The sequence below is a fragment of the Rhinolophus hipposideros genome (genome assembly GCF_964194185.1).
Source record: "Rhinolophus hipposideros genome assembly, chromosome: 17".
NCBI classification, from domain to species: domain Eukaryota; kingdom Metazoa; phylum Chordata; class Mammalia; order Chiroptera; family Rhinolophidae; genus Rhinolophus; species Rhinolophus hipposideros.
The window spans coordinates 45073107-45200997 of record NC_138063.1 but is presented as its reverse complement, the minus strand read 5'-3'; the positions used below and the strand labels follow the sequence as shown (position 1 = coordinate 45200997).

The following is a 127891-nucleotide window of genomic DNA, read 5'->3' as shown; positions in this document are numbered from 1 at the left end:
GCATATGTCAGACAGAGAAACACAGATGCAATGTGATTTGCTTATATGTCTAATTCAAAGAACAAAATTACCAAACAAACAGAACAGAAACAAACTCATAGATACAGAGAACATTTTGGTGGTTACCAGATGTGAGGTGGTTGGGGATGTGGGTGAAAAAGGGGAAGGGATTAAGAAATAAAAAATTGGTTGTTACAAGGTGGGTATGTAGGGTGTAGCATAAGGAATATAGTCAATAACATTGTAATAAGTATGTATGGTGTCAGATGGGTACTAGATTTGTTGGGATGATAGATGGAAGAGGTTCGGGGATCAGGGTGATAAAGATGAAGGGATTAAGAAGTACAAATTGGCAGACTGATGAATTAAATGAAGATAAGATAAGGCTCACCACCTCTGAATCCTTTAGGGTCTTTAATGGTGGCAGTAATCTCTGCCATCCTCCCTGGTAAGTTATTTTTCGTTTACTATCTTGGCCAGGCAGGCAGTTTCAGCAGTTTTCATATGGCTTTCTTCACTATCATAGCTCTTATTCTACATACCAGAGACCCAATGTGGAGTATAACAATTCAACCACATACTTGGGGATTGAGGAAATGATCTTACTCATTGACCGCAGACCCAATGAGTATGCTACGAACCAGATCTTAGCCAGGATTTCATCAGTTACTTATTCCTCATAGACCCCACTTAAATAAAGGGGTTGTAGTGGTGCTTTTGGTCAATGTCAACTCAGACCCTGTGTTAAATAGTCCTAAAATTGCCCAATTAGTCCCCTTCTCACAGTGTACAATCACTCACGTATGCAGTTGCAGGTATTTTGCGGGAAGAACTGGGAAAATCATCACCGTGTACACTGACCAAAGTGTTGCTAGGTCCTCTCTTCTAGAGACTCAGCTACCTTGTCAGTCAATGGGTTTCAGATCTGAAAATGGCCCAGATCTGGGAACTGAGCAAGGGGTTTTATAGGGGAAACAAACTTTAGGCCCCTGATCAAACATTCTTGCTTTTTGTTGATTATAGAGTTAAAAGCATCCTTGTTCAATTTCTCTGTTAACTTAAAACTTCTCTAAAAATAGTCTATTAATAATAAAAAAACGATTACCTACCCCCCTTGTTGGATGAGTGTAATGTCACGGCAGTCCATATTTCTTTGGACTATACTATACTATGACAGAGGGTAGGAGAGTTAAAATAGTTCTGTAATTCTTTTTTGTCTCTAAGGACATCATCTCTTAACCATGCCCATGACTTCTTCAGATTAAGCTCCTTTGAGTAATCTTTTTTTTTTAATTATTAGTTTCAGATGTACAAAACAATGTAAGAGTTAGACCTTTCTACCCCTCACAAAGTGATAACCCCTCTCCCCCAATCTTCTACCCCTCTGACATCGTATACAGCTGTTGCATTTCCACTGACTCTATTCCTTATGCTGTACTCCACATCCTGTGAATATATGTTTAATACATATGTATATATATATATATTAAATACATATGTATATGTATATATATATATTAAATTATAGTTGACATTCATTATTATTCAGCTTCAGGTGTACACTGCAGTGGTCAAGCACCTCTACTGTTCATGAAGTGGTCTCCCTAATAACACAAGTGTCCATCGGATACCCTACAAAATCTTTGCAACATTATTGATTGTATTCCCCAAACTGTCTTTTGTATCCCTGTAGCAAAGTTGTGGTTACCGATTGTGCTTTCTAATCCCCTCACCTTCTCCCTCATCCCCAGCTCCCTCCCATCTAGCAACCATCAGTTTTTCCTCTATATCTCTGAGACTGTTTCTGATTAGTTTCTTCTTTTATTCTATTCTTTGGATTCCACATATAAGAGATCATATGGTTTTTGTCTTTCTCCATCTGACTAATTTCACTTAGCATAATGTCTCTAGGTCCACCCATATTGTTGCAAATGGTAAGATTTCATTCTTTTGTATGGCCGAGTAATAATCCATTGTATAAATGTACCACAGTTTCTTAATCCAGTCTTCTACCAATGGGCATCTTGATGTTTCCATGTCTTGGCTATTGTGAATAGTACTGCAATAAACAGGGGTACGTAAATTTTTTCAAGTTAGTGTTTTGGATGTCTCTGGATGGATACTTAGGAATGGAATTGCTGGGTCATAAGGTAGTTCCATTTCCAGTTTTTTAAGATACTTCCATACTGATTTTCATAGTGGCTGCACCAATCTGCAATCCCGCCAGCAGTGCAAGAGGGATTCCTTTTCTCGGCATCCATTCCAGCATTTGTTGTTTGTTGATTTATAGCCATTTTGACTGAGGTGAGGTGGTATCTCATTGTAGGTTTTATTTGCATTTCTCTAATGATTAGTGAGGTTGAGCATTTTTTCATATGTCTGTTTGCCATCTGTATGTCCTCTTTAGAAAAGTGTCTCTTCATGTCCTCTGCCCATTTTTTGTTTCGGTTGTTTTCTTGTGTGTGTGTGTTGAGTTGAATAGTTTTTTAAAATATAAATTTTGGATATTAATCCCTTATCAGACATATCATTGACAAATATTTTCTCCCATTCAGTAGGATGCTTTTGTTTTATTGATGGTTCCCTTTGCTTTGAAAAGAATTTTAGTTTGACATAATCCCATATGTTTATTTTTTTTCTCTTACTTCCCTTGTCTGAGGGGACATATCAGTAAAAATATTACTAAGGGTAATGTTGGCAAACTTTCTTCCTATATTTTCCTCTAGGAGTTTTATGGTTTCAGGTCTCACATTTAAGTCTTTAATCCATTTTGAATTTATTCTTGTATAAGGTGTAAGAAGGTGGTCCAGCTTTATTTTTTTGCATGTCTGTCCAGGTTCCCAGCACCGATTATTGAGTAGACTGTCTTTACTTCAATGTACATTTTTGTTTCCATTGTCATAGATTAAATGACCATATAGGCATGGATTTATTTCTGGGCTCTCTGTTCTGTTCCATTGATCTATGTTTCTGTTTTTATGCCAGTATCATGCTGTTTTGATTACTATAGCCCTGTAATTTGATCTCAGGTATTGTGATACCTCCCACTTTGTTCTTATTTCTCAAGATTGCCATGGCTATCCGGGGTCTTTTATGGTTCAATATAAATTTTAGGATTATATGTTCTATTTCTGTGAAAAATGTCCTTGGTAGTTTGATAGGAATTCCGTTGAATCTGTGTATTGCCTTAGGCAGTATGGACATTTTAACTTTATTAATTCTTCCTATCCATGAGCATGGTATGTGTTCCCATCTATTTGTATCTTCTTTAATTTCTCTATTAAGTATCTTATAATTTTCTGAGTACAGGTCTTTTACTTCTTTGGTTAAATTTATTCCTAAGTATTTTATAGTTTTTGAAGCAATTGTAAATAGGACTGTTTTCTTAATTCCTCCTTCTGGTAGTTTATTATTGGTGTATACAAATGCAACTGATTTTGAATATTAATTTTGTATCCTGCTACTTTACTAAATTTATTTATCAGTTCTAATAATTTTTTGGTGGAGTCTTTGGTGGAGTCTTCTCTGTATGTAATATAATGTCATCTGCATGTAATGACAATTTTACTTCTTCCTTACCAATTTGAATGACTTTTATTTATTTTCTCTTGTCTGATTGCTGTGGCCAGAACTTCCAGAACTATGTTGAATAAAAATGGAAGAAGTGGGCAACCTTGCCTTGTTTCTGATCTTAAGGGGAATGGTTTTAACTTTTCCCCATTGAGAATGTTCGCTGTGGGTTTATCATATATAGCCTTTATTGTGTTGAGATATGATCCCTCTATTCCTTCTTTCATAAGAGTTTTTATCATAAATGCCTGCTGGATTTTGTCAAATGCTTTTTCTGCATCTATTGATGTGATCAAATGATTTTTATTTTTCATTTTGTTAATGTGGTGTATCACATTAATTGATTTGCAGATATTGAACCAACCTTGCATACCAGGAATCAATCCCACTTGATCGTATTGCATGACCTTTTTAATGTATTACTGAATTTTTGTTTGCTAATATTTTGCTGAGAATTTTTGCATCTATGCTCATTAGGGATATCGGCCTGTAGTTTTCTTTTTTTGTAATTTCTTTGTCTGATTTTGGGATCAGAGTGATAGTGGCCTTGTAAAAAGAGTTGGGGAGACTTCCTTCCTTCTGGATTTTTTGGAATAGTTTGAGGAGAATAGGTGATAATTCTTTTTTGAATGCTGGGTAAAATTCACCTGTAAAGCCATCTGATTCAGGGCTTTTGTTTGTTGGGAGCTTGTTTATTACTGATTCAATTTCCCTGGTAGTAATCTATTAAGATTTTACGTTTCTTCTTGAGTTAGCCTTGGAAGGTTGTATTCTTCTAGAAAATTACCCATTTGTTCCAGATTGTCTAATTTGCTGGCATATAGTTGCTCATAGTAATTTCTTAATTTTTTTTTTTTTTTTTTATTTCTGTGGTGTCTGTTGTCACTTCTCTTTCATTTCTGATTTTATTAATTTGGGACCTCTCTCTCATTTTTTAAAATGAGTCTGGCTAAAGGTTTATCGATTTTGTTTATCTTCTTAAAAAACTAGTTCCTGGTTTCATTGATTTTTTTTTTTTAAGATTTTATTGGGGAAGGGGAACAGGACTTTATTGGGGAACAACGTGTACTTCCAGGCCTTTTTTCCAAGTCAAGTTGTTGTCCTTTCAATGTTAGTTGTGGAGGGTGCTGTTCAGCTTCAACTTGTCCTTTCAGTCTTAGTTGTGGAGGGCGCAGCTCAGTTCAGGTCCAGTTTCTGTTTTCTAGTTGCAAGGGGCACAGCCCACCATCCCTTGCGGGAGTCGAACCGGCAACCTTGTGGTTGAGACCCTTGCGGGACTCGAGGAATTGAACTGGCAACCTTGTGGTTGAGAGCCCGTGCTCCAACCCACTGAGCCATCCGGGAGGCAGCTCAGCTCAAGGTGCTGTGTTCAATCTTAGTTGCAGGGGGCGGAGCCCACCATCCCTTGCAGGACTCAAGGAATTGAACTGGTAACCTTGTGGTTGAGAGCCCACTGGCCCATGTGGGAATGGAACCGGCAGCCTTCGGAGTTAGGAGCATGGAGCTCTAACCGCCTGAGCCACCGGGCCAGCCCCTCATTGACCTTTTTTTTTTTTTTTTTTTTTTTTAGTCTCTATTTCACTTATTTCCACTCTGATCTTTATTATTTCTCTCTTTGTACTCCCTTTGGGCTTATTTTGCTATTCTTTTTCCAGATCCCTTAAGTGTAAGGATAAACTGTTGACTTGAGATTTTTCTTGCTTCTTTAGGTAGGCCTACATTGCTATGAATTTCCCTCTTAGGACTGCTTTCCTGCATCCCATAGATTTTGGTTTGTTGTGTTTTCATTTTTCTCAAGGTATCTTTTGATTTCTTCCTTGATCTTATTGTTGACCCATTCATTATTTAGTAACATGTTTTTCAATCTCCAGGTATTTGTGTGTCTTCCAGTTTCTTTTTCCTGTAGCTCATTTCTAATTTCATAGCACTGTGGTCAGAGAAGACACTTGCTATGATTTCAATTTTCAATTTATTGAGACTTGTTTTGTGGTCTCTCTTGGACAATGTTCCATGTGTGCTCAAGAGGAATGCATAGTCTGCAGCTTTGGGGTGAAATGCTCTAAAAATACTGAATAAATTCAACTGGTCCAATGTGTCATTTAAGGCCACTGTTTCCATATTGATTTTCTATCTGGAGGACCTGTCCCTTGTCAGTGGTGTGTTGAAGTCCCCTACTATGATAGTGTTACTGTTGATCTCTGTCTTTATGTCAGTCAATATGTTTTATATATTTAGGTGCTCCTATGTTGGGTGCATAGATGTTTACTAGGGTTATGTCGTCTAGTTGGATCAATCCCTTTATTATTATGTGGTGCCCATCTTTGTCTTTTAATATATTCTTCATTTTAAAGTCTAGTTTTTCAGATATAATTATTGCTCCTCCAGCTTTTCCCCTTGACTACTCTTCTGAACTTGCCCAACATTGTGGGCAGCCTTCTGGCCTTTGTTACTTCAGAGCTCCATCTTCCCCATGGATGTTCATCTTAGCTCTGTGCCTGCCTCTAATCACTGTCATCTCAGCCTACAGAGGAGCTACCACTGAACTTCCTAGTGATAACTGCTGTCCTCTCAGGGCAGTCCTGATGGCCTCAATGGATGCGGTGTCCTCAGGGTCCTCCTGTGGAACACTGGGGGCTCTTCTGGCTTTACATTATGTATTCACTTCCCTCTGCCTTTCTATTCCTTCCTCTCACTCTGACGGGGTAACTCAGGCACTTCCACTTCACTGAGACTAGCCACCATCTTATCCAGCCACCTAAGGGCCACCTCAGAAGTGAGTTTGTCCCATCCCCTGGGGTCTTTTCCAAGGTGTTAAATCCCTTATTCTAAAAATATGTCTCTAAGCCAATGACTTCATGCTTACTGAGCCTATGTTCTGGTTCCCATGATTAAGCACCTGTGTGGTGTTGGATTAGAACTGGAATTATTTATATTAACTCATGGTTTTTAATATATTCATACTGATATATAGATGTGTGTATGTATGTGAATACTTATGTTTCCTAGCTCTGTTCTTGGAGAGGACATGGAAGCACTGGCACTTTAGGAGCAATGAACCCACATAGTATTCAGATTTTGGTTTCCAAATATTATTGTCCACTGAAAGGGACCAGGCATCATGGAGAATTCAATTCCAGGGACGGGGTGGGGAAAGTACAGAATTGGTCTGGAACATCTCATTCTATCAGAAAGCAAGAAAATGCTCAAACAATGATAGATAGATGTCAAAAAAAGACACAGGAGCCAGCCTGAAGGGGCTCCTACTGGTTAAATCTGCAACAATTAAAAAACATCAAATAATGATAGTTATAGATTAGAACCCATTGATTAAAAAGAACCCATGGGTTCATACCGATATAAACAAATGGTGGAGAAGATAAAATTCTTCCTTATAGTAGAATGTCAACTGATTAATGTAGAAGAAATGAATAGAATTATAAATTTTAAAATTGCTCTTTGGCACTTAAAAATTCCAGAATTATAAATTTAAAATATCACTTAATGTATAGCATAGTGGTTATACTTAATAATACTGTGTTGTATATTTGAAAGTTGCTAAGAGAGTGATTTTAAAAGTTCTCATCACAAGAAAATAAACTTGTAACTGTGTGTTGATGGATTTTAATTAGACTTATTGTGATTCATTTTTTACAATTTAAGTTTTTTTTTTCCTCTTTAGTTCTCTCTTCTTTCTGTTTTCTTTTCTTTTCTTTTCTTTTTACATCCCTCACACCGTGAATCCCCCTCCCCCCATCCACCACCACCCCGACCTCACACCGAGCCATCACATTATACACATAAAATTATAGTTGGCATTCATTAATGTCCAGTCTCTGGTGTACAATGCCATGACCAGGCATCCACAGCATCCCTGAGGTGGTCTCCCAAACAGGACACATGTCCATCAGACACCCAACAAAATCCCCAAACACTATTGAATAAGTTCCCCAAAGTAATTCTCAAAAAACCCTGAGGCCATCCTGTGGTCACCAGCCGCCCCCCAATCCCTTCACCCTTCCCCCCATTCCCAACCCCCTCCCCCCCGCCCATCTAACAACTCTCGGTTTTTTGTGTCTGTGATTCATTTTTTAATATACATGTGCCTCGTACAAATACTGATATAATGGTATATGTCAATTATAGCTCAATAAAAATATCACTTTTTGGCAACCATCATAGTAGTAATTTATGAGATATAGATGTTAAAATGAGAAAACTTGATGATAAATATTATGTTTACATAGTCTCAAAGTATCCTTCGTACTTAATTACAAAGGGAAAAATAGTAACTTTGCAGATACAAACCAAAACTAAGTAATTAAAATAACACTAATGGGGCCAATAAATATCATGTACTTTTTGATGTGATGTGCTTAAAAAATGTAACAGCACTTATGTGGTGTCCTGCAAGGAATACATACCCTATTCTAATCAAAATACATTAAGCCAAAATTGAGGGACAGTCTAAAAATTACTGAAGTCTTTAAAAATGCCAAGGTCATGAAAGTTAAAGACAGAATGGGGAACTCTTCTGGCATAAAGGAAATTAAAAAGATTTGACAACTAAATGTAATGTGTGATATTGGATTGGATCCTGGAGCAGGAAAAAAAATCCTAATAACGGATATCATTGGGACAATTACCAAAATCTGAGTAAATTCTGTAGATTAGATACTAATGTACCAGTATTAATTTCCTGATTTTGATAACTATCTTATAGTTACATAAGATTGTCACTGTTTTTAGGAAACATATACTGAAATATTTAGAGGTAAAGGGTTATCATGTCTGCAATTTACTCACAAGTGAGTCAATATAAACAAACAAAACATATGGCACGGGAGAGAATGATAAATAAATTTAGTAAAATACTAGCTAGGGAATTTGTGTGAAGGGATTATTTGTATTAGTCTTAACTTTTAAGTCAAATTATTTCAAAATTAAAAATTAAAAAAAATACTTCTATAGAGGAAAGGCTTAAAACAGTAACATTGAAAGCAAGGTAGAATAACAAAGAGATTAAAACAATTGGGGAAAATTGACCTAATCAAACCTAGGATCAAACATAAGATAAACAACACATAGACAATTGATAATCCTAAATAGAACTGCCAACTATGATAACCCAACTATTCTATGACAAAAATGGAACTTGAAGTGACAGATTTTAGAAGTTACAAAAGAGGCAGGTTTTAGCCCAATATGATAAAAACCTCTGGCAAGCAGGGTTGTTTAACCACCAAATGCTTTGAAGTAATGACAATTTGGAAGCAGTTCTATTATTGAAAGTATTAGACAAGGGTTAGAATAAAATTTAAAGAATGGAAAGTTCAACTGAAGGCAGATGGTAGTTCAATTTAAGAAGCTTCCTAACAATTTAGACCTGTCTAAAAATCTCATATCATAACACAATTTCCTCACCATCCAGCACATTCATATTTCATGGTTCTTATGCTGTACAGGATTGTTTACCAGTTCCAGTAAGCCCCACTGTGGCTTCTACCACTAAGAGATGTGACCTGAGGTAAATCAGAACTTCTCTAGGAATGAAATCTCATCTCTAAAACGAGGGGTTGAACTAGGTTATTTTATTATTTCTTATGATTCTCACATTCTATTTTTCTGCTTATTTCATAGAGTACAGATGGCAAGAAGCCAGAAAGAACTTTAGCTTCTTGGCTCTGAATAAGGAGTGGGTTGGATTACATGTCCAGAATTATTAAAAAAGTCTTTACTTGAACTGTACCAACCTTTGTATAGTCCATACTGAGGAATGGCAAACATTTTCTGTACAGGACCAGAAGGTATACACGTTTGACCTTGCGGACTGTACGGTCTCTGTCACATATACTTAACTCTGCCATTGTAGTGTGAAGACAGTTACAGACACTATGTCAATGAATACGTGTAACTGGATTTGGCCCACAGTTAGTTTGCTGACTCTTGGTTTAGATCAAAATCCCTTTCTAAGCACCTGAAGTTAGGCTGAGAAATCAGGGAACAAACATACTTTACTGACAACATTTTATTAACTCTGGGTACATAAGTGGTCCTTCACATCTAAAGATAACCAACCAACAAAGTATCATAATTTTAGGCTGTGCATAATTTAAGGTAACGAACCAGGTTTATAAAAGCTACAAAAATATTAAACAGGCATGGGAAGATGTGGTCATGAGACTTCATTGTAAGAAGGGATATAGGGTATGTTAAAGATTTTTCAAACCTACAAAGGACATTTCAAAATTTACACTGTTAATAAAGTTCTTGCTTAGATAATCAGCATTTTATGTTCATTTATCAGAAGACTTAATTAAAGCAGCTTTCTTCTTATACTTGTCTCCAATCTCTCTAATATTTCCCAGGAGATCTTCAGACATGTATTCTTCATACTCTCTATCAACTTTAGCAATCTGCTCCTCAAGATGTTTCTGGTGGAAACAATTAGCAATTGTTAATGTAAAAACATTAATTTCTTTTAAAATATTTAATTGTGAAATTTATAGATAAGAATATACCATTTATAAGAAAAGGAATGAAAGGAATACTCTTGTATCCACTGTGTAGGTCCCTTTTGTGCCTTTTGCTAATTATATCCCTTTATATTTCCAGAGACAACCACTCTCCTGAATGGCACTTTTCTTAATACTTTTCACACACACACACACACACACACACACACACACACAAAAACACACACACACAAATGTATCTTTAAACAACACAGTTTAGTGATACCTGGTTTCCACCTTTATATTTATTGAATGATATTGAAAGTAATGTTCTATGAGTTATTTTTTTTCACCTAGTATCTTAAGATTCATTAATGTTAATGCATAAAGCTACAATTTATTCATGTACTGCTATCTATATTCTATTGAATGAATATATCATCTACTTATCCATTTTACTATTAATGTAATTTTTGTTTGTTCCCAGGCATGGTAGGCTGAATAGCAGCCTCTCCAAAGATGTCCATGTCCTAATTCCCAGAACCTGTTAATATGTTATCTTACATGGCAAAAGAAACTGTGCAGGTGTGGTTGAGTTAAGAATCTCGAGAAAAGATTATTTTGCATTATCCTAGGAAGGTCCAACATAACCACAAGGGTTCTTGTATGAAGGAAATGAGCAGTGTGACAGAAGACCTAAGGATAGAAGAGAGATCAGAGAGGATAGAAGATGTTGTGCTATTGGCTTTGAAGATAGAGGAAGAGGCCACAAGCCAAGGACTCTAGGTGGCCTCTAGAAGGATTGCAGCCTGGAGGCCTTATTTTACAAGAAATGCAAGAGAATATATTTGTGTTGCTTTAAGCCATTAAATTGGTGATAATTTGTTATGGCACCAATAGGAAACTAACACACGAGGTTATTTGTTTTTTACTATTTCAGATACTGTACCATAACAAATTATAACAAACCACGTGGCTTAAAACAACAAAAAATAAATTTATTCTCTCAGAGTTCTGGAGGCTAGAAGTCTGAATCAAGATATTGGCAGGGCTGTGCTCTCTGAAGGCTCTAGGAAGAATCTTTCTTTGGCTTCTTCCCAGCTTCTACCAGTTCCCTGTCAAGGGGCACTACTTAGTTTGTAGCTGTGTCATTGTATTTCTGTCTGCATCTTCACATGGCCTTTTTATAAGGATTTAGGGTCTACCCTAATCTAGTATGAACTCATCTTAACTAATCCCATTCCAAAGACCTATTCCCAAATAATGTCACATTATGAGATTTCAGATACACATGTATTTTGGGGCGATATTTAGTCAAGAACAGTACTTTGACAGTGTAAAAATTTAAATACCTAGAGTGGAACTGCAGTTTTATTAGGAATTGCCAAATTGTTTTCTAAAATTGTTACTTCAATTTACAACCCCAGCAATATAAATGAGAACTCCCACTTCTCCATATCCTTGCTAGCATTTAGTATTACAAACTTTAATTTTTTGCCAATTTCTTGAGGGGTGTAATTGGTGTATCTTTTCATATGTTTTTTGGCCACATTAGGTCTTTGCGAAATTCCCATTCAAGTCTTTTGCCCACTTTCCATATTTATTTTTTAGAGGTCATATGTATCTGGATTTTAACCCCTTACCAATTATTTAAAAAAATCTTTTACCATTGATGGCTTGTCTTTCTACTCTCTATGTCCTTTGATGTAGAGACCTCAATTATAACAAAGCTGATTTATAAATAATTTCTTCTGCGGTTTGTACTTTTTGTGTCTAATTTAAGAACTCTATTGATAATTCCTGAAGAGTAAAAATAATCTTGTAATTCTTCTAAAAGATAAAATTGAGCCTCACATTATTTTCCTAAACCATCTGTCTAGTGTTTAAGGCAGCAATTCAACTCCATTACTTGAACAATTCATTTCCCCCTACTATTCTGCAATAATACCTCTTATATATTAGTTTCCTATCTATGTTCATGCACCTATTTCTGAACTCTTAATCAGAGATTGGTTTGTATGCATCAATACTACAATGTATTGGTTATTATATCTTTATAATAATGTTTGGAATATCTAAACAAAGAAAAAAGTTTCTGTGCTCCTCATGGGGGTAGGAGTCTAGAATAGGAAGGAGTCAGCAACCTTTTTTTTGTTAAAGGGGCAAGTAATAAAATTTTGCTGCACCTGCTGAACCCTGCTGTTGTAGTGGGAAAGCAGCTATAGATAGTATGGCTATCTAAAGTGCATGAAATGGCTGTGTTCCAATAAAACTTTATTCACAAAGACAGGCCATGAGCACAATTTGGCCGGCAGGCTGTAGTTTGCTGTCCCCTGGTCTAGAACATCAAGTCACAAATAGGACCTATACAGGGCTCCCCCGAAACTGCTCAAAGAAACTGTCCTATGGGAAAATATACCATGTGAAGACACCATTAGATCTAAATTCATATTTTCTTTGTTATAATTTCATCACTCATAAAATTTTCCCACATTAGGTTTTAAAGATTATTGGTTGAATTTCTATTTTCCTTCTACACTTGATTGGCTAACTGTGAATTTCACATAGTGCAAAATAGGTGCTCAGTAAATGTTTACTGAAGTTGGTCTGATCTTGAACATTGGACTATACAGAAAGTGATAAAAAAATAATAGTAATTTATCATTAGCTTCAAATCTAATTTTATATTAACTGATTAAAACTTTAATAGTTGTGGTTACCTTTCACATAAATCCCTAGTGACAAATCACAACTGGACTAACACTAAGGTCAGACTAATAGTTATCTATAATAGAGGTACAAAGCATAATTATTTAGTAGAGCCCTCTCATTTTATAGATGAAGAAAGTAATGACCCAAAGAAGTAAATTGATAACACACAAGCAGACTTGCTCAATCTAAGCCAACAGTAGTATGTTATAAATGATTATTTCTCTTATGAACCTAGAACAGAACTATTATACACCAATCTTGGGAAAATGAGAAAGTAATCACTCAGATAATTTTCTGGTCTGTGGTGGAAAAAGGATTCAGGGAAGGTTATAGAGCCACTAAGTGGCTGAATATGGAGAAGCGGGTAGAACCCAGGGTTTCTAATGCAGTATCCAGGATGCTTTCTTTGGTTTTTACCAGTAAGCAGTGAAGAGCACTGGCAAGCAAGAAAGCAGTTCAATGACTTTCAGCAGTGATGAGGGGAAGTAGAACGTCATATACTCGCTTTCAATACATGGAAGCCTACGAAGCCTACTAATGTGATATGATGAGTTTTTTTTCCTTAACCATTCACAACTGGAAATATATTATCACCTAATATTAGGTTGGTGCAAAAGTAATTGTGGTTTTTGCAATGATTTTTAACCTTTTAAACCTAACAAATTTACCTAGGAATTGTGGAGTTTATCAATTTATCTTCGCTCTTGGATTTTGTATAGCAGGTTGGAGGAATAGTTTTATTGCTGAACTTTCAATCTATGTGAAAGGTGAGGATTAAGGTAAATTTCATGTTTCAGAAACACTTTATTCTGTGTTTACATGAAATTAAAAGGAAAAAATATTTGTCATAACACATACTCTTTCATCTTAATCTTAATTAAATCTTAAATGTACTAAAATGTTTTCAGTATGTAGAACATGGTCTGGAACCACATTATACACTGTTGATATAATAAATATCGTCGTTTATGTGAACAAAACACATTCCTTTATAAGACATACAAAAGTGTCTCCTTACCACACTGCTAGGCAGGGTTCTTCTGATAAAGTTTATACTAGATCATATTTTCCAAAGAAATAAAATCTATCACTTAATTTCTATAGACACAAAACAAAAATATATCAAAGCTTTAAAAAGCTTTCCTAGAATGTAGGAAAGACCTTCACATACTTACCTCCACAGACCCTACATGTGTCGCAACCATCTCTAAAACACACTGCAAGTTATTTCCCACTTTTCGTCTTTCTTCAGTTGTGGTCTGTACAACTAGTTGGTATCTGTAAAATAAAAACTCTTGTTTAAGTTGTTTAGGGAAAATACCTAATATATCAGTTGTAGTTAGTTCACTTCTATTCATATTCAATAAAACCAGGCTGTGATTGGTATTTAAGCTGCTTGTTCTATGTATAATTCAGGTCCAGTTCTCAATCATTAAAACAAAAACAAATACATTTTTCAAAGATCTTTTGCAAGCAACAGAAAACAAAACAGCAACAAAAACCTCATGCTTTAACATACAAAGCCTGGGAGCAAGTGGTCTTACCAGAGTCTCCAAAAGGATTGTAAACTTGATTCTTGATCTAATATTTTCCTATGACTAGCGTGTATGATCGTATTTACAGTAAAAATAACCTCTACAACTGTTTTCAGGGGCAAAACATTAAATACACTTGAATGGGAGATTAGGAGTCTTCCTTTAAGGCATTCAAATTCAAATTCAAAACAAAAACTGTGAACCGGAAAAAACTTCAACTGAGTTTTCTATCCCTAGGCTACAAACAAGGAAAGAACTGTGATTTTCTTTCTTAAGGTTGTATTTCCAATCAGTTTTTTTCTTTTTAGTTATTTGAAGGCCACTTAAGACTTAAAAAAGTCTTTTAATATAAATGATCATAGAACCTATGGATTAACTATTCAATATATTGATTTTATACAGGTTGCACGAGAGAATTGTATACACAAAGGCAGAATATTCTATAAGGAAGAAATGTCACTAATTTTAGTTCTAGTTATTATATATTACGTCTAAAATTTTTCCTATGTAAGTTTTAAAATTATAAGAAAACCAACAGGGAAAACTTGACAATGTATAATTTGACAATGAAGAACTTCTAAGAAGTGTAACACAGTATACAGTCAGTTCTCCTATAATGCTTGTTTGAAAGCATGCATTTGTTTCATCTGGACTGATATATTAGGTAGCAATTTGAGCCTCATGCACACACCTCAAATGGGCACCAGCTCCTTCAGTTCATAACATATCTGAGGAGCCACATGCATCCATATCTGTTAAGGCATTCAAATTCAAATTCAAAACAAAAACTGAGCCTAAAAACCTTCAATGAAAGCTGTTACAACTTTCCATCTGATTTCAGATAACCCTCCTTCTACCTTTTTGCAATAATTCACAAGCTGCAAACCTTTGAGTGCCCATTTTTCTACACAGAAGGTCTTTTTAAGGTAAAGCATCATTATTTACTGTAGCATTTATGTATTTCTTAAACATTTAATGTGTTTACCAATGTTTTAACATTCCCATTAGGTTCCCATTTTTTGTTTATGCGTCATTGACTGAGTTTTTGAGTGTTGTGCACCAATCACAATTTCTCTGTAAGTCCTTGATTTCTTTATTCCAGATTTTGCATAGTGTAGTGATTACTACCAAGGCTCATGTTGAGTTACAGTAAATTGGCTGGATAATTTATAGTAATTACATAATTATGTTTACTATATGTTATACCTCATTTCTAGGAAATACATCTTAAAACTGTGAGCTTAGTGGAGTTTATTAAAGCTTACTGGAATTTTACTAAAATTTTCTAACAAAGAGCCAAAGTTAATTTGAATTGATTAAAAATTTTATGTTGTTTTCAGGGATTAAAAGCCATTGAGTAATTAAATCTAAAAATGAAGGGGGCAGGTCTAAGCTATAATAGTAGCAAATGTGTTCATGTAGGGAATGTATCTTCAAGTTATAATCTGTTCTGTGTAAGTTCTATTCACCACTCCCTCATCCCCCAAACAGCGCTATAATATAGATTAAAGCAAATAAGCAGACCTAGTTTTATAGAAATGTTAAATAATTAAACTGAAAATAAACATTATAAATCTTAGAGAGATGAACTTACTCCCGCTGAATAGAATCTAATTCATTCATAGCTTCACTGAGGCCCTCCTTAACAGCACTCTCCAGCATGTGCTTGTGTTTCTCCAAGGATTCCAGCTCATTGGCACATTTTTTGTCCTCTTCCTCAGCTTCCTATCAGGATAAAGTCATAGCTATAGTTTTTTGATATTCACATTCCATATACTCCAGGCAGATTTAAAAAAAATTATCAGACCAACGGAATAGAGTTGAGAACCCAGGAATAAAACCACATAAATATGGAAAGGTAATTTTCGACAAAGAAGCAAAAAACATACAATGGAGAAAGGACAGCCTCTTCAATAAATGGTGTAGGGAAAATTGGAAAGCCATGTGGAAAAGAATGAAACTAGACTGCTACCTGTCACCATGTACCAAAATTAATTCAAAATGGATCAAAGACTTAAGCATGAGACCTGATACAATAAACTGCATAGAAGAAAACATAGGTACTAAACTTACAAACCTTGGGTTGAAAGAGCATTTTATGAATTTGACTCCAAAGGCAAGGAAAGTAAAAGCTAAAATAAATGAATGGGACTATATTAAACTAAAAAGCTTCTGCACAGCAAAAGAAACCATCGACAAAATAAAGAGGCAACCAACTGAATGGGAGAAGATTTTTGCAAACAGCACCTCAACTAAGAGGCTAATATCCAAAATATACAAGGACTCATACAATTCAACAACAAAAAAACAAACAATCCAATTAAAAAATGGGCAGGGGATCTGGATAGACATTTCTCCAAAAAAGACATACAATTGGCCAATAGACATATGAAAACATGTTCTACATCACTAATATCAGAGAAACGCAAATAAAAATCACAATGAGATATCACCTCACCCCAGTCAGAATGGCTATCATCAACAAGACAAATAGTAACAAGTGTTGGAGAGGCTGTGGAGAAAAAGGAACACTCATAGACTGCTGGTGGGAATGCAGACTGGTGTAGCCGCTATGGAAGGCAGTGTGGAGGTTCCTCAAAAAATTAAGAATAGAATTACCATATGACCCAGCAATCCCTCCCCTGGGATCTACCCCAAAAATCTAAAATCATTTATCCGTAAGATATAAGTGCTCTAATGTTCATCGCAGCTTTATTTATGGTGGCCAAGACATGGAAACAACCAAAGTGTCCTTCAATAGATGATTATATAAAGAAGTTGTGGTATATATATATACACAATGGAATACTATTCCGCCATAAAAAAGATGAAATAGTACCGTTTGCGACAACATGGGTGGATCCTGAGGTTATTATGCTGAGTGAAATAAGTCAGACAGAAAAAGTTGAAAACCATATGATTTCACTTACATGTGGTATATAAAACTGAAAACAACAAAAAACAAGACAAACAAATGAAGAATCAAAAACTCAGATACAGACAGTAGTTTAGTGGTTACCAGAGGGTAAGGGGGCAGGGAGTTGGTAGATGAGGGTAAAGGGGATCAAATATATGGTGATGGAAGGAGAACTGACTCTGGGTGGTGAACAGAGTCATCTATGTGATAGATAGATGATGTAATACAGAATTGTACACCTGAAATCTATGTAACTTTACTAATAATTATCAATCTAATAAACTTGACTTAAAAGAAAAACTTTATATAAAGCATTTTTAAAAATCAGGTTGCATCATCATTTGTATTTTCAGGATGCTTAGTGCTCTACATGTAAGAAATATTAAAAAGCTCCTTTGGAAATCTTATAGTGTAATCATAAATGTGACCTTTTCAACAAGCCTATATAAAATTCATTCAGCAGCATTTTCAAGTCTGTAATAGAGGAAATTTTATGATACCCTGATTTAATTTTTTTCCATGAGCATCAAAGAGGCCTTTTATATTAATATGTCAAAATTTGATTAACTTTTGTACTACCATTATTTCACATATGTATTAATTATGTACAGGCAAAACAGACCAAATTAAATTAATCAATTCTTAGGTTTCTCAAGATGAAACATGAGAAAGTCTTTCACTTAAGAGCTTTAAAGAAAAAAACTCAAGTACTGTCATAGAGGATATATGAAAAAACAAAAATGATTATCAAATGTCTCAATTTCACATGTAGATCATATTATTGTAGTGTATTTTATAAAAATTTCACACTGCTTAAAATACGTATAAACCCTAAATATAATACAGGTCAAGAGGAAAGTTTTCAATTCCTAATACTTTGTTGGTGTTACTAAGTAAAAAAATTGGTGTGGTTAAAATTTTCCCGTGAATTGTATAAGTGGTAATGAAGAGAGTCACCTGAGTACTTCTGTAAGTAAAGTGCTGGCCAGAAGGTGGGTTAGAGGTGGTGGGGAATAAACCTTATTATTTTATCACATTCTAGATTTCATGTAAATGGTCTGTGTAATTTGGCTTGGATAGTCAATTTGCAATTACTCTTTATAGGCAATCAAATATTCAAAAGGCCTTCTTCGGGTTTAAGATTTAGGAGTACTTAACACTAAATATCCTTAAAAAGGTAGACGAGATTATGCTTAAAACATGCTTTGGTCTTATAAGGATACTGAATCACATATGCAAGTATAAAGTATTGATGAACAGTAAACATGTTTTATGGTGAAATAGCTCAAGTCCAGAAAAAGTCATTTAAAAGAACAAATAACTCCTTACAATAAATTTTGTAAGAGAAGGCGAAACAAACACAAGTTATAAAACACAAGCTTAACGATTTCAATTTGATGTTAGAACAGGTGCCTAGTCAATCAATCAGGACATAGCTTTAGCTAACCTATACAAACTGTAGCGAAGTTCTTACCTTGACTTTTTGTTGGTAAAGATCATCCAGCTTTTGAATTTCTTCTTTCAGAGTCCTTACACTTCTTCTGCTTTCTGTTATCATTGTATTTAACTTAAGGAATAAAACTTTGGGTGAGAAATCATAACTATACATCAAAAAATTTAGTGTGGGGGGTGTAGGATAGGTAGATGAGGGTAAAAGGGATCAAATATATGGTGATGGAAGGAGAACTGACACTGACTCTGGGTGGTGACCACACAATGTGATATACAGATGATGTATTACAGAATTGAACATCTGAAATCTATGTAACTTTACTAACAATTGTCACCCCAATAAACTTTAATTAAAAAAAATTTTCAGTAAGTCATAGAATTTTTATATTAACAATGAACTAACTGAACCATGTTATTTCTTCTAGTCCTTTTGGACACTCACCTTTCATTTGTCCTAAAAATTTATTATTTCCCAAAGAAGAGTCAATTTCAAGGAAACTTGTTTTGTAATGTATAATGTTTAACGAATGTATAAATGAAGAGTGGTATAGTAAGGCATTAGGAATAAAAAGTGTGGCTTAATTCTCAATAAAATAAGGGCACCACCACCAGTTTTTCCACTATTAGCTGTAGGAATGCTTTTTAAGCTTTCATGCATATTACATAAATATTATACATACTGTTAATGTTTTTATATTAATTTATTAATAAATACAAATTATGCTCTCCAGTGTTCTTTAGACTTAATTTATCTAGCTTTTCATTTTTGTGTTCACTTTCTGGGATATTAAAGAGAACTATTCATATAGATTTTACTGGATATCATTTGCTAATTGGTTACAGTCAATTCATTCTTGCAAAGAGTAATAAAGTAACCAAACTTAATCTTGGTAAAGCTTTAAGATCTGTTGAAACCAAAACCCCAAGAAAGTGTTTTGAAAGCTCATTTCCTGTTGACAAGTGCTGATACCAGTTGATGTTGGTAATTAATACAGAATGTTTTCCAGCTAGACCAAGAGGAAAATATTTCCCATAGGAAACAGAAAACAGTCAAACGTATAAATAAGCTGACATCTTTCTTTAAAAGAACGATTCTATACATACATGAAATTAAAAAGTTACATATATATACAGAGGGTACCAAAAAAATGTATACACATTTTAAGAAAGGAAAAAATTGTATTAAAATTGTAATACTCAATGTATAATGATAACAAAAGACAAATACAAGTCATGTTTGACTTCTGCAATTACAAGAGGTGCTCAAAGTGGTTAACATCAGCGTAACTTTAATAATTTTTTTCCTTTCCTAAAATGTGTATACATGTTTTTGGCACCCTCTGTGTGTATATGTGTGTGTGTGTGTGTGTGTGTGTGTGTGTGTGTGTGTGTTTGGGAAAAATGTAGTAATGCTATTGTTATTTGGCAAAAGAAAGGATGTTAAAATGATTACAGTTATTAAAGAAACTTGTATATGCTTCTCATTCAATTATCAAAAGTCCTTTGTGAGGGACATTACTTTCCTATTTTACAAGATGAGTAGATGAGTAGACTAGAAAGAATATTATTTACTCAGGATCATGTAACTAGCATATGCCCAGAACTCAAAACTAGATGTTCTAACTCCAATGACTTTTTCTATACTGTCTGCCTTTCCCATTTTAAAGACTAGTGGTACTGAAGCTATAAACTTTGCTTCCAGTCTAAAGATATTTTGCTTCTGAGATAATTACTAAGTTAAAAAAGTTGTTTCATTAACTTCACCGGCAACAAGACCAACGGACACCCAAATAACCAGAACTTCCACTAGGCCCTCATGGTTGGTCAAAATCATGTTTACTTATCTTCTATGTTCCATGTCTGGTTTATTTAAGTTTCATCAATTAGTTAAACATTTCCTCCCCTTGATTACAAAATACACATTTCCATTGTGGTAAATAGGGGAAAAATTACCTTCTCTAGTCAGTTTTTCTCTCTCTGACGTTGCTTATAAGCAAAGACGCAAAGACATTATTAATTACTTTAATTATATGATTTTTTTTCTTCTATTGACAAGACAGAACACAGGACTAGAATTCCGTCACTTCTTGCCTCCAACCAACCAAGTATTTTTATGAGAACTTTTCTTCTTCCTTCCAATTTCATGATACAGGGCACCCATTTTCCTCATGAAGAAAAGTAACTCTTCCAGCTCTTTTTTTGGATCCCATTCCTTCCTTCATATGTCTTCATGGACCACATTCACATCCATCAATCCCTTTTGCTCTTAATTTTTTCCTAACTGTACCTCTTTCCCTTGAACTCCCTCTTATTTTTAAAACCAAACAATTCCCTCCTCCATAAAAAAACCCCCAAAATAAAACCATGAAAAACAGAAAGCTTTTCCATACACCACTTTCTAACGACTGCTACATCCTTAGACTCAAACATTTGTAACAGTCTAATAATTTGTAGTGTCCACGAAGAGTACCTATTCATACTATCTACAGTGTCTTTCCTCTTATACCACTTAAACTTCAATCCACAGTAATATGCTTTCTGGCTCCTCTGCTTCATGAAGTTGCTTTTGCAAATATCACCATTAAATGTCTTAATTGCTAAAGCCATTGAACAACTTTCAGACTTAATTTTATTTCACATCTGAGTAACATTTGTAGTTGCTGATCACTCCCTTATGAAATCCCTTTCCTTGGTGTTTAAAACCATGGAAACTCCTGATTTCCTCTTTAAGTTCTGGGAGGTCCTTCTAATCCTTCCGTGTTTCTCTTTCTGTGTGTACTTTGGATGTTCTCCAAGGATTCTGATCTTAGCTGTATTCTGATTTGCTCATTTAGAAGAGCTCTCTCTCATTCTCACACCTGGGAGATCTCCTGGCTTTAATTACCTGCATACTAAGAAACATCTACTTATGTACACAAACAGTATCTCCAAACTCCAACTGCCTACTGCACTTTCTCCACTTTGGTGTCCCAGAAACCTGATATTCAGCCTGAAATTCTCTCTTCTAGCTCCTTCTCTGCTATTCTTCATTAATGTTCTAGAACATCACCATTGACAAAGATTCTCTCCTTGACCAAACTATTCATGCTCTTCTGAACTCTTTTCTCAAGTAGGCTGACTGTTGGGCTTAATGTCTATCTCTGTATTGTCCAATTTTAGCAAGAGTCCTGCTCAGTCATTTTAACCAGAATTCCCCATCCTCAATATCTGATCAGGTTATTCATCCTCCACCCCACCCTCTACCCCCAGGCTGACTGTTGGGCTTAATGTCTATCTCTGTATTGTCCAATTTTAGCAAGAGTCCTGCTCAGTCATTTTAACCATAATTCCCCATCCACAATATCTGATCAGGTTATTCATCCTCCACCCCACCCTCTACCCCCAGGTGATGTTCTTGCCTTCAGTAAGAACTACTCCAATAGGTTAGTTTAGCCAGAATATCCCCTTAACCCTGGTGTTTCCTCTCAGTAATTTTTCTATCCACTGAACCCCATCCACTTGGCTATTAATTCCCACGTTTCTTTGTGGTATTTGGAGTTAAGTTCAATCTGTCATATACTGCAAGACCCCATTGTAATAGCGCCCCCTTGAATAAAGTCGGCCATACCATCTTTAACAAATCATAATTTTTAACCCCAATCACATACACCATAAAGCTGGACACCTGAACATTCTTAATTTCTCTTTTAAACTTTACATCCAAATCGACCACTGGATCTTTAAATCTCTCTTCTCCATCCTCACTACAATAGCCTTAGAGTCCTTACCATTTATCCCTCAGGTTACTGTTAGGTCTCTTGTGTTCAAAATAGCAACACTGTGAGCCTACTAAAACACACAGGTGTTGTTCCCTAACTTAAAAATCTCCACTGCCTATAGAATAAAAAGTCAACTAGTAAACAAGAATAATAAGCCCCTTCATAATTAGGTTCTTGTTGTTACTCCAAGCTTCTCCTCTATCCTACTTATACTCATGGTAATTCATTAACATGCTATGCTCTTTGGTTTCTGGGCCTTCAGTGGAGTGTGAGTGTGAGTGTGAGTGAGTGTGTGTGTGTGTGTGTGTGTGGTGTGTATCCTTCTGTGTAATCTACCGGCCAACTCCTACTTGTTATTCACAACTAGCTCAGCTACCACTTCCTTCAGAAAGAAACTTGTGCTTATCTTAGGTGTATTATGAAATCCAAAGTATGTTGTATTCACACTACAAGTGTTAATAAGATGAAAGTAATTATTTTCACGCCCTCCTTCCCAGTCAAAATAGAGTTCACAAAAGCAGATACCATATCACCAGCATCTATTACAACAATACCAGACACAGAGCAGGCTCTCAGAAAATTATCTGCTAAATAAATTTCAGTTGTTAATATTTAAATTTTATATTTATATTCATAAGTGTGATTGATTTAATTTTCTTTTGTGATGTCTTTATCAGGTTGTGGTATGAGGGTTACACTAGCCTTAAAAATAAAAATTTTAAAGATAGACTTATTTCTATCATTAAATAGAAATTATTCATAATTCAAATAAATTCCCTCCATCTTATAGTATATCCATTTCTCATTTATAGTTTCTTGAATGGTTTTTGCAATTATTTTAAAGAATTTTTCAGATTGATTAATTTTGCTTTTCTAATTTATTAGTTTCTGTTTAAAGTTTACTATTTCAAATTGCTATTTTACCTTATGCCATTTTAACTTGGTTAAACACTGTCAAATTGAAAAAATAGTTTCAGTCTTTAGTTTCTGAAGCATATCACTCCTTTTTCTCTAGTTTCATTGAGATATATTTAACATAAAACATTGTACAGGTTTAGGATGTACAAAACATTTATTTGATATATATGAGTATATATGAAAATGATTAGCACAGTAAGTTTAGTTAGGATCACTCGTTCTTGAAAAGTTTCCCAACTTTGGCTTTTATAGCATATTCTTTAATTCTAATTGTTCTCCAACTATTTTGTCAATACACTTCTATGTATTTTTCCTAGAATCTCCTTCCTTTTCCAATCTCTTAAGTGTTTTTCTTTCTCAAGATTCAATCCTCTGCCACTTTCCTCTACACAGTTTTCTTAAGAAATATCACTCACATCCATGGCTTTAACTATCACGTATATGCCAAAGACCCTGAAATCTGTATTTTCAGACCCAATCTCTCTTCTGTGTTCTGAATCTATTGCTTCAATCCCTGGCCACCTCTGCACTCATTTTTCTTCCTCTAGGTTTCCTACACCAGAAAAATAGAAGTCACTCTTGATATTTCTTTCTTTCCTAGGTTTTACATTCAGCCATGAAATGCATGGGTTCTACCTCCTTAACATTTCCTAAACCTGTTCCCTTCCTTTTATTTCTACTATAATTCGTTGGTTTAACCTCTTAACAATTTCAGTTGGTTCCCCTCTACACATTTTTCTATGCTCAAAATGGTTTTGCAAAAATACAAATCTGATTAGCACAACTGCACGTCAGTTTTTATCCAAATGGTAGTTTATATTTCACATAAACTTCAGTTACATTTGTCTTTGGAATATTAACATGGAGCCTAGCCTATAGTGGGCATCTTATAATCACCCCACCCCCAAGTTTTCCTGCCTATAGCCTTTGAAAAGTTTCACTGCCAGCTTGAAAGATGTTTCAGTCACACCTTTCTTAAAATTCACACCTTTCCGAGTGTCTGTGTTTGGTGCCCATTCCAACAAAAGAGAGAAACCAAATTGAAGCAAGGTAAAGGAAGACTTCATGACTAACAGGTCAGTAGTATATACAATGTGGATGGGTTGGACAAAAGGGATGATTCATATTCTGGGCTGTCTCCAGATTTCAACATGCTACTCAGAACAGCATACAATTTGAAACTTATAAATTGTTTATTTCTGGAATTTTCCATTTAATATTTTTGGACTACGGTTGATGGGTAACTAAAACTATAGAGAACAAAACTGTTGGTAAGGTGAGGGGAAACTCTATCTTGAAATCTGTTAGCTAGAACACAATAGTTCTTGAAGAGTTGAATTAGCTAGGGGTTTCCTTTAATTATTTAGTTATACCAATAATACCTTTTATTTGTATTTGAGTAGCTTCTCAACTTTTCTTAATCAACTATAAATATGTTTACTCTAAAAGTTATTAAATACAATAATAGTGCTCTCTTTCAGAGATATTTGTAATATTATGTTTCAAGTATATGAGAAGCAGGAACTTTCTGAAAACCACTTTTGGAAATAGACTTTGAATTCCCTCGAATTCCACGGTTCACAATGAAAAATTGGGTAAAAATAAATTTCTTAACCTATAATAGCTCATTAGACTCTAACTCCAAATGATACATACTTAATTTTAAGGTAGCTATTTCAAATCCCTTTTAATATAAAAAGAGATATTATTAAATTATCTCATGTTAAAGGAGACAATTCTTCACTAAAGCAAGTGAAATTTACTCATTTACATATCCTTCATTATCAATGATATGTGAAGTCTAGGATGTTTACGTTGTTTAAAAAATTTCTTCAGGGCAGCCAGATGGCTGAGGTGGTTAGAGCGTGAGCTCTGAACAACAGGGTTGCCAGATGGATTTCCATATGGGCCAGTGAGCTGCGCCCTCCACAACTAGATTGAAGAAAACGAGCTGCCGCTGAGCTTCAAGAGGGGCGGCTGTTTGGCTCAGTTGGTTAGAGTGCGAGCTCTCAACAACAAGGTTGCCAGTTCAATTCTCACATGGGATGGTGGGCTGCGATCCCGCCCCCTACAACTAAAGACTGAAAATGGCAACTGGACTTAGAGCTGAGCTGTGCCCTCCAGAACTAGATTGAAGGACAATGACTTGGAGCTGATGGTTCTTGGAGATACACACTGTCCCCCAATATTCCCCAACAAAATTTGTTAAAAAAAAAATTACTTCAAATGTTTCTAATTCAAGGGTATATCCAACTTTCGTTTTTCGTATTTTATTAAAAATTCATTCCTTAGCAATCAGAAACCACAAATCACATTTAAAGTTTTAAAAAAATCTTATTTTTGCTTTTAATGACTATGCTTTGCTACTTACTTGTTCTAAAGTATCATCTAACCCCATTTTTTTATTTAGAGCTTTATTACTTTCTTCTTCGGTTTGGTTCAAGAGTTCCTTGAGTGGTACCTATAAAATATATAGAAATGTGGGTTACACATGATATATGTAATTACAAAATTTCTCACGAGTCATCTACACATTGTGATAGGAGGAACCACTTTTGGAGAAAAAAAGTGAAGCCATGATATTTTTAATCTAAATAAACACACCATCACTAAAAATATAAAACTAATTTTTAATGTCATTTCTTTAACTATAGAATGTAACTTCTTTTGGTTTTGAATACATGCAAAATTCTAGATTTGCTTAACTATTCTAGAAATTCACTGTTATTATTTAAACATTTTATAAGTACACTTAGTTTAATGCAGCCTTGGAAACAATTTATATGTACGTTGTATTTTTATGCTATATCTTCCAGATGCATCATTTTCTCTTAATCTTTTTCTACTGTTTAGTCTTATAATTATCTACTTATATTTCTTTTTTTCCTTTTTACTATTCACTGTAACTCTACTGTAATAGCAGAAGACTTGAAACAGGGCAGATGTCCATTAGCAGGGACTGGTTTAATAAGCCACACAACAGAGGACTCTGAGGCTGCAAAAGAAATGAGGAATATCTCACCATACCAGTATGGAGAGATCATTGGGATGGGTTGTTTTGTGAATAAAGCAAGGTGGTTGTCCAGAATAGGCAAATATTTAGCAGTTTATTTAAATTAAATAAGGTGTAACTCAGGAACAGCCATATGGAAGAAGTATACAGGGCAAGGTATTTGGGAAGGGGAACAGAGCTTTCATGCTCTGGGTTTTGCTCATTTCCTTGCATGTCCACATGTTCACCAATACAGAAGCTTTTACTTGCTTGTATTTCTCATGTTTATTTTCTATTCTACTGATTTTATTTCAACATAGTACTTCATTGCCTCCCATTATTATTAGTTTTTCATTGAGGGGAAACTCACATTGAAACGTTTAAACTGAAATAAGTTAAAATAAATTTAACATAAAATTACCTTTTAAAGTGTACAATCCAGTGGCATTTAGTAGTTCAAATGTATAATCATCACCTCTAATTCCAAGACATTTTCATTACTCCAAAAGAAAACCCTGTACGTTACTATGTTTTCAGTAGGTCTTTTGAAGTTATTGGTGAGTTTTAACTGTGGCTGCTCTATTTTGAAAGATGCAGTGGCCTCTTTAATCTCTTTAAGAATTTTTCACCAAATACTACTTGTAAGAGTTGGGGTGGCACTTTCTTGATGCTTTTTCTATTTTTATTGTTCTATTATTATGTGAAACTATTTCTAGAGCTAGAGATCAATGAAAATTTTTTCCTTCTTTTCTAAGCATACATATTCCTTTTGCAATGGGTAATATTTTCTACAGTTATTTGATTCAGGTAATTATTTTCTTGCACCAGTCATGTCAAACTACTCAAAACAGTGGTGAGTAAATACCTGTCTGCCTGCCTGTCTGTCTAGCTACCTAGCTACTGCTTGAGAAACAATTCAGTAAAAGAGACACACTGGATGCTATTTTTTCTATTGAAAATGAGTCTACCTTTTTAATCAAAGTCTACCTACCAATAAACTGTAATCTCTGTGAAAGTAGGGAGTGTATCTTTCTGGATATTTTACTTCCAGCACCTACCTGCCAGGAAACATATTATGTACTAAATAATTTGTTAAAGGAATAAAAGGGAAAATATGCATAGTTTTAGAATTTAAAACATTTTTTATATTCAAATATTAAATATTTTGAAAATGGACATTTTTGGGGGTACTAAAATGAATAATTGAGAAGTTGCAATGTAAAAATCTTTTTCCCCAAATCACATCCTTGGATATATTCAAAAATTAGGTGCAGATTTTTCACCATTCATTGCCAGATCACTTAATGTTCTATTATATTTCATGTCTTCATGTGTATCCTTGTGCCTGAACAGACCATCCCCATAAATCTTTCAATATTTTGTTCCAGGTTCACCATCTCTATGGAGACTTTCCTCTCAATTCTGGGAAGAACTGATCTTGTTATCATACTTTGTAAAGATTTCTAACAAAGCATGAATATTTATTTATGTCTTTCTCCCGTGAGGGGACTAGTAGCAACTTGAGAGCCGGGGTCAGATCATTTTTGTCTTTATAATCCTGGCATCTATTTTATTTGTAAACAAATTTTTTTTTACTGGATACCTGAATAGATAAACTAGGTAGAGAGGAAGAAAAGGCATTATAACTCCAAGAGTAAGGTACAACACAGAGATTTCTACCAAGAAGATAAAAAGTTTCAATGTTTTATCTCTATGTTTAGTCCTGAGTTATAGAGATGCTAAAGTTAAGCTTTTACTTATAAACATATGAATCAGACATCAATCATATTATTTAAAAACCTTTTGAAGTATTCATGATTAAACTTACATAAACTTGAGCTCTGTATTTGACAAGGCAGTTGGCACCAGCTTCAGGATTAAACTTAATTTCAAAGTCATAACCTTTGGAATTCTCAGCACCCTTAGGAATAAGTTTTAATTTTCTAGCCAATTTGTGGTACTCTGCTAATTGTGTTTCAATCTATAAGATAACACAAAAAGAAATGTTAAAAACAAAAATTAAACTGCCCCATTCCAAATGGTTTTCTATCATCATTTCTGCAATTTTGCACAAAAATTAAAATAAAAAGAATGAGTTTATTCACATGAAATTTGTAGGATAATTGTAAGACTATAATTAATTAATAAGCAATATATTACTATTCTTCCAATTATCTGACAGTTTGGAGTCTACATTTAGGTATTAATGAAAATTCACCTCCTCCCCTTTTAAAAAATAACTTATAGAATCAAGAAGTGCAGCAAGCATCAAGAAAAAATATGAAGCAAACCAAACCGACGTACATCACAGTCAAATGACTGAAAACTGAAGATAATACCTTGCCAATATTTTGTTAAGGATTTTCATTTGTGACATGTATTATTTATTTATTCATCACCACTACTTAAATGAAAGCTCCATGAAAGCAGTTGTATCCCCAGTACCTAGAATAGTTCTTGGCATATAGTAGATACTTAATACTTGATTAAAGAAATGAACTTGCAGAGTCTAGGCAATTTATTTTCATACTGCCTCCTCCATTTAATACATACATAGGTTCTCATTGCTGTTATCCATCCATAAAAATGAATACTTTGAGTGAAAAACTATAATGGCAAAAGTACCCATTAGAACTTGTTTAAATAATTTACCCTTTCCAAAAATTTATCAGTTCCCCAAAATATTGTGCTTATTTATTAAACTTAAGATTTCTTATTAATGAATCAGGAAATCATTTCAACTACTGTAATTGGTTATATAGTAGCTTCCTAGAGACTACAAAAGTATGGTGGTCTAATGCTAAATGGTACTAGGCGTAGTTTTCTCTGTTCTTTACTCACATTTTATTTATCTAATGAAAACAGTTTTCACAAGTCCATGTACTTTATCATGCCTAACTGCAGGAAGAGCAAATATGTGGCACATGTATCTCTACTTTCTCCTTCCCACAACCAAAACATATTACACTCTTTCTTGATGAACCTAGATGCATCCTCAATGTCTATCTCAACATGGAGCTCCAGAAGGCTACTATTAGTCAGAGGTGGCATGTGGAATAAAAATTGGTCAAGAAAAAAAGATGATGGATGAAATTCGTTTATGTTGAACTTCTGCATTCTGCCACCATTCTTTAATATATTTCTTATCCAAGGAAGCACTTACTTCTCACTGTCCATGGCCCTACTCTGGCTCGTTAGGCCTCTGCTTACCTACTTCCCAGATCATTTTCTTCTTTCAGCCTGGTCCTCCAAATGAAAAATAGCATTCTTTTTTAGTATAGCTAGTTTTAGCTAGCAAAACTCTGAGTTTAGCCAGTACAGAGATTCCTAACTTCTCCTTCCCGACAGTGCTTAAGAGGTAAAATATACTCTTAATAACTGTTGAAATAACTCATTTCTGATTCACCAATCTAGTCTAACCACACTTCACTTTATAAATAAGAAAACTGAGACTATGAGGTTAGATGACACACCGAGCTAGCACAGGCATGTGGTGGCAAATCCAGGGCTAAAACACCGGTTTACCAAGTTCTATTGTGTTTCCCCGAACATAAGCTCCAGTTAAGATGGTCAGCCAGACGGACGCATTCAGTATGTTATGACGATGTTCCAAAAGATGACATGACTGTATATGAATAAATGTACATTGTTGTACATGAAAAAATAAGACATCTCCTGAAAATACGCCCTAATGCGTCTTTTGGAGCAAAAATTAATATAAGGCCCGGTCTTATTTTTGGGGAAACACGGTAGGTTCAAAAAAACTTTAGGGAGCACCACTACAGGTTATTTCTTATATATTTTCATTTTTTCTTTTCTTTTTTTTTATTTTATATATTTTCTTTTTAATACGCAAGGATAGAGATTACCTAGAGGGTCAGGAGGATGAGGAAGTATAGATGATTAAAAAAAAGCAAAGGTATAGTGAAATAGGAGGTAATGCTTATTTCTCATACTGAACTCTATTCCATATTAAGAATTACATATGTAAGTGTGTAAAATAAGGATTTTTAATAATGCAAAAGTTAAAATCTGACTGATTAAGAAACTATTTGCACGACCCCTATAATGTACTTTATAAGGTGACCAGGATGAAAAAGCACTATTGCCCCCTTAGACAAACACAGCTGCTTTGTTTGAGCTACTTTTTCATTTTAACAATGGTGATAAATATAAGAAATACTGCACTAAGGAAAATGCTGGAAGCAATAGGATTAAAAAAACACACATTAATTTTAGACCAAAAGATAGAGACTAAATTTTTCTCAGTGATGTTTAAATTTTAGAATTACACCAAAAAAAAAAAAGAAAAAAAAAACCCAAAAACACATTATAACTGAAAATACTGTGCAAAAACTTCAAAAGAAAACTTAAGTCTGAAACTCTAGTCTGTTTTTCTCTATTTAAAAAGGCCTTTTTAAAAGACATGCTTTCTTTTCCTTTTCTTAAAAAAAAGTCTTAACATAACTTTTCTTAGGAATGCAAATAGTGTATAGATTGCTATAGAACTGATAGGTTGTCTAGTCCCTAGACAACCTGTTAACTTATATTGTTTTAGAATACATTGGTATGATGTCCATGATTATGTTGAATCATTATGAAAACGTCCATGTATACTGAAAGCTACATTTAAGAGTAGTGCATATAGCTAAGTAAGGCAGAAGTATAGAACATTTACAAAAGATTGCCAACAATAATAAGGACAGATTTTACCTAGAAATTCATATAGTCTCTAAGCCCACTTTCTCAACAATATTGGATGAAGTGATAATGTACTACCTATAAAATTAAAATGAAGTCAAATAACTTGGTTTTAATGGGGATCTTTTACTGAATCTGACAGAAACTTTTGAAACCTTTTATTGCATTGGACAATGTTAATTCCTTCCTGAACCTTTCCTCTCTCAGCTTCTATTCTCTTGACCTCTCTGGCCAGTCCTTAGTTTCCTTTTAGGCCTGTCTTAAAGGACCTTTATCTACTCCCAGAGTTCTTTCTATGTATTCTTCCTTAGTGAATTCATTTACCCTTGTGGCTTCAACCACAGTATACTGTACACTGATTTTTACCAAATCTACATTGCAAAGCCAGATATTTTATGCTGAGGATCAACCTATGTAACAATAGCTGATTAGATATTTACACCTGGATGCCCAATGGACACAACAGGTCCAGAAGATCAGCCCCATTCCAGACTGGCAACTTCTCCTTCTTTTATTCCCAAAAGGTACTACTGCATGTCCAATCACCCAAGCCAGATACCAGGGCTACGCACATCAGGTCTTTTTCATCCTACCTGCTAAGTAGTCAGAATACATCCACTGCTTTGAATCTCCACTAGCATTATCCAAATTCAGCTTGTAATTTCTCACCATATTACTGCCACAGATCCTTATGAGTGTTTTGCTTCCTTCCCAAACCATTTTTCACATTACCAAAACTGTGATCTTTCTGTTTAAAAATTTTAAGGGCTTTAGACTTTTTAGGATAAAGTCCAAACTTTTTTTTTTAACTGTAGCAGGATTTATTTCTGTCTTGTCTCTTCACCGTCATCTATGTTGAGATCATCTAGGATTCTAATTTCAGGCTATTAACTTTTTTTTTTTTTAAATATTTGCTTCAGGTGTACAAAAATCCAAACTTCTAAATATGGAACGGATCTTCACTGGTCTATGCTCATCTCTTGAGTCTCATCTGTTGCTATGTGCTGCCATCTTTTTATTTTTGTGCCCCTATGCTTTGCTATTAAGCACCAACCATATGAAACACTTAGGATACAGGAGTGCATCATGCTATTTTCTCTCTGAGCATTCCCATATACTCCTGCTCCTTTGTTTGCTGACTCCCCTACCCTTGCCATGCTAACTCTTCTTTACACTTCTCAATTCAGTTCACATGTTATCTCTTCAAGGAATCCTTTCTAAAAACCACCTTACCCATCTCTCCACACCATGTACACTAAATCTGGGTTAGGTACACTACTTGCTTCCTCAGTACCCCATGCAAATACCTATTAGAGGTCTAATCTCATGGTAGAAAAATATCAACTAGATTGAAAGTTTTTTGAAGGAACAATATATGTTTTTTTATCTTCATTTCCTCTATGCTCAGGCTGGTAAGTGATACAAGGCAGATGTTAAGTAACTGAGTAGTGAATAAGCAAATGAAGAGGTAACCCATATCCTCTTCTAGAACGAAAGGCATGGAATTTATGAAAATTATTTTCATTTTCTGAGAGACTTTTTTGCTTATTTCTTGGTTCACTGTTGAAAATAAACACTACATTAAATTTGACTGAGAAACTCGGTAGTTACTGAATTGACATAAAGGGATGAATATGTTTTAATAAAATGTCAATGCTTAAAAATTTGTACCTCTTTAGCCAAATTATTCTACACACTCAGTTCTTAATTGGGATAGACCTTTACAAAAATCAGCTCTGGTAAACAGCTACTCTTGAAATGGTAAGACATACCGCCTCTTTGCCTCTGGCATATTTTAGCTCCTCATTCCATAACTGCTGTTGTTCATCCTCCAGGTCCTTCGTTAATTTATTAATGGTCTGCTGCAATTCATTTCTTTCATGATTTATTCTCTCAATATCTGCAACTGAGTACTTCTGGTTATCAACAATATTTTGTAGTCGAGAATTCTCTTGTTTCATTGTTTCACATTCTAGTTCTGCATTAAAAAAAATCAATTTTGTTAAGTTTTTTCAATTCCTACAAAGAAATTATGCTATTATTTAATAGAGTTGTTAAAAGTGTCTAAATTTTCAAATAATGTACATGTTTATTTTTCTCCTTTTTTAAAAACATTATTTACTTTTTTTCAGTTATAGTTTACATTCAATATTTTTTTATATTAGTTTCAGGTGTACAGTATAGTGATTAGATATTCATATAATTTATGCAGCGATCCCCCTGATTAGTCTAGTGCTAACCTGGCACTATATATAGTTATTGCAACATTATTGACTGTATTCTCTGTGCTGTACTTTATACCCCCATGACTATTTTGTAACTACCAATTTGTATTTCTTAATTCATTCACTACTTTTTTTACCCAGCTTCCCATGCCCCCTCCCCTCTGGCAACCATCAGTTTGTTCTCTGTATCTATGAGTCTGTTTCTGTTTTGTTTGTTTGCTTATTTTGTTCTTTAGATTCCACATATAAGTGAAATCAAATGGTATTTGTCTTTCTCAGTCAGACTTATTTCACTTAGCATAATACCCTCTAGGTACATCCATGTTGTTGCATTTCTCTTCTTTTGAATAATTCTGTTTGATCCCACGTGGTTAATAACATTCTTGAAAGATGATACAATTAAAGTTTTATGTGAAACTTATTTTTCCTGTCATGCTACCATGTTCAGAAAGTGCTACATGAAAAAAAAATATGACCTCATATATAATGATTAAAATTAAGAATTGCTACACTTAAGAGGAATAGTCTGTTGATGTTCAGTTCAAATGCTTTTCATACTCCTACATGATTCTCTTCAATAAGCCAGAAAACCCATAAATTTATATTAAAATACATCAGTTTATTCTCATTTCATTGACATTACAGTGGTTTCATCAGATATTTAGTAACTGTAGTGCTATGGCTCTTACTTTGTCTATTTACCAAAATGTGTAACCAAGAATGACTATATGGTACCAAGAGAATGTGGGACCTACACATGACAAATGGTCAATGCAAAGGGGAAGAGAAGTTGTCAAATTTTACATATTTGGGGTTATATAGAATAGTGTTTTCTAACCTCTGTAACTCATAGCTCATAAAGAATATGACAGCATTTTTAAGCAGGCTGGGCTAAATGGATGAGGATGCTCACGACCAAAAGGGCCAAGAGAAATCATCCTGAGAGCTGAGGGTCGAGATCTTAACTTTGTTATAACCCCTTTGTAGCACTGTTGTTGGAAAGCTCTAACTAAATTAATAATTGAAGTAGAACTTTATACAGGAATCTACACAAAAAATGTGCTATGTACAGTATCTGTGGGGTTTAAAGATGTCTCATTCACCTTGGCCATGAATGGCTTTAAATAATCAATAAAGTTAAAATACTCAGAATAAAAATATCTTAGATTAACAGTTGTCAATTTTTTGTCTCTAATGAAACCACTCTGGAATGGCAAATAAATGCTGAAGTACTTCTCTCTCACTCAGTTTGCAATCGATGGAAAAAAATTCTCACAAAAAAAGTGGGGAGTATGAAAATTCTCTTGATTAAATACCAGTGTAATTATAAAATACTGATTTAATTGCATTACAAACATTGCTATAAGAAATTAGTCTATGATATATCCCCTCGCGCGAGCGAAGTAAGAGAAAAAATAAACATGTGGGATTACATCAAACTAAAAAGTTTCTTCACAGCAAAGGAAACCATCAATAAAACAAAAAGGGATCCTACTGTATGGGAAAAGATATTTGCCAATGATATATCTGATAAGGGATTAATATCACAAATCTATAAAAAACTTACTCAACTCAACTCCAAAAAAACAAACAACCCAATTAAAAAATGGGCAGAGGACTTGGGGAGACATTTCTCTAAAAAGGACATACAGAAGGCAAGAAGACATATGAAGAAATGCTCAACCTCACTAACCATCAGAGAAATGCAAATAAAAACCACAATGAGATACCACCTCACTCCAGTCAAAATGGCTATTATCAATAAATCAACAAACAACAAATGCTGGCGCGGATGTGGAGAAAAGGGAACGCTAGTGCACTGTTGGTGGGACTGCAGATTAGTGCAGCCACTATGGAAAACAGTATGGAGGTATCTCAGGAATCTGAAAATGGAACTACCCTATGATCCAGTAATTCCACTCCTAGGCATCTACCCGGAGAAATCCAAAACTCCAATTCAAAAATCTGTATGCACTCCTATGTTTATTGCAGCACTTTACACAATAGCCAAGATATGGAAACAACCGAAATGCCCATCGGTAGATGACTGGATTAAGAAGCTGTGGTACATTTATACAATGGAGTATTACGCAGCCATAAAGAAGAAAGAAATCTTATCATTTGCAGCAACATGGATGGATCTAGAGAACATTATGTTAAGTGAAATAAGTCAGAAAGAGAAAGACAAGTACCATATGATCTCACTTATATATGGAATCTAAAGAAAAGACTATGTGAATGAACTAATCAGAGACAGTTTTGGGGACGCAGAGAAAAAACCGAGAGTGGTTAGATGGGTGTGTGGGAGGGGGTTGGGGATAAGGGGAAAGGTGAAGGGATTTGGAGGCAGCTGGTGACCACAAGATGGCCTCGGTTTTTTTTTTTTTTTTTTTTTTCTTTTTGAAAATTAATTTGGGGAAGGTATTCTATAATGTTGTGGAGATTTTGTTGGGTATCCGATGGGCATGCGTCCTGTTTGGGAGACCACCTCAGGGATGCTGTGGATACCTGATCATGGCATTGGACACCAGAGGCTGGACATTAATGAATGCCAACTATAATTTTATATATATAATGTGATGGTTCGGTGTGGGGTCGGAGGGATGGTGGATGGGGGGAGGGGGGTTCACAGTGTGAGGGATATGGATGATGAACGTCTAAGTATTACCTTGTTTTGTACACCTGAAACTAATAAATAAATAAATTTATGAAAAAAAAAAAAAAAAAAAGAAATTAGTCTATGATTCCTTGTCATTATGGCAAACAAACATTAGGGGCCAAGTGTAAACTATTCAAAGAGTTTGTTTAGAGCAAATTAAATATATACATAAATTAGTTATTTGGAAAAAAATAACCTATCCAGTCAATACCCCAGATAATTATTATTCTTGACAGCTGATCAATATTCCACTAAGAGTTTCAAATATCCTAAGGACAATCTACAAAACTCCCATGTGGTTCAGACACAGCCTGTAAAATCCAAAAATAATAAAATCAAAGCAGGCAAAGATCTGGGAAAATAGTATAGAAGGTCCATATAATTATTTATTTTGTAACTGCTGTCCAATGGCCCTGCAATTTGTAGATAACTTCCTTTGATCTCCTGGCTCCAGAGAAGTATCGATCAATTCCTGTACAACAGTATTTCCAGAGTTTTATGATTAAGATCTACGTGATTATGAAAACAAGATTAGGAACACACAGGCTATAACCAAACTTTCTTTAGTTGGCTTTTTGCTTCATAGGAATTGTAGTACCTGTATCTTTCATCATATTTCTAGTCAGCTTAAGCTGAGTAGTTTAGGAGATAGTGATGGAGGATAATTAATTATAGCAGATTGAGGCCAGCAATGATTTAAGAACCTGGCTTATTAATTACAAGATGGAATAGAATATATGTTTTTATACAGACAGCATATGTTCTTAGGTTTGGTACCTCTTGGCTTCAAAAAACCAGGTGCCTGAAAATATGTTAGAAGGTGTAACAGGTTGAATAATGGCTACCAAAAAATATGAAGTCCTAATTCCTGGATTTTGTAAACATTATTTGGAAAAGAGAATTTGCAGATGTGATTTAGTATTTTGACAAGAGGAGAGATTACCCTAGATTATCTAGGTGGGCCCTAAACACCATCATAAAGGTCCTTAAAAGATAGAGGCAGAGAAATTAACAGACAGAAGAGGAGAGAAGACACACAGAGAAGGCAATGTGGGAATGGCGGCAAAGAATGGATTCCGCCCTGCCATAGTCCTTGGTACAAGTTGGCCCTGCTGGATTTTGAACTTCTAGCCTTTAGAATTGTGAGTGAAACAATTTCTGTTGTTTTAAGCTACCAAGTTTGCAGTAATTTGTTACAGCAGGCTCAGAAAACTAATACAGAAGGTACAGAAAACTTGGTAGCCTACAATAGCCATTCACCATTAAAGGAAAAAAGATGGATGACAAAGCTTCTCTATATGTGATAAATTTCCACATAGGTCCTCATCCCAGACTAAGTGACCTTTTTTTAGCATTAGTTGTGCTTACCGATTCTTGAAATGTCTTCATCAAGACCATTCAACTTCTGGTCAAGAATGGCTGCATGAGACTCCAAATTGCTCATGTATGCCTGATATTTCTGAACGTCTGCTTGTAAGGAAGCTTTCAGTTTTCTCAATGACTCTAGACGATTCTTTAAAAAAAAAGAACATTAAATTAGTTATTCTCATCAATAATCATTCCATACTTTATTTGAAAGCAAAGTGATATTTTTTAAATCCATGTTAGAGGAAGGTAGAGTTTTTTTTTTATTTTTATTTTTTTAGAAGGAGTGAAAGAACTAAAAGTGGACTTTACTGTTATTACCTAATAAAGAAAAAGTACTTTTCAAAAAGTCAGTTTAGGATAGAAAAAGTCAAGGGCCAGAATGAAAAAGCACAAACATTTAGAATCTGATATTGCATAGAATAGTCTAGGTGCTTCAGTAACATTATACACAAATTAAAACTAGATATCTGGGTATTACAAAGTCCTTAGGATACAATATATTATACAAACCCATTTATTACCATTCCCTTACCACTAACTAAAAAACTCAGGGCCTCTTATAAATAGTGCTCTCTAGAGGTGTAGGACATGGGGACTTGGTTTAAAGTATCTTTTTGGTCTTATGTAAATTGGTAAGACTCTTTCATCATATTCTAAACATCATTAGTCCAAGACTGATAGATCACAAGGGGAAACAAAACTCCAGAGATGCCAAACATGTTTTTGTTGGGAGTTCGGCCCTATGTAAAAAAATTCTAACCTTTAAGAATTTCATTTTGTTAATCTATTTCTGTTTTTAATTTTGATAAAGAAATAACTGGTATTTGAGGAGAGTACAAAAGAGCTAAGTAAGTGTATAAGCCTATTAAAGATAAACATGTTTACTAACCGGTTCTTTTTCTCTTTCTTGTTCCAATCTTGCAATCTTTTCATTCAGTGCTTTGTTTTTTGCTGCTAATGATTCCAGCTTGAAACCATCTACATTAAATAAATCCTCTGGAGACAAAACCCAAAAACTTCATCAGATCTCAAATCTTCCTGGAACATTCTTTCCCTAGGCTTTCACCATTGCTTTCTTCCTCATTTCCTTCTGGTCTCTGGCAAAATACTCTCAGTGAAGGACATCCTATCCTTTGTAAAACAGCAAACCATTCCCTTTTCTCCACTACACTCTATACCTCCTTACCCTGCTTTATTTTTCTCTGTAGAACTTAACACTGCTTGACTTATAGTTGTTCATTGATTACTGTCTCTAAGAATGCAAGCTCATTAAGAGCAGGGATTTTTATCTCTTATTCATGACAGTATCCTTGGTGGCTGGCACACAATAAATATAATAGATATATATAATATAATATAATAATATAATAAATGAATATACTTTTATGATTAATAAATTAATAAATTATACAGAGAAATATCAAAGAATTCAACAAATTCTTTCTGTATTAGATCGCTACGAATTTTCCTCTTTTAAAACAAATATTGTTTACCTTGTTCCCTTTCTCATGTGGAGAAGCTGAAATTATCCTGATTACTCTTTGGGAAGATAGAGCCCATGGGAACATAAGGTATTGCTTTTACCTATTGTGCTAATAATGGCAAGGAGATGTTCTTGTTTTGATTGATTTTATTATCTTTGGAAGAATATCTCTGCACATCTTAAATTTATCTATTTTACTTACTACATTGGCATTTTATATATAAGATTATTTCAATAAAAGGAACAAAGATGTAAAATAACACCCGCAGAACATTTTAGAGTTAGCCGGTTAATATTGAATGTCACTAGATTATAGCTGAGTGGAAAAGTAAAGACTTTCATTCTTTGGAAGTACAATGGCCCATTAACCTTCCATCACAAATTTTGAAAGAGACCTTAGGTTTTTTGACTAATTGGTGCTTTAATTTCTCAAATGGTAAAGCAAGGATAGCACAAGAATAACGTTTGCTGATTATCTTCTGTGCTCCTGGTAGTGTTTTTGACATACATGGCCATCTAATCTTGCAAAACTTTGTCAACAAGTAGTTTGTTAAGGTCACATAGCCAGTAAGTGGTAATGTCTCAGGTCTGACTCCAATACCAGTATTCTTTATGCTTAACTATTAGTTCTCTTTACTAAGGAAACAAAGAAGATAAAAATCAGTAGGCAACCACATGAATTTAAAGTGAATAGCTCATATAAACAATAGGTATAGTAGGCTAAGCTACAACTCCATTGGTAGAGTTAAATATATGACCAAAAGCAAGCACACTAGGAATGAGAACACTTACTCAGCTTTGACTGCAACTCTGCATTCATCTCCTCAAAGCTGTCGGCACCAGACATGAAGCTCTCATAGCATTTTATGGTGTAGTCCAAAAACAACTGATTGAGTTAAGCAGATTTAAAAACAAAGCCATGATTCTCTACTTTGTTTCACTTTTCTATGTGGAAATTTAAATTTGAATTAAAAAACATAAAGTCAGGAATACTAAGAAGCTATGTAAACTCCTATAAATAAGACAAAAACCTAGGGTATATCATTAATTATGCTGCACAGACTTATTCAGTCTGCTACTTCTAATGTGAATACTGATGAAAAAAACTTAAATTCAGATAAAGGTGATATTTAGTAAACAGTAAAGAAACCATACCTTCAGAATTTTGAGACGGCCAAACAAAGAAGCTTATTAAATAAATTCAACATAAAATACACAAACTTAATTATCGTTAGAGATAATCTATGTATGAAAAAATTTGAATGAATCATTGATCATATAAGTTAAACTAAACTGACACTATCTAGTGAAAATGAGAACATAATCAATAAAGTCTATAGTTACATAATTATATAATTTCAGGCTAAAAAATGGCATGATTAGTAGAGATCTAAATAGAAGACTATCATTCTTAATATTTATCCAGGAGAAAGTAACATATATATATTGTGCAGTCATAGGTTACTCAGGATGCATATTTTGTTAGGCAGCAAGGGTGGCTGATCACAATTTTCCATAGTCTAGATAAAGTAAAAGTCCCTTAAGACAAATCAATTCCCTTTGCACTGATTCTCTCTGTACTAAACAACCTTATTACTTGGTTGATACGGAAGGGGTATTCTGAAGAGGCAGAATGTATATTCCTGTAGCTGGAAAGGTATACATACGACTGACAGTAAATACATACATTTTCATTCTACTTCAGATTAGTCTCTTGTTAATCTGATAACAGTGAATCAGTTTCTTAAGCTTGGTCAATTTTGATTTTGCAGATTACAAGGAAAAAAAATGAGTTTCTGGACCCACAAAGTTGAAGCTAAGAATCTGGTAAAGTTGGATACTTTGATAACTCTCTTTAATTAAAAATAGCACTTTATAGTTACCAAAGTGCTTCTCTATATTTTGTCATCTGAAATAGCTAAAATAGCAAGAATAACTTTTACTACTTTAACCTTCAAAAATAATGTCAAAAAACTTAATATTTAATAGGTGTTGTAATTATATTTGGATGAAAATGGAAGTACAAATAAATCTAGACCAGTACACATATTGCAACATGAGAGGAAAATTTTCTTTCTAGTTGTGGCTCTAGCAGGAGTCATAGCTGAAGCAATAAAGAGGCAAGAAAAAAAAGCCATGATATCATGTTAGTCAGTGACTATATCTTTGAACTATTTCCTAGGTAGTAATAAAAGATAAGAATGAAAGATGATACAGCTGTTTAAGCTTAAAAGTGATGTTTATAATTTACAAGCTAAAGTTATTTTCACTTTCTTTTTATGAAAAATGCTCCAAAGACTGAAGATTAGAATTAGAGCAGATAATAGTTTTTCTTCTTAGGGACCTGCATGGTAACAGGTCTTTAACATGTGCTAGGGTATATTAATGTTTAATCTCAACATTATAAATTTATTCCTTGGAGTTGGTGTTTGCTCCATTTGGATAAATTTATGTATTTTAGGAAATATGGTGAGGTTAAGTTACATAGTTTGGGCTTGAAGAAAGTGTGGCTTGGGAACCAATTTAGACTGTCTACTTTTGGAAGTGGTAAGTCTGATCTAAGTGGCAATATGCCTAACCAAAAAGGCCAAAACAGACCAAACAAAACCCACATGCAGTATTTTAAGATGCAAACTATTATGCATTTATATAGACAAAGAATTACATTAAAATAATTTAGCTGCTCTGTATTGATATCTTCATTCTAAAAAGACAGTAGAGGAAAAGAAATATTCAATGTGCATATGAGATGTGATCAAAAAATACAATTAATGTTTAAATTTAAAAAATGGGTTGGCTGGATGGCTCAGTTGGTTAGAGTGCGAGCTCTTAACAACAAAGTTGCCGGTTCGATTCCCACATGGAACAGTAAACTGCACCGTGCACAACTTGATTGAAAACAACAGCTTGAACTTGGAGCTGAGCCGCCGGTGGGCAACCAGTTGGTTTAGTGGTTACAGCGCGGTGCTCATTAAACACCCAAGTCACCGGTTGGAATCCCACATGGGCCAATGAGCTGCACCCTCCACAACTAGATTGAAAGCAATGATTTGACTCGGAGCTGAGCTGTGCCCCCCACAACTAGATTGAAAAAAAACCCCAAAAAACGACTTGACATCCTGGAAAAACACACTGTTCCCCAATATTCCCCAATTAAAAAAAATTATTACAGTAAAAGACACATTGCCATTAACCCCCCTCAAAATACTCCCCCTAGCTTACAACACACTTCTCCCATCGTTCTTGCCACTTTCTGATGCAGTTCTGGAGGTCCTCTTTTGTGAGTGTCTTTAGTTGCACTGTCATGGCTGCCTCGATGTCCTGAATCCATTTAAAATGTTTTCCTTTTATGATCATTTTGACTTTGGGGAAGAGCCAGAAGTTTCACAGTGCCAGATATAGTGAATAAGGTGGCTGAGGACACATCATAATGTTTTTATTTGACAGAAATCACAGTACCAGGAGCGATGTGCGACATGGAGCATTGTCATGATTAAAGATGAAGTAAAGACACTCACAAAAGAGGACTTCCAGAACTGTTTCAGAAAGTGGCAAGAATGATGGGATGAAGGTGTTTGAAGCAAGGGGGAGTATTCTGAGAGGTATTAAAGGCAATGTGTCTTTTACTGTAATAAATTTTTTTATTTAAACATTTATCGTACATTTTGATCACACCTTATACATTAACAATAACATGTCATGACTTAATTCCAATTGCCTTGTATTTTCTACTTAGTTAACATTTTCAAATTTTCATGCCTACTTAATTTCAGGAAATTACAATGTGACTCCAAGAGTAAGTCTATTGACTAACATTTTAAGAAATCAATTTTAGAAATTTTCAGAAAGCAAAAACACAAGCTCTAAAAAATACAAGTATATTAATTTTGATAGTGACACATTTAGTTAATATCAAGATAATGCTAATGTTTATGGTAATGTAAGGTACCTTATTATACATAATTCCGTCTTCAGTTTCTTCTCCCCATGGTTGTCCATCATCAAATAAAGGTGAGCTTTCTTTCATGGCAGTATGTAACTAATTAGCACACAAGTAACATATTAGTTTGAGAAAAACACATAGCTTTCATGTTTTGTCAATTGTTTTTAATGTCATTTTTAGAAGCATTTACATTACTTCATGACTGAAAATCTCTTCAGAGGCTATTCTATTGAGCTTTAAAATATATTCCCCTCTTGATATTTTAGTAACTAAATCCGTTAGGATTGAAAAAGGATGGGTTCCATATTTAGTTCTATTCTATAGAGAAAAATATGCCAATCTTTACACTATTAATCCCTTGAGAGAATATATACACATTTTAATGCAACTCTGAGAATCTAAAAAGAATTCCCATGTAGAAGGTGCACCAGTGATAATTATTTCTCTTCTATATGAACTCAGTTTTGCTGCTCAAATGTTATCAACTGACTCCTTTAGTATGTATAAATATGAAATTTAGATTGAATTTTACAGCATAAAATCTTCAGAAATACAACTGTTTAAGTTTGAAAGTGATTACAGATAATTATAGCAAAATATTCAGATGTTTATAATTTACAAGCTAAAAGAAAAATGGCTAAAGGTTTTCAAGGCATAGAAATTTCATTTTGGAATACCGGTTTTATAAATTGTTTTAAAAACATATCCTTTAAAAAAGAAAAAATAGAAAATTTAAATGAAATTGCTATAAAATATAAATATATATCTAGTATAATAAACATTAAACTTCTAACAAAAGGACTACGCACTGGGCATGTATAAGAAGAATGTGGCTTCTACTGAAAATATTTCATTCAATTTTCTTATCCCAGGGCCCATATATAGGATTCTTGAGTTGGGACTTTCTCATTGATTCCTAAATTGCTATAGTGTTCAGTTCCACCACTTCAAGCAAACCAAAATAAAAAAGGGGATTTCAACTTATATAATGGATTTGGTGGCATCTCTAGAGCTCCCTTGCCGACAGAAGCTACAACAGGAGCTCCTGTATCACTGTGGAAATGCTACCTCCCAACCACATAACAATGACATTAGCTGCTTTGGCAAATAAGGGTAAAGTGTCTTAGTGAGAACAGGGGCATTTGGTGGTGGGAACAGAGAGGTGGTTACACAACGTCCATGGGTATCACTGAGGAGAGCAAATTGAATATATAAATGCTATATTTAAATTTCAATAAAACTCCAGTTGTATTCATGGACTATGGTATTGGATTTCTACTCTTATCTTAACAATTGGTGGTGTTCAATGTACCAGGTGTCTCCTGGGTCAAAAATCCATCTGGGTCAAAAGTCCCCATCTCGTACATTCAGTTAAGGGCTAGTTAATGGCCAAGAGAATGTCGGGGGAACAATATCAGTTTTAAGGATTTCAACAATAAATAGGGCAGGAAACTCAGAATATGAAAGGACGAGACTATATTAGACTAGATAAAAATTTACTCTTCTTAACAGTCAAAATACAACACATAAGTCAAAAAGAAAAAGAGGGAAAAAAATATTTGCACCACATACATAAGAGCTAATTTCTCCAATTTGACTATTTTTTTGCTGTACAAAATGGTATTCTCACAAATCAATAAGGAAAAAAAGTCAAAAGACATGAATAAGCAGTTAATAATCAATGTGAAAAATGAGGTTAAAAACAAAAAAATAGAAATATGAAAAAGTTATGTATTATGTTTTACTTGTCATGTCAATTATTAAAACATCAATAAGCTTAATTAACATATACAGAATTCGATATATAAAGGTTCAAATAGCAGAAGCAAATAATGAAATATAAAATGAGCCAAAAACGTATGCACAAAGAAGTCAAAAGACAAACCATATAAAAACATACTTGCTTTAGTTATATATATTTTAAAGCAAGTTATCTTTCATCTTCCAGATGGGTAAAGATTTTTCACAGCAAAACTGTACCTTTAAAATTTTACCTCAAGGAAATGTTTTATATTGTTTCTGAGTTGTGAGATATGGGTACATCACTTTCTGTGTACGTTTTTCTGTATTTTCCAAACTTTTTGCAATAAATACAGATTTTAATTTAAAAAGGGAAAGAATGAAATGTTATGGGGGAAATAATTCCCTACTGATTCACTTTTTTGAGCTGTAGTGCTCGCTTCAGCAGCATATATACTAAAACTTTTTTGAGCTGTAAAACCTCATGAAAACAAATAATTTCCTTGTTAATGTGGTACTTTCTTCCCCTTACCTCTGGAATCATGTATCAACAGTTTGAAGAATTTAAAATCAAACATACTTTGATAAAGGAAAACTGATGCAGATTTGAGATAACTGGCAATAGCAAGATTAGAAGAGAAACAGAAATATCTCGAGGAAAAAAAAACACCTTTCCTATGTATACATTTTAAAATGAGAAATCAAGTACCTTGATGCAGTCTATTAGCCAAACCAAGGCTGCCACAATGTGAGGCCATGTATGAGGGGCCCCCACTGTATACATGGAGCTTTTGGATAATGCAAAAGGATACCTATGAAAAATTAGAAAAAAATAAGCTAACTTAATGTTAATTTTGTAAAAACAGTGTCTAAATTAAGCAAGAAGTTATATTAGAAAACTTCCACGTATATACCAAGTCTTGACTTGTTTAGGAGGTATTTGTTGAGATTCTGTCATTAGTCATCTTACTCCCAAATAATTTTGTGTATTTTTTGGTTTCTTCTCAGCAGATTACTGTGTATATATGACCCCTAAACTGCAGAACTTGATTACAACCAATATGCTAGTCCTGTCCTAAAGATTTGTTCCTCAAATTAAATGTACCTCAAACAAACCACATTTATGCAACTCCTCATGCTCAAATCCATTCTTCCCCATGTTTACTCTATACAGCACTTTTTGACTTCACCTTACCCCATTTTCACCAGTCCTTCAATCCTGTCTTTTTTGCTTCTATAAAATCTGTGGTATCGAGCCCATTCTTTCTACTCCTTGTTTCTTCAGAAGTTGAGGGACTCATTATCTATCATCTATAGTTTGGTAATAACCTCTAGTTGTTTTAAATTATCCTACATGCTTCCATAGTGACCATCTTAAAATATATTGTTTCTCTGACTCAAAATCTTCCCATATTTATTGAGCTTGATTCTTCTGTGTTCCAACATTCTGTCGAGGCTAATAAGAAATATAATATACAAACCCAAGTCCTTTAAAGATTCTTGGAACCTCTTCTTCAAACTTGGTGTCAGGAAATTCATATGAAGGGCACAGGAAGCCATAAAGAAAAGTGAAGATCTTTAAGAAGTCTTTAACAGAAGGAGCTTGTAGAGATTTCATGGACACACTATACGCATAACCATTTTCTGTAAGAAACTAATGTCAAACATTTTATAATAGAAAAATTGTTGGAAAATATTTAAAAAAATACTCACAATTTAGACTATTTAAAATTATAAAATACCTCACAGAGTAGTCGAATACACTGCTGAATGAATGCTTTGTCATTAAGCGGTCTTGGGTCTTTGATTTTTTCAGAACAGGAAAATATACCAAATTGGCTGTTCCGGGATCCAGGTCCACTAGTTCTGGAAACATTTCAAAAAGCAGTCAAAACTTTCCTTTTGTGGTCAAGTATAAATTATCTCACGGAAATATTATATTTTAACATCAGCATTGAACATAAAGTTCAACAATTCTTTAATTTTATTTAACTAAATAGAATTCTCTCATTCAAAAGATAGAAAAAAAGCAAATAATGAAGAGTAAAGTATAAAATGAGGCGGGAAGAAAACTATACTTCTGGTGTTTTGCACTACTAACAGATACACCATCTTCTAAGAATATGCACTCTTAGTCCACTAGAGCTTCTGCACCAACCATTCTCCAAGTCTATTCGATAACCTAACCTTTCACCATCCTATTTACCCCTGCATGATTGTTCCCTCACTCCCAACCCCTTTATTTGCTATTATTTCTTGTGGGAAAACTGCTTGAGGTGTTAGAGATGTTAAATAGGTTGTGCATGCTTTTTCTCATGAACATTTTTATCATGCAATATTGTTGATTGTTAATTTACCATAAAATATGTTGCTATTTTTTACTCATTAATGGCTATAGTATACATGCTCCATTCTAAGCCTCTCTCCTAACACAAAACCTTATTTGTTTAAATCTTTATAGTGGTTTCTTTTGCCTACCAATGGGGTCCAATTTAGGTCACCATTATAGTTTATTAAATATCTTCACAACAGAAAAGTAAGTGCTTGGACGTCATCAAAATGGTGGCATGAGATGACCCTCTGTAAAGCTCCCCTGGAATTTACAACTAATCGAACAACAATAACTCCACAAAGGACTCCCTGCACAGCAGACAGGAAACACGAAAAGTCTCACTACTGAATTCACCTAAAGGTGGGAGAATCGCACGAGCGGGGAAGGAGGGAAGGGAGAAGTAAGGAGATGGAGACACGCAGGCAAAAGACCCAGACCTAGCTCAGTGCTCTGCGCTCACTGCATCCTGGAACTACCTCAGCTGCAGGAGAGAGAAGAACTCGGACTGCTAGGGCTCCGCTTATGGCCCACTGGGCTGAGGGGGCAGCATATAACACGGGTGAACCCAATGCTCACGGCAGAGACCTCGGAGAAAAGACTGAGGGAAGAAGGCTGAAAACAGTGGTTTAAGCAATCACTGCCGAGCAGAGAATGGAAGCCTTAGGCACTGAGACTAGCCGCACCCTCCCTACCCTCCCAGAGCTCGCCCTGCCCCGACCTGCCTTGTGCTAGAAGCGGAACAGTAGCAGTGTCAGATCAAAAGAACACAATATTTGCTGATCTGAGAACTGTGGACCGCAGACACAGATTCGCAGCCCAACTAGTTCCAGCAATGGAAGGGAGCTGTGTAAGGGAGACTGGCTGTGGTGGTGGTCGCTGCCATTGCTCTGGGCCACCTCTCACAACACACCCCGCCCCTGGCCCCACCTATCTGAGCGGATCCCTGCAAGAGTAAACAGAACTGCTGAAACACACGTGCTCTGAATCTGGTGGAGAAAGAGCTTGGGAACTTCAAAAGCTCTCCGCATACCCACACGGATACTGCGCCCTATGAACCAGGAGAACTATTAACAGAGGAGAAGCCCGTCTTCTAGAGAATCCCCCATTGTAGGAGAAGCTGGAATAGTGCAGAGAAAACATAGCACTACCGTGTGAGAGAGAAAAGAAAGGTTGCAGTCAGAGAGAAAATAAAACATTCTACCAACAATTACTGGAAAACAAAAGAAAGACCTCTTCCTATCAACCTGTTGCAGAAGCCACTCCTGTACATGTCTAGGAAGAGAAATATTAAATCAATAATTGCCATGAATAACCAAGGCAACAAGACAGCTCAGAAACAAAATGAAAAGTCTCCAGAAAAGGAACTCAAAGATATAAAAAACATGTGACTTAAATGACAGAGAATTCAAGATTGCAGTTCTGAAAAATTCAACGTGATGTAAGAAAACACAGAAAGGCAGTTTAATGAACTCAGAAACACAATCAAAGAACAACATGAGCATTTTACGAAAGAGATTGAAATTTTAGAAAAGAACCAAATGGAATTTCTGGAAATTAAGAACTCAATAGAAGAAATTAAGAAAGAAATAACCAGCTTAGGTAGTAGACTTGACCAGATAGAGGAAAAAATTCAGTGACATCGCAGATAGAAACCTGGAAATTACACAGAGGGAAGAAGAAACAGACTTTAGACTTAAAAGAAATGAAAGAACTCTACAAGAACTTTCTGACTCAATCAGAAAGAGCAATATAAGAATAATGGGCATACCACAAGGAGAAGAAAGAGAGAAGGGTACAGAGAATACATTCAAACAAACTGTTGTTGAGAACTTCCCAAATTTGTGGAAAGAAACAAATCCTTGAATCCAAGAAGCAAATAGAACACCTAATTACCTCAATCCCAACAGGTCTTCTCCAAGGCACATTGTATTGAAGCTGTCTAAAGTCAACGACAAAGAAAGAATCCTCATGGCAGCCAGGGAAAAGAAGACGGTAACGTACAAAGGAAAGCCCATTAGATTATCATCAGATTTTTCAGCAGAAACTCTAAAAGCCAGGAGGGAGTGGACCAAACATTCAAACTATTGAAAGAGAGAAATTAAGAGGCAAGAATAATATATCCAGCATAGATGTCCTTTAGATATGAATGAAGAATAAGACCATTCCAGACATACAGAAGCTGAGGGAATTTTCTAATACACAACCTGCACTACAAGAAACACTAAAGGAGGCTACTCGACCACCATCCACAGGGACAATTTGTGGCAACCAAAACATAAAAAAGGGGAGAGTAAAGGCCTGAACCGGAATATGGGCATGGAGAAAGTAAGCGTGCTGAAGAAAATGGAATACTCTAAATATCAAACTTTCTTTTACATAAACTTAAGGGTAACCAATCAAAAAAAATCCAGAACTGAAACATATACTAAAATAAAAGAAGAAACAGAGGGAAACATCATAAATACCACCACACAGAAATAATAGACAACAAAAAAAAGGCAAAGAAACAAGGAAGACACAGTCTTACCAGAAAACTAAAGATTGACAGGAAATCCTCACATATCAATAACCACCCTAAATGTAAATGGAATGAACTCACCAATAAAAAGGCACAGAGCAGCATATTGGATCAAAAACCTAGAGCCAACCATATGCTATCTCCAAGAGACACAACTCAGTTAAAAGGACAAGCATAGAGTCAAAATGAAAGGGTAGAAATTGACACTCCAAGCAAATGGTACCCAGAGAAAATCAGGTGTAGCCATAATGATATCAGATGAAACAGACTTCAGGGTGAAAAAGATAACAAGAGACCAAAATGGACATTTCATAATGGTAAAGGGGACTATTCAACAAGAAGACATAACAGTCATCAATATTTATGCCCACAATCAGGGAGCACTGAAATATACCAAGCAACTACTAACAGAACTACAGGGAGAAATTGACCAAAACACAATTATACTAGGGAACATAAATACATCATTGACAGCTATGGATAGATCATCCAAACAGAAAATAAATAATGAAATAGCAGTCCTAAATGACATATCACATGAAATGGACATAAGTGACATATATAGCGCACTTCATCCTAGAACATCAGACTATACATTCTTTTCGAGTGTACATGGAATATTCTCACGGATAGACCATATATTGGGACACAAAATCAGCCTCAGCAAATTTAAGAAGATTGAAATCGTACAAAGCATATTCTCTGATCACAAAGCTTTGAAATTGGATATCAACTGCAAAAAGAAAGCAGCAAAAAACACAAATACATGGAGATTAAACAACATACTTTTAAAGAAAGACTGGGTCAAAGAAGAAATGTGAGGAGAGCTCAAAAGATACATAGAAACAAATGACAATGAAAATACATCCTACCAAAATTTTTGGGATGCCGCGAAAGCCGTTTTAAGAGGGAAATTTATATCATTACAGGCCTATCTCAAGATACAAGAAAAACCCAAATAAATAACCTCATGTTACACCTTAAAGAAGTAGAAAAACAAAAACAAGCGAAACCCAAGGTCAGCAGAAGAAAGGAAATAACAAAAATCAGAGCAGAACTAAATGAAATAGAGAACAAAAAGACAATAGAAAAAAGTAATGTGACAAAGAGCTGGTTCTTTGAAAAGATTAACAAAATTGAGAAACCCTTGGCTAGACTCACTAAGATAAAAAGAGAGAAGACGCTAATTAACAAATGTCAGAAATGAAAAAGGGAAAGTTATCTTGGACCCCACAGAAATACAACGGGTCATCGAAGAATACTATGAAGGACTATATGCCACCAAATTCAATAACCTAGAAGAAATGGACAAGTTCTTAGAAACACATAGCCTTCCAAGGCTGAACCATGAAGAACTGGAACATCTAAACGGACTGATCACCAGTAACGAAACTGAATCAGTCATCCAAAACCTTCCCAAAAGCAAAAGTCTGGGACCAGATGGTTTCACTAGAGAATGCTACCAAACCTTCAAAGAGAACCTAATACCAATCCTGCTCAAACTCTCCAAAAAATTGAATTAGAGACAGTACTCCCTAACTCATTTTATGTGGCCAACTTTAACCTGATACAAAAACCTGGTAAGGACAACACAAAAAAAGAAAACTACAGACCAATATCTCTGATCAATACAGATGCAAAAATCCTAAACAAAATTCTAGCAAATCGAATACAACAATGCATAAAAAACATTATTCAACATGACCAATTGGGTTCATTTCCGGGGCGCAAGGATGGTTCAACATCCACAAATCCATCAATGTGATATATCACATAAACAAAATAAAGGACAAAAATCATATGATTATATCAATTGATGCAGAAAAAGCATTTGACAAGATACAACATCCATTTATGATTAAAACACTTAATAAAATAGGTATAGAAAGAAAATACCTTAACAGAATAAAGGCCATATATGACAAATCCTCAGCTAATCTCATAATTAATGGTGAAAAACTGAAGCCCTTTGTTCTATGTTCAGGAACACGACAGGGCTGTCCCCTATCACCTGTGCGTTTCAACATAGTGTTGGAAGTCCTTGCCTGAGCAAGCAGAGAAGAGAAAGAAATAAAAGGCATCCAAATTGGGAATGAAGAAGTTAAATTATCACTGTTTGCAGATGACATGATGCTATATATAGAAAACCCTAAAGAGTCCACCAAAAAGTTATTAGAAACAATCAGCGAATACAGTAAAGTTCCTGGCTACAAAATCAACGTACAAAAGTCCATTGCATTCCTATATACTAACAACGAAATCTCAGAAAAAGAAACACAAAAAACAATACCCTTTGCAATTGCAACAAAAAGAATAAAATACCTAGGAATAAACTTAACCAAGGATGCGAATGATCTATATGCTGAAAACTATAAGATATTTTTGAAAGAAATTGAAGAAGACACAAATAAATGGAAAGACATTCGTGCGCATGGATTGGAAGAATCAACATAGTTAAAATGGCCATATTACCCAAAGCAATATACAGATTTAATGCAATCCCCACCAAAATCCCAATGGCATTTTTTAAAGAAATAGAACAAAAAATCATCAGATTTGTTTGGAACCACAAAAGACCCCGAATAGCCAAAGCAATCTTAAGAAAAAAGAAAAATACTGGAGGTATCACACTACCTGACTTTAGCTTGTACTACAGGGCTACAATAACCAAAACAGCACGGTTTTGGCAGAAAAAGAGACACATGGACCAATGGAATAGAATTTAGAACCCAGAAATAAAACCACATAAATGTGGACAGATAATTTTTGACAAAGAAGCTAAAAACATACAATGGAGGAAAGACAGCCTCTTCAATAAATGGTGCTGCGAGAACTGGATAGCCACGTGCAAAAGAATGAAACTGGACTGTTATGTGTCACCATGTACCAAAATTAATTCAAAATGGATCAAAGACTTAAGCATAAGACATGATACAATAAACTGCATAGAAGAAGACATAGGTACTAAATTTATGGACCTTGGGTTCAAAGAGCATTTTATGAATTTGACTCCAAAGGTAGTGGAAGTAATAGCTAAAATAAACGAATGGGACTATATGAAACTTAAAAGCTTCTGCACAGCAAAAGAAACCATCAACAAAATAAAGAGGCAACCTATCTGAATGGAGACGATTTTTGCAAACAGTGCCTCCCATAAGTGGCTAATATGCAAAATATACAAGAAACTCATGAAAGTCAACAACAAAAAAACAAACAACCCAATTGAAAAATGGGCAGAGGACCCGAAGAGACATTTCTCCAAAGAGGACATAAAAATGGCAAGTAGACATATGAAAAAATGCTCAACATCCCTAATCATCAGTGAAATGCAAATAAAATCCACAATGAGATATCACCTTACCCCAGTCAGAATGGCTATCATCAACAAGACAAATAGTAACAAATGTTGGAGAGGCTGTGGAGAAAAAGGAACCCTCATACACTGCTGGTGGGAATGCAGACTGGTGCAGCCGTTATGGAAGGCAGTGTGGAGCTTCCTCAAAAAATTACAAATAGAATTACCATATGACCCAGCAATCCCTCTCCTGGGTATCTACCCCAAAAATCTGAAAACATTTATACATAAAGACACATGTGCTCCAATGTTCATTGCAGCTTTGTTTACCAAGCTTTGTGGCCAAGACATGGAAACAACCAAAATGTCCTTCGATAGATGAATGGATAAAGAAGTTGTGGTATATATACACAATGGAATACTATTTGGCGGTAAGAAAAGATGATACAGGAACATTTGTGACAATGTGGATGGATCTTGAGAGTATGATGCTAAGCGAAGTAAGTCAGATAGAAAAAGCAGAGGATCATATGATTTCACTGATATGTGGTATATAAACCAAAAACAAAAGAACAAGACTAACAAACGAGAAACAAAAACTCATAGACACAGACAATAGTATAGTGGTTACCAGAGAGTAAAGGGTGGGTGGGAGATAAGGGTAAGGGGGATCAAATATATGGTGATGGAAGGAGAACTGACTCTGGGTGGTGAACACACAATGAGATTTATAGATGATGTAATACAGAATTGTACACCTGAAATCTATGTAATTTTACTAACAATTGTCACCCCGATTAATTAAAATAATTATGTATCCTCAGAACAATTTTCCTTATTGGACAGATGCCAAAAACGGAGTTATAGCCAGCCTTCAATAAATGTGGGTTCCACATCCACGGTTTAAAGAAATAGGGGATAAAAATGTTAAGAAAAGAAGTTATGTTGTTGTTGACATGTATGATGGAGTTAGGCCTATAATGGTTGTGTCTGTACTGAACATGTACCCTTTTTTTCTTGTCACTGTTCCCCAAACCATACATTATAACTATTTTTACCCAGCATTTACATTGTATTAGGTATTGTAAGTAATGTAAAGATGATTTAACGTACATGTGAGTATGTGCATAGGTGATATGCAAATACTATGTCATTTTAATATAAGGGACTGGAGTATATTCAGATTTTGGTATCTGTAGGGGGCTTGGAACTAATACCAAGGGATGATTGTACAATAAACATTGCTATAATACCTGAACACTGTTCACAAAACGTATTTCTCCCTGCAAGTTTGCTTGCTGTTTTCAAGTTCTCTCTTGCCCACGCTCTAAAAGTTTTTTAGCTTGGGCCCCCTAACTCCACTGCCTTCATTAAGTAGGTAATTTTTTTCCTTGAGAATTTGCCAATTTTAGAACCACTTTTCTCCATACTGCTATTGCTTAACTTTTAGTATGTTCTTTATCTTGAAAGGAATACTCACCTCTTATTCTACACAACACTATACTAATAGATGTCTTTTTAAATTATAAAAGAATTTCCCAACCAATCAAAATATTGTGTCACTCAACTTATAGTTTAAGAGCATAGATCTCGAACCAGATCTTATGGTTTCAAATTTTGTCTCTGTTACTAATTGTACGTCTTTGGATAAATTACTTAACTTCTCTGTGCTTCAATTTCCTTATCTATAAAATGGAGACAATAACAGTATCTATTTATATAGGGCAGTCCTGAGGATTGATTAAAAGAGTTAATATAGATAAAATACTTAAGACAATGTCTGGTTTATAAAAATGTTCTGCAAATGTTAGATTTCATAATTATTATGATCATTATCTCTGAAAAACAGCTGAGATGAAAGTTACATTACAACAATGCCTTAAGATTTTTCATCAAACGAAATGACTACCGAAACAGTTTAACTTGGTTTCATAGAAAAGACTTTTCATAAGGTAACAAATATTTCATCTCTACATATTTTCAGAACAGTTGAACAAATAGATTTGTCTTAAAACAAAGTTATATTTTGTTTTGCTGAGATAAGAGTTTATTTTGTCAATTTTGGGGTTGAACATTTCTTTAAAAAATCAACTTTACTGAGGTGCCATTTGCTTAAAATAAAATGCACTTGTTTATAAAGTGTACTGTTTGATGAGGTTTTTATAATGCATGCAGCTGTGTAAGCTCTACCACAATAAGATATTGAACATTTCCATCATCCCCAAAGTCTTAATACCCCTTACCAGGCAATGCTGCCCCACCTCCAGCTCAGGTAACCAATGATCTTCTCTAGACAGCGATTCTCAAAGTGTGATCTAAGAGATCTGAGAAGTTTATTTTCATAAAAAACTAAGATGTTATTTGCCCCTTTCATTCTCATATGACCATACAATGGAGTTTTCCAAAGGCTGGCTATATGATGTATGATACTGTAAGAAATTGAATGTAGAAGTAGATTATGAGAATCTAGCTATCTTCTACTAAGTTGACATTAATGAGATTTAAAAAAATGTAAAACGACACTCCTACTATAAGTTATTTTAAAAAATATTTTTAAAATTAAAAGCATGCTATTTATGTTAATATATAATGGATTGTTATTTTAATTTGAATTAATACATATTTAAAAATTTTCTCTGGTGATTTATAATATAGTTAATATCAATAGACACAGCACACAAAATAAAAGTTCTGGAGTCTTTAATATTCACTGAAGTGTATAAAAAAGTCTGGGACTAAAATGAACTAGATGACGGTTTCTCCTAATTTTAAATGCTAGGATAGTATCTGAAAGTTAGGTATAGAATTTTCAATTAAGTATTCGCTTGCAACAATGAACAGCGGTCTAAATGTGCGACATATTTCTTAGCATCACTTAAGGCAGATATAACGGTTTTAACCATTTAAAACAGAAGAAAACCAGATTATAACTTTCTCTGGAAAGGGACCATGCCATTTAATTTTTTGTATTCTGAGAGCATTTAGCCCAATGCATGGCTTTAAGAATCCCTTCATTAGAGCTAATAAAAAAGATCATTACCTTTTACCAAATACAGAGACTTTTCTTTCAGATGTGGGTTTGTTTATATTCAACTTTCCAAAGGCTGGTTTCTCTTTGCTTTAAGAAAAAGAGAAAAACAAAGTCTTCAAAATAAGTATAAAAAATATTAGTTCAAGAAACTTTTGGAAACATGTTGGAACCATCTCTTCCCTATTACCTATAAAATAATTCAAAATTATGAAAACTTTTAGCAGCAATCATAATTGTTATAAACAGAATAGGCTAACATAATATTAAGTTATAATGCTAAAATGTTAAGAAGAAAGCCAAAAACCCCATATCTACATTATAATTTCAATTATCTTAAAATATGGGCATTTATGGATAACAACTTTAAAGAAAAAGAAAAACCTTAAAAATAGAAAATTTCAATCATAGGATAATAGCTACATTAAAATTTTTTCTCTTAAGGCTTACTCTTTATCAGAACACAGCTAAACCTAAAAATATATATTACCTAAATTACAGACCAAGAACATTGACAATTGTAGCCTTTTGCTTCTAATACAATTCAAGACCAATCCTTTAGTGTATGTAATGTGCAACAGTACGAAAATTTTACTGATTTCAGACGAAAAAAATATGTAAGTATTTCAAACTTCTAAAAGTAGCAGAGGCTCATACTACATATGTAAACCTAAGTAATTTAAGAACAGTAACTTGTACTTTGTGTTAAACAAAAAATTTTAACTTCCACAACTAAGTCTTTTTTAAAAGAAAGCCATTAGCTACCAAGAAAGACTAGATCCTGGGGCATGAATTCTGAACCACCAGCAGCACAGCTATGTAGAAAGGACAAACGTGTCTGATTCCTGGAGTTGTTAAGCATTTTTATACATCAAGTAGCGGGGGTGGGAGATGGGAGATGTAAGCTGTTCTGAAAGAATTTACATTAGGTATAGACAAAGGGGGTGGGAGAAGCTAAAGTGGGGCCAGACTCAGCAAGAAAGAAGTGTCCACTGCTGTGGATTAGCTGTGGGCAGAAGATTGGAAAGTTCATGTGTAAATAGCAAGTAGAGGCTCTTGGGGCTTGATGGCACCAGGCTATTCTTTCTTTTGGATATTCACAGAAATAGCGGCCTGGAAATTAATCTTAAATTCCAAAAGATATACAGGAACGTGAGCAATCTTTTTTTCAGAGCTGGCCCACAGCTATTAACAGGCTACTTATTCTGTCCCCTCTCACTCTCAGGCCGCTCGCTGTAAGCTGTAATTTTAATTTAGAACATTTCAGAATTTTTTTCTTGTCACTTGGTATTGGAGAAGGATTGATACAGCTCTACAGTGGCTTACTAATAGCCTTTTATTATCAGGAAGAAAATCATTCTTGGGGGAAAAACTAGTTTAGGGTAGTAAGTTCTTTTGGACAACTTTTTCCAGCAAATCTTGAGGAAACAGCTTGGAGAAGTGTTTTGTAGGTTGCTACTAAACTGCAGCTATGGTCAGAGCAAATAATACCTTTGATTGAGATTTTTGCTAGTTGGATTCACCTCAGTAAATTGAGTTATTGCACAGAGCCTACTCAAACAAGCAGCTTTATAATAAAGGAGGGAAAAAGAGCGCTGAGGGGTGTCCTTTTAGGTGTTGCTTGGCAAAAGACATGGCTTTGGGAACTAAAGGAACAAGTAAGATAAAACACAACACACAGTTAACTAATATGCCCACTTTTGGCCTTCATGGATCCCAAATTTGGTCCTGGGAACAGAAAAGATTCATCACGACATCACTTACACTGCAGCTTTGTATTAATCACCTTTACGGATTTCTTTGTCAAAGACAATAAGGCACGACGTACTTACGTTTGAGGGGTATAGAGGCCTTGTTTATTGAAGTCTTGGGATCTTAAATCCTGCATAGAGAGGCGGCCAGCACCCCCGGTAGAAACTGAACTGCGCTTCATGCTTACGACCTGCATTCATGAATTCAGTATTACAAAATCTTTCCATACATAACTAGCACATTAAGCACCAACTACCATCTTTATCCTCAAACAGCAAGGCAGCTCAGTTTCATTGTTTCTTCATGATAATCTTTCCCTGGGGAAGTTAATCTGAAATTCCAACAGACACACATGAATCTGAGCTGTCTTTTGTTAGTTGGTCCACAGCCATTCACAGGCTAACTGTTCTCTTTCTCTGAGTCTCTGGCTGCTGTAACTCAATTTAGAACATCTCAGAATTTTTTTCCTGTCACCTTCTTGGTTTGATCACCTAGTTCTCATCCTTCAATATATGCTTCAGCATCTAATCAATTTTTCCACTCTCACCCATGTCCACTCCCAATCTCCACTTGAAATATTCTTAAAATTTAAGATTAAGACTTCCAGATGTACTCCTCCAGATGTACACGCCACTTAGGATGTTACACTAGTATCTCAAATACACCAAACAGTTCCTCTCCCTGCTCTGATCAATTCTTCCTCCTCTCCTGTCTCCAGCTTCTCTTTTCTCCCTCAGCGTCCATCTACGTCCTCCCCTTCTCCCTTGGGAAATCATTGCCAGTAGAAATTTACCGGACTCCGGGAACCTAGCACCTCGCAGATTGGGCCCGAAGGCTTCTCACAACGGCGGACCCTAAAACGTTGTCCCTCAGGGTCTCTAAGTTGCGGGCTCTATTGCTTCCTCCCTCCAAACCAGTACTGCCGGAACAAAATTAACCCCAAATCATTACTTACCTGCCTTGCAGTTTCCTGACAGGACCCACAGACCGAATTTCCGTAAACCGTGCAATTACCTGTCGGACAGGACAGAAGCCGCCAAAACACCAACTCTGTCCAACCGCCGGCGCCGTTAGAATTTTAAAATCTCCGCTGATAATGACGTCATCACGTGCGAAGTGCGCGCGCGTGCGCACCTATTACACGGACCTCCTCATCACCGGAAGTCTGCGTTTGTCGCGCCCCGCCGTCTCGCCGGGCATACTGACATCTCCTGGACACTGTAAGCGGCCCCTACGGAGTCTGGCCCGACCCCTAAATTTAGCTTTGACGACCCGAGTGCTCTAAGTCGCTGAGTAGTGGGCACAGCACTATAAGTCGCCCTGGAAACGCTTTTTCCGTACAGCAACATGGCCACTCCCGTTGACTCTTGGAAAAGGAGATTTTTTTTTTTTCCTTTGCGCTGAAAGGGGGGGTCTTTCACCACCAATATTTAGATGAGTGCTGTTTTCATAGTTCAAATCTGCGAAGGCGGCGTGCACTTTTCTGACAACGGAAGTGGTGAGGGAGGAGCTAGTGACTGCAGTTGGTCCTGAGATCACACTAGGCTCCGAATTTGCTCGCTCTGGTTTCACGGCCCTCTAGTGGTGGCCTGCGAGAAGCTAGGAGGCAACCAAGTGAATTGGGATGGGGTTTGTTGAAGTAGAGAAATAGAAGAGAGTTCGAGAGGGGTGCACTAAGCATAGTAGATTACTCTGCTTAAAATAGGACATTCCCGCTTTCTTGAATTTGAATTCACTGCCAAATACCTAGAGAGTGGTAGGGGGGGAGAAGAGCCAAAGTCTGGATACCTGGGTCTCGTAGCAATTGTGTCTCTAAAGTTGCAATTTTGGGCACGTCATTTTTCCCGAGTTTCAGTCTTATCTAAATTTCTGGCTCTCACTTGCCATTACAGACAGGACTTCTCACCACAGTGGTGACTGAAGGCAGGACCAATACCGGAATTACCATCACCAATAGCCTTTATTTGAGGAGTTGTTTTGTGTTACTCACTGTGTACAGCACTTCATGTCGATTATCTTATTTAATTCTCTAAACCGCCCTCTGAGATGTCATAAAAATGATAAAATTATGGCTCAGTGAGATCAAATAACTTGTTCATGGTCATGAAACTAATACATAGAGGTAGAAGTTTGCATCTAAATGTGCTATTACTTACATAAATCTTATTCTGCTCTCCCTCTGAAGTTCTCCACATTACGTTAGATTTGGTAAGCAATATCCAGAACTGAAAACCATCTTTTGAAAAAAGATTAGGAAGTTCTGAAAAACCTACTTCCCCAAGGGGGACTGCTTAGATCCAGTACAGATCTTGATTGTGTAACCTTGAAATTTTGCTATGGTTAAGTGCTTCTGATGTGCTGTTAAAATTACATTTTGCTCTGCTTCTATCCTTTTTGCACTCCATTGGTACCGGTGGGTAACTAGGGCAATGATACTGGAGAATGGGCTGATTTCTACGACAAATGTAGTTTGAAAAAATAAGAGCTGAGATGCTAACAACTCCTCTGGAAATTGTGATCTTACCTAGGTTTATCTCATTAAAAAGGATGAATTCACAAAGGTAATACAATATTTTATGCTTTGACAGAAAACTTTCACCTTTTAAGGATCCAGTGACTTCCTGACTTTGAAGATAATAGACCTAGTGGTTAGATCTAAGTAACAAGCGGGGTCCAGGAAGATAGGAGGATCAAATGGGATTCCAGAAATAAGATCAGGTTTCCTCATTGGCCAAGTGGGCTGAAAATTTTGAATTAACCCTAAAATGAAAAGTTTATATATTAAAACATTATAATTTTTCTTAGACCTGCTATATGTCATGAATGTTAAACTCTCTTCTGTGTACATGTGAGGTTTATATGCTTGCACATCAAATCTACCTTTGTGTATGCAGTATATGTTTATTGAAATACAGGACATTTAAGAACTTAATCTGGAAAGTTGAGTTTTACTTCTAGTGTCTAATTTCCAGGGTATTTTTTTTTTTTAAAGGAAGAGAATGTCTGTGGTGTGCCAGTTGTCACCAGGATGGTTACTGGATCATCTTTCTTTCATTAACAAGATAAACTATCAGGTTCACCAGCATCATGAGCCTTGTTGCAGTAAAAGTGAGCCCACTTCTTCTGTCCACCTTGATTCTCTTCAAATGGATTCCGTGTCCTCTTTTGGATCCTCTGCTACATTTACTGCTTCTGACTCTACCATTAAGCTAGAGAATGATGATGGAGGAAATTGTGAAATGTTCATTCAAAAATATGTTTTTCGATCTGAACTGTTTGATGTCACTATACCTTATATAACTTCAGCTGTTCACAAGGCATGCCAACAAAGTAATGAAAAGGAAGATCTAATGAATGGTGTTAAAAAAGAAATCTCGATTTCTACTGTTGGGAAGGTAGACAGTTTTAATAAATTTTTATATTTCTACAGAAAATACAGGGGAAATTTATCATTCCAGTATCAAATATCTTGTGATTTACTAAGTATAAAGAATAATCGATAAAGCATAAGAAGACTTTAGCACATCCAGAGTAATTTTTAACTCTTTATTAACAGTCTACCGTTCTTAGGAGACCAAATTTGCATATTTCAAAAGTAAGCAAAATTGGTTCAGAAGTAAATGCTCTGTAAATTAAACAACCAAAGAAAGAAAAACACTAAACAACAAAAAATCCCTTTCTGCTTAGGCATTTATACTAATTATATTTTTATACCTGTTTTTGCTCAAAAACATGCTTCTCTGCAAAATTCTGAAGCAGTTTATGGATTTGGGGAGATTTTTTAGAGACCTGTCCCTTGGGGATAAACTTATATAATAAATATTTGAAAGAAGGGTGATATTTTTGAAAGGTTTCTAGTGATAAAAGTAGAAAGCTACAATGGAAAATGTATATGCTCTTAAATTTATATATTTGCATACACACTGGTTTAATCTTTTAGTAAAGTTTTGAGAATGCCGTATAAGATCAAATAATGCTTTAATACTTTTTATGTCTTTGTGATCACACACAGTCTGTTTCAGGTAGATTATATTATCATTTTCTTTGTTAGTGATAGGAATAACATTCATTACTCGCCCAATAAATGTTTGAGATCTTTCTATGTGCTGTTATATGTAGAGTGATGAAACAAGGTAAATACAGTCCCTGCCCTCATGGATCTTACAATAGAGTGAGGAAGAAAGATATTAAATTTCTGAAAAATTAGAAAATTACGTTGAAAATTAGAGTAAGGAAAGCAATAGAGATAATTTATTATTACATTGTTATAGGTACCTGAAACAGAAATTGTAATATTCTTGTGTTTTTTTTTATCGTATATATATTTTTCTCTTTCAACAAATGTTTATTGATCATCTGCTATATATCAGGCACAGAAAAGAAAATATATAGTGTTTCAGTAAAATAGTATATAGGTAGCTTATTATTACTATTACCAATTCAGACAAATAATAGCAAGCAGTTGTGAAGGACTTTATAGTTTACCAGTATGGACATTATCTTTTAATATTTAAACTTTTATATTGGGTAAATTTCTCACTTTAATATGGCAAAACATAAATTAGCATAATTAATGAATGTTATTTTAACAAAACTTACCTAATTTTTGATATGCTAAAGCAAATTTTACAATTAGCTTTACCTTAAGTCCATTTATTTATTCAGCCAACAAACATTTATTGTTCCTGCTAGGAGTTTACCACTATGTAAGCACTGAGGTGTCAGCAATAAAAGTACAATGTCCCTGCTCTATATTGCACTGTATTATATGTTTTTTGCTACGGAGTTATTAGATATAGAACAGTGTTAATATATCTCATTTGTACCTAACCCTCAGATCAATCATAAACAGCTATTAAAAGTACATTGTTCATTTGGGTTGTTTCTACCTTTTTTAATGATAGTACATGGATGGTTCCTCTCTTCAGAAATGAAGAAAGTTCAGAATAATTATACTATATATATCTACTGATAGATGCCACTGGTGACTGTTTATACAGTGTCACAGTTTCCTTGTGTTCCATGGATATCAGTGCTACATTTTATCATTTGGTACTATTACTAATAGCAGATAAGGGTGAAGTGACCTTTTATTACCCATTAAATCTGTAGTAGTAGTGGTAATTATTATTATTATTAGCTGGGAAAGCTTACCTCCTTAGTCCATACCATTTGCGCTGATTTTGACCTCAATAGTCAATCATTACTTCTTAAAGACTGAGATACACAATATGGAAAATGTGAAAAGAAAAAAATACTAATATATTTCAAATATTAATATTGTGATAGAAGATAACATAATTTTCTGTAATTTTCTCTTTAGAAGCGTAAAAGATGTGTTGTTTTCAATCAAGGTGAAGTGGATGCTATGGAATATCATACAAAGGTAAGGTGTAAAATGTTCATTGATCACTTTGTAAGATTAATGTGAAATAGTATAAATAAATAGGCAACGTAAATAAGGATGTTCTTAAAAACCAAGCAGTCATTTTGAACAAGGTTAGAATTTAATTGTGGAGTAATTTGTTGTTACTTTTATAATAATGAACAGTTTAAACCAGTTTTTGTTAAAACTTCGTATACTCTTATGTATTGAACATAAGTAAACATGCTATATTGCTTAAGTGAAATTTTATAGGTTTTGAAAACCTGTTGTCTATAGGTAAAATGATTTATTAAGATAGTGACAGAAGGAAGCATGAATAATGTGAAGGATATATTTCTAGAATTTAGAGATAAATAGACCCAGGAGTTAAAGAAATGAAAGAAAAGAGAGGGTACAGAAATATTTTAAGATTAACTCTAAGGAACACCTTTGATTGAAATGGGAAACTTGGTGTTGGAATTTGGCTTAAGTAGGATGGTAATGAGAACAGTTTTGGACATGTTGAATTAATATGATGGTAGGACATTAGATCTTTTTTTTCTCTTTATATGTGGTAAAATATATATAACAAAATCTACCATTTTAACCATTTTTAGGTGTATAATTCAGTGGCATTAAGTACGTTCACACTGTCATGCCATTATCACCACTATTCATTTCTAGAACTTTTTCATCATCCTAAATAGACTCTGTACTCCTTAAACAATAGCTCCCCATCCCCCTCTTCCCCTAGCCCTGGGTAACCTCTATTCTACTTTCTGTTTCTATGAATTTGCCTATTCTAGGTATTTCATGTAAGTAGAGCCATACAATATTTACCGTTTTGTATCTAATTTATTGCACTTAGCATAATGTCTGCGTTTCATCTATGTTGCAGCACATATCAGAATTTCATTCCTTTTTAAGGTTGAGTAATATTTTATTGTATATATGAGGTATGATAAAAAATATGGTGAATGTTTAAATTAAAAAAAAATTATTACAGTAAAAGACACATTGCCATGAATACCTCTTAAAAGACTCCCCCTCGCTTCAAACACGTCCCATGATTTTTGCCATTTTCTGACGCAGTTCTGAAAGTCCTTTCTCATGAGTGTCTTTAGTTGCACTTGTTATGGCTGCCTCAATATCCTGCACATCATTTTGACTTTGGGGAAGAACCAGAAGTTGCATGGTGCCAGATCTGGTGAATAAGGTGGGTAAGGACACACTGTAATGTTTTTACTTGACAGAAATTGCCATTCTAGAAGCCATGTGTGACACAGAGTGTTGTCATGATGGATGATGAAGTAAAGATACTCATGAAAGAGGACTTCCAGAACTGTTTCAGAAAGTGGCAAGAATGATGGAATAAGGGTATTTGAAGTGAGGGGGAGTATTTTGAGGGGGATTAAAGGCAATGTGTCTTTTACTGTAATACATTTTTTAAAGTTTAAGCATTCACCACATTTTTCGATTACACCTCATATTGGTGTACAAGTATGTGTTTGAGTCTCTGCTTTCAATTCTTTTGGGTATATACCCAGAAGTGTAATTACTGGATCATATAGTAACTTATGTTTAACTTCTTGAGAAACTGCCAAACTGTTTTCCACAACAGCTGTAACATTTTACATTGCCACCAGCAATGCACAAGGATTCCAATTAATGCACATCCTTGCCAGTATTACTATTTTTTTTATAATAGCCATACTAATGGGTGTGGAATGGTATCATGGTTTTCATTAATACGTTGGATTTAAATGTATTGAAGATAGTTGAATACACAAATGCTAAATCCTTCAATACCAAAATTCTACTGCATTTTGTTACTTTTGAAAATATACCCATTGTCTGGAAATGCTACTTTGAAGATTAAACTGCAGAAATATGCAAAAAATCCAGGGTCTGATATACAAGAAAGATCAATAATTTTATTTTAAGATGGCTTGTTTTTATTTTCCATATAAATTTTAGGATCAATTTGAATTCTTTGGTTAGCAAAAAAAAAAAAAAGCCTATTGGAATTTTTATGGCATCAAATTAAATTTATAAATTGAATTAGGGGAATATTGACATCTTTAAGATATTGATGATCTTGGCCTAAAACATGAATATGTCTTTACATTTATTCAGGTTTCTGTTGTTATTCTGTAAAATTTTCTTTATAAAGGTCTTGTAGATTTCTTGTTAAGTTACAGTAATTTCCTTTTGGTATTGAATTTCTTGGATTTTCCAGTAATAATTATAACTCCTGCAAATAGTAATAGTTTTACTAACACCTTTCCAATTATTATGTCTCTAATTTATTTTTCTTTTCTAATTGTATAGCCTGGAAAATACAATACAATATTAAATAATACTTGTGAGAGTATCTAGCCTGTCTTGTTCCTGGCTTAGTGGAGATGATTTCCTCATTAAGCATAAATCTGAGATTTGGGCTGAGTTGGAAATAGCAAGGAAGTTTTCATCTATTCTTATTTTTTGAGTATTATTATCAAACATGATTATTAAAGTTTATCAAATGTTTTTTAAGCATCTGTGGAGATTGAATAGATGATTTTTCTCCTCTAATATTTTTCTTTGAGTTTTTCTTGTATGTAACTATTCTTGCTTCTGTTGTATATATTTTGAATGACCACGACATATTATTTTTCAAATATTCTGCTGGATTTTATTTGCTAATATTTTATTTGGGACAGTTGTAAGTGAGCTTGGTCTGCTATATTTAATTTTTTGTTATATATACCGATATTTACATATATCAGTGTTGGAAGTTTTTTTTTCCTCCCCAGTTCTCTGGAGTAATCTGTTCTTTAAAAGTTTGGTAGAGTTCCCCTTTGCAACCATCTCAGTGTGTTGCTTTTTGTGTGGATACTCCTTTGACAACGTTTTTTTTTCCTTTTTGGAAATTCATCTTAGAATATATCTGTTTCATCCAATTTTCAAATTTATTTATGCATAGTCTGTTTCTGTGGTTAGTTTACCTTCATTACCTTGTATATTTACTCTCTTTTCATTAGTTAATGGTTTACCTAATTTATTAGTTGTTTTTGAAATTAATTTACTTTTTAAATTTTCTAACTTATTTCTGCTTTAATCTATATTAGTTTATTTTTTCTGACTCTGAGTTGTCTTAAGTCATTTCTTTTCCTTTTTCTTTTTTTAATTGATAGAAGTATTCAGTGTTACTAATTTTTCTCGGGGCAATACAGCATTTCATAGGTTCTGATACATTGTGTTTTAATTGTCATATGAAATTTCATTGAAATATCATGGTTTTCTAGAGATTTGCTTAAGTGTGTTTGTAATAGAGTTTTAAATTTCCATGTTGGGGTGGTATTGCTGGTAAATGTTTGTCTCACTATATAAAAAATGTCAAATTGCTTTCCAAAGTGGCTGTACTGTTTTGCATTTCCCACCAGCAATGTGTTAGTTCCATTTGCTTCATATCCTCTCTAGCATTGATATTATCAGGTTTTTGATTTTAGGAATACGAATAAGTGTATAGTGAGTGGTATCTTATTGAGGTTTTAATTTGCATTTCTCTAGTCACTAATAATGTTGAGAATCTTTATTTGCTATTTGACATCCATATACATTCTTTGTTGAAGTTTGTATAGAATCGGTGTTTTTTTCTTCCTTGAATATTTGATGTAATTCACCAGTGAAATTATCTAAGCCTGGAGTTTCCTTTTGGGGAAGGTTTTTAGTAACAAAATTAGGTTCTTTAATAGATAACAGGGATTTTCAAGTTTTCTTTTTCTGCTTATGTCAATCTTGGCAAGTTGTATTTTCCAAGAAATTTGTCCTTTCACCCAACTTGTCAGATTTATTGGAATGAAGTTATTCACAGTATTCTCTTATTATGCTTTTAATGTCTGTATGATCTTTGGTGATATGTGATAACCCTTTTTCATTCCTGATATTGATGATTTGTGTTCTTTCTTTTTATAGCTCAGGGCTTGTTGTTTTGTTGACCTGTTTTCAAAGAACAAGCTTCTTTTTTTGGTCAGTTTTTTTATTGTGGCAAAATATACATAACATAAAATTTACCATTTTAACCATTTTTAGGTGTACAATTCACTGGCACTAAGTACATTCACATTGTCATGCAACCATCACTGTTATTCATTTCCAGAGCTATTTTTTCATTCCAAACTGAAATTCTACTCATTCAGCAATAACACCCCACCACCCCTTCCCTCTAAAGGCCACATTTTGTTAATCTAGTCATATTCATTTGTTCATGGATATTTGGGTTGTTTCTACCTCTTGGTTATTGTGAATAATGCTGCTATAAACATGAGTATATAAATGCCAGTTTCAGTCCTTGCTGTTAGTTATTTTGGGAATACACCCAGAAGTGGAATTGCTGGATGATGTGATAATTCTATTTCTAATTATTTTAGGAACTGCCCTTTTGTCTTCCGTGGTAGTTGTACTGTAAAGAGAAAAAACGAAAGCTCAGCTTTTTCTTTTCTATGTAGGGGAAAACCCAGTTCTTCCCTCCTGTGTTTTTCTTTCCTGTGAGTTTCCTTTACTACTCACAAGGAACACTTCACTTCTAACACTTCTGGTCACCAAATGTGTGGAGGTTTTCCCCATACCAAGCAAATCTCTTTGACACTAGCTGGCACTATCTACCCTTAGATAGCATCAGATTCCATAAGTTAAGGGTTCAGTCCCACAAGACTGTCCCTCCCCTTTCAGATGCCAGTCAAAAGCCCAGGTTGTCACTTGTGCTCCTGACCAACCTGCTGTAGGTTGGAGGTTCTCATGACTCCCTCCTCAGGTTCGATTAGTTCACTAGAGCAGCTCACAGAACTCAGGGAAACACTTACGTTTACCAGTTATTAAAGAATACAGATGAATAGCCAGATGAAAAGATATGTAGGGCAAGGTCTGGGAGGGTCTCAAGCACAGGAGCTTCTGATCTTGTGGAGTTGTGGTGTCACCCTCCCTGTATGGACATGTTCAACAACCTGGAGCCTCCCTGAACCGCGTACTATTGGGATTTTATGGAGACTTCCTCATGTAGGCGTGATCAATTATAAACTCCATTTCCAGACCCTTTCCTCTCTCTTGACAAGTTGTGGGGAGGGTGCTGAAAATTCCAAGCTTCAAATCATGGCTTGGTCTTTCCGGCAATCAGCACCCATCCAGGAGCCATCCAGGAGCCCACCCAGGGTCACCTTATTAGAACAAAATTGATGCTCCTAATGCTCTTATCACTTAGGAATTTAAAAGAGTTTTAGGAGCTCTGTACCAGGAACTGAGGACAGAGACCAATACATGTATACTATTTTCTATTCTCTCACATACACTGTTTTACATCCCCACCAGCAGTGCACAAGGGTTCCAATTTCTCCACATCCTCATCACTTGTTATTTTGTGTGTGTGTTTTTCAAGTACCCATACTAATGGGTATGAGTGGTATCTCATTGTGGTTTTGATGTGCATTTCCCTAATGATTTTTGATGTTGAGCATCTTTTTATGTGCTTTTGGCCGTTTGTATATCTTCTTTGGAGAAATGTCTATTTATGTCCTTTTTCTCATTTTTAAATTGGGTTTATTTTTTTGTTTTTGAGTTTTAGTTTTTTAAAAAATGTATTCTGGATATCAATTTCTTATCAGATATGTGATTTGATATCAAGTATATTCAAAGAACCAGCTTTTATCTCAGTTAATTTTCTTTACTGTCTATCTGCTTTCTATTTTGTTGATGTCTGCTCTTCATTATTTTCTTCCTTTTGGTTTCCTTTGTTCTACTTTTCCTAACTTTTTTTTTCTTGTATAAATTTTATTTGGGAATATTGGGGAACAGTGTTTTTTTCCAGGGCCCATCAGCTCCAAGTCGTTGTCCTTCAATCTAGTTGTGGAGGGCACAGCTCAAGCTCCAAGTCCAGTTGCCGTTTTCAATCTTTAGTTGCAGGTGGCACAGCCCACCATCCCATGTGGGAATTGAGTCGACAACCAACTGACCAACTGGCTCTAACCAACTGAGCCATCCGGCTGTCTCACCAGCAGCTCAGCAGCAGCTCCTTGTCTTCACTCTAGTTGTGGAGGGCGTAGCTCACTGGCCCATGTGGGAATCATCTGGCAACCGTGTTGTTCAGAGCTCTCGCTCTAACCAACTGGGCCACCCGGCCACCCCCAAATTTTCCTAACTTCTTAAAGTGGAACTTTAGGTTGGTGAATTTAGATTTTTATCTTTTTTAATATGAAAGTACTTACAGCTGTAGTTTTCCCTCGAATCACTGCTTTAGTTGCATTTCACATATTTTGATACATATCTTATATTTCCACTTTGATTCACTCCCAAATATTTTGTAATTTTTCTTGTGATTTCATTTTGACCTGTATGAATTCTTTAGAAGTGTGCTATTCCATTCCCAGATATTTGGAGGTTATCTAGATATCTTCTTGTTATTGATTTCTAACTTGAGTCTGTTGGGGTATAAGAAGAATATATACTCTGATGATTTCAGTCCTTTTAAATTTATTAAGCCTTATTTTATGGTCCAATGTATGAGTTATCTTTGTGAGTGTACCATGTGCTCTTTTTATATCATTCTGTGTATTCTTTTCAAATATGTATTCTATAGTTGTTGGATGCAGTATTCTGTGAATGTCAGATAAAGTTGGGTGAGAGTGTTGTTCAGAACTTCTGTCTTCAGAGATTCTTGGTTTAATTGGTTTATCAATTGGTGGGTAGATTTTTTTTTAGATGAGTTTAGAATAGTGTTTGGTCTAAGTCTAATGTTCTCTTACTGATGCAACATCTGTGATCTACCCAATACCCTGTCAAGAACCGTGACAGGTCTGAGCTTTGACCCTATTTGGAAGCTAACAAGTTAGCAAGTAATAGACCTAAGATTTTGTTAAAATAAGGATTTTCTTGCTCCCTGCATAGCAGGAAGCATGTGCTTTATGTTTACGGACTTCCCTGTACTCCAAGTCCCATGGGATGAGGGCCAAACAGCCTCGTTGGATGCTGCGTGTGTAGTAGATTGGATTCATTGCTAAAGAACCCCAAGCTTAGGGAACCCTTCTGAATGCGTTGCAAGCAGATTTGTCCAACCTTTTGCCCCAGAAGGAGCCTTTATTCATTTGGACAACAAACAGATCTGCCTTCTGCCTTGGAGGGAGACACAAGCTCCATCTTCCATACTATAGAAATATCCTTGAAAATTCATTCTGAATCAAAAGCTGTCATTGCCTCTGCTTACACAGAGAGACTCATGGTGAATTCTCCCAATTGCCCTGTGAATCATGAAGTTTTCCAGTCTGAGTGTTGGAAACGGGCACTGTTCTTGGTCCTGTTGGAGCTCCAGGCACTGTTTCTTCTAGTCTGTTTTGGTGGTCCTTTTCCTGGCCTCACATAGTTCCCTCACACACTCTAGCTGATCAGTACTTAGGGAAATTTCTACAGTGTGACCACCTGCAGATCTACAGCGTTCTCTCTCTGTGTAGCTTTTTCATCTCTGGTTCTCGGTCCTGTGCACTCTAATGGTCTTGGCCTCCCCATATTCTCAGCTCTGTCTCCTCACCTCTGGATTTCTTCTAGGCTCTGCCCAGATTTCTCCTTCCTGTGGCCTGGAAACTCTCCAGGCAGTTAGTAAGGGCTTACCGATGATTTCTTTCACTGCCCTTTATGGCCTTAATGTCCAGTGTCTTGAAAGCTGTTTCCCCGTTACTCCAGCTTGGTTGAAAGTGGGAGTCTCTGGCTGATTTGAAGGTTTTCTCTTTATCATTGATTTTCAGCAGTTTGATTATGATATTCCTTAATATAGTTTCTTCCTCCTTCTTCTTCACTTCCTCTTTCTACTCCTCCTCATCCTCTTCCGTTTTTTGACCTTCTTGGATCTGAATTCATAGTCTATAGCAAATTTGGAATTTTTTTAGCCATTACCTTCTCAAATATTTTTTCTCTTCCTTTCGTTTTGAACACTTTGATTACATTGTTTTCAAGTGCATTAATCAGTATCTAGTCTGTTAATCCAGTCTAGTGTAGTTTTCATTTTTGCATTGTAGTTTTCATCTCTAGATACTCAATTGGTCTTTTTTATAGTTTCCATGTCTCTTCTTAATGTGTTATTTTTTACATTTTTTGAACATATGAATATGGTTATAGTAAGTGCCTTACTATCCTTTTCTAATGTTTCTAAATGGGCTGCAAATAAACTTACCCGACTTTTCCTACTAATTTTATCATCTGTGTCATTTCTGTGTGTTTCCATTGAGTGAATTTTTTTGTTTATAATGTGTTGCATTTTTCTGCTTCTTTATATTCCTGGTAATTTTTTACTTTTTGTAAGAATTCAATTTCAGCTTGTTAAGTACTGGATATTTTCACATTCCTATAAATATTCTTGAGCTTTGTTCTTGGACACAGTTACTTTGAAACTGCTTGATCCTTTTGAAATTTCCTTTAAGCTTTTTTAGTGAGGACGAGAGCAGACATTAGTCTAGAGCTATTTTTTCCCCATTACTGAGTCACTGCCCTTCTGAGTAGTCTACCTGATGCCCTGTGAAATTACCTTTCCATTTCGGCCACTAGGAGCACTAGATGTTCCCAGCCCTGTGTGAGCTCTGGGGATTGTTCCCTCTGATCATTTCATCTGGTTTTTTCATTGGGTAGTTTCAGTGCTTGTATGCGTTGATCACTACTCAGCTGGAGACTTGACTTCAAGACCTCTCTCTGTGCAGCTCTCTCCTCTCTGGTACCCTTCCCTGGAAACTACAGCTGTTTGGCATTTCCACGCTTCCAGCTCTTTCATCTCAACACAGAGCAACTGCGGGTCTCTGAATGAGTCTCCTTTCCTGTGGTGCTGCCTGGAAACTTTCTCAACGCAGTAACCTACAACAATCCTTTCTTTCTCCTGTTTTAGGGACCACTGTTCTGCACTGCTTGACATCCATCCAAGGTCTGAAAGCCTTTAAAAAAAAATTTTTTTTTAAGGAATTTCAGATGAAAGGTACTCTATCCAGAAGTGGAACTTGGCTTTTATTTTTGTGATTATTATAGTTGTATAATTGCAAAACTTTGTTTATATGTTTATTTTATAGTTACTTTTTTCTTTCTTAGTAATTCAAGGTATATTTTATAAAATCAAAGGTATGTTTATTTTAAAATGAAATCATTAGAAAAATTTAAGATTAAATATTGTGATTTAAACTTAATTATCTTTACAAATTAGAAATTCCAGTTTCTTCTGCAAACATATAATTAAATTCATTTTATACCTTTTTAAGGATCTATTTTCTTACATATATTGTTTGGTTGTTTAATTTTCAGTGAATTTATGAGGTGTGTTTCATTCCCCAGTTAGGAAACAGCAGTTCAAAGGTATACTTGCACATTCCTATCTTTTCATTGGAGTATAAAATTATTTTCCTGTAAGCCTTAAGAATATTAATTTCAATCCATAAGTTCAAATATTCAAAGCACAGGAGGAATATCATTATTTAGAAAGTGGTTTAAATGTCAGTGACTTTTTAATGTACTTAAAAAAATTTTTTCTTACAGATTAGGGAGCTGATTTTGGATGGATCTTCACAGTTAATTCAAGAAGGTTTTAAAAGTGGCTTTCTTCATCCGCTTTCTGAAAAACAGGACAAGTGTAGAGAGCCCATTACGTTACCACTTGATACCTGCAATTTGTCAGAATTATGTGAAATGGCAAAGCATTTGCCTTCCCTGAATGAAATGGAGCTCCTGACATTACAATTGGTGGAAGATGATGTGTCTGTTACAGAGCAGGATTTATTTTCACGGGTTGTTGAAAACAACTCTAGCTTTACAAAAATGATTACTGTAATGGGACAGAAATACCTGCTGCCACCAAAAAGCAGTTTTCTTTTGTCTGATGTTTCTTGTATGCACCCACTTCTGAATTGTAAGTAATTATGTTTATTACTAGAAAAAGATAAATTTTCTGCAGTGTCAAAAGTCAAGAGCTAGTCTGAATGTTGCATGAGGGCTAACATTTTATGGGGATAGGATAAACAGTTTTCTTAGTTTAATTTTGCTTTTAAATTCAATTTTAAAGTACAAACTTTCGCTTTTTTAAAAAATTTAAAATTCTTGTTTTGAACCAAGAGTCAAAAACTGGCGCCCCCAGAGAGAAGATACAGTTATTGCTTCGTATTTAGGACTTCAGGATACAATTGGGTTTGACCAAATAACTTTATATAACTTTACTTCCTGGCAAAGTGGAAACACTTCAGATATGAATATTAATTCCCAAACCATTCCTAGCGTTTTAGGTTACGTTTTAAGCTAATGTTCAAGTTTATTGTCTAAAATTTCTTGAAATATTTTCCTTTTATAAAGAAACTTAAATATTGAATTACAGAGTCACAATACCTGAATTTGAATTTATTTACTTAATTTTTTTTGCTTCTGGCTCCTTTTACTTTGTATATTTTTCATTATTGTTATTAGTTTCAGGTGTACAAAACAATGTAATAGTTAGACATTTATCATTTATATCTCTCACACAGTGATAACTCCCCTCCCCCGTCGACTAGCCCTCTGACATCGCACACAGCCATTACATTTCCACTGTCTCTATTCCTAATGCTCCAAGAGCATGAGACTCTGAATTTGAGTTTAGATTTGGAAACTTAACTGTTGAGCCTTTGGGCACTTCACAAAACTGAGCCTCAGTTTCCTAATCTATAAAATGAACATAATACCTACTTTTGAGGGTCATTTTGAGGCTTAAGTGACAATGAGATAATCTGCATCAGGAGTTTAGCTCAGCGATTATAATATTCCAAGGGATGATGTAGAAAAGAGGTATTGATCAAGTTGAATTTAATCTGCTGTTTATTGCTATTTGGACATTTTATACCAAAATTTGAAGTTACTAAAGTTACGTAGCTTATTAATGAAAAGCTTCTTTTAATTGCTATCAAGCCATCTTACACGAGTGGTTGTTCATGTCATAGTATCATAACTTCTTCAGGGTGAATGACAGGATAACAAATTAATGAGAAAATCATACTGTGTTTGAACATGCTTTTCCATTCTTTTGATTACTTATGAGATTGTACATTTAGGAAAATATACCTTTGTTTATAAAAGGAGGAGAAGGGACAGGCCTTCTTGACAATAAAATTCCAGTTAATATGTGGGTGGAATGATGTAACTAGGAAATTTCAATTTGGCAAACACCATAGTAGTTGAATGTCAAAATAGTGGGTGAAAAGATGAGACACAGGACATTTTGCACAGTCTTAAAGTATCTCCCCCAACAATATTAATTACAAAGGGAAAACCAGAGAAACTTGGTAGACACCACTTTATCTAAGTGATCAAAGATAATATCACCAATAATGAGACATTTTGACATTCTGTATTTCGTGATTTGTTGTTCTGATAAGGACACGGTATTACTTCAGGTTATTTATTTATACTCTGAAATAAATAACCTAAATTTAATCACAAGGAAGTATCAAACCTAAAATGAGGGATATTCTATACAATAACTGGCCTTCAAAACTAGCCTTCAAAAGTGTCAAAGTCATAAAAGACAAAGAAAGACTGAGGAACTTTTCCCACATTGGAGGAGATTTAGGAGACACGGCAACTAAATGCAATGTGTGATCTTGATTTGGATCCTGGATCAGAAAAAAGGACACTAGTAAACAACTGAAATAAGACTAAAAGTTTATTTCATATAAAAAGTTTTTTAAAAAATGCAAAAAAACACCTGTGGTTTGAAAGGACTGTATTAGTATTGCTGCGAAGACATAGGGCATTTTACAAATCACTGGTGTCCAGCTAAGTGAGCTGTAGTTATTTTCAGGTAGTCTCTGTAAAAATAGTAGTAGGTGAAATCATATTAAAATCGCAATGATATGACATTATAGGGGAAATCTCTTAATGTTTTAGATAAATTCTGTTTGAATAAATGCTACAACTCCTTTGTTCATTCCATTATATGTATGTAGTGAATACACTTCAGTTTTTGAAGAACATGTTTATTTTTTAAAGTGATCACATAGAGAAGGTAGTTTCTGAAATTGTATCTTTTTTTTCAGGTGGGAAAACATATGATGTAATTGTGATAGATCCACCATGGCAGAATAAATCAGTTAAAAGAAGTAAGAGGTAAGTATAAGTAAATTATCTATTAATATGCTTTCTAAAAGCTATTGTCCTTTGTACATTCTAGTTACATATGATAAAAACATTAATTTATGACATAGGTAGTCTAAAACTACTAAAACACTTTAGTTTTAAATTTTTAGTTCTTTTAACTAGATAATTCTCTTGAACTAGCACCATATTTAGGTTTGAGAATGTTAAAAGTAATATATTAATGGCTAAGTTTACAGATTAAACCAGTTCAGGGATATTTCTGTAGCAGCAAAAGGCAACATTTTTGCCTTCTTTGATATCAAATTCTAAAGTTTAGAAATATGTACCAAAACACATTTGTCCTTAATAATCTGACCTTTGCCCTCAGCTTCTGGAAGGTAATCTATGTCATACCTGATAGGATTATCCTTGTTTAATGTATGTGTATATATATGGTGGCGGGTGGGTGGGAACTAGCATCATTTGTTTAAAAGATGATTTGTTCTCCATCACTTATTATTATAGTTCAGTGTTAAGTTCAAAGGAATCAAAGAGGCCAATTTTGTAATAGTGCTTGGTAATGTGTTCCAGTTTTCTCCAAAAATTATTTAAAAACAAATATCTAGCTTAAATTTCACTTGCTTTTTATTTTAATGAAAATTGATAGTTTTTTTACATATTATTCTTGAATACTCTACAGAAGTTTTTAAAAAAGTTAACAAGGGCTTGATCTTTTTAGCAGCATTTTTGGCACAGATTTTTACAATTCTGAGTAATAGACCCTCCCTTCATTTAAAGTATTTGATTATAATTGTACACAACACATTTTGGAAGTTTTGGTTTTCTTTCCCATATATCTTATAGGTGTATATTTATGATCTCATTGTAATGATTTACTGTATTGCTTCTTTCCTTTAACTTTTGATTTAAAACAAATCCAACCTTTGACAAAAGTTGAAAAATAGTACATGAATATCAAATTAACCTTCTCCTAGATTCACCAGTTGTTAATTTGACCACATTTGTGTGTATTTTCTCTCATTTTTCTGCTTTTTCATCTGATGTTACAGATATAATAATTCCACCCAAAAATTCTTTAGCATGCATCTCTTGAAAACAAGGACATACTTCTATATAACTACAATACTGTTATCACCCCCAAGAAAGTTAATATTGGCAATAATATTATCAAATATACATTACATATTCAGATTTCTCCAGTTCTCCTCAAACTATTTTTTTTAATTTTATTTTTTTAATTTATTGGGGTGACCTTTATTAGTATTATTACATAGATTTCAGGTGTACAATTCTGTATTACATCATCTATAAATCCCATTGTGTGTTCACCACCCAGAATCAGTTCTCCTTCCATCAGCATATATTCTTTTTTTCTTTTTTAATTTATTGGGGTGACAATTGTTAATGAAATTACATAATTTCAGGTGTACAATTCTGTACCACATCATCTATAAATCCCATTGTGTGTTCACCACCCAGAGTCAGCACCCCCTCCATCACCATATATTTGATCCCCCTTACCCTCATCTCATCTCCCTCCCCCCTTACCCTCTGGTAACCACTAAACTATTGTCTGTGTCTATGAGTTTGTTTTTTTTTTTTGATTAATTCTGTATTGATGTTTATTTTCTTTTTTATTTTTTTATTTTTTTATTTTTTTTTTAGTTTTATTTTATTTTATTTTATTTTTACATCCCTCACACCGTGAACACCCCTCCCCCCATCCACCACCACCCCGACCTCACACCGAGCCATCACATTATACACATAAAATTATAGTTGGCGTTCATTAATGTCCAGCCTCTGGTGTACAATGCCATGACCAGGCATTCACAGCATCCCTGAGGTGGTCTCCCAAACAGGACACATGTCCATCGGGCACCCAACAAAATCCCCAAACACTATTGAATAAGTTCCCCAAAGTAATTCTCAGAAAACCCTGAGGCCATCCTGTGGTCACCAGCCGCCCCCCAATCCCTTCACCCTTCCCCCCATCCCAACCCCCTCCCCCCCGCCCATCTAACAACTCTTGGTTTGTTGTGTCCCCAAAACTGTTTCTGATTAGTTCATACACATATTCTTTTCTTTAGATTCCGCATATAAGTGAGATCATATGGTACTTGTCTTTCTCTTTCTGACTTATTTCACTTAACATAATGTTCTCTAGATCCATCCATGTTGTTGCAAATGATAAGATTTCTTTTTTCTTTATGGCTGCGTAGTACTCCATTGTATAAATGTACCACAGCTTCTTAATCCAGTCATCGACCGATGGGCATTTCAGTTGTTTCCATATCTTGGCTATTGTGTAAAGTGCTGCAATAACATAGGAGTGCATACAGATTTTTGAATTGGAGTTTTGGATTTCTCCGGGTAGATGCCTAGGAGTGGAATTACTGGATCATAGGGTAGTTCTATCTTCAGATTCCTGAGATGCCTCCATACTGTTTTCCATAGTGGCTGCACTAATCTGCAATCCCACCAACAGTGCACTAGCGTTCCCTTTTCTCCACATCCCCGCCAGCATTTGTGTGTCTATGAGTTTTTGTTTCTCATTTGTATGTCTTGTTCTTTTGTTGTTTTTGGTTTATATATCATATATCAGTGAAATCATAGGGTTCTCTGCTTTTTATGTCTGACTTATTTCGCTTAGCATTATACTCTCAAGATCCATCCATATTGTCACAAATGTTCCTATATCATCTTTCCTTAACGCCGAATAGTATTCCATTGTGTATATATACCACAACTTCTTTATCCATTCATCTATCGAAGGACATTTTTATTGTTTCCATGTCTTGGCCACCATAAACAAAGCTGCAATGAACATTGGAGCACACGTGTCTTTATGTATAAATGTTTTCAGATGTTTTGGGTAGATACCCAGGAGAGGAATTGTTGGGTCATATGGTAATTCTATTCGTAATTTTTTGAGGAACCTCCACACTGCCTTCCATAACGGCTGCACCAGTCTGCATTCCCACCAACAGTGTATGAGGGTTCCTTTTTCTCCACAGCCTCTCCAACACTTGTTACTATTTGTCTTGTTGATGATAGCCATTCTGACTGGGATGAGGTGATACCTCATTGTGGTTTTTATTTGCATTTCTCTGATGATTAGTGATGTTGAGCATTTTTTCATATGTCTACTTGCCATTTGTATGTCCTCTTTGGAGAAATGTCTCTTCAGGTCCTCTGCCCATTTTTCAGTTGGGTTGTTTGTTTTTTTGTTGTTGAGTTGCATGAGTTCCTTGTATATTTTGGATATTAGCCCCTTATTGGAGGCACTGTTTGCAAAAGTCTTCTCCATTCAGTTGGTTGCCTCTTTATTTTGTGATGGTTTCTTTTGCTGTGCAGAAGCTTTTAAGTTTCATATAGTCCCATTTGTTTATTTTAGCTTTTACTTCCATTGCCTTTGGAGTCAAATTCATAAAATGCTCTTTGAACCTAAGGTCCATAAGTTTAGTACCTATGTTTTCTTCTATGCAGTTTATTGTGTCAGGTCTTATGCTTAAGTCTTTGATCCATTTTGAATTAATTTTGGTACATGGTGACACATAGCAGTCCAATTTCATTCTTTTGTACGTGGCTATCCAATTCTCCCAGCACCATTTATTGAAGAGGCTGTCTTTCCTCCATTGTATGTTTTTAGCTTCTTTGTCAAAAATTATCTGTCCATATTTATGTGGTTTTATTTTTGGGTTCTCAATTCTATTCCATTGGTCTATGTGTCTGTTTTTCTGCCAATACCATGATGTTTTGATTATTGTAGCCCTGTAGTACAAGCTAAAGTCAGGCAGTGTGATACCTCCAGCACTGTTCTTTTTTCTTAAGATTGCTTTGGCTATTCCGGGTCTTTTACGGTTCCAAACAAATCTGACGATTTTTTGTTCTATTTCTTTAAAAAATGCCATTGGGATTTTGGTGGGGATTGCATTAAATCTGTATATTGCTTTGGGTAGTATGGCCATTTTAACTATGTTGATTCTTCCAATCCATGCGCACGAACGTCTTTCCATTTATTTGTGTCTTCTTCAATTTCTTTCAAAAATATCTTATAGTTTTCAGCATATAAGGTCCTTCACATCCTTGGTTAAGTTTATTCCTAGGTATTTTATTCTTTTTGCTGTAATTGCGAAGGGAATTGTTTTTTGTATTTCTTTTTCTGAGATTTCATTGTTAGTATATAGGAATGCAATGGACTTTTGAACGTTGATTTTGTAGCCGGCAACTTTACTGTATTCGTTGATTATTTCTAATAGCTTTTTGGTGGAGTCTTTAGGGTTTTCTATATATAGCATCATGTCATCTGCAAAGAGTGACAATTTAACTTCTTCATTCCCAATTTGGATGCCTTTTATTTCTTTCTCTTGCCTGATTGCTCTGGCAAGGACTTCCAACACTATGTTGAAAAGCAGAGGTGATAGGGGACAGCCCTGTCGTGTTCCTGAACGTAGAGCAAAAGGCTTCAGTTTTTCACTATTAATTATGAGATTAGCTGTGCGCTTGTCATATATGGCCTTTATGATGTTAAGGTATTATCCTTCTATACCTATTTTATTGTTTTAATCATAAATGGATGTTGTATCTTGTATCTGTATTCATCAGAGATATCGGTCTCTAGTTTTCTCTTTTTGTGTTGTCCTTACCAGGTTTTGGTATCAGGGTAATGTTGGCCTCATAAAATGAGTTAGGGAGTACTGTCTCTAATTCAATTTTTTGGAAGAGTGTGAGCAGGATTGGTATTACATCCTTTTTGAAGGTTTGGTAGAATTCACTAGTGAAGCCATCTGGTCCCGGACTTTTGCTTTTGGGAAGGTTTTGGATGACTGATTCAATTTCATTACTGGTGATCTGTCTGTTTAGGTTTTCCAGTTCTTCATGGTTCAGGCTTGGAAGGCTATATGTTTCTAAGAACTTGTCCATTTCTTCTAGGTTATTGAATTTGGTGGCATATAGTCCTTCATAGTATTCTTGGATGATCCTTTGTATTTCTGTGGTGTCCGTGATAACTTCCCCTTTTTCATTTCTGATTTTGTTAATTAGTGTCTTCTCTCTTCTTATCTTAGTGAGTCTAGCCAAGGGTTTGTGGATTTTGTTAATCTTTTCAAAGAACCAGCTCTTTGTCACATTAATTTTTTCTATTGTCTTTTTGTTCTCTTATTTCATTTAGTTCTGCTCTGATTTTTGTTATTTCCTTTTTTCTGCTGACCTTGGGTTTCACTTGTTCTTCTTTTTCTAGTTCTTCAAGGTGTAACATGAGGTTATTTATTTGGGATTTTTCTTGTTTCTTGAAATAGACCTGTAATGATATAAATTTTCCTCTTAAAACTTCTTTCTCTCCATCCCAAAAATTTTGGTAGGATGTATTTTCATTGTCATTTGTTTCTATGTATCTTTTGATCTCTCCTCTAATTTCTTCTTTGACCCAGTGGTTCTTTAAAAGTATGTTGTTTAATCTCCATGTATTTTTGTTTTTTTGCTGCTTTCTTTTTGCAGTTGATATCCAATTTCAAAGCCTTGTGATCAGAGAATATGCTTGGTATGATGTCAATCTTCTTAAATTTGCTGAGGCTGATTTTATGTACCAATATATGGTCTATTTGTGAGAATATTCCATGTACACTCGAAAAGAATGTATAGTCTGATGTTCTAGGATGAAGTGCGCTATATATGTCAATTATGTTTATTTCATGTAATGTGACATGAATCGCGTGCGCTATTCCCGCACTTTGAGGTGAATTCAGTAGTGGGCCTCTACGTCTTGCCTGTCTGCTGTGCAGGGAGTCCTTTTTGGGTTATTGTTGTTCGATTAGTTGTACAGGGGAGCTTTACAGAGGCTCACCTCATGCCGCCATTTTGATAAACCTTTTTTCCTCAAACTATTTTTTATGGCATTATTTTTTTTTTTACTGTTTAGATCCAAGATCTAATCAAGGATCACTTATTATATTTGGTCTTTATTTTTCTTTAGTTCCATTAATGTAGTCTTTTTTTATCTTTAGGACATTAGCTCTTTTTAAAGAGTCCATGCCCCTAGTTTGTAGATATCCCACTATTTGGATTTGTCTGATTATTTCTTATGATTAGATTCAGGTTAAACATTTTTGGGAAGAATACTACAAAGGTGATGCTGCATACTTTCCACTGCAACACTATAAAGATGCATATTTTGAAATTTGCTCAGTGATTTCCAGATTAGAAATCGAAAAGGATGTTTGACTATTTCATCCTTCTCCTCCAAAATCAACCAAATTAAATAAAATCAAGTTATGGCTTTCAATTAATTAAAGGCAATCGAGTTATGCAGTTATTGGGACCATCGAACTCCATTTTTAAGAAATATTTTTAAACAGTTTTTATTTCTTTGAGTAGCAGTTAGAGAAAATCATTTCCTATTGTTTGTTAAGCACTTTATTTCCTCTTTTCTCTATTGCCTTCTCATGTCTTTTGACCATTTTGAAACACGGGTATCCTTTTTTTTTTTTTTTTTTTACATTTTTAAATTTTCAGTTACATTCAATATTATTATTATTTTTTTCGGTTTGTTTTTTTCACACCCGCTCCCTTTTACCCGTCTGGAGTCTGCCCAGCTCCCAGAGGCCCCTCCTCCTTGCAAACTGTCTCAGAAAAGGCCTGGGAGGCCTCAGGGGATGGAAGGCAGGAGGACTGGTCCTGGTGGGTGCAGTTTTTAAATAAACAATGAGTGAAGGGGGCTTCCCAGCACCAGGCCAGGCACTCCTGAGATGGGTGAAAGGAAAGGGATGGGGCTCTGGGAAAACTACTCTGGCTCTCTCTTAGAGGGTAGAGTGGGAAGTGGAGCCATGATCACAAATATGCAGCAGGTACAAGTCACCTGAGTGAAAGGCCAAGAGCATACCCATGAGAATGGAATCCAGGAGGCTGCTCAGACAAAGAGCAGATCTTTTGCCTTTCCTGTGCAACTTTTCTGGGCTTGGGGCAGAGCAGGGCCTAACCCTGGCTGGGGGCAGGGAGGGATACCAGGAAAGTTTCCATGGATGCCCAGGGCCTCCAGCTCCTTGCTCAACACAACTGCCTCAAGTATAGGGGGCATTCACACACCTGTAGCAACCTGTTTCCTGCTCCCCACACCACCCTCTTGGGAGCTCTGGTTCTCCAGCACTCCCACAAGACTCAGTGAGAAAACTAGAGGGTCCATGCTCCCACATGGAGTGGGCAGACACCTGTAGAGAGGAAATGGGCTGCTAGGACCCCCTGTGATGGTTGAAAGCATAGAGCCCTGCAGGGAGCCACAGGGATCCTTGGCCTTTGGCTTAGGGAGCTGCAGCCCCTAAGACAGCAAGGTCTTGAGTCCCCTTTCTCATGGGTGTTGGGACTCTTTGATCCCTAGAAACTCCTCTACCACCCAGGTCACTTCTTCCTGAGGTAGTGACTCAGGCTGGTGAGGAGGTCAAAGATTCATAGCCCAGCAGAAATCTGCTCAAGGACCAAGGTATTGCTCTGGGACCCTCTACGTGGGGACTTCCAGGCTCAGGGGCCCTTCCCCTTGCCCTGGTTCCTAGCAGCTCTCCCCATTTCCCCCACCTCCTGCCAAAGGAGACCATGCAAATCAACCATTTTTGTCTGAGAGTTTCCAGCCCAACCCTACCTGCATCCCCAGGGTAATGTCAGGCAACCCCCAGCCCTTCAGGGACATGGAAACTCCTGGCCCCAGACCTTTCTAGTCTGGGGTCTAGTCTGACGTTTCTACAGGGGATTGTACCCATTCTGGTGCCCACTGTGCCTCTGGAGGCTACAGGGACAAGTAGCATTGCCTAGATCAGCCTGAGGTCACCTCATTTCATTCCTTCAGCCATGCCAGTGTGGCCTCACTGCTCTGGCAGTGAGGTGCCCGCAAAGTCTGCTGCCCAATCCCTGGCTCTCCCTCTCATGGGGGTGGAGGTGGGGCGGGGGGGGGCACAAGGAAACAAGACAGGGCAGGAAGGCCAGGCAGGCGGCGTGTACTGGGCCAGGCACAAACAGCCAGCACAGGAAACCACAGCCCACCCCTACCCACCCCACCCGCCCAAAGCTCTGGGAGAGAGGAGTGCCAAAAGCCTGGTACCACAATAGGAGCAAAGGCCAGGAGTTAGCCCAGGGCAAGGGAGGAGCAAGAAGCACTCCAGTCCTCTCTCTGCCCCAGACCCTACCTGGGGAGGGGGAGAGGAAGCCAGACTGGCAGGGATGGTGCTGTCTCTTTAAATCCACTGAAATCCTGAGTTAGGCCCAACCCAGCTCTGGTTTCACCGGAAGGAAAGGAGCTCAGGAGCCAGCAGGGCAGGCGGTGGTGGCTCACATTCAATATTATTTTATATTAGTTTCAGGTGTAGAGCATAGTGCTTAGACATTTATATATTTTACAAAATGACCCCCCTCTCCCCAGCCCGATTACTCTGGTACCCACCTGGCAATATACATAGTTATTACAATATTATTGACTATATTCCCTATGCTATACTTTACATCCTCTTGATTGTTTGATAACTACCAATTTGTACTTCTTAATCCCTTCACCTTTTTCACCTAGCCCCCCAACCGGCAACCCAAACTTCAAATTTTGACCTGATGTTCTTCATATCGTGGCAAACTTAGTCTTTTAAAATCATCACTTTGATTATAAAAAAATGCTAGTCTACTGGAAGAGCACTGGTCTAGATGGCAGGAAATGTGGGTGCATGAGATCGGAATTGTTTTTACTCATTTATTTGTTTATTTAAGAAATATTTATTGATCACTTTCTGACATCATACAGTTGCCATGTGGTAGAACTACATTCAACTGTTTATTGTATGTGGCCATTTGGATGTTACTTACTTTTTCCAGAGCAGGTATAGTAGTATTAGCCTCATTGTAGTCAATTGTGGAATAAAGGAAAGTAGACTAAATGCATACAAGTCCTTAGCTGTAGACAGAAGGAGACCAAATTGAGAGAATTTGTCTCTCCTTTCCTTCCCTTCCCTTCCCTTCCCTTCCCTTCCCTTCCCTTCCCTTCCCTTCCCTTCCCTTCCCTTCTTTTTCTGTCCCCCCCCCCCCCCCCCCCCCCCCGCTCCTCTCTCCTCTTTCTTCCTTTCAAATTGCATAGTATAAGCATATTTATAGGTTCGTAGTAAGGAACTACTAGAGTGATTGAAAATACAGGAGGGCAGGAATAGCATTACAAGATACTAGAAGATGGGAATAAGAGAACACACCTGGAGGTATAGGCCTTAAATACGTGAAGCCATGCCATTTCCTTTAAGAGGAAATGTGTAGAGAAAGAAGTGAAGGTGTTATAAGGAGGGATGGGAGGGTTAGGTATTTGAAGGAGTCTGGTGGCCTTTTTGCCAAGAGTGAGTTTGGGCAAGAGACTTGAAAAGAGATGGGAGTCTGTAGTAGTTGACCAAGGATTGAGTAGAATTGAGTAGTTTTGAGAATGTGAGAATGGATTTAATTGACCCAATTCTTCAGTTCTGTATTTTTCTCCACTTGATTTTTCCTATATGAAGAAATTGAATTGAATTGAAGGTTGAAGGTTTGTAGTTGCCGTGAGAAGGATAAAGGTGGGATGGGAGTTGAGGGTGTTAGTGAGAAGACAATGAAGTGATTGGTGATTGGTACTCTGTGGGGAAGAGGAACAAGTGTGGGTAGGAGGAAACTCATAGAGACTCACAGTAGTGGAGGAATGGGGCACTGACTGGATGCTTTAATAAAGTCAAATAATAGGTGAGGGATAGGAGGTTATGGCCAGAGATCAATCTTCATGGTTTCAGAGATGGAGCAAGTATGAGAGATGACAAAGTCTAGGCCATTGGAATGGATTATTGAAGTGGGCTGATTGTATTTATTTAAGGGAAGAATAGTTGAAGTGTGCACATTATATATAGATTGTGTATTCAGATTGCCCAAGATAATGGCAAGATTTATGTTGGCTTAAGTCCTCAGTGAATATGGAGAATGAGGATGAAATGGGTTCAATAAGAAACATTAGAGGCTAGCGTAGCTGGATAGCATACCTCTCAAAGAGGAGGGGATTTTGTGCAAAGGTGGATGAGTTATATCCTGGAAGCAGCAATAAGGGAGCTAGGAGAATGCTGACCTCTCCTTTTCCTGGTGTGTACTGGGTGTTGGAGAAAGGGCCACAGTCATTTAACTGGGTATTGTAGAGCAAGTAGAGTTCTAGCAAGAGAAAGTAGACTTCATGGTATTAGTAGCTAGGAGGTGCAAGAATTTTTAATTATTTTATTTTATTGTAATGAAAGCGTGAGGGTTTCAGAGAGCCCAGTGGAATTGATTGGGAAGGAAGAAAGAAGCAGGATGATAGATCAAGGGTTGAAAATATAGTGGAATATTGAGATAGTAGTGTCAAGACTAGCTGTGATGGGGTCCCTGTGTAATGTACAGATTATGGAAACCAAATAATGTTTGCTTAATTTTGAATGAGAAAAAAGCATTGTAAATATTAGTAAAATTACTAAAATGTAATGCGTTTAGAAGTGATAAACAGTTTTAAACTAAAAATGAAAAATGAAGTTATTTCTGACTTGCATGTAACAATATGTCCACTGGGTGTCACTGTAGCTTCAGATTTAGTTATCCTATAAATAGATACCTATAGGACTTTGTTTGTGGAATCAGTGTTATACAGGTCTTCACCCTGCTTATTTTTCTTTTTTGCAGCAAGTTTGGCTCATATTATTTATGTTTATTTTTAGGTACAGTTATTTATCACCACTACAAATAAAGCAAATACCTATCCCTAAACTGGCTGCTCCAGACTGTCTTGTCATTACTTGGGTGACCAATAGACAGAAGCACCTACGTTTTGTAAAGGAAGAACTTTATCCTTCGTGGTCTGTGGAGTTAGTTGCTGAATGGCACTGGGTAAAAGTAAGTTCAGGAGTTAACTTATTTGTTAATGTAGCATGACATATAAGTCACATTAAAGGTAGCATCTGCTTTTTAATGCTTAACATGTTCCTGCTCTAGTCCTTCAACATGGTCTAATTAAGACTTTTACTTTGCTACTAAACATTTTTGTCTTCTTGTTCTCAAGGCTTTTTACCTGTTTGTTCTGTCTTTTTTTTTGTAGTAGAGTCCCAAACTGCTGGCCTGAGTAAATCACTCAGGGAGATGGATATCAGGATGAAATTTTTAAGAGCTCTGATGTCTGTAGTTTAAAAAACAACAAACAAAAACTTGGAGGAAATCCGTCCACTAAACATAAAAATGGTCTTACCCTTCATCTTCTTACTCTTTACACATCTACAGTTTCAGTCACCCTTTGTGACTTCCTTTATTCCTTCCTTCCTTCCTTCCTTCCTTCCTTCCTTCCTTCCTTCCTTCCTTCCTTCCTTCCTTCCTTCCTTCCTTCCTTCCTTTTTCTTATGTTGCTGGGGAAGGGAGGGAGAATAGCAAAGTAATCCAGTGTTGAAGAGTTGTGAAGATGCTAGAACCAAGAACATTTCACACTTTAAGCCTTAACTTAGGTCCTTCAGTGCCTTACGTGCTGCTGTGCCTATTTTTAAAAGAAATGATTCTCTCTATCAAACTGGTTGAACGATCTTTAATGTATTCTCTTGCTGTAAGAATACCAAAGAATAAAGAAAAATAAGGCATCAGTCAGAGTTCACTGCAAATTTCTTTTAAAGATACATTTTCTACTTAGGTAAATTCCACAAAACCTTCCTAAATTGTAAAAAGATAAACCAGGTTATTATCAATTGAATGTTTAATGTTTATATAGCTGGTATATTTGTGTTACACACAGGAGAGTTCTATTTTTATACGCTTTGTTTATACTTTGTAGTCTACTGGATTATCTTGTAAAAGCTGTGTACATTGTTTATTTACACCTATTTTATGGGACTTGGCTGACAGACATTTACAGTTGTGTCTTTGCTTTTATGACATCTTTGCTTTTATGACAGACATTTACAGTTGTGTCTTTGCTTTGGGCTTAGCTTTGGTTGATTTGGTATAAGACCATGACAGGAATATAAAACCCTATTCCATCCTCTCCATTATGACAGTTCTTTTACAGTCAGAGACCGGGTCGAAGTCAGGAAAAGGTTACTTTCTGAAGTCAAAACAAGTAAAATGTTAATATGTAAAAATTAAAACTATTCCTTTGTAGTAGTAATCAGTTGTAAGAGATGGTATGATAAAATCAGAGTTTAAAACAAAAATACAATGTATTATATGAAACATTATTAGGTAGTTAGTTACATATATGGTTATAATAGAAGGAGTAATCTGTGTTAAGTATAAAAAATATCCAAAGAATAAAGATTTCCAGTGTTTATACAGTATTGTATAGAAGAGATATCTCTCATGGGCCCTAGAGGTTATAAAACGACTTTATAGATTTGATTTTTTAGGTACTTTGATGTGGGGTAAAGGGTTCATAGATAGAAGGTATGAATATTCTGATAATGAAAATATGTATATCTCTGTGGTTAATTAATGAATTGATAGTGTTATTATAAATTGTGTTTTGAATTTAATGAGCTTATGTGAGTCTTTGAGAGTCTCATCACTCCAAGGCGAAATGATAAAATTAGATTTCTGGATTTATAATGCCAAGAGATTAGACTATTGTTTATTTTATCAATCCCTGAGCTTCTTTCATTATTAATTTTGCTCTGACAGTATTTAATGACACTGTTTCCTATAAATAAAGGAAATATTACAATCTACTTAGTCACATGGGCAGTCATCATTAAATGTTATTTGAATGAATGAATAAATGAGTTAATGATGGCATGGTTTCCAGGAATAAATGTTAGTGAAAAGTAGAGATGTTTGTGTGCAAGATGATAAAGTGATATTTAAAGTATTTTTTAATCCCGTATAGCTGCTCTGTCCAATAGGGTAGTTACTATGTGGCCAGTCCAAATTGAGATGTGGTATTAAGTGTAAAATATATACTGGATTTCAGAGACTTAGTATGAAAGAAATAATATAACATACCTTGATAACTTTTTTGAATTGATTACATATTGAAATTATATTTTGCATATGTTAAATTAAAGATATTATTAAAATTAATTTCACCACATTCTTTTAACTTTCCTTAAATGTTTCTACTAGAAAATTAAATTACATAGGTGACTGGCATTTGTGGCTCACCATTGTATTTTTATTGGGCAGCACTAGTCTAGAGGTTTAATAATTTCTTTTCCTCTGGTGGAAACTTTATAGTGATAGGGAAGAAAAACCCTTTTCTGGATATTTACAGATTTCTTTTGTTTGTTTATTTGTTTGTTTTTGACTTCTTCCCTATCAGATCACCAATTCAGGAGAGTTTGTGTTCCCATTAGATTCTCCACACAAAAAGCCTTATGAAGGTCTTGTACTGGGGAGAGTTCGAGAAAAAGCTGCTTTACCATTAAGGTAGGAAAGGTGATTTTTCAAAATTGTATAAATGTATTAATTTTTAAGCTTTTAAAAATTATTAACACAATGATCATTGATTTCCCCTAATTTTTACACTTCTGAAAATCTGCAGCTATCCCAGTGAAGTGTGAATGGCGTGGCACATGAAATTTTATATTATCTCTTGTTTTATCTAGTGTGCAATGTCATTGTAGAAAAGGAAATTACTGGAAATGTCTCAATACTTAAATTGTTGATTTCTATTATTGTTTCTATCAAATTCATTTAAAATTCATACTATTTGAAAGGTGAAAAAAGTTAAGACCACTGTGGCTTATATATTTAAAAAAGTCCTTTAAAATGTAATTTACTTTGTTGTTCTGCTTTAATTAGGAATGCAGATGTGAAAGTGCTCCCCATTCCAGATCACAAGTTAATTGTCAGTGTGCCATGTACTCTTCACTCACATAAGCCACCTCTTGCTGGTATGTTTTTATAAATAGAATTGTTGTGACTTCTATCAAATTGAAAGAAGGATTGAATTTAGTATTTGAATGATCTAGAGATCTAGAAATTAAATCAGATATGTTATTTTAACATTCTAAAATTTTGTAGCAGAACTTATTAATAGTTTTTTGTGGGTTTGTTTGTTTTTGATGCAAAAAGACTTACTGTTTCCATTTGGTCCATGGCTTGGAGAGGGTTCTGTGGTTAAACAGCTGCCTGGTGGCTGCAGGTAGAGGCCCTGGCAGAAGCCCTGACCGCAGAGGGATGCAGAGGGGCCCCTAAGGGTACTGTTGGAGGCTCTGGGCTGGGCTTGAGGGTGAGCCTAATGAAGAGACACTCTCACCCAGCCCCGCTGGGGGCTGACTAGCCGGCAGAGGTTAGTCAGGTCCCATCTTCTTGATGAGTTTCACTTCCTCATCTTGGCTGTGGTTCTCCAGGAAATCACAGAGAAGGGGGTCTGTGTGGGCAGAACCCAGGGCATGCAGATATAGAAGGGCCTGGTTCAGGTTCTTCTCCAGGGTCATGGAGTCTTCCAGGCATCCACTTATCTTGGGACAGCTTCTGCATGTCCTGGAAGGAGGTGCTGACGCTGTACTGGTTTTGCATTTTTAAGAGATGCCTCAATTAGTTTTATATTACTTCAGCCTTTTCTCTTAAACCGTTTTTAGGTTGTGTTTGCTATTGATTTTTACCTCATCACTGGTCTTGACAGAATGAAGACTGATGGGGCCTCTGAAGGGACTTGTTTTTGCTACCAGGACTCTATCCCTTGCTTGTTCTAAAACCGGGAGCTCAGAATAGCAGTCAGAAAGATGGTTAGAATTCCCTTGATATTTGGACGGTACTCTCAGTTTTATGTTGAGGTAGTGTTGCTTTTATGAACCATTGAATAGGTAATTGCTGCAATCTGCAAGACTTACTAGTCTTAATGCTTTAGTATAATGTTTATTATTTAATGAAACTAAGCAGCAAGGAATAGAGGAAAGTTTTGACTTTGGAGATTGACATGAGTTTGAATTCTGACTCTGCTACTTAAGTGAATTACTCTAATCACTTTCCACTTGAAAGTGTTCATTTAAAGAGGGAATAATGATATTTAATCTTTAAGGATTGTGAGGATTTGTTATAATATATTTGAAATTCTGTAGCGTATAGTAGAAGCTCAGTAAATTCTAAGTTTTTCAAGTGAGAATTTAAAAAAATAGGAATGTAAGTCCTTCAGAGATACTGAATTTGATATTTAAAGTTTACTATTCAAATAATTTCTTCAGAAATATATAATTTATTAATTTGGTGATTCCTGCTTTAAAAAAACCAAACCAACTTTCAGGCTGTCACTCAGCAACACTACAGGCAGCCAGCCTATCATATTATTTTGCAGAATATGGGACAGTACATGAGCTAGGATATATGGGAAAATGAATACAAATTCTCAAAAGAATTCTTATTGATAGCATTTAGGATTTCTGTTATCTTAAATTGTTTATGCAGAAGAAATATTAGAGTGTTACTTCATTTGAGAAATTTCAGATAGCTACCTGGTGATTCATTCTTTGATTTAGAAGGATTCTCAGTGAATAATCGCCTTTAAACTTTGGACTGTCATAGATTCTTTAATGCATTAAATATGTGACTTAAATGAAAAGTGAGATCATATTCTTTGAGAAAATAAAATTGTTTGGCACCAATTATATTTGATGAAGGAAATCTAATTTGTATTCTTATTTGAATTTTCTTTATCTGTTGGTGGGTACCAAAGCTTAATTTAATGTTTGCCTTAGGGCTTATTATTTTACTTTTAAAAATCCAAAAACTGAGACTCGAAATAAGAGACAAAGATTTAAAATAGTTAAAACAATTAGTCTTTTATTAATACTAATAAAAATTAGTATTATAGCTTATATTTTGTATCTATGAAATGCGGTTCTGCCATATTCCCAGTAGAGTGCAGCACAAACACATTTTTAGGATTGAGAACATTTGAAACCAAAAGTTGGATTTGGGGGCGGGAGGAATCTGCATTACTTGATATATGTAATTCTTATGTTTTGGTTAAGTAGTATAGACGAGAAATATCTGTAATCTTTTTTTTTTTTGAGTTCATGTTACTTTATAACAAGTGCTTCTGTTTTCTGTATAGAACCATACAATTTAAAGCCACCAGAAAGCAACTTGCAGATTTCTGCAGTATATTTTACTCTGAAATCGTAAGGGATAATACATGTTGTATATATAATGCTTAGCACTTTTACATGTAAATGTTTTAAAGCTGCTTTATGCAAATTCATAAAATGAAATGTTCTCTTTTGCTTTTAGAAACACCACGATTTTCTTTTGCAAAATGTAAAAAAAGACCAAATTAGCAACATTTTCCATTTCAAAACAATACACTTAACTCTAGTTTTATGTTTTGAAGATTCCTCCTTACATTGAAAGATAAGCCCTCAATAGCTGTGACTTACAACCTAACATTATAAATGCGTATTCTTAAGTTTGAAGATTTAATAGGAATTACGAAAAAAAGTATTTGAATCACACTTTGTTTTTCATATTTTACCTTAGAGGAATTTCTTCTCCTTTTTACTACTTTACTCACTAACAGTTTCTCTCTGAAGGGTAAAACATAGTTTGATGAGTTTCTATATACTATTTGAGCCACTTGTTCCTCAACCCTGCTCCTTGATCCCAGAGCAAAAGGGGAATGACCGGCAATGCATGGATTACCACCTCTCCGTGGTTAGAAGTATGTTTTACTAATGCCAGATGTTAGTAATCATCAAAGTATGTACATGTCATACTCATATTTAAATGTATATATTTGCATTTACTTATTTATTGTGGTATAATTGACATAAAACATTATATTAATTTCAGGTGTATAACATAATGATTCTCTCTGTATATATATACATACACACACACACACACACACACACACACAGATGGTCTCCAACTTACAACTTAAGATTTTTTGACTTTACAATAGTGTAGAAGTGATACACATTAAGTAGAAACCATACTTCGAGTTTGAATTTTGATCTTTTCCCAGGCTAGTGATATGAGATACGATACTCTCTTGTGATGCTGGACAGTGGCATTGAGCTGCAGCTCCCAGTCAACCACTCAATCGTGGGCGTAAACAACTACTAATCTATAGTATATATAATGTGTTATGTGATTTTACCCAACTGTAAGCTAATGTAAGTCTTCTGAGCACATTTAAGGTAGGCTGGGCTCAGCTATGATGTTTGATAGGTTAGCTGTATTAAATGTAGTTTTGACTTAACGATGTTTTCAGCTTACGATGAGTTTATCAGGACATAATGCCATTGGAAGTTGAAGAGCATCTGTATTGCAAAATGATCACCAACAATGTCTAATTAACATTCATCACCATATATAGTTAATATTTTTTTCTTTTATAATGAGAATTTTTAATATTTTGCATTTACTTTTAAATTGATATTTAGAACCCTCATACACTGTTGGTGGGAATGCAGACTGGTGCAGCCGCTATGGAAGGCAGTGTGGAGGTTCCTCAAAAAATTACAAATAGAATTACCATATGACCCAGCAATCCCTCTCCTGGGTATCTACCCAAAGAATTTGAAATCATTTATACATAAAGACACGTGTGCTTCAGTGTTCATTGCAGCTTTGTTTACGGTGGCCAAGACATGGAAACAACCAAAATGCCCTTTGATAGATGAATGGATAAAGAAGTTGTGGTATATATACACAATGGAATACTATTCGGCAGTAAGAAAAGATGAAATAGGAGCATTTGTGACAACATGGATGGATCTTGAGAGTATAATGCTAAGCGAAATAAGTCAGACAGAAAAAGCAGAGAACCCTATGATTTCACTGATATGTGGTATGGAAACCAAAAACAACAAAAGAACAAGGCAATCAAATGAGAAACAAACTCTCTTAGGCACAGACAATAGTTTAGTGGCTACCAGAGGGTAAGGGGGGTGGGGGGAGGGAGATGAGGGTAAGGGGGATCAAATATATGGTGATGGAAGGAGAACTGACTCTGGGTGGTGAACACACAATGGGATTTATAGACGATGTAATACAGAATTGTACACCTGAAATCTATGTAATTTCATTAACAATTGTCACCCCAATAAATAAATTAAAAAAAATAATAATAAGAATAAAACATTTCTTTTTAATTTGCCTTCTTTTGAAATTAAACATTTTACATTGTAAAGACATTACTCCTTGATTTTCTATTTTTGTCAACTAGAAAGAAAAAATGTCATACAGGAATGTGTTACACTGAGAAAATGGGAGATGATAAATAGATTTAGGTAGTTATGTATTTTTCCAACCCAAGTACTTGGCCATCCTTTTCTACTAGATTGTGAACTCTTAGAAAACTGTTTCCATTGTTAAATTTCATAGCACTTATTATAGTGGAGGACCAGAAGTGTAAACATTTTGACTGGCTGACTCCAGTTTAGTTAGACTCCACTTTAAAGTTCTAAAATAGAGTTGCTAACATCTTTGTACTGAAAAACTGAACAAATAAGCAAAAACAAAATCTTCGTTCAGTGTAACCTTAGACTACATTAAAAGTAAATTGATGCTTGGTAAGGCATTGAATTCATGGGGGATAAAATGGAAAAGTGATACAGGTTTATTGTCCTCTAAGAATCCGGGGAAATCTTTCGAGTTTAGTAACATTTAATTATATACTTATGAAAGGACTAGAAGTCTTTATGTCAGCATTTCCTAGAAGCTATCAAGGCCCAAATTTGAGTTCAGTTGAGTTGCAGACAATACTTTTAATTCTTTGAGTTTTGATAAACAGGACCAGTGCTTTTAGACAAATAAACAATTATTTCTCTGTGACAGCAATTGAAGAATATTATGAAACAAAAATTTTTTGATATATTGTCTTTTAAACCTTACTTCTATCAAGTATTCCGGCGGAACCCTTCTCATTCCTAAAGGGAATAGGATAGATTTCTTCCAAGCTTAATCTTATATAGTGACTAAAAATTATGTTTTACCTGTTTTAGTGACTTTTCATCCCTGAATTATTTTCATAGCCAGTTTCTGTAATTGGTTGTTAATATAGCTAACTAGCAATGTGGTCAAGGTTAAATTGATTTGAATATTTGTCATCCAAATGAGCATGTGCTTAAGAAAAAGCTTCGATGGCATTCTTTTCTTTGTTAGTATAGATCACAGCTGTTTAGCCAATATTTATAAGGTACCTTTTCCCCAACAAAATACAACTTTTATTAGTTACTATTACATTGAATAAGGAATACTTAACTGTGGAAATAATATGGTGAAATTTTAGGTAAATAGGATCTATAATTTGGAAATGAAGGAATGTTCTTAGTACTATCAAGTTATAGCTAAGGAGGTATAGTTATATGTTAGTTATATTTTCTGAATATTTCTATCTGTGTCCAACTCTTCATTTATTGCTCTTTCAGCATAGTATATATTTTCAGAGACTTATATTTTATCTTAGTTTTCAAAGTGGGTTTTCTTTGTATTGTTGCTATAGCCTTCTTTTTCATGCATGGATTACATTTATTAAAAAATAGATTGAGTTAGTACTCAGGAGATATGTCAGCAGTATTGGAAAACTGAAAAGTCACCTGTGTGGGTGTTAAAATCCTCATTTCTCATTTACAAATGAAAACCAATAAATCAAGACTACTGAAAGTTCTGATGGTATTGTTCCCAATCTCAAGGGTGCTTATTTCAAATAACTTTCTATCTATAAATGGTAAAGCCTGTGATGAAATCCTTGAAATTAATTTGCTGTCTTTTTTTTTTTTTAAGGAAACATTTCACTTTTTTATTCTTAACTACTAAAAGGATATTGATTTCTTAATAATAATTTTTGTGTTTTTCTCTTCTTTCAACAGAGGTTTTAAAAGACTATGTCAAGCCAGAAGGGCAATATTTGGAATTGTTTGCTCGAAATTTACAGCCAGGTTGGACTAGTTGGGGCAATGAAGTTCTCAAATTTCAACACGCGGATTATTTTATTGTTCTAGAGTCTAGAAGCTGACTCTGATCTTAAAGTTGTGATTTTTCTTCAGGTTCTCATTTTTTCTTTCTTCATTTTAACCGATTTTTCCTTTTATTACTAACCAGTATGCTTAGAAATGTAAACAGGACTTGGTTTTTCAGCAAAATAGCCAGAAATGACTGGCCTTCATGTAATTTTGAGACGAATTTTACTTCGGTTGCACTAATATTCCACCTTACGCTAGACTCACTACAAATAAAGATGTATGCCGTTAGAAAAATGGCAAGCCTTTGTAATTAAAAAAGTCACAAAGCATGCACTGTGGACCATAGGTCTTAATTCTGCCTATGGATGTGTTGTTTTTTGGCCCACACATGTCATATATATATATATATATATATATATATATATATATATATATATATATATATATATATATATATATATATATATGTAAAATTGAACCATCATTCTAAAAAGATCATGAAAGTTCACATAAAAGTCCAGATTCCTACTTCTCTTTAAACTTCAGACATACTTTTCTTTAAACTTCAGATGCTCTGGCTGCACTGAGGCATGTCCTCCCTCCTGCTGTCAATCTGTAGGACTCACTGATGGCAGCTCTTTTGGGAAGAGCCATGCACTCTCCAGTTTATGACAGTACCACTTGCTCCATGCCACTCACTTATATTGTCTAGTTGGCCGCTGTACAACCCGAATGTACAACCTCTGTTATACTGTTATATTCTGGGAAAAGCATTCAGAGACCTGCCAAGTTCATACTGAGTTGAGGAAACATTATTGAAGCGTTTTAAATTGTGTTCAAGGTCACTTTTTCTTTTCGTTTTCTTTTTTTTTTTTAAGGAGGGCGCAGCTCTCAGTGGCCCATGTAGGGATTGAACCGGCACCCTTGGTGTTATCAGCATCAGGCTCTAACCAACTGAGCTAACTGGCCACCCCCAAAGGTCACTTTTTAAGTACTTCTTAGTTTGCTTGTTTTTCTAGAAAAAAAATGAAAAAATAGTTCTTATAAAAATGTCAGAAAGTAAACACTGCTTATGATTGTGAAAAAAGTATTTTATAGATTTTCTACAAATAAATATTTGTTTATTAAGTAAAATATTTTTACTGAAATGATTATTTGAAAGTATGCTGATTTATTATATATAATCTTTTCTATAATTTTGAGGTATAATTTTCACATAATATTTTTCTCCAATTTTCATTATAGAAGTTTAGTGAGTTTCAAAAACATACATACAGTCATCTATCTACTACTATAATCATGATGGAGAACATTTCCTTCATCCCCAAAACTCATGTGTCTCTTTGCAGTCAACCCCATCCTACCACCCCGGGCCATTGACAAATAATGATTCGTTTTCTGTCATTGCTTTTACAAATTTTTACAATTTCATATAAATGGAATCATAGAATGTATAATCTGTTTTGTCTGGCTTCTTTTACTTAGCATTTTGAAAAATATTGATACTGTTTACAGATTTTCTACAAATATTTACTAAGTAAAATGTTAGATTGACATTATCTGACAATGTTGCCAATTTATTTGCTTATTTTACCAAAGTAAAATGTTATTTTTGAAGTTTGTTCATTCTTTGAGTATGTGAATATAGTATCAGAGGCTTAATTTTGTAATTGTAAAGGTGTTCTAACTTGTTATTTAAAAGGAAAACGGTATTAAACTTGAAGCAAACTTCTCACAACCTCATTTGAAACTCTTTTCAGCTTCTTGTTGTATTTATAGATTTTATATAGTGTGTGGAAACATTTTATCCTCAGTAAGTTTTTTTGACTTTTATTTTTGCATCATAAATACTGATATTTAAGAGAATAAAGGAGAGAATTTTGTTCACTGAGATCTGGTATTCAAGAGGGAGAACTTCTAGTCTTAACTCTACTCCTAAATGGTACATTCTCTGGGCCTTGCTTGTAACACCTGTTTAATTATTGGGCTCTGTTTTGAAGAAAGGGCGATTCTGCAAAATAAAACAAAACACCTTGTGAGAACAAAAAGGCCAGGCTAAGAGCATATAAGAACATGGAAAAACGAGCAAATGACTATGGATTTCAAAAGTGATATCTTTGCATTCTGGCCTCTTCTCTCCAGCCCTAGAGCTTGGTTTAATTTGGATTTACCCAGAGGCCTTGCAATCACAATGGTCATCCTGGGCAACCCACACAAAAAGCCTAACAGCTATTTCACCTCCACAAGGTTAATGACTGATACCACTCAAGAAACTTTGGAGAATTTTGCTTCCTAAGATGTATCCTTGGAATTCATGGCTTTTTCTCTTGACATTCTTTCACCCTCTCAAACAGGGTCCATTAGAGTAAAATTACAAACATTTAACTACTCTTTTGGAAGCAGATCCTATTTAACCTGATCCTTTATTTTTCTGTCTTGTTCAGCCTTTATTTGTACGCTCTAGTCAAAGTTTGATTTAGTTTCTTTTAGTTCTCTTTGTTACTGTAGGCGCAGGGTCTTTTTGTATATAAGACTGCTTGTAAGTTCAGTGTAGCAGTCATTGCATTTTGAAGCTGACTTGCCAAGGTTTGAACCCCAATTTTTTCAGCTACTGGCTTTTATTTGGGGCAAGTTAGTTAAGTTTCAAAGCCTTAGCTTCTCCATCCACAGACATGGGCAATAATAATACTTTATAGCGCTGTTGTGAGGATTAAATGAGTTAATAATATATGTAAATTACTTAGAACAGTGCTTGGAATATTTTAAGCATCACTGTTTGTACCCCTTGCACATTTTTCAAAATCAGGTCAAAAAGATTACTATCACAATCTATACTAATTCGGGGCTTTACCTAAATACTGCCCAAAGAGTTTTTCTGTCTAAACATCATGTTTTCTTAATCTTTTTTTGGAGGTCAAATTTCCTGGCCTGCACCTGATTTCATACATGAATGAGGAAACTTTGAGATCTTTTTTTGTTCCCATTATGGTTTTACCTAAAAGCTAATAATTAAAAACCAATTAAAACAAAAGCTACATGTGGCTTTAGGCTTCAACTCTTGATTACATACTGCCATGCCATCTCTGAACTGCATAGTGCTCCACATTGTTCTTTGATGACTTTTGTAAGTGGTTAATTGGCGGCCTTTCTGGTGTTCCTTCAATAAAGACATGCGTCGCTTGACTATGGGGATATGTTCTGAGAAATGCATTGTTAGGCGATTTCGTCATTGTGTGAACATAATAGAGTGCACTTCCACAAACCTAGATGGTATAGCCTACTGTACACCTTGGCTCTAAGGTGTCACCTATTGCTCTTAGGCTACAAGCATGTATAGTATGTTGCTGTACTGACTACTGTAGGCAACTGTAACAGTGGTATGTATTTGTGTATGCAAACATAGAAAAAGTGCAGTAAAAACAAGGTATAAACTATAAAAAGCGATACACCTGTATAGGGCAGTTCCATGAATGGAGCTTGCAGGACTGGAAGTTGCTCTGGGTGAGTGAGTGAGTGAGTGAGTGGTGGGTGAATGTGAAGACCCAGGACATTACTATGCACTTCTGGAGACTTTATAAACACTCTACACTGAGGCTTTACTAAATTTATAAAAACTTTTTTTTGATAATCTTTGCTTATTGTGACTTTATATAAACTTAAATTTTTGTAAACTTTTTGACTGTTTTGTAATAAACTTAGCTTAGAACACATTGTACAGCTGTTCAAAAATATTTTCTTTATATCCTTGTTTTGTAAACATTTTCTGTTTTTAAATGTTTTATTTATTTATTTTTACTTTTTAAACTTTTTTGTTGAGAACTGAGCCATAAACACACATATTAGGCCTACACAGGATCAGGGTCATCAACATTAATGTCTTCTGCCTCCACATCTTGACCCACTGGAAGGTCTTCCAGGGCTATGATGCATATGGAACTGCCATCTGTGATTACAGTGCCTTTTTCTGGAATATCCCCTAGAGGACCTGCCTAAGGCTCCTTTTGAGATGTCACTCTTTTTAGAAGTATGTCTATGTTGGTTTGCTTGGTTCCTTTTTTTTCATCACGTTTGCTTGTAAACAGATAATGGACCATACACATTCCTCTCTATTAATGAAAACCTTTTGGTCATAGGGTCCATGTTTTCATACTTTTTAAGGAGCTTATTCATGTTTGCAAAGAGCTGCTAAACCCTTCACTGTGAATTTTCTTTTTCTTCTGCAGTTTCCTTTTCTCGTGCCTCTTCTTCAGCTCTGCATTCCTGTTCCAGGTGTCACAACTCCTCATTGTCATTTCTTCAGGAACCACCTCCAGGAGCTCCTCTATATGTCATCCACACTCAGGTTAAAGCTGTTTGTCATCTTAGACACAACATTGTTAATATTTGCATTCTCCTCATTGTTGGCAAATCCTTTGAAATCATGGATAAATTTCTTGAGTGTCTTCTAGGTAATATCTATATATGCCTTGGTGGCTTCACCCCCAAGCCCAAGCAAGATTCTTTTCTTTTTGGTTGGAGAAAGTTGGCTGACACTTTATGTTTTAGTGCTTCGGGAGGTAGGTGCTCAGGAGCTCTTGGTGGGGCGAGCCCACTTCTTCAGTGTCACAGGTTTCTGGCTGCGCAGGATGATGCTGGCTCTGCAAATGGAGGCCATGTGCAGGTCTGGGCGGTACTTGTTCTTGCGGATCTTGTGCTGGATGCTGGTGAGGGTGGCCCAGGTGTTCCTGTTGATGGTGGTCCGCACATAGGAGGTGATCAGCTTTCGCTGGCTGGATCTTCGCTTCATGATGACCACCACATCTTTGCCTTCTGCCGCTGGCTTCATGCCCACTGTCTTGTGTTGAATCAGCTGGTTGTAGCGGAAGGAGTTGGGGGCCTTCAGATTACTGGGCTCGGTGATGCACATCTGCTTGTTCCTTTTGATCAGAAAGCTGGAACATTTGCGAACACCATCCTTTGCAGATGTGTGGACATGGCGACAGCTCCTCTTATTGCTGTAGCCAGAGACGGCCCAAGCAAGGTTCTTAATACAGTCATACATGTTGTAATTCTTCCATAATTGAATCAGTGTCTTCTCAGTGTTTTTCTCAGTTGTAGCAATCCTCCTCAGATAGCAGGGCTTAACGGCTCCTATTAATCCTGATCCATTGGTTGGATCAGAGAGATGGTGTTTGGAGGGAGAAACAGCACTTTGACATTGGGATGAAGATCACCAATAAAAGGAGGGTACCCGGGAGTATTAGCAATAAGCAGAATCTTGAAATGTATGTTATTCTCCAAACAGTACTTCTCCATTTTTCCTGGCATAAGCAGTTCAGGAAGGCCTCTTGGAAGAGGAGCATCCATGACTTCTTACGGCTCCTGTGGTTCACTGGCAGTGTGTGCGTATTGGTATGCTCGGAGGCCCAGGGGTTCTCACTGTGCCGGATCAGAAAGGGTTTCAATAAGTAGTCTGCAACATTGCTCCCAGGCAATATTGTTACCCTGTCCTTAAAAGCCTTGAAACCTGGCAGTGACTTGGCCTCCTTATGGATGAAAGTCCTTTTACGCATCCATGTTCAGAATAGGGAGGTTTTATTCATATTGCATACTTACTCTGGCAAGTAATTTTCTTCCACAATCAGCTTATTGAGAGTTTTCAAAAGTTCTTTAGCTACCTTCACATCAGCACTCACAGACTCACCACTCACTTTCACATTATGTAATTAACAATGATTCTTGAATTGTTAAAGCCGCCTAGAGCTAGCAGTAAATTCAACATCGCAGTCAGGTCCAGCCTTTTTTTTCAACATTATGAACAAACTTTTGGTTTTGACCATGATCTTCATGGTGCTGAGGGTGTACACTTCTATGCCTGTCATTAATCCATAAGTTTCTTGATGCTTGATATAGGCCCTTCTCAAATTTTCATTAGTCTTGTTGCCTTCAATGAAAAGATCCTTTTAACAGTTTCCAACACTTTGTTCTTATTTGTCAAGTCGTAGTTTGGTTGAATGGGATGAGCCTGACTGACAATAACCATCACTGATTTTCTACCTGCGTAGTCTTTAATCACTTAATTTCATTCCCAGGTTAATCACTTTATGTGGCCTCTTACTGGCAACATTAACAGTAGATTTTGTATGCTTAGGGGCCATGATGAACAAAACAACATGATACTAAATCAAGCACGAGAAAATGATGCAGTCAAGGGATGTGATAAACACGAGATGAGGCTGCTGCTGGTGTAGCACAGCATACTGTTTTAGAGCAAACTTTTTAAATAAATAGAAACTATACTCTAACATAGTGATAAAAATATACAGTAAATAAACTAGTAACATAGTCGTTTATTATCATTATCAAGTATTATGTCCTATACATAATTATATGTGCTATATACGTTTATACGACTGGTGGCGCAGGTTTGTTTACTCCAGCATCACCACAAACACATGAACCCTGAGCTGTGCTATAGTACGATGGCTATGATGTCACTAGTTGATAAGAATTTTTCAGCTCCATTATAATCTCCTGGGTCTACCATTGTATATTTGGTGCATTGCTGACTGAAATGTCATGTGGTGCATGACTATTCAGAGACTCGAGGCCCATGCCTCATTAAATTTGGTTCAAAATAGATCTGTTACACTTTGCTGGAGATGTCAGAAACTTGATCTTCATGTGCAACAGCTATGGACTGAATGTTTGCGCCCTGAAATTCATATGCTGAAACCCTACCCGTCAACGTGATGGTATTCAGAGGTGGGGCCTTTGGGAAGTAATTAGGGTTAGATTGGGTCATCAGAGTAGAGCCTGCATAATTGGACTAATGCCTTTATAAAAAGAGGAAGAGAAATGGGGTCTCATTTTCTCTGCATACAAGCACCAAGAAAAACTACTTGAGAACATAACCAGGAAGAGATTCTCTCACCAAGAACCTGACCATCCCGACACCCTGATCTTGGACTTCCAACCTCAGAACCATGAGAAATAAACATTTGTTGTTTAAGCCACTGAGCCTCTGATAATTTGTTATAACAGCCTGGAACTGACTAAAACCAGCCACCCAAGGGATTTTTCAGTTGATGGGTACAGACTAAGTACCTAAACAAGGCCTATTTCTTCAGATGGCCTGAAAGTCACCAGTGGAGAATAGGTTTCTCCTCTTGGATGTCAACATTCAGGGAGGCCAATAATGCTGTGGGCTGGTGGTCTTGGTGGAGGACAGAGAGGCTAATCCATGATTCAGGTCCAGGTCTGGCTGTAATTGCTACCTTTGCTGTTTCTTTGTTGTAGGCTCTATCTAACCTTGTCTTGTTCTAGTCCTCCAAATTCTCTCAGACTCATACTTAGCAGAAAATCCTAGGATACCAAATTTTACCTTTTCAGGGTTGGTACCCTAGAGTCATATCTTTAGTGAACTGTTATGTATTCAGCTTCAGTGAGACATTGGGCTTTCTACTGATTGTGATTCAGAGGATTATAATCACCTTAAAGGGCCTTCCCTTTCCTGGAGATGCTGTGCAACTCACCTCATTCGACTCATTATGCACTACCGGCTTACATACGTGGGAAATGCCACAGTATTGTTGGAATACTTCTCTGGTTACTAGAATTCTTCTTCTTCTTCTTCTTCTTTTTTTTTTTTAAATAGATGGTCTCTTCTTCTAAGTGTCTAATAGAAATCTTTATTTTTTTAAAAAAAGATTTTATTGGGGTGGGGAACAGAACTTTATTGGGGAACAATGTGCACTTCCAGGACTTTTTTCCAAGTTGTTGTCCTTTCAATCTTAGTTGTGGAGGGCGCCGTTCAGCTTCAAGTTGTTGTGCTTCAGTCTTAGCTGTGGAGGGCGCAGCTCAGCTCTAGGTCCAGTTGCCAGTTGCTAGTTGCAGAGGGCACAGCCCACCATCCCTTGCGGGAGTCGAACCAGCAGCCATGTGGTTGAGAGGATGCACTCCAACCAACTGAGCCATCTGGGAGCTCAGCAGCAGCTCAGCTCAAGGTGCCCTGTTCAATCTTAGTTGCAGGGGGCAGAGCCCACCATCCCTTGTGGGATTCGAGGAGTTGACCCGGCAGCCTTGTGGTTGAGAGCCCACTGGCCCATGTGGGAATCGAACTGGCAGCCTTCAGAGTTGGAGCACGGAGCTCCAACCACCTGAGCCATTGGGCTGGTCCCAGAATTCTTTTACTTTAAATTTGTCACTTCATTATTAAGCAATCTTATGAAGTTGTAGTTATAGTGAGGAAACAGGTTCATAGAGGTTAGCTGACGTGACTAATAAATGATAACCAAGACTCAAATTGTATGCTGATTCTTAAATTTAGACACTTTATGTTGTACCATGTTTACTAATGATCTTAATAACGGGCTCATTAGCTACTAATCAGAGGATCTATTGTGTGGTTTGAAGCAAATTTAGAATGGTTCAGGTATAATCATCCAAACGTACCTTTCTTAATGTTAATACATAATATCATCAGTCTTGGGTTATTAACACAATATTTTTCATTAGAGATTGTAGTGACATTATTTGAAACTGATAGCGTGAGTGCAACTCAGAATCCCTTAGAATTAGATGAGCTGCTATACCCTTTGAGATAAGCTATGCAATTGTATTTTCCTCAATCAGATTAGCCATTTTAAGTTCACATTTTAAGGAAGCTCTTCTGGAAAATACAGACTTGGACCTGAAGGAGGCTATTCAATAGTTAGAAGGGAGAGATGAAGGTAAGTACAGGTGCAAATTATTTTATGCACCGTGGTGATCTCTTTGTTATCAGTGTTTGGATGTTTGAACCAACTCAGAACTCCATAGAGGGTCTTAATTAAATTCATGGCTTTTCTGACCAGTCTGCTCCAGCTTGAAAGCAAGTCAGAATACCATGATAATTCCATAACCAGCCTTTCCCCCTAAATATTCCTAGGAGTTAACCTAGATCTTTTGTGGCTTCTGTGAACTAGAGTGGAACCTCGTGGACTTTTTCAGTATCAGTCCAAATCCTTGGGACCATATAAACACAAATTGATCTCTTAAAGTGGTGAACCGGAGGGAAAGTTTTCATTTGCTTTTTCTGATTAGGCTTTGGCCTAATTATCAAATAACTAATAGTACAATGGAATAACTTTGGATGACAGCTAAGATGAATGGTTCTTTGCAGTATTAAAATCATTTTTGTACAATATATTTAAGGATAAACATATGGTACCCAGCTTGATTTGTAGCTTCTCCCAATGTTACCTACAGATACCCCATGACTGTTAATCAAACTGTTACCTGAATTTAGGATTCTCTGCTTTTGGTCATGGATCTTGCTTTGTCAGGAAAAAACAGGCTTTGGAATTAGCTGGATTTGTATTGAGTCTTGATATTTAGCTTTTGAGTGACTTTAAATAATTACACAATGTTACCCTGTTTTCTGGGGAATAAGAAGACTGATCTTTGGACCTTATAGGATTATTATGAGAATGAAGTGAAATAACATATGCAAAGGTGCCTAGCATGGGGCCTGGTACCTAGAAGGTATTTAATATATATGTGCTCATTTCTCTTTATTTATAGTCTTCCTGGCAGTGCTTATTTCATGACCCACTTTTTTTTTAAAGAAAGCTTTTATTCTGCTTTTAGAACCCCCTTTAACATATATAGATTATCCAGAAAGGTTTTTCCTCACATTTTTCATGTAAGCAGACAATGGTTTGTTTATTCTGTAAGTGGTTGTTTTTATTTCCTTAATAGTAGACTCTATTTTCTCTCTCCATAGATTATGGGAGGTAAGATAAATTTTTATTTATGTTTCTCCTACCAGTGTACCTGGAACTGCCAATACTTAGTGATTGAATGAACTGACTCTTGGCCTTCAAGTATCTTTGAATTCAATTGAGTAGACATGCAAGAAACCATTAGAGCATAACAAACCACAGCATACAGTCAGACACTAAGCTGTGGAACAGACAGAAAATGATGTAGAAATTTAGAGAAGCAGATTACTTAGAATCACAACAACAATATGAGAAATATTGGTTTACTTCCTAACACTAGGTAGTGCCTCGTAATGATGTTACTAGACAAGAGGCAACTAAAATGTATGAGTTCAGGAGTTAAAGGAAGCGTTTTGTTCTTTCTAGATTGTAAGCTTTAAAAAAATTCTCTTTCTAGAAACATAGAACATACTAGTGCACACAATTTATTTTATCAACTTAACAGAACTAGAGGCAACACTAGATACATTCTTCACCTTTTGACTGAAAATGTTATTTGGGCATCTTCAGTTGTATAGGCAGCTTATTTTTATAGTGTCATTGAAGTATAATTAATGTAAATAAATTGCACATATTTATAATGTACAGTTTGATGAGCTTCACTTATATCTACACCTGTGAAGCCACCATCACAAACAACATAATAAATATATTCATCATCTCCCAAGATTTTCTCATGGTCTCTTATAATGTGTTTTTCCTAAACATTTCTCACCATCCTATCCCTAGGCAACCACTGATCTGCTTTCTGTACTATAGAGTTGTGTGCATTTTCTAGAATTGTACTTAGATGAAATTATATGGATATATTCTTTGTCTAGCTTTCTTCACTCAACATAATTTCTTTGAGATTCTTCCTTTTTTTAGATGTGTATCAATTATCCTTTTTATAGCTGAGTCGTATTCAATAGTATTGACATACCACATCTTATCTATTTATGTATTAGTTTTCTATTGCTGCCATAACAAATTACCACAATCATAATGGCTTTAAAACAATATCCATTTTTAGCTTAGAGTTTTGTATGTCAGAAGTCTGGGCAGTCTCAGGTGGGTTCACTGCGTAGGATCTCACAAGACCAAAACAAGATGTTGGCTGGGCTGAACTCTTACTTGGAGGCTCTAGGGAAGAATCCATTTTCAAGGTCATTTAGGTCAATAGCAGAATTCAGTTTTGTTTCTTTGCTGGGTATCATCTAAGAATCAACTCTCAACTTCTAGAAACTGCTCTCTGGTCCTTGCACATGGCTCCCTTCATCTTCAAAGTCATAGTAGCACACTGAATCCTTTTTACCCTTCAGTGCTCTCTGACTTCCCCTTGTGCAGCCATCTAGAGAAACTTCTCTGCTTTTAAAATAACAAATGGTGACAATTTTACTTCTTCCTTTTAATTAGAATACTTTTATTTCTATTTCTGGACTGATTTCTGTGGCTAGGACTTCTAATACTATGTTGAATAACAGTGGTGAGAGTGGGCATCTTAGTCTTGTTCCTGATCTTACAGAAAAAGCCTTCAGCTCTTCACTGTTGAATATGATGTTAGCTGTGGGTTTGTCACATATAGCCTTTATTATATTGAAGTATGTTCCTTCTGTACCCACTTGGTTGAGAGTTTTTATCATAAATGGATGTGTTTTGTTAAGTGCTTTTTCTGTATCTGGGATGATCATAAGATATTTATGCATTTTTCTTTATGTGGTACATCACATTGGTTGATTTGCGTATATTGAACCATCCTTGTATCCCTGAAATAAATCCCACTTGTCCCATATGATTCTTCTAATGTATTGCTGAATTTGGTTTGCTAATATTTTGTTGAGGATTTTTGCATCTATGTTCTTCAGGGACATTGGCTTATGATTTTCTTTTTTTGTAGTAACATTTTTATTATGGGACATATGATTAGGGTGCTATAGCAATGGGTTGGGTGTTGTTTAGAAACACTTTTGTTTCATACCTATCTCTGAATTCACTCTGTCTCTACTTTCTCCTTTTGTTATTGCCTCGTGATGTACTTGAGAAGACCTCCTTACCAGGAGGTCAGTCAGCCAGTTTTGTATCCCCTGGAAACTCAGCCTTGACCTGAAACTAAAATGAATAGGCTTCTGATAACAAATAGCTGCACCAATTCTTAATTCTTTAGAGAGAGTAGGCCCTTGTGTGGCACAATGGAAAGGCATGGGATTTTGGAGTCAGGAGGTTGACCTACAAATCTCATTTCTACCTATAAGAATATCTCAGTAGGGGGTAAAACCAATTTTGTAATGTTATTGGGAAGTTTGAAGGAAAAATTCATAAGGAAATGCTTCATAAACTCTTTAGTTAGTTGAATTTTTTATTATTGTGACACCCTAATAATGTAGTTAGAATTATTTTAGCTACCTGGAAGTCTTTGAAAAACAGGTATTTGGAAGGACAGAGTTACATGTTTGGTGTTATTTTGCAGTTAATTCTGAATTAAGTTATTTTCAATTTCTCAGCATGTGAAGAAAGAGCAACCTTTCTACTTGGAAGTACCTAAGGCAGTGTTTCAATTGCACCTAATGAACAGGATATCAAAAGAATGTAGCCTCCTACTTCTATACTCCAACCACGAGCGCCAGGTCAGCTGAAACTGAGGCAGGAAAGTGAGAGGAGCTACTCTGTTACCTCCAGAGCCACCTGGGTGGCCTGAGCTTCCAAACACAGGATTCTATGCCTTAGGTTAAGAACCATCCAATAGGGCAAATGCTGCTCTAAATCATGTTATTTGTGGAATAACCTTTGCTCTGTATTGCTTTTTATCTCTCCAAGATGAAGGGAGCTGGAAAGAGCCTGACCCCAAGGTTTTAAATAAAGTTTCTCCAAGAAGAATGTGACATCCTGGTAAAAACTAGGATGGAAACAGTAAGCAGTCCCTTCCTATGGAGATCTCTTGGCTCATGACTTGTGATTATCTCGGTTTGATCCAAAACTGTTTATTTTGGAATAGATTAGCAAATGATGAGTGTGAGTTTGAAATATTGGCAGGCAACATTTATAACAAATGGACTGTGTGGTTTGCGTTGTATTTAAAGTTCCCAGGGAAATAAACTTAGGGTGCTTCGCTGAGCCATCTTGAACTGGGCTCGGGGATGAGTTTCTGGGAGCACAGGTACAGTTCTTGAAGGAATTGGGGATATGAGTAGAGACGTGCTCAGGGCAGGAAAGGGAAAGCCTCCAAGCTGCCAGGAGTCTAATGTGGAATCTTGTTAGATTGTGTTGTTCACACTCCTTTCTGTCTAGATAAGTCAATGAAAAATATTGAAATGTGAATATGGTAACATTGCATTCTAGAGAAATATGAAAGTTAATATAGTAGAAAGTAAATAAAAAATGCATAAGAAGCTTAAAACAACAAATGGAAAGGCAAAAGAATTAAGTGAGAAAGGACAAAATTCCAGTAATAACATTAATAATTTTAAAATGAAATAAAGACAAAAGTAAAAGAATAAAACTGAGAGAAAAGTAAAGTTAGATAAAAAGCTGAAACTGAGGTACATGATAGATTAAATAAAGAATTGACAGATAAAGCTAAGTAAGAGATTTAGCAGTTTAAGATATGAGTGGGGTAACTAAGGTAAAGAGTTGTCAGAAATAAAGAACAGGAAGGAAGTAGGCTGGAGGTCCTGTCTTTCTGCTGAAGCAGCTGCCATTTGTTGCTGGGGGTGGAGACGCCTGAGAGCCTCCTCACCTCTCCTCTCCCTCACCCCCTGTCCCACCAACCTCCAGGCAGCCAGAGGCTCTTTCCAGTCTCAGTGTGCTATCCCTTCCATTGTCAGTGAAGGAAAACAATAGGAACTCTTAGAGCCTGAAGCTCACAGAACAGATTATAGAAGCTGTGGCAATATTATCTGACCTCAGAAAAACACCTGATGATACTGTTTTTTAATAAATAAATGTTGACAGCAGAGGGAGGAAAACAGTGGCATGCTGGGAAATGTTTAAAAACCACCTGTGGAGTAAGGAGAGGGGAAAGCCTGGCCCTGATATAGTGTTTACCAATTTTCATGATGTAAATACTCCCACCATGACCAATTTTAAGCTACTAAGGTGATGCCAGCCGCCTGTACCTGAAACTCAGGGGTCTCTCAGGATGAAGGACTAAAACTGGGGTAGTGCTGGGCCAACCAGAATGGTTTGTTACCCAAACCGTTTGCACAATTTTTGAAAATGTAACATTAAGAAATAGTTCAAGTCAGCTCCATCTGGAGGGAAAAACAGATTTATTGTGCCTGAAGAACACACATGGGAACTACCTGAAGACTGAATCATCACTGTCATGAAAGCTCCAGCCACACGTGAGGTTCAGCACCTGGTGGTCTAGAGCACTTAAAACAGACTGCTGATGGCTGAGTGTCCTTGTCCTTAGAGTGCTTTTCTACTTAGGGATTTCACCAGAAGCCAGCGTCCAAGCCCAAAGACCAAACTGCCAGTTTGAAGCATCACAAAGCTTTTGACACCATCCAGGGTTGTAGTTTGTTCCAAACAGAAGCAGTTAGATTCCAGCCATACTTCCTATCACTGTTAACCTTCCTCTGGCCACCTGTCCTTTCCAAGTGGTAAAGTAAGCATCTACTTGGCTCTTACCAAGACCCTTCCTCTGCCCTTGAACCTGCTAAGTTCTCTTGCCTCCTCACTCTCTCTGAAGGCCATTCTTCTTCTCCTTCTCTGTTCTTCAGGATGAGTTTATGCTTCATGTTCACTGGTGGACCTCCCTTACCCTCGTCTAGATTAGGGACCCTGTCTTATACACCGTTTTTATAGCTTTCTCGTAGCATTTATGGTAGTGTAAGTTGACACATAATTATTGCTCAATAACTGCTACTACTACTACTACTACTACTACTACTACTACTACTACTACTACTACTACTGTATTGTCTATTTGCAAATTTGTCACCCCAAATAAACTGAACTTCTTGAGGGCAAGAACCATAGCAGCTTTATCTTTGTATTCTAGCACTTACTGCAGTGCTTGACACATTGCATATACATCATAAAGGTTTGCTGATAGAGTACATCAATTAAATAGTCTAAATAAAGGAATCTTATAATGACTAAGTGCATAGGAAACCTGTTTTACATACTTTCATAAGAACATTACCTCAAACGGGCATTTTCATATTGCAATACCAGATCATAATTCTGTTTTTATGATTATTTCCTTGTTTAGTAAGACAGGTATCTGACATGTGAGAGTTCCAGTAAGAATAATAAAGGTGCTAAACTTTACATTCACTTTTAAGTAAAACTGATTAATGCCAGGAAACAAGGCCTTGCTGTAAAATTTCCCAGCTCCTCTTCTTTCTGTCACTACATCATTTTTATCTTAGGGTACTTCTTTTTCATTGAATTCCATTTTGAGATGCTTTTGACTCTAAAAGAACTAGTTTATCTTTTACTATGCTCCCAAAGAATTTCTGAAGCAATTTTGACTCACCTTGGGGCCAGGTTCAACATTAAACTGAAATCTTTTTAATAGTGATATTATTTTCTCAAATGCTTTGTTGTCCTTTAGAGTATTGCCAAAAAGTATATAATCATCAAATATATTTTACTCTAAGAATTTCCTCTTAAATTATAAAAATAATAAATCTACTTTACTTTGATTGATTCTTATAGAGAATGTTTAATAATGAACTTAAAGTACCAATATCAAGATCCTAGATTCCTCACCTAACCCTATTAAAAAAATCTTGGCAATGCTTTTTACATTTTTTTATATGAGTCATATAAAAATTATATTAAGGAAATATTAACAATTTCAGTTGAAAAATTATTTTTCTCCTATAAACTTCTCTTGAATATAATTTGTTCTATTGAGAAGTGTGACAGGATGAATTCCAAAGTTTTTGTGTGACATATATTTGTACATTCACCTAAATAGAAGAAAATGTGGAATAAAATGTGTGTCTTGTCCTATTACTTTTTGAAAGGGATTATAATGCTGAATTGAGGTGATTAGTGTCTCTTGGAGGCATTTTTGACACATGCATCAAATACTGTTTTCTTTAGAAGTTTCTGGGATACTGTCTACACCATCACTTTCCAATGGAACTTTCTGCAATAATGGAACTGTTCTATATCTGTCCAAACAGTAGTCATATGTAGCTATTGAATGCTTGAAATATGGCTAGTATGATTGAGGAACTGGATGTTTCATTTTATTTCATTTTAATAAATTAAAATTTAAATCATGTGGCTAGTGGGTACTTTATTAGACACTCAATTTAATTTCTTATTTGCAAGTAGTATTTTGTAAAAATAAAATAGCAAAAAATATTTGAGTTAGAAAAAAATATGTTAAGTGTGCACAGGTTCTCTCTGTTTCTGTGTAGTCGATTCTGTTAAGATGTTTTTGGAGAGGAAGTAGTATAGTATCACAAAATGGGAAGACTTGAGTTCATTTAGCTATGTCATTAAGCAGCTTGGGCAAATTATCTCTCTGGACCTTTCCTTGCCAATAAAATGACTTGCCAGTAAAATGAGCAGTCCATTAGTTTTCAAATTTATGTTCAGCAATGGAACTCTTTTCTTACATAAAACAAAACTGAACAGTAACCTCATAGGTGAGATAAAGGTGACAGTTAGGGGTGGGAAGGGATGGGCAGCAGAGCCTGTCCATTAAGCCAGACTTTTATCTCTCAATAATTTCCAAACTTCTCTACTGCCGTACAGAGCCCAGTTTACAAAACACTAGAGTCAATGAAATCCATGGTTCCTTCCAGCTCTGATAAAGTATGGTTTCAATAGGATTGCATATGGCGTTTTCTTTCTGTTGATATCATCTTGGTAGTAATTCTCCAAAGGCCAGTCTTCTTCACATGAATTTTGACCCAACTCAACTCATTAAATTTGCATTTGTGAGGTACTCGGGGGATTTAAAAAGGAGAGGTTTGTGTTCTCTTAGCTCACCAAAAATGAAACTAAAAACGAGCTTAATGGACATAGCAGATATGGGCAGATCCAAATAATTATTGCATGCAAATTTAAAAAATAGCCATTTATATTTCCCCTTTGTGAATGGTTTGATCATTTTGACAAATTCAGGACTGAATTTTATAAAGGAAAACATGATTGAAGTGGTTAGATTGGTATTTTAGTGGCTTTCTCTGGAGTTTGTGTGGGCTCAAGGAACTCATGCTTGCCCTTTCTTCCTTTCTAGGGAAAAGTAACTGATCTGTAATGAAGCCCTCAGGTGCATACAGCTAGAACTTGGCCTAAAGGGGAAAGTTTCAGAAGGAAGTATAAAGAGTTAAAAGTACTTTTTTTCTTGACATGATTTTTATTGGAAGTGATCTTCTGTTTTGGATCTCTTCCTCTCCTCTGCCATTTCCTTCCCTTCCTTTCCATTGCTTTCTCTTCTCTTCTCTCCAGTATGGCTGGTAAGAAGGGCGGGGCCTACCTCCCCTTTCACTTTCACCCTTGGAAAGCCTAGCAGGTATTAGGCTAGTTTCAGAGGATGCATGGAAAGTCTGACTCCCGCCTTGGCAAGCTAGTCTGCATTTACACTTGGTCTGTCCAAGCTCACCTGAATAGATGAGGTATTATTGCCTTAGGACCAGGAACATGTTCTTAGGGATCTCTGATGAAGTTAGGCCATTCCTGGAGGAATCAGGGATTTCAGAGATTCTGTTAACATTTCCATTTACTAAGATTAAGAAACATAACATGTTTGGTATTACATCACCCTGATTTTTTTTAAAAACATATTGCTGGGAAGGATGGTTTATTGTCTCTGAGGGTACAATGTTCTATAGCAAGTTCAGTGCTGTGAAAGCTTTTAATTAAATGAAATATATGTTTTCTCTCTCGCCTTTCTTAAAATTCAGCAAGTGAACGAACATGAAGAGAGAAAAATGAGAAATCCAGGTTAGGGAAAAAAATGTCAAGCATTTTGATTATGCTTGTACACGCCTCAAGGTTGTCCTATTGTGTAAATACAATAGGACAGCTGAGCCCATACAATTTTCTCCTTCCTCCTTGACTATTCCTTTTTGGGTCTTTAGCTTCAAGCACAGTGCTTCATAAAATATATAGGAAAGAACTCAGTATGTATATTTAATGCTGGATTGGAGATGTTTGCATTAAAGTTGAAGGTGAATGTAGAAAAGAGATCTTTGATGGAGTAAGCGAAAATTTTAGTTGCCAAATATAATACATTAATGTGTCTATGAAGCTTTATAGTTTACAAAGGACTGCTACATACAATGTCTTATTTTTCCTCATAACAACCCTGTAGGGTAGATATGATTATTCCTCTTTTACCTACGCAGCCCAGAGAGCTTGAGTGACTTGTCTGTTGTCTTACCTATAGAAGTGGGTCTCAAACACACTTCTCCTTTCTTCTCAAATGGAAGAGAGAAAGTTTTCCAGAAGGACAGGATTAATACTGTTGAAATATTAAGGAAAATATAATTTTGCAATAATTTTCATGACTTTCCTGAGAAAAAGTCACCTCAGTGGAACAGAAAGATGGGAAGACAGTTAAAGATGGGCAGATTACTGAAAGATTACACTCTCATACTTTCTTCATGGGGGAAAAATCCTTTCTAAGTAAAATTGTTTTCTTCCATATTTATTAACTAAAGTAAGTTAATTATTTGAATAACTCCACAAGCTGTCCTATATAATGTTAGCTGAATTGTAAATGTATAATTTCCAAATAGTTTAAAGTTGCTAAAGTGGTAGAACTTACAATACTAGGGGAGTATTAGTCATTTTTTGTACTTAAAAGTAATTATTTTCTGAAATGTTTTTTTTTTTTTTTTTTTTTTTTACTCGAACTGGCGGCCTTCGGAGTTAGGAACATGGAGCTCTAACTGCTTGAGCCACCAGGCTGGCCCATTATTTTCTGAAATGTTTAAGTGCTACAAATCTGTGCCGCATTTCTCTAAAGTATTCACAGCATTTGCTAAAACACATATATTGGTAAAAATTGTTACTATGCAAAGTATACTTTAATTAGAATTTTACTGAATTTCTTCTGTCATCATTCAAGTTTTTTATGTAATGTTTTTTTCCAGTGTTCCACAGTTTATTGCTTAAGTATCTGTGGAAATTAATATTTAGAAAACTTTATTCTGTAAATGTCAAGACGTTTCTGTTTAAAATTATACAACTGCTATTGTTCTAATAGTCATATATCAATACCTTCACCTCCCAACTAACACACCCTGCCCAAATATAGCAAAGAGTGCTTTCAACTGATAGAAATGTAGTGCCCATAGGGATGAAATGAACATCTGGAACTTGTGTCCACCTCAGTGAAATTTAGGAGATTTCATACACTTGTATACTTTATTTTTACAATTTTTAGTATCCCACTTGTAATTTCAATTGTTAAAGTGTGCTCTAAGTCCTTAATCTATGACAACAGTTTTGTGCATACCCAAGAAAAAGGGCCTAAAAAAAAAAATCACATGAGAATAATTCAGAATTTTTTTCTTGAATTTTTCAGTACTTCATAAAGGGGGAGATATGATGATAGAGTGCTTGGCACTTGGGTCGATAATCTCATTCATTAGTTCAATAAATATTTACTATATACCTACTTGCCAGGCACTGTGCTACATGCTAGGGATATGGTGTGGAACAACACAGACAAAGTCCTTGGCCTTTTGGGCATGCAATTTATAATTGCCAGATTAACAGAGTATAGAATAGAAGCAAACTGATTAAATATGTGTAAAGATAAAAGTAGAACAGGAGTCATGTGAGTCTGAGAACAGAGAGCATCACTTTGGTGTCATTTTGTTCTGCTTCCTTGAAAGGTCACCAGAATATTGGTTACTTCCATTCTGATATGGGCCTCACGCTCACCTGACAACCCAGTCCACTGGCAGCTGTAATTTGCAAAACCATAAAACAAAGAATTTTTTGTTTTTGTTTCTAGCGTTCAGTTGAGAGCCCAGATCAGATCAATCCTCTGTAGGTTAGAGATTTCTGCTTGGACTGCAATAACAGGCAACACTCAATACTTTACTCTGTCTCAGCACAGTAACATGTGATGCATTCCAGTCACACCATGACTCGTTAATCTCAATTTACCTCTCAGCTCTTATCACCTTTCATGTCCCAGAAATGTCAGCCCCTTTAGGCCTGTGCTGTTTCCATTGTGCTTATTCCATCCTGGCTCTGTGCTGCAACCCTTTCCTCTCACTCTTCCCTCCACTGCTGGCCACATGCTGGCCCTCTTTGCCAGCATTTCTACTGTGCCTTTGGACCTCCTACATGCTGGAATCCTCCGGATTAACAGGGCTGTTCATCATGACAAAGGATTCCACAGTTCAAAACTGAGCTCCTTGGAGTTTGATGTATTAATTATCATAATCAGTTAAATGTAAGTTTACTGCTCTAGGAATGAAGCTGAGCCCAAAATGCAGAGACATAAGTGATTTCATATAAATAGGGAGAACCTTGGGACAAGGTTCCAAGAGAATTTACACCCATGAATAATTTTTCCTTTTCATGGGAATCAGATGGGATGACTAGATTGCTGTGACCATGACCTGCTATGCATAAGTGAGGCAACTATTGCCTTTGTTCCCTTCCCAGAAATGGGCTATGTAATCAACATGAGAAAACATGGGTGGTTTACTCATCTCCTGCTAAAGGCCATTTCGTGTAGCCATCATGGTTATTTATTTTCTATATGTTTTCTTCAGTAGTTCAGGTAAGATAAAAGAAAATTATGACTAGATATACAATTAAAATAATAACTTCTGGCCTGAGTGAAACAATTAATGGGATGGGAACGTTATCCCTTTCCTAGCCCTGCCTCCAACCTCTGCCTTGCCTTGATAAGACTATTGTCACACCCATGGAGGTTTAACTCTCGATGTCAAGGATTATCATCATGCTAAGGGAGTTTTCACCATCTCTCAAACTCAGGAATGCTTATGTGGTAGTAGAATCTCACCTTTAGGCTGAGGGTATGAATTGTGCAGGCAGACCCTACATTTAATAAGAATCAGAAAGTAAAATCTTTTGACAAGATTTGTCTCATATAATTTATTTCTCATGGGGATGAAAACAATCAATACATAATATTGACCAGAGAAAAGAGATATTCCTAGATTTGGAAAGCCCTGGGATACCTTGACATTTTTCTTACGTATTCTTTTGGTTTGCCTTTTAGTTTTAGTTATGGTATATTTTGACATAGAAATATTCTAATTTTCATTTTGTCACATCAGTTTTCTCCTTTGATCTATTGCTTTTATGTTTAGAAACCCTAAGAAACTCTGAATACTACCATTTAGGGGTCTTAAAAGAGCCAGGGACTCTAGCATACTGCACCCTCCATTTTACCGTTGAAAGTGCTTGTTAACTGTAGCTGTTGCAAACGACAGAAACCAACCTTGGTTAACTTAAGCAGAAAAAAAAAATTATTGTGGAGATATCTAATAATGGAAGATAATCCAATAATGGAAATCTTGAGAACCAGGCTCAGAAAATTGGCAGGAACTGAGGGAATCTGGGCAACTAAAGCTGGAATCACAGCCCAAATCTGGCACTGGGTTAGTTTGTTTACTAACCCAGGCACTGAGTCACAACCTCTGTCACTGCTACCATTGGACCCTCAGCCATCCATGTTCTCTAGTTGATTAATAAAACATATGTGGAGATTAATATTTTAGAGTTAAAAACTACTGACATTTTATGTTTACAATTATACCAGCTGCTGTTTTTCAAATTGTCATACCTCTCTATTCCCAGCCACTTGCCCTTGCCCAAATTGTCAAATTAGAGCAGACAAAACAATGCATTCACATGACAGAAAATGATGCCTTTAGGCATGAAATGAATATTGGGAGTCCTTTCCTATCCTATTGATGCTTAGGGGATATCATATGTTGGAATACTTAATGTGTACAATATACCTCATGTCCTACTTATCATTTAAACTTCTGCCTGTGCCTTAAAGAATTTCTCAAGTTGACTGCATCAGGGTGGAGTGTGGGACATGGAGTTAGTTGAACTTAGTGGCATATGAGTGGCCCCTTTACAGGGGTGAGGGAAGGAGAGTCTGCTCCTTCTTCGGCCTGTTTTCTTCTTTCCTCTCAAGGTAAAGCCTTTGCCCTTACCTATGGTTTGGATACTGGAGAATGAAAAGGGAAGAAATCTTTCCTGGAGCACTTGGCTTGCCTCCAAATTCCTCATCCCCTTAGCCTCCTGATTGCACTCCTCTTCAGTGTTATGAACCTCAGACCTGGGAAGGGGGGAGGTCAGCATCCATTTTTGTCCTTACTGCCACTTCAAAACCTTTTTTATTCCTCTTATGTTGGACTTCCTTTGGGGCTCTAGCAATATGGCTAGAATACCCTCTGTACCATTCTAGTTAGGGTTATTTACTAACTTGCCCCTCCTCCATATTTATTAAAAACGTCATATGGCTTCCACCCTGCTCACTGCTCCTAGTTCTACCTTTGTCCTGAGTAGTGACTTTAATATATTTATGCACTAATCATATAACACCATGACTTTATGATTAAAGTTGATCTTACAGTGGAAATCACGGTATAAATTGAATTGACCTCTATTTTTATCCTATAGACAATTCTAGTTTAACATGTTACACTGAATTTATAATCGATTCCTTCCAAATCTCCTTCTATTTCTGAATTCTCTTAGTTAATAGGATCACTTTCCTCAAAGTTTCCCAAGTCAGAAATCAGTGAGTCATCCTGAAACCTGTCCCATTTTGGGCACTTTATACACAATCTAGTTATTGTAGATACCTTTAAAATCCTTAAAATATCTTGAGTCCGTTTCTTGTTTCTAACTGTCTTGTCATTGCCTTAGTAAGTTTAGATTTCTTTTCATGTGGATAACTGCAATATCTTTCTGACTGGTTTCTATTTAAAAAATGCATTCTCTTCAGCCCATCCCCACATGTAAAAGTAATCTTAATAAAACAATTCTGATCATCTCATTTCTCTGCTGAAATCTTTTTGTGGCCCTCTTAGCTCTCAGAATAAAGTTAAATTAATCCCTTTAAGATAAAAGTCAGTTCTAGATATGACCGTTGACTATTTCTGTAATTCAACTACTGTATCTTCTGTAAGGTTTATTTTGCTCCAGAAAATGAGTGCTTCAGATTGGTCTTCTACTCTTTCTACTTCTTTATGATGTTCATTCCTATTGATGTTTTAAAACTCAAGTTGATTGTCAAGTCATATATTTGTAGATATTTAGAATGGGCTTGTGATCCAACTCAGGGCTATCAGAGTAATTGTCTGGGGCTTTTTTTTCTTGGACAAGCAGGAAAGACCATCTTTTGCTTTTCAGGTTAGGATGCTGCAAAGATGTGAACCTGGTGCTCTTATCACTTCACGGATACTCCTTGACAAGAGAATGAGACCAACATCTAGAGAGAAGCAGAACTAAGAGTGGTAAGAAGGGAGTATGAGAGAGAGTGAGAAAGCAAGTCTTGGTGACATGGGGCCCTGGATCTAGTGTGGTTAGTAATCCTTTCCAATTATTAGCTGATAAATTCAGTCCCCCCCTTTTTTTTCCACTTCAGTTAGATTGATTTAGCTTTTATCACTTCAGACACAAAGAGTCATGGAGATGCAGTATAATTAAAGAGTTAACATTATTTATAAACTTAGTCTTTACTATTTTGGCTCTAGTTGCACATAGTATGATTTTGACAGATGGTTTTCATGGGAAACCTAGGGTTTGTTTGTATTTTTTTGTTTAAGTCTAAATAAAGCAGGTTGGACTTAAAGGGTAGTTTAAACTTTACCCAAATTAGCACTGGGAATAGACAGAGGGAAAACGTAAGAATTTTTTTTCGAAAGTTTATGTGTAATCTCATGTCATTTAATCCAATGGTTCTCAACTCTGGTTGCACATTACAGTCATCTGAGGAAATTTTAAACGACAGATGCCTGGGATCCTCCCAGACAAAGTAACTCAGAATCTCTGGGGCTGGAAGCCAAACACTGGTATTCATGCAAGCTTCTCAGTTTTCAGCTTTTAGCAAGGGTTGAGCAACATGGATATAACCTAATATTTTTCTCTGTTTTTTGAGGAATCAAAAAACATGTATAGGTTACCTACACATGGCTTTGCCTTTTTTTTCTTCCTCTTTTTCTCGTTGTAATTTCCCCTATAATGAGCACAACATTAGAAATCAAGTTTTTGGCTTTCATACTGTTGTCTAGGTGGGGATTTCTGTAAAACTCGTCAGGGACATATGATTAGGTATTACTCATCTTTAATTTTGAATTTAATAATGTGGCTGTTAAAGCAAATCTTTATACATTAAGTTACTCTAAGTTGTCTTGCTTAGATTTATATTTATTCAGACTTATCTTGATAAGAGCTTTCTTAAGGAAGTGACACTAGAAGTAAGATACTTTCAACAGTAAAACAGATGCAAAAGGAAACCATCAGAATGACACATAAAATAAACACAACATGTATATAGAGCAAAAAGGTTCTTTATATTCAGATGTGCAGTTTGGTCTATTTATTTTAAGAGCTCAACAACATTCCCATGCTAAAAGCAGTTGCTGTCCAAGATTAAAAGCATATTTAGTTTTTGATGATGTAACCTCCTCTGATTAAAGGAGGACATATTTTTTTAAATTCTCAGTTTATGACATCTGGCAGTTGCCTTTCGGTGTCACACACAGACACACACACATGTATTTGTTTTGTTTTACTTTAATTGTAATAACAGTTAAATAAATTTATAGGAAATAATAGATAGCAAGAAAACAATGTTAAAGAATTGTAGGAATTAATAAAATTTGCTTAATTAATTATAGGAATTTAACAGAATGGCTTATTGGTGCCTGGCATTGCCCAAAGGGCTGAGAAGGGTACTATCCTGATTATCTGGAATTTGCAATCTAATTGGAGAGATAAGGCAAGGGTGAAAAATTAAATAAACTTGTGGGGAGTATGTGATTCAATGCCAGTCTGAATAGTAACTACAATAAGTACTGCATCTCAGATAAGGAGGATATGCACAAAATAAACTTCCTAAAAGATATGAAATGAGAAAGACTTTTTGATCTTTCTCTGTGTATTTCAATACCCTGTGGTGGGTTTTTAATTTCATATGTTTTACCACATCCAAATCACAAACAAGTTCTTTTTGTTTTTGTTCACAATCTATCCTTTATAGAGCATTGTTTAGAAAATTCTATATTAGGTGTGTGTGTGGGGGGGTGGGGGACAGGGGTAAGCTGACAGATTATTAAAAGCTTTCCAAATTTTAAAATGCATAGGTTGTAATTTTAAAAATGTGGATTGGACTTTGTTTATTCTGAGTTCAGTAGAGGTATCTTGGTTCTGGGTATGGAGAATTGGTAGTGAGTGACAGGGCTCAGATTCAAAGAGTCTTTGGGGAATATCAAATTCTTTTAACCTGGGTGCTCTCTGGAGCTTATTGACAAATAGACAGATACTTTGGCCTTCTTTAGGAATTTCCAGTTACCCTTCCTAATTTGTTTTACCTTTGCCAGGGTGTGGTAACAACCTAAGGTGTCTAATCATTTGGGAGGTATATTCCAAATAATGAATAATTAGCTTTTCCTACACATTAGAGTGTTTATCTCATAAAGATGGTACAGTTACACATTACAGTTCTGAAGTTGAAGAGAGAGGGATGAAATGTGGTGACAAATTGCACGTGTCGAATATCCTAGGTGCTTGTGGAGGGATGTATCTTAAATGGAGACATCATTTGTCATAGGTGTCTTGGTGGAAAAAAAGATACCATACAATTGCTCTAGTATAAGGACAGAGCTATTTCTCCCTGGTCTCATCTTTCCTCATTGGGAAAGAAAGGATTTTTATTTTTTTTCTGGGTCTCAAAACCACTTTTGGGTGGCTGGTCAAAATTGCTTTCCTTTCAGCCACTTGAACGCCAATTCAATTAGACTCTTTCTCCTCAGGGCACCTAACCCTTATTATAAAAAAATCACCTAAGATGCCCTTGGTGTTTAACACCACCACCCAATTCTCATAACTTCTTATTTTTGTTTTTCTCCTGAAGTTCTCCAGCTTTCTTTACAATTTGCCTCTTTATTTTTACTCTCCGTGCTTTTCATTTTGGCTCCTTACCTCAGAATCAACTTTTGGTCCATCGTCTCAAATAAATATTAGTGTATCTGCCAACTAATTACATTTCAATCCTTCCAGCATCAGGTAGCTTGGGATTTCTCGAATCTCTTTTGATTTTGGGGAAAAGATTTTTTTAATGTTTCCACTGCAATTATTTAATGCTTTAACATTCATGGGAGCAAACTTCAGAGGAGCAAATAACCTCAATGTAAATCCAATTAAGCTTCATGTTACCCTAGTGAAGTAGGGAGAATAAATAAGCAGGGAGGCTACAATCATTTCCTCTGAAGCCCGATTAAAAACAAAGTTTTAAAATGTTAAACCTGTACTAATCTGCATGACTGCTTGGGGTTTCATTTGAGAAAGAATTATGGCTCCTAATATTATCATTAAAATATGGATCTGTTTCCATAATCAAAGCCCTACGGGATGGTGCACAGATTTAATGTGGCTTGGGGCTAACGTGTTTTCCAGTACATTGATTTTAGTACTGTCCTCTCAAGTGGAACCCAATCAGGGGTGACCTGGCAGAGGACTATTTTCTATAAATTTCAGCTGAACTAATAATATCTGTGGAAGTCATAAGACTAAAGAAGAGTTGATGAATATACCACAATTAAACCTGCCTTGTGAATTGAAGAATGGGGCAAAGGATAATGAATATATTGAAATGATGCCACATGTTTTATGCATGAAACATTTGTAATTAAAATAGATCCTGAAGGTAAGTTTGTGTATACTAATATAATGATTTCAAAAACACGGAATGTGTTATTAAATGTCTACAGGGCCTATTTCCCAAACGGAGAATATGAAATTTTGGCTCGTTTTGCTTCCTTGACAGTTGTTTATCAGAAATTACAGATTGAGTGTACAAGCAAACTATACTTGTTAGGAAATTTGCTTATATTGACCAAATATATGCATATTTTATACAAATCAGTTCACCCTCAATATATAATTTTCTAATCAGTGTTTTGGAAATAACTTTAATTTCAACTGCTCGACTAAACATTAACATTTGTCAAAATTCTTCAGTCTTGCAACGGATGCTTTGAGATCGTTAACAGTTCAACAGTTATTGTCCATAGCATCTCAAAGTTCCATAGCTATTGCAAGTAGGGCCATTTTAGGATTTAATAATAATAATAATTGACACCTGCAAAATATATCAAACCCATCGCAGTTTATAAAACATCATTACAACCTTTTTAATCATTTGATCCTCAAAATAATTCTTTGAGGTAGGAATAAATATTGTTTTACAAATGAGGTAAATGGAGGTGAATGACATGTTTCATAGACTTCCATTTTTAGGTAACGAGTAAGGACTAGTTACCAATAATCTATAAAATAAATTTTTAAAGTTGACTAAAATTTGGCTTTCATAAGGGGAAATTAATAGGTAACTAGAGGGTTCTAATGCAGTATATTTGTGGCTAAATTGCACCTGTTCCCACGTGGATAGTTGCAATTCCCAGTATCTAGGAGAAATCCTCATATGTCATCCCTGTTTTCTTGAGTATGGTATTGTTTTTAGTTAGTACTGTTTTTGTTTTGTAATTATAAATTACTGTTAGAATATTGTGAATTGTTTTGTTAAACTTACAGTGTAGAGTGTTGCATATTTGAAACAACTGTGTCCTTGGCCCTTACTTTTCACCATAAGTAAACTTAAAGGTAAATTATTACCTTAGATCATATAACCTAATATAATAAAACTTTATATATATATATATGTAACCTTATGATAAATTATATATATTATATACCAGTTCAGACAATTGAGTTCATGAACTCATCCTAGAAAAAGTGCTATATATACCTCATTGCTGAATATCAATACGATCACCTTTGAAGTACTCTCTTTGGGAAGCTATGTACTGATGCCAATGCCTAGTCCAGCCTTCAAAGCAATTTTGGAACTCTTTTTCTGGAATGGCCACCAGAGCTGTCGTCATATTACCCTTGAAGTCCTGAATGTCATCAAAATGTCTTCCTTTATCTTTGGATAAAGAAAGACGTTACTGAGGGCCAGATCAGGTGAGTAAAGAGGTGTTCCAATACAGTTATTTGTTTACTGGCTAAAAACTCCCTCACAGACAATGCTGTGTGAACTGGTGCATTGTTGTGATGCAAAAGCCATGAATTGTTGGTGAAAGTTCAGGTTGTCTAACTTTCAAGCAACCTTTCAGCACTTCCAAAGAGTAAACTTGGTTAACTGTTTGTCCAGCTGGCACAAACTCATAATGAATAATCCCTCTGATATCAAAAAAGTTTACAATATCGTTGCAACAAGTGCCCAAACTTAATTATCAGACCTCGTGTATATTATATACCTTATTATATATGTAATTTGCCTATTATATACAGAGGGTGCCAAAAAATGTATACACATTTAAAAAACGGAAAAAACTGTATTAAAATTGTAATACTCAATATATACTAATAACAAAGAATGAATACAAGTTATGTGCATACATTTTTTTGGCACCCGTGGTATATATTATCTTAAGATATATACACATTACATATTACTATATACACGTAAGATACATTATTATATGTGTGTATGTACATATTACACAAACATATTTATATAATATATACATATTATATAAGCATTATATATATTCAGTTGTGTATGTCAACCACTAACTTGTATATGCACCACTAAGTTGTATATGCCCAGATACAGACTAGCATATTTCTATGTTGCATAAAGCAGATGTACACTATAGTAAGAATGGGTGAGATGGATGGGCCTTAGGGTGTTCAGCATGTCTTAAGTTGGTTGCGTTAAAAAGTGAGAACCACCTGTCTTCAGGAGTCCTGTGTTGGAGAATGGCAGGCACCTACTTGCTTTGCATGTAGTTACAAGGTCTCTGCATGCATATTGCTAATTTCTATAAAGACCTTGTTGATGTCATGTGTTTGTAAGAAGAGAGTGGGACTGTATGCACAGAATCTGGGCTTCTTCTGTATGACTATAAAGAAATGAATCACAATTGTGTTGGCCAGAGCCACCATTAAGCTTTAAATGTGAAATGCATGAAAATACTGTTCTGTAATTTTTCTTGAACTATGATTTCTTATACATGCCTAAAATTGTACAATTAGAGGAGACCGTAGAGGTTTGCCACTCTAACTTCCTATTTTTTTAAGGGAAAAATGAGTCACTGAGAAGGAAATGATTTAAAATCATAGAGGCTGAGATAGAACCAGTCATTAGAGCTCCTGATACTCAACCTAGGGAGTCCTTTTTTTTTAAAATCTAAATTTTATTGTATAGGATTACAGCCATATGATTAAAAAATTCAGCAATTACAAAATGGCTTGTAATGAAAATCTCCCTTCTATTCCATTCCTTAGCCATCCAATTCCCCTGTTTGGGAGCAAACAAAGGTATCAGTTTTGTAAATATATTCTCAGACCGTCTGGGATATATATATATCTCCCCCTCTTTTTTCATAAAAATAGTAGCATTTTCTTCAAATGATTTTGCACCTTGTGTCTTTTCTTAAACTCAACATTTGAAATCATTCCAACATTTGAAATCAAAAGAGAATCCTCATTAAGTTTTATGGCTGCAGAATATTTCTTTGAATGGATATATAATAATTTATTTAAGCAGCCATCTATTGGTGGAGATGTAGCTTGTTTCCAGTCTTTGCTTTATCAAACAATGCTATAGTAAAATATCTTGTATATATATCATTTTGTACATGTTTGAACATATGTATAGGATAAGTTCCTAGAAAAGGAATTCTCTGTGTTTAAGGGTAGATTACCCAATATATAGTGCAAACTGCACTTCATAGAGGTTGAACCAATTTACTCCCACCAGCAATATGATATTGCCTATTTCTCATTACACTTACCAACAGAGTTATTAAACTTTTTGGTCATTGTCTGTCTAAAAGTTGAGCAATGGTGGTTAAGTGTTGTTTTAATTTGTACTTCTCTTATTTTTAGCGGAGTTTTATATTACTTCATATACTCCAGAGCCGTTCTGTCTTTCCTTTTCTGTAAACTGTATGTTTTCGCCATTTTCCTACTTGTTTGTTGGTCTTTTCCTTATCAATTTTTTTCAAATTCTTTCTAAATTAGTGAACTTGATACATTGTGATTTTGTGTGTGTGTGTGTGTAGTCAATCCGATTATGTGTCCTGGACTAGGACACAGTGCTTGCTTTTGAGAAAGATAGTAGAAATTTAGTTTTGAGCATATATATATATTGAGTTTAAGAACTCTTTTCCTTGGCTACATCTGATAAGGTTGAAGAATCATTAAAAGGAAATTTGTATAATAGCACAATATAGTAAGAGGCTGTTTCTGGTTGGTTTAGCCATGAGAACTGCTGTGGGTCTATGTCAGGAGAAGCCTTTGATTGTAGTATAATGAATTGAACATAGGAGTGCTGAAAATTTTGCAGCTATCTGGGAAAACAAACTCCTTTCTTCTAGGAAACTGCTAATTTCTTAAAGACTCACATTTGCATTTAGTTTTGGAAATTAATATTATTTAATTAAAAAGTATCATTTAGGTTTTTTTTCCGGTCAAGGTGGTGGGGTAGGTAAACGCTGTGCTTGCCTCCTCCCATGACTACATCAGATGTACAACTAAGTTGTAGAAAAATGAACCTGGAGAACCATTTGAAGACTAGCTGAAAGAAGACCTATAACTAAGGATATAAAGAAGCCATGTGGAGACTGTTAGGAGGGGCTGAGAAGCTAAATGGGCTAATTCCACACCCACATGAGAACTGGGAAGTATATCTTGACTGCAGAGGTTCGTCCTAAAGAGTGAGGCATCCCAGCCCCACACTGGACTCCCCAGCCTGGCGCACCAGAGCCAAGAAGAAGAGAACTCACAATATTTGGCTATGAAAATCAATGGGGATTCCATTCATCCAGGTGAGACAGGAGGCTGCAGAAAATCCTGGCATCCTCTTAAAGAGCCTGTGGACAGACTCTTTCACTCTCAGGCCCTCACCCTGGGCTCCAGCAGAGGGACAGCAGCTTGGAAGGTGCCGGAGACATATAAGGAGAGACTGAGTTGACTGACTTCAGGGCAAAGGATGGAGGGACAGCTGCCATTAACCCTGTGTTGATCACTCCTCCTATGTAGCTGGCATGGGGGTGCCATCTTTCCTATGTTGAGCCCTCCCCCAACACGGTCAAATATAAACTGTATTGTCCTGGTGAAATCCACTGGTTCCACCCTGGTGACTCCCTGGGATACTGCCCCACCCAGCCTGTGCACCAGGAGGTGTATTAGGTGGTTGGTGGCTAGCAGGCACGCAGGATTGGCCCACATTGAAGACTTACTTGGACAACTCTCATGGGTCCCTGGGCCCCAGACAGATGGTGGCTGACCTACATGTGCTCTGAGCCTTCTGAGTGGCCTCAGGCTCAGCAGTGGCACTATCACTGAATCTACTCTAACCTGGTGACACCACTCATCTCACCTTGGTGACTCCCTCAGACCTCATCCCCCACCCCCAACTTGCTCACCACTGGAGGCTTTTTCTGTGGCTGGTGGGCAGCCTGTGTTGGCTTATGCTGCAGACTTTCTTAGACAACTCTTGGGGGTCTATGGATCTCTTGGCAGATAATAGATAACTTCCTTTGTAGGGAGAGCATCACCTTCCTTTGTAGGGAGAGCAAGTTTGGTTCAATATCCACAAATATCCACAAATCAATTAATATGGTACACCACATAAACAAAATAAAAAATAAAAATCATATGATCATATGAATAGATGCAAAAAAATAATTTGACAAAATCCAGCATCCTTTTATGATAAATACTCTCAGCAAAGTGGGAATAGAGGGAAGATATCACAACATAACAAAGTCCTTATATGACACATCATACTCAGCTAACATCATACTCAATAGTGGAAAGCTAAAAGCGTTTTCCTTAATATCAGAAACAAGACCAGGATGTCCACTTTCACCACTTTTATTCAACATAGTACTGGGAGTCCTAGCTACAGTAATCAGAAAACAGAAATAGAAGGCATCCAAATTGGAAAGGAAGAAGTAAAACTGTCATTATTTGCAGATTACATGATACTGTATATAGAGAACCTTAAAGACTCCACAGAAAACTACTGGAACTGATAAAGGAATTCAATAAATTAGAATACAAAATTAATATTAAAAATCAGTTGCATTTTAATATACCAATAATGCAATATCAGAAAGGGAAATTAAGAAAACAATTCCGTTTGCCATTGCATCAAAAAACAAAACAAAAACAAAAAATTAAGAATAAATTTAACCAAAGAGGTAAAAGACCTGTATTTGGAAAATTTTAAAACATTGAAGAAGTTACAAATAAATGGAAGCATATGTCATGCTCATGGATAGGAAGAATTAACATTGTTAAAATGTCCATACTACACAAAGCAATCTATGGATTCAGTGCAATGCCTATCAAAATACCAATGACATTTTTCGCAGAACTAGAACAAATAATCCTAAAATTTTATATGGAGCCATAAAAGACCCTGAATAGCCACAGCAATCTTGAGAAAGAAGAACAAAGTTGGAAGTATCAATGGAACAGAAGAGAGAGCCCAGAAATAAACCCATGCCTATATGGCCTATGATATAAATATGATAAAATAGGCAAGAATGTACATTAGATTAAAAATATCCTATTCAATAAATGGTATTGAGAAAACTGGACAGATACATACAAAGAAAGAAACTGGACCACCTTATTACACCGTGTACAAGAATAAACTCAAAGTGGATGAAAGACTTAAATGTAAGCCCCGAAACTATAACTTTTAGAAGAAAATATAGGCAGCATACTCTCTAACATTGCTCTTGGTAATATTTTTTTTCTGATATATCTCCTTGGACAAGGGAAACAAAAAATAAAATAAACAAATGAGATTACATCAAATTAACAAGTTTTTGCACAGCAAAGAAAACCATCAACAAAACGAAAAGAAAACCTACTGAATGAGAGAAGATATTCGCCAATAATATATCCAATAAGGGGTTAATATCCAAAATTTATAAAGAACTCATGCAACTAAATGCCAAAAAACTAAGAATACAATTAAAAAATGGGCAGAGGACATGAAGAGACATTTCTCCAAAGAGGACATGGCCAATAGACATATGAAAAGAGCCTCAAGGTTATTAATCATTACAGATATACAAATTAAAGCCACAATGAAATATCACTTTACACCTGTCAGAATGGCCATCATCAATAAATCAACAAACAATAAATGTTGGCGAGGATGTGGAGGATAGGGAACCCTCGTGCACTGTGTCTAATCCCACTGTTGGTGGGATTAGAAATTGGTGC

General features: G+C 35.6%; 2 protein-coding genes and 1 pseudogene across 4 annotated transcripts; 1 reads left to right on the top strand and 2 right to left on the bottom strand.

Moving 5' to 3' along the window:
- Positions 1–9578: 9578 nt before the first annotated feature.
- Positions 9579–58451, bottom strand: NDC80 (NDC80 kinetochore complex component). 2 transcript variants are annotated; one of them, XM_081078659.1, is made up of 17 exons: positions 58306–58400; positions 57431–57540; positions 55611–55688; positions 46168–46291; positions 45907–46079; positions 45135–45237; positions 42692–42781; positions 39535–39628; positions 38149–38255; positions 37260–37404; positions 32780–32985; positions 28135–28287; positions 25686–25775; positions 18661–18753; positions 15864–15994; positions 13910–14012; positions 9579–10001 (listed from the first exon to the last, which is right to left on the bottom strand). In XM_081078659.1, the coding sequence occupies exons 2-17, from the start codon at positions 57529–57531 to the stop codon at positions 9864–9866; spliced, it is 1929 nt and encodes a 642-aa protein (XP_080934785.1). In that variant the 5' UTR covers positions 57532–57540; positions 58306–58400; the 3' UTR covers positions 9579–9863. The 2 variants fall into 2 exon arrangements, with proteins under 2 accessions (XP_080934785.1, XP_080934786.1); XM_081078660.1 differs by having other exon boundaries at positions 9584–10001; positions 58365–58451.
- A 96-nt stretch (positions 58452–58547) lies between these two features.
- On the top strand, positions 58548–95081 carry METTL4 (methyltransferase 4, N6-adenosine). The gene is made up of 9 exons (XM_081078844.1): positions 58548–58570; positions 60343–60745; positions 62674–62736; positions 72250–72619; positions 74772–74841; positions 85545–85719; positions 88118–88224; positions 88600–88691; positions 94614–95081. The coding sequence occupies exons 2-9, from the start codon at positions 60350–60352 to the stop codon at positions 94757–94759; spliced, it is 1419 nt and encodes a 472-aa protein (XP_080934970.1). The 5' UTR covers positions 58548–58570; positions 60343–60349; the 3' UTR covers positions 94760–95081.
- Positions 95082–99270: 4189 nt separating this feature from the next.
- Positions 99271–99680, bottom strand: LOC308509665 (large ribosomal subunit protein eL28-like; annotated as a pseudogene). The gene has a single exon. The product of its transcript is annotated as a large ribosomal subunit protein eL28-like (transcript).
- Positions 99681–127891: the final 28211 nt, after the last annotated feature.

Coding starts and splice junctions, on each gene's coding strand:
- NDC80 (XM_081078660.1), bottom strand. CDS start 57,531: ATGAAGCGCAGTTCAGTTTCTACCGGGGGTGCTGGCCGCCTCTCTATG. Junction 42,782..45,134: donor GGCTAATAGACTGCATCAAG/GTACTTGATTTC, acceptor TGTGCTAATTAG/TTACATACTGCCATGAAAGA. Junction 39,629..42,691: donor ACGGAATTATGTATAATAAG/GTACCTTACATT, acceptor TAACTCAATCAG/TTGTTTTTGGACTACACCAT.
- METTL4 (XM_081078844.1), top strand. CDS start 60,350: ATGTCTGTGGTGTGCCAGTTGTCACCAGGATGGTTACTGGATCATCTT. Junction 60,746..62,673: donor CGATTTCTACTGTTGGGAAG/GTAGACAGTTTT, acceptor TTTTCTCTTTAG/AAGCGTAAAAGATGTGTTGT. Junction 72,620..74,771: donor TATGCACCCACTTCTGAATT/GTAAGTAATTAT, acceptor CTTTTTTTTCAG/GTGGGAAAACATATGATGTA.